Raw genomic sequence first — 133979 nt, forward strand, 5'->3', positions numbered from 1 at the left:
GCACGCTCGGCGCCGGGCGAGGGCGAGCTGGCTGATCCGCCGGCTCTTGCGGGGTTCCCCGCCGGAGAACACCACGGCGGCTGCTGCTCCGGAAGAGGAATTAGGAGTAGAACAGAAGAAATCACATTGAGTTTGCGAAACGTTTGTCAGGTTCTTGCTGTCTCGCCGCCTACGCACGATGAACTCGCCTTGCACGCAATGATATTTTGAAACGTCAGGTTATTCAGGTCAACAGACAAACAAGAGTACTGTACGATCGGGACGGCAATGTTTTTCTGTACAGTTACAGGTACGACTCCAGGAATTATCGGGCGCCGTTGAGCTGAAATCATCCGGCATGATAGACACCGGTCAGCGTCATCACCTGCATACAGACCGGAGCAACACGATCGATATATCCTTGCAACGTCAGTGTCTATCCACTATCCTCATACCCTCCTTTCAGTTTGTAATTGTCTGCCAAAGACAGCGTCTTGTAGCAATTGGACGACCTTGGGATTTCTACACGAGTCTCTTTTTTGCACTGCTGGTGAGGAGTGCTTACTAGCACCAAAGGAGGACATTCATCACTAGAAAACACCCTAAGAATAAACCGCAACCTTCAAATTTCCAGTTATGGAGTTGCTTAACTTCTTGAATCCAATGAAAGGAAATAAGTGAATTTTACTGCAGGTGCGTTTACTATTTCCGATGTCTCATCTAGATCCATGAAACTTTAAAATTTTTTAAAGGGGTCATCTAGAACCACGATCTGATAGGAGTGGATGGGGAGGTCCACGAGCCGGAGGCAGCTTTTGCCTACGTGACGATGCCAGCATGGCAACAAATTGCCAAAAAGACCCCGTCGATGAGGTTGGAGGTCCCCGTGCGCAGCGAGCCAGGGGTCCGAGTGCGAGTCAGCGCCGCGGAGCCAGGCCCGTGCGGCGTCGGCGTCTTCGTACGCGGCGGCGAGACGGCACTCGGGCGCCAGGCGGTACTCGAGGGACGCGACGACGCCGGGCACCGCGGCGGCTATGGCCTCGCAGTGGGCGTGGTAGAAGACGGTGGCCGGGGAGAAGAGGACGAAGCCGCTGCCGTGGAAGAAGAGCACGAGACGGGGAGCCTGTTGCTGGTGGCGGGGGAGGGCGGCGGGACGGGGTTGGGCCGAGCGAGGCGTTGAGCGGCACGTCACGGGAGACGGCGGAGCGGCTGGCGGAGGCAGCCTCGGAGGCCGGGACGAGCGGGACTTGGGGGCACGTCACCATGCCGTCCGGGTTGACGGCGATTTGCCAACTCCAGCGGTACGGCGTTGGCGGCGGGCGCGGCGGCGTCCGTGATGTCGTCCATGGCGATTCCTCCGATCGTCTCGACTTGCTTTGTGTGTGTGTGTGTGTGTGTTTCTCCTGCCTTGTGGTGGGGTGCGTTCCTAGCACTGGAGGTGGGCATTCCAGCCATGGCGAAAATTGGAGGCGCTTCAATACGCGCCGGGATTTCTCTGTGGACGGATCTGATTTGTCAAAGCGCCATGTCGTGTGACGAGCTGACTGCAGCACCAATTCGCTGCCGGGTCGTTTCCGATCGTCTGCAAGGGTGCCCGCGTCTGGCTCGGCACCTTCCCCTCCGTGGGCCCAGGGCCAAGATCAACTTCCCCTCACCCGCCGACGCTGCCCCCGTCCTCGACCTCGTTGCCGGCGAGGAGGATGACGACCATCGCTACACGGCGTCCGTCGGCAACCATGAGGCCGAGCTCAGCGAGAGCTCCGACTCCGGCGCCCTCCCGGACTTCTCGTGGCAGGGCGTGTCGTGTGGGAGGGACGGGTGTGAGGACGAGGACGAGGACGAGAGTGTGAAATGAAAGATGGAGGGATATAGATGATCACTTTAAAATTTCATGGACCTTGGGAATAGTTAAAGTACCCACAGTGAAATACACTTAAAGAAAATCTTCCTTCCAGAATTTGCTTGGTACCATTGCACCAACACATTCATTCCTCTATTTCTCTCTATTTTCCTTCTTTTTTTCCTGAAGTCAATACATTCATAGTTGTATATAGTATTTGACTCTACTTAGTGCCTGATCTGAAACAATTCTTCCATATTTTCTCTTAGGCCCCGTTTGGTACGAAGGAATTGGAATCTATTTAATGGAGTAGGCTAATTTATGTTGGAATGTGGCATTCCACAACTTTCCAAAGTTTATATATAAGCCTATCTTAAATTCATGGGGTGGGAGATGGAAATTGATTCTATAGATTATGGTTATTAGAATGGAATTCAATTCTTATAGCACGCTCTTAGACTCGCTTCTCTATAGTAGAAGTGCAGCATATAAGTATCTCTCCCATATCACCAACTATAATATACAACTATATTCCACATACAATTATATTAGCTTAATTAATTTGTGTCTAAATTATGATTATTATGATGGAATTCAATTCCAATGATCCAAACGGGGCCTTATAAAAAATCCCTTCAGAAATTTCTGATTAAAAAAGAACTCTTCCAAATTTGTTTATACAAATTCGCAATACGTAGAGTCCAAGTTCATTTTCTTTTGACGGGCGATACATGATACTACAGGTCGATGGGGCCCTGGCGGATGAACGAAAACCATATCCTACACCACTAAACTAGCCCGCCACAAAGTCGCCATCGGCTCGGATCGAATGAAGCTTAAATAAAAAGGACTCTGATCATAGATGACGATGACGACCCCGCACTGCACCCGCCCCTGTGCGCGCATTGAATTCGCGATTCGGTCCGCAGCAGCTCGCAATACAATTCAGCTGTACTCTTCTGCCAAAGCAGTACCACCCAGTACAGCAACACATGTTTATTTTCCCGTTTGACCTTGATGAGAGTCTTCCAGCCCAGCAGTATCTTTTTGTACCACGGGCCATCCCAATTCCCATCCATGATCTATCTCCCGTTGAAAGGTGAAACCCAAGGTAAAAACCACGTGCGATCCTCCTCGACCCCAGCGCAACATTTCACTAGCGATGCTGATGATGCCCTTTTGCTTTTCCCAAAGAGCGCTCTCCAAATTCTTTTCCGCTTCTTGTTCTTCTCTTTTTCCATCCATGTGGGGGGACTATTTTGGTCCTCCATTCCTTTCGCCGTATTGCGATTGTAGTGTGTGTATGGACCATACCAGACCGATCACCGATGGCGCCCTGTCCTGCGTCTACAATTGCTCGCTTTCCCACGCCCCCTCGTTGCCTCTCCAGCCTCCACCAAGTTCTTTGCCCAATTCTCGTTGTCCCCGTCAGGCCGTCACCTTTCCCCATCGCGTCATCGCCGATCCCACCCATTGCGGTTCGCGGCATTGCCCACATTTTTGTTCCTCCGCCCGTAGGCCGTAGGCCACATCCCCGCCACCCATCGCCTTGCTCCCGCACGCTTCCAGTGATCCCGTCGCTGTCACCGTCTCCTTGTTCGCTACTGCCACTGGCCTACGCAAAACCAGCAGCCGTGCTGGCTAGCTCGCCGGCGCTGACCGGCGACGGCGGCCGGCTCGGGCGTTCGTTCGTTTCGTCCGTTCCGTTCCTCCGGCCCTCCTCCCCCGCCGCGGGACGGCCGCGGGGGGCCGCCGGCCTCGTGCTTTTTGCGCGTGGTTGGAGTGGTTGAGCCGATGGCGACGATCCCGGGCGGCGTGGCGCGATGACGGAAACCATTTTAATACCCGCCCCTGCAGCTGAGACCTGACAAGCTAATCAGATTTTAGGTGGTTACCTGTATCTCCCGCCTCGCCTCGCCTCCCACCCCTCGCGCTTCGCCGCGACGCCTCTTTTCCGCCCGCCCGGCGCCCAGGATATAGTTCCCGCTCTGGCCGCTTGCGCTTGTATCTTCCTCCTCGTCCCAGGCCTTTCGGTTTGGGTTGAGCGAATTCAGCCACGAAGCGAGTGAGTGGCCGGAGGGGCAGCGGCGCTTGGTAACGGAACTCGCTCGCTTTTCAGGGGCCAGGCGACGACCGCCGCCTCGGCACTTTTCTATTCGAGGTTCCGGGTCAGACATTGGTTGCAGATAGCCCAGCCAGCAGCCAGCCGCCGGGCGGGATCGTCTTGTGTCAGCGCGGAGTCCACGGCGATTAGTGGTTGAGCTAACCGGTGGCCTGCTGTGCTAGTTACTGACCAAGCTGCTTCGTCTGTGCCATGGCGAAGCGCGGCTCGTGCTGATTGATATCTGGAGCTGCGCCTGCGCGAGCTGCCTCACGGCGATCGAGTCGGGGGGCGAGCAGGCGTCATGGCGGTGGAGCACGGGGAGGGCGTCGGCCGGTGCATACTGGTGGGGCTGCACATGGACGCCGTCGGCAGGGACCTGCTCCGGTGGGCGCTCAACAAGGCGGCGAGAAGGGGGGACCGCGTCGTCGCCGTGCACATTTACCGCAAGTCAGGTTGGTATCTGCCAAGAACTCGATCGGCATGGCAGTTCGTCTCTGTTTCAATCCTAGTGAAAGGTGGTTGAGATTTTACATTTTTCTTGGTTCTGGTTGCAGACTTGTGCAGGACGAACACTCTGAGGCTGATCAGGACGCTGGACGACTACCTGGCGGAGTACGAGTCCCTCTGCAGCCAGAAAGAGGTAAAGCAAAGCAGGATGGGCCGGATGAGCAGCGCGTTGATTGCTTCGGAGTTGTGTGGTGCCATGCTGCTCCTGATTCATCTCACATGCTACCATTGATTGGGATTTTTGTGTCAGATCGTTCTTGTCGGGCGGGCGACGCCGGGGAGCTCGATCCAGAAGGAGCTGGTGAAGGAGGCCAAGCTCTGCGCCGCCATGGTCGTGGTGCTTGGCGCCAACAAGAAGTACTCCTTCGGGTAAGTGCGCTGGAATGGAAGCAACCTTTGTATGATCCAACTGTTTCTTCCGTCACCATTGCTTAGCAATTCTTTTTTTTTTCTTTTGGGTTGGTTGCGGTTGCTCAGAGGGTCGACTTCCCTGGCCAAGTACTGCGCCAAGAAGCTGCCGCCGACGACCACCGTCGTCGCCATCCAGAACGGCAAGCCCGTCTTCGTCCGGGAGGCCCCCAAGCCGCCTCTTGGTAATAATAAAGCGCCTCTTAATTCGAGCAATTAAGCGTGGTTGGTTGCGGGGACTTGGTTAGCGAGTCGCTAATCGTTTGGTGGGGAGCTGGTGTTGAGCGCAGGAGCAGAGCCGAAGCCGGTGTTGCGCACGGTGCTGCACCCGAGCGTGGGGCTGGAGCCCAAGGTGATCATCCCCAACCCGAACCGGAGCGCGCGGTCCATGGACTTCGACGCCGAGGGATGCGGCCACGCGGCCGCGGCCGCACCAGCGACGAAGTCCTTCGACGACGCCACCACGGCCTCCGGCGGCGTGACGCTAGAGCAGAGGCTCGGGTGGCCGCTGCTCCGCCGCGAGCACGCCGCCGCCGCCGCGGTGGCCGTCCCCGCGCCCAGCGCTGCCAAGGACCATGAGCCGCGGAAGCAGTCGGTGGTGCAGTGGGTGATGAGCCTGCCCCGGCGGACCGCGCCGACGGAGTCCCCGGGGACGCACGCAGGGGCGGGCCTCGCGTCGGAGCTCAAGGCAATGCTCGACGGCGGCGGCGCGCGGTGCCGGTGGTTCCGCTACGAGGAGCTCTACGACTACACCAACCACTTCTCCGCAGGTTCTTTCAGTTCCTCATCGTCAATCTCGCGCCTTTCATCATCTATCTATCCAACGATTCGCGGCCGTCGCCAACCCCGTTCTTGGCTTCCTCGCAGAGAACCTGATCGGGAACGGCGGGAACAGCCGGGTGTACAGGGGCAGCCTCGCCTGCGGGCAGCAGGTGGCGATCAAGCTGTCCAAGGCGTCGGCGGAGGCGTCCAAGGACTTCCTCCGGGAGGTGGACATCATCACCAAGCTCCAGCACCACCGGATCGTCCCGCTGATCGGCGTCTGCGTGGAAGGACCCAACCTCATCTCCGTCTACAGCTACCTCCCCCGAGGCAGCCTCGAGGACAACCTCCACGGTACGATTATCAACCAGCTCGTTTCAGTTACACTTGCACGTTTAGTTGTGTTCATGTGAAGTCACCAAGATTCGGTTCTAAGGAACCCGGGGAATTCTGCTCAGTACGGTGGATTCGGTTCTAAGGAACCCGGGAATTCTGCAGGCAACGATTCGTGGTGGAGATTAGTAGAAGTTTTTTTTTTTTAGGAAATCAGTCGTGTTCAGAACGGTTGGAAGGTGTGGGAGCAGTTGTGAGGAATTCCTCACTCCCTGACGTCTGATGATGCTTCCTGGTGGTGTGCCTGCAGGGGAAAGGTCAAAGCCGGCGCTGTCGTGGGAGAACCGGTACAAGGCGGCGCTGGGGATCGCGGAAGCCCTGAGCTACGTGCACTCCGGCGGCTCGCGGCCGGTGATCCACAGGGACGTCAAGTCCTCCAACATCCTCCTCACGGAGGAGTTCGAGCCCCAGGTTAGTGCCAACACCGACACGCCACCACACTCGCATGGGATCGTAGCGAAGGTTTTCGTTTGGACTTACTGACGATCGCGAACCCTGAACTCCCCGTCGCGGCAGCTTTCGGATTTCGGGCTTGCAATCTGGGCGCCGACGAATCCGACCTCCCTGACGCACAGCGACGTCGTCGGCACGTTCGGGTACCGTACATCTCCAAGCTTTGGCTCGGTGCACGGTGGTGTGTGGTTCGTCTTCGTCCCCACCGAATTGAAGGTTTTTTTTTGTTCCCTGTGCGCGGCAGGTACCTGGCGCCGGAGTACTTCATGTACGGGAAGGTGACCGACAAGGTGGACGTGTACGCGTTCGGCGTCGTGCTGCTGGAGCTCCTGTCCGGGCGGAAGCCCATCAGCGGCGACGGGTCGTCCCCCAAGGGCCAGGAGAGCCTCGTCATGTGGGTAAGATGACCTTCCTGCTAATCCACCGAACGCTCGTATCTCTCGTTGCATCACACGCACGAGGCGTAACAATTTGCCGCCGTTTTCTTGGCGCGACAGGCGACTCCGGTGCTTAGCAGCGGCGACATCTCGGACCTGCTGGACCCGACGCTGGACGTGGAGCACGACGAGGCGGAGATGAGGCGGATGGCCACGGCAGCGTGCCTCTGCATCCGGAGGTCGGCTCGACTCAGGCCGCCGATATCGCAGGTCAGCTTCAGCTCGGCTCGTGCGATATGCATTTCTACTCTGCATTTCACTGACCAGTTGGCTGTGACGTGCAGATACTGAGCATACTACGAGGCGAGAGCACGGCGAGCATCGCCGACCAGGGCGGCGCCGCGGAGCTGGACTGCCTGGACGACGAGGCGTACCCGGCGGCGAACGTGAGGTCGCACCTGGGCCTCGCGCTGCTGGACGTGGAGGACTCGGAGTCCATCTCTAGCACGGAGCACAGCAGCGGCCTCAGCCCGTTGGAGGAGTACCTGCGGGAACGGTGGAGCCGATCGTCCAGCTTCGACTGATTGACGACTGCGATTTTGTGCACATGTATTTTTTCGTTTCCCCCCCCCGGTATCTCTCTTGTTTGTCGTTTGGTTTTGTTACCGGGACCGTGTACAGTACAGAATCATCAGAGCCACATTTTCGGCAACAACAAGCTTTCTGGAAGCTTCAGATCATACATGATAACAGTAAAGCATCACGAGAAAACGAAAGGAAAAGAGTGTACCTTTGTGAAACCTACAGGGGTTATTTCACTAACAGAAAGAGGCGAAAATGTCAGAATCAATGTTAAATACTGGAGATTGTGGATAGAACAGATACATCGTGTCATACAACAGTAACTGCCAAGAAATAAGTCACTTGCAGTTCAACTGCTTACATAAATGAGAAAAAGAATTCAACAACATTACAGTAAGTTTGCCATAACATAACTGTCCTGAAACGAAGAAACACTCTGGAACAGAGCTGGAAAACTGCGGCAGGGAACCATTATCTCCCACATCCACACAGCTCTCTCCCAAATCTCTTCTACTTCTCATCTACCTCACCAGACGTTTAAAATGGGACAACATATGGCAACTGGTAGATATGGAGGTCTGGCAAAAGAGTTGCCCTGGGTTGCAACGAAGGCTGCTGCTCCATCGATTGGAACGGTACTGAACAATCACTTGCTCTGCAGGTCATGCTGGCATCAGTGTTCCTTGTACTGCCAAGCAGCCAGTCTTGCTCACCAAGATCTGAACATCCCATCTCTACCGAAACCGGATTCCAGGTAACAAACAGATCTCTGTACTTCTTCTCTTTTTTTTCAGCCTTGCGGATTTTCTTTCGATCGGACCGGGACAGCTTCGGCTCCTGAACTGGAGCAGATTCTGCATTCCTTCCAGAGGTGCAAGGCTCTTCTTTGGGCAAAGAGGCGACTGGCACCTGTTGCTGCTTAAGGACAGACAAGTCCTTGGGTTTTTGCAGAAGGGGAAGCCGTGGGGCTTCTGGCAGTCCAACGGCTGGAGACCTGAATTCCTTCGGTGCCACCTTTGTACTAACCGCATAGCTTTTTCTTTGAATATCCTCAGATGGCAACTGAAGATCTTTCTGCAAAATCTTGGCAGGTGGATGTTGAACTCTCTGCGTCATCTTGACCGGTTGAGGATCAGACCTTCCCACAGATCTCGCAGGTAAAGGGTCAACGATTCCCGAAGACTTCGGAGGTAGGAGGTCAGATCTTCCAACTGCTGCCTTCACAGATAACTGGGGATCAACCGGCTGCGTGATCTTCACTGCCGGCTGCTGTACAACTCTCTGCATGACCTTTGCAGGGGGTTCTGTAACTGATCGTTTTTGTACTGCTTGAGAATCGCCATTGATCCTTTGCTGTGCAGCTGCAGATCTCCCATTTACTTTATTGTGATGCTGGATTGAATTTTGCTTGCTCAACAGGGAACTTGATCTCATTTGTTGGACCGATGGTGGCTCAGGAACCCTTGGTTTCTCCAATACAGCTGCTTGAGAATCTTGATTACTTTTAATCTTGATGCGCACAACGTTACCTGTAAATAAGAAGTTTAGGATGAATAAAATCCTGAAACAAGTATAGTTTCCAAAAAAAAAAGGAACAGGAAGATGGCCTCACCATTCTTAGCTTGGCTAGGACTGGGCAGCACAACCTTTCTTCTCTTGCTGCTGTCCTGCGAGCTCTCAGGAGAATCACGCACTGTTTGTATAAAACAAGGAGCACCAAGCTCCTCTGAGAGTCCACTCTTCTCCAACTGCTCAACTGATTCACTGGAAACCTTTTTGGTCTCCTTACCAACAGTGCTGACATCTTCATGCTTTCTCTTCTTATGGCTGTGCTTTGAATGCTTAGACGTCTCACCATGCAGGAGAGCTTTCTTGTCACTCCGTTTCTCTTTCTTCTTTTCGGCCTTTTCCCTTTCTTTCTGGAGCTTCAGCGACCAGAGTAATCGTCAGTTCTGATTTAGAACGGACGATGGGAATGCAATGCAGCATTTTGGCAATATCATAATGTATTTCGATACTTACACAAGCACACAACAAGAAACAAATGTAGCATTTGCACACCAGTGCTACAAATTACAGTTCAGACATGGATGCTTCACAAAGATTTGTTCAGTTATCATTAGAACGTTCATTACACAGTTAGCCACAAAATTGTAATTGTTACAACACACTCCTTTCTGGACAACAGTTAAGACCTGCAATACTGCAAATTCTATATAGAACAGAAGACTAAAAATGAACACAATCAACCAAACTCAGTTAGTTGCTAATATACAAAGAACAAAACAAAGCAAAGAATTCAGGACCCCACATTATATAGGCATCATATGGTAACAATTAAATCCTATAATCAACACAAAATGCACAGGACTGGCACATATCATAAAATAAGAAAGCCCAAATGGACTGACCTCTCAGCAGCACAGTTAAAAATACGCTCAAAATGATCAGAAAAAAGGGGTAATCCGGTGCACAATTCTCAGTTCAAATTAGCAAAAACGTGAACAAGATCAATTACAAAGTTCAATTCAAATATAACATAGGATACAATGCTAATGCCACTGCCGTGGATACAATATGAAATTCTACAATGAATGTATTAAATTCAATTGGTATGAAAATACCAAAGATTACTACATAGGCAACATTTTCCAAAGAAGATTTTGAACAGCAAAAATAATTGCTGGTCTCGGAAAGACTTCATGGTTGACAACATAACTATCCTTCAAAAAATATTATGGTCCAACCACCAAATTGGGCATTTACCAAATCTGGCAGGATCTCTCCTTGCCTCCCCAAGCTATTTGAGGGGAGTTTACATGTACACAAGAAACACGCAACAGTTCAATCAATTTTTTATTCTAGTCTTGTTTCAATTCCAATGTTATCATGCAACCAAGATTTGAAAACTCGGAGTTAACCAATCTCAACAAGCGGTCATGCCACTTAAAATTCCCAATCGACCTGAAAGACCTCGCGCAGCTAAGCTACACGAGATTCGGAGACTTCCCTCCGCCGCAAGGGTTAGCTTCCCGGCACGTGCGATCCCCAAATCACACACGCACTACCCACAGATCTGATCAAAACCAACAGGCAAGAACAAACGATCCGGCACGTGCGTGTGTAAATCCGATGGTTCAACAAACCTTAGCGGTCGTCTCCGCCTCGGCAACGGCCACGGGGTTTCGCACGTACCCCGGCGGCGGGTAGGGGAAGCACCTCGACATGGCCGACGGGCGACCGCGCTCTACCCCGCCGAGAGATCACAAGGATTGGCGGCGGGGCCGGCCTAATCGACCGCGAATCGCTCGAAATCGATCGATTCGCGGCGAGTAGCCCGCCGGGAGCCGGGAAATTTCGGGCGCGGCGGGATTTGGTTTTGGCGTGGCGGCTAGGGTTTCGCTACGGAGGATAGAGAGGGGAAAAACTTCTAGGGCTGCGGGAGAAGGAAACAAAGAGTCTCTTCGATGGAGAGGGGGTAGGCCGCTATTTAAAGCCGGGGGAGAGGAGCCCGAGTCGTGCGGGGAACTAGCGCGTCCGACTCGGTTACGCGCTCCTTGTCTGGACAGAGTCACTGACAGATTGGCCCACAAGCTTGGTGGGGTGGCTTGTCAGTGAAAGGAAACGCCGCAAGGTGCCGTGAGGGACCGTGCGATGCTGCTCCGCGTCGCGGGTGAGGCCAGCTTAAGCGGCGGTCCCTGATTGGCTGGGGGAGGTGGGTCCCGCTTTGCAGGAGGAGGCTGGAGTCGGGTTGTCCCGGGGCGCACGAAACGTGTTGCGGTGTCCGGTGGGGCCCACGGCGCGGAACCGACCTAGAAGCGTCGGCCACCCGCGATCACGGGCCGGCGGCACGTGGGTCGCGGCTTTCGCGTTGCCAGCCCAGCCCGGGGGCGCGGAGGAGGGAGCGACGCGCGAGAGGGACTGAGGGAGAAGGCGCGTCCAAGCAGATCTGCGGTGCCGAGCGGAACACTTCGCGCGGCGGCGCGGAATTCTGCTCGAGACCTCGAGTGGCTCGTATATTTCGCGTATCATCAGAAGGCAGAGATTTTCAGCTGTGTCGGCTCAAGCCTCAAACGAATTACAGATGCGGCATCAGAGCAATCAACCGACGGGGTGGATCGATTTGGATCACCAGCGCTGGCAAACATGTTGTCTTCCCAAGCGGAGCGAGATTGCCAAGCCAAGCAAAACAGTGACGGGCAGCCACGAAAACTATATGCAATAATCAAGCAACGAAACGACCAGGTCAGTCAACATTTCAACCTTGTTTTCGGCAGAATATAAGTTGCCAACATCTTCAACAGAATTAACTGTAGATGACAAAGTAAAACCTGACTACGCAGAACTAGGCAAAACAATGAATCCACAATGCAATAAGAAATACGCGCTCTAATCTTAGGCACCAAAAGGACTTCACCTGCGCAACACACACAAATGATCCTTTTCTGCTGCAAGTGGTCACATGAAGTTGCAACCAGCCAAATTATCAATTCTCGAACCCCATAGTCATAAACTGTTACAACAATGGTCGGGATCTAGAAAGAAACCGGCCACCACGATACAGACGTCTTGAGAATTACATGGCAGTCACGAATATAAGATAACGCAGCAAAATTCAAGTATGATCGACTTAACAGTCTTCAAACATAGTTCGGAAAGCACAAAATCTAGTAAACAAGACACCATCACCAGTCCAAGCCTCTGAAAAATGTGTCGCTGAGGCCCATCACACTGAAAGGTCTTTGGTAAATCAGATGAGAAGCTTCTCAATAGAGTCCTGCAAATCATTAAATTGGATTAACCTACTGAGATGTGCATATAAGATAACTTAATATAGTGACTATTAAGCAGATAACAAATAAATATTACAAAGTCATGATATGGGTAAATAAATTTCAAGCATTACAGAATATCAAGTACCTTGAGACTCTGAATTGGCTGTTTCAACTGGCTACCCTCATTGCTGGTCACCGAGCAAGCAATAACCGGCCTTGTCACACCACAAGCACGACCAAGAGCTTGCTTTGATGGAACAAACACATATGGCACGTTCTGCACATAGCATAGGACAAAATGAATTAACCAAGGTGATTGGCCATATGGCACTTTCAGCTGGCAAACAGAAGTTATTTATACAAGTCGTCAAGCAGGATAAACCAATAAAGTGCATAAAACATGTGCAACTAAATAAGCTAGCGTGCACTGCAAGGTTGAATTATCACTACAGGGCCCTTGCGCCACCAAATAAACCCATTTATACCATTTAAAGAAGGTTGCGGACAATCAACTAGCAAAACACAGTTAAAGTAAATACTTTTTGGACAGACTAGACGACAAAGAATGTCCAACAGAAGTACGAACTGACTACCAGCATCCATATAAGCAGTTAAATACAGGCATCGATATAAGCAGTTAAACCAAAGCACCAAAATAGCCGGCTCCAATTTGATTAAAGCATATAAGAATCCATCTAACATCCGGAACTCACATAAGCATTAAAACCAAAGCACCAGCTCATCCTCAAAATTCAGCTAATTCAGGCTTTAACTGTGGTAAATAAGGGCAGGCCAGCAAACTCCAGCTGCTTGCAACATAAACAGGCTAATAAGCACCTACCACATCACATATTCACAACAAACATAGCATACAGATGACAATCCAATCGAACTACACCCTTGCAACAAAGGGGAAATAACTATCAAATTGAAACAAGGTACAGTGATCACTTACACCGGACAAATAATAATCAGTTAATCACACAGCACTAGTGCAAAATATACGTGATACCGAACAAAAGGGGGGAAAGCAAATCGTTACCTTATCCTCAGCTAGCAAGGGGAGGTGGAGAAGGATCTCGAGCGGCTCAGTGTCCGCCGCCATCACCACGAACTCCGATATCCCCCTGTTCAGGGTCTTCGTCGCTGGGAGCAAACACACGAAGACACAAATTTAAGCCAAACGCCCCAAAATTAACAGAGCACAGCGCAGAAAACGTGGGGAAGGGACTGGTAAGATACCTTCGTTGGCGCCCTTCTTGAGCTGCTTGTAGTTGGCGGCCTGCTGGATGATCTCGAGGATATTAATCGTCAGCTGCGCGTCCGCCAGCGGGTACGCCTTCGGGTTCACCGCCTCCTGGCTCTGCAAGAAAAACAGAATCCACCGGCGATTAGAGGGCGGCAGCGGCAGGCGGATTCGATTCGACGGACAGGAGATGGGGATTAGAGATAAGATTGTAGGGGGAGCCTACCATGTTCGAGATTTCGAGGCGAGAGCGAGCGAAGGAGGAGGCGGCGCCGCAGGGGAGGAACTAGGGTTTTCGAGGGAGGCGGGGTGAGTGGAGGGGAAGGAAGGGTTTATAGGGGCCTCCTATATAACTCCTGTGGAAAAGGCAGGCAGAAAGCTTATAGGTCGCTCGGCCCAGCAAGCGGCCCAATAAGCCCAAATAACATTTCACTGCTCATCTGGAAAATTCTGCGCGCGCATCGTATGTTTAACAGCCCAATAGTGTTCAACTCTAGAAGTGTTAAACTAACGCAAAAAAAAAAACCCTAAGTTTCATTATTAATGGCTGCATTCAGCTAAGCTCTCCAAGGAAAAGCGGATAATCAATTGGTGCACAGTACATAGCCAATGAAGAACGAAGAACTGCGCATCCATTTGGCGGTCATGTAACACATTGATCTTATACACTGTCGGAGAAGCTTTATTACTGTAACCAAGCGCTTGTATGTGCTTTTTGTACAAGTACACCACAATTTACATGGCAAACAGGTTAGCACATCCCTTATATTATCTTACAACAACATGCGTCCATCTCGAATGCAGCGAGTCCGCATCTGTTGGATACTTGGATCAGCACCGAATAGCTCACTTGGACAATATAAAGCTCCCTCTTCAGCGAAATGCTGCATCGGCGGTTCCTTCCTGACCAACGCAGCAAGTTGTGATGGAACCCTAACACCTCCACTCCTACATGATTGATGGAATCGAGTCGTTCTTATCCACGGAGGAGAAGAACGACAGGTTCCGAAATGCATCCAGACTATTTGCCATCATCCGATTCCAACTATTTTGACTGTCCCCTATGATTAAGTCATCAGCTTGATATCTCGAAGATGGTATGTCCAAGTCCAGTGGTCCAAGTGAATCAGGCTGCCAAAAAAAGAAAATGTAAGCTTAGCTCATATAAGGACAATATAAAAGAAAGCTAGGATTTCTTCTAGTACCCAATATATGTCAGCTAGAGACTGATCCTTCAAGTCATTAGTGTCATCATTTCGAGGTGGCGATTTAGCACAAAACTCCTCTCTATCTTTGCCATCATCATTACAAGGATTATCAGCAGCAGCCTCTCCTCCAGTCAAGTCCTATTCCATTAAATAATATATGAATAAACAAGGTCAGAATGTATAAACTTGCTTTACTTCTAGGAGAGACCAAAGATGTCGGCAGACCTGAAGAAAACCTTGAAACCCTTCCGAGTTTAATGGATGAACTTCATTGTCAGTATCAGGAGAGCTGCTGGAAGGAGTGTTTGAGCCTTCTTGCTTCCTGGAGGCTGACAAATTAAAACTGAACTCATCACATGTTTCTTCTCCTCCCCAGATGGTTGAATGGGGAGTATGGGCCGGCTGCTCTGATGCTTGAAAACGAGAAACATGAAGAGCAACGGCAGCATCAAACGAGTCATAGCTGCATGGATTCTCAAGGAGCAAAGCATTTTTGACACTAGAAGTTCCTATGCAATCCAAATGAGTGCCCTTGGATGCTTCAGTCAGTAAATACCCAACACTGATATCAGTAAGGGTATCTGCCCACTCTCCTTCGGATATTGCAGCACAATTCATTCCTTGATCATCCTGAAATATAAATGATAATATATTATTAGGGAAAGGAAGATCTCGCCCATAGAAACATTTTAATGTCACTTTACAGAAGCATGCAAGAGACAGAAAATAGAACCTCAAAAGCTTGAGTTACAGGAACCCGCACTTGCTTCTGGCTGCCAAACTGAGAGGGTGTCTGCTCTGGAAGCTCAGTGATCTTGCCTGTGCTAGATGGTGTAATATGCAACAGTGCTGACTGATCTATTGAACTACAAGGATATTGCTCATGAATATTACTACTGAGCAAAGCGTCATCCTTTTGCACACAAGACTTATCTCCTGAGGGCGATTTGACCTGGATGTCTTCCGGCATCATGCAGTTCTCAAAATGGGTTAAAGATATTTCACTTACTCCTGCTTCAAGCTCAACAAGAGAAAACCAACCATACCTTAACAACAAAAGGTTGACACAACAATTAGCAATCTACAAGCGTCTACTAGTGATATAACAGATTGTGATTTTCTATCATCAGAGAAATTATATACCTTAAACGGAAAACAGAAGGGCTATTCACAGAAAGAAACACGTCAGCTACTGCAACAGTATCTCTTGTTGTCCACCTCTGATATGTAGCTAAATCCTCTTGGTGAGCACAATATGGAAAAAGAATAAGCTCTCCAGATGCAATGTTTGAATTACCCCATTTACGGTTCAGATGTTCTAACACAGATGATATCTTCTTCCTAGAGCTTAGTGTGAGCTCCAGATGTGGATTGTGTTCATCCTGTTAAGAGTTGACAAGGCAGTCATGACATATCCAATATGCTCACAAATTAGAGAACTGCACAGGATATCTCAAAACCCACACCAACCATAAAGAAAGGTTTGTTCAAAATGTAGATGGCACTAATCAGGCTATCCATTCATCATCTTTCATCTATAACATGCATGAATTTGACTACAGAGACCCGAGTGCTCGGCCAATAATTCACCAGTTGATTGACAAGTTCAATACAGCTGACGGAGGGAAAATGTGATTCATATGTGCTTTGCTAGTAACAAGAGACCATGATTTACCTTTTCCAATGCCTTCCGTGTAGCTTCATTTATTGGAAATAACTGCAGCTTCAGCTTTGCAGGTGCTTGTGAGTCTGCTTCCTTCATATGGTTTGTGCTGATGCCTGCCAATGCAGAATAAACACATCAAGACGATAGAAACCTGCATCTGCTACTGTTAACTTCAAGGAGGGTGTGAAACAAAGTTCAGTGATTACAAGAACAAAAATGAAACTGCTAGGAGCAATACCATCAACAGTAGAAAGTTTGTCTGATGAAGAAGTCAGCGTTCTAGCATCAACATTACATAACATGCCAGGGTTAATAGTGTTGCGCTCAAGCTCCTCAGCTGCATCAGCAACTAATGAAACACCAGCCATGGCTGCTCTCTCCCATTTTTTGTATGCAGCGGATGCAACAACACCACCTGAAACAAATCACCAGCTATCCACATTAATGCAACAAAGGTTCAACCATAGAGAGCTCCTCTACATAATAATTTGACCATCAAAGATTTTGTCAAAACTCAAAGCAGTGACAAAAGATGAGTAAGGCTAAGTCATATCAAAAGAAAAGAGAAGAAGTGCCCACCTGCCCTCCTTTTTTGTTTCACAGTTCTTGTGGCGGAGAGATCTCCTTTAGTTGCTCCTGACTTGCTAGAATTTGTTTCCGCCATCCGCTTGAAAAAAGCCCCTTTAGGAGATGCAACTCTGCTACCATTTTGAGCATCAACTGGCAAAAATTTTAGAGGGAAAGCCTCATTCCCAGGAGTCTTGCCAACAATTGGAGATGGAGAAGATACACACATATCCACTCGTGGGCACTTTCTTCTGGACTTATTTCTGTCCTTTAGCAGTTGATTTCCCTATATAAAAAAAGAGACATACTGCATCAGAAAGAAGAAACAAACTGAAGACGTGTTTATACTGAAAGGAAAAAAAACATGGGGGCAAAGTAACGCACCAATGCTTCTACAAATGTTTTGAATCTCCGAGGCTTCAGATGTAGCTTTGATGCACTGCAGCTAAATTTTTCGAGCAGAGACCACCTGCATCAAAATCAGCTCATATCTGAGGATTTTCCACGCGATGTAAAAGAAATAGTGCAAGGTCAAATGAAAAGGAAATGAATATCAACAACAGACAATTCAGATAATTCACATGTGAATAACAAATTTAACTCCCTCTACCTCCCATAATTCTGTTCCGACCAACAGTCAAACAAGCACATCCTTAGCCGGTGAAACTTTCATTATTAAGAAAAGGTTCTTTGAATGAGAGCCGTATGAGATAAAAACCTCATCTACGGTTTTGGAACAGAGCACCTTTCAATAGAATGAATGACCATAACACATGTTGGCTCAACCTGAAAGAAATTATGTGGAAGATTTGCAGAATCATTATGAAGCTGCGACTACTACTACAAATTGAATTTAGATCGTCCATGTAACACAGGAGTAAGGCAAGCACTTCAAAGTCAAGAGAATACCATTTTAACTAAACGGATCTGACAGAAAGGTGCATAACAGACCAGTAAGTATAACAGGATATCTACTACATAACAGAATTATAATTACTGGTTGTCCCAGCCTCAGATATTATAGCTGGCTAGCTACGAGCCTACAACCTACCAACGTATTTTGTACTAGGAAGATGATAAATCTGAAGTCCTACAAATAGCATATGTCAAAGAGAGAGCTCAGGAAACATTACAAAGTAACTGCTAGTTTTTTGCTCCTATGCTGTATAAATAAGACCAAGTATGAACTATATTTTCTCAGACAATTTGCATATCGTAAGATATATTCAATTACCAACGGAGCATAGCAGCAATGGTATCCTTGGAGTTTTTTGCATCAAGTGAGAATCCAGGACCCAATAGTTTCTTCATGCGCCGAACAAGACGATAGTAGTAATGCCTGACCTGTATGGCATGGAAAGCATTGATTTTACATTACATTCATAGACAATGGAACTGAACTTTTATACAATAAGGTAGCCATGTGATGTCGTAAGAGAAGGCTAAACATTTGAAGTAACAGAGTTAGAAAATAGTATTGCAATTGCCACTTTAAATCCTGCACACTGCCCAGTTTTATCAAAGGCTCACGCACCTAGATCTCAAGCAACAAGCAGCATGGAAAACAATGCCTCAAGCTGCTCTAGGAGCACTCTAAATGCGAAGCATTTCTAGTCAAAGTGCAAGACTGCAAAGCCCAAAAGTCTGAAGGATACTATGCCCAAAAAACCCTTAGGAAAGTTCATACAGAACTAATAACTGTTTCACCTTGAACTTTCCAAACAATCCATCATGTGCAATGTCATAAGAACATCTTGGTAGAAAACTAAGTACCTGATCCTTGTTTTTACTCTGGACACGGTGTGTAATCTTCTCAAAGTTCTGGGAAAAACAACATGGGATTCCCCATCAATCGATTAGTATGCCCTGACTAGATAGCAAATAGGAGAAGAACATTGCATCCAGAATGTGCTTCTCACTTTTCCAACTTGGCGCAGCGCATTGAAGAAATTCTCCTCCTCTTGGCGTGTCCACGCAGCCCATTGACGAGTCGGCTTTTTCGCTATCAAAATCAGTCATAGCGCGAAAATATCAGGCAAAATCGAACTGGGATAGACAGGGAGTCTGGAAAAAAGGACGTACAAAAATAGTTCAAAAAAACGAACCAGGTTTCTGATTGGGATCGGAAGGCTGAGCCGAATCAAGCTTCTGATTTGGATCAGATGTTGAAGGAGCAAACTCTATAGTTTGAAGTAGTGGATTCAACTCTTCATGCACCTCCTTCTCCATGGCATTCGTAGCACAGGAATCACGAAATTCCTCTGCTCCGATTTGGGCAAACACGACAAAAAATTTACAAAAGAGAAGAACAGATCGAAGGACTGAATGGGCTATCAGAGCGAGGCAGACTGACCGTGGTGGCGATCGGAGAGATCCGCCAGTGAATTTTGATTTGGGGGAAAATTTTGGCACAGTTTGAGGAAATTTTGAGGATTGGGAAAGTTAGGGATTGGGGAATTGGGGAAAATTATGGGCGAGAAGATGAGTGCAATCGGTGAAAAGGGGATCTACCGCCACGTGTGCCTTCTCTTTTGATCGCACGGCTATTCTTCGTCCAGGTACGATATCCAAGCAGGCGGATACAGGCGCGGTCGGAGGGCGAAGGGGCGGCGCTGGTGTGGTGGTCCGGGGGCGTCAGGTGACGGCCAGGGGGTCGGGCTGAGTTCGAGATGGGATTCAGGCACACACAGCGGCGGTTTTGTCATTAAAAATATTTGGTACTGTAGCAGCGTAGAGTCGAAAGGAAAAAAAGGAACACGACTAAATCTCACGGAGTATATTGGCAGCACCTTCGGACCCAATATAATAATATAAGTGCTAATTTGGAAAGTGTTGTAAAATATTTTTTTTAGAAGTTGTAGAGCATAATTGGTTGTTATGAAATTAACTTGGAGAAAGAACGAGGAAGAGTAATAGTTCGGTTGGTTAGGACCTCAATATGCACCCTGACCACCAACGTTCGATTCCCGAAAAAGATGCTAGCGCTCTTGCCAGCTTAACTCTTAAAAATAAAGTGAAATTTACACACATGTTGTTTCGTCTTCCCTACTACACGTATATTGACAGCACCGTATTCCAGTAATCTGGTCCCAACATAATAATATAGTGCTATTTTAGAAAGTGTTGTAGAAATTAGTTGCAGAGTAGAATTGGTTGTTATGAAATTAACCTGGAAAGAGAACGAGGACCAAGCAGTACCTCAGTTGGTTGTCACGATAAAGAAACCGATCGATTTTGATGAGCTTGTCTGTAGCTACCACGTGTTTTTGAGGCGGGGAGTCAGGATGCTCAATCTTAATTCAATGATCCTGGTGTCTTTTTCACTTTTAATCGCAAATAAAATTTCTTCTCTCGACACTTTCACAATAGTAAGTTTTCAACCATGGCATGATTCCCCCCACCCCACCTTCCATCTTTGACGGATCCATCACCACTGCTCACTCTTCTGCTAACCTCTCTCTATGTGGTAATGCCCAATTAGATTCCTTCACTACCACGTACAAAAGTGTTTGCCATCACCCCCAGCTAACCTACCTTCACTGCATCCCTCTATACTCAGGGCTAGAGGATCTTCATGGAGAAATTTTTTCCTAAATTCTACTCCCTCCATCCTAAATTACTATTCGTTTTAGCGTTTCTAGATATATCACTCTTGCTATGTATCTAGATAATTATGTGTAGGTGCATAGCAAAAGTGATGTATTTAGAAAAGTCAAAACGAATAATAATTTGGGACTAGGGAGTAATCCTTAACCTAAGGACATAGAGCTTCGTTAGTCTCACGGGAGTCAAGAAAAAAACACCTTCTACAATAATATTTTAGTGGCGAATTACCAATCTACAAACGTCAAATGTTCAAATATTTTTCCCTCAAGCATTTGTTAGATTATATAAGTAATGGAGTCCGGAAGGCGCTAAGACTTTCTGGCGGACACATTAGACGAGCAACTGTTTTTTCTTTGTACCCACCGTATGGATGATCTACCAGGGGAAGAGGCTAGGGAAGATGATCCTATAGGCGCCGATGGCACGTTAGATGATCCTATAGGTCTCGAAGCATTTGCTGGAGCACCGCACGACAATGGAACTGTGGAAGTGACACCAGCCACCGAGGGGACGCGACCGTAGCCTAAAACCGCGTCGTGGAAGATGGAATCGACTGCAGTGGCAGTGGCACCACCAAATGGGAATTTAAACATTATATAACGCCGCACAGGGCGTCTCACTTGTCCTAGCAATGCCGAAGGGGCCAGATCAAGATTGGATGAAGAGTATGAATCACCTTTTTCGAGAGAAATACTCAGATAAAATTACCATTCTGACAAATCAAAACAGCTACCACAAATGCTGCGGGACGAAAACAGAAGCTAATTCCTTCACGGGATAAACAAACATATTGGTCCATTCATTCAAACAGGGTGACGAACAGATTGTATTTCAAGCTACCATCTCTGTCCACCGTTAACCCATCAAACAGGCACTAACAACAAGCCACATCCGTTCCTTGAGCGATAGATCATACAGGAGGCACATAGGCAATTTTTAACTACTGATACCGAATACAGCAACCTCAGCCACAAAGCTGCGCGATGCCATGAAGAAATCTACCTCCTCACCGGAGGTGCACCACCTCGCCCGACTGGACCACCACCACGGCCAGCAGCAGCCTACAAATTGGCAGGTAAAGAAGTTTAGGAATTATAATGCACAACTCCAAATATAATTCAGATCAGAATGAGCCTCTGCCTTTTATTCTAACAAATCACAGTAATCTACAGGTACTTCCAGGTGTTGCATAGTCCATTTTACCAAGATATTTGGATTCCAGTATCATCCCATGTGCTCAGTTCTCTCATTTTAATATAAGATAAAGTATGGAGTTAACTTATATATATAAAAAACTTCTGTAGAGTTCACAAGATGCATCATGCATGCTTATTGCTTCAATCCTGCGACAGCAATTCAACCAGGAGCTGAACTTGTCGGCCATGATGACACAATGTTCAGGCCAGTGGAGATTTTTCAAACATGTTTGAAGATCAAAAGAATCTTATCTTACAAGTTAAAAGGAACTGAAAGATGTGACCCACCACCACCCAATCACTCCCTCCCACCTGACCAGATCTACATTCTACAGCTCCAGCTAAAGATGTAGATATGAAAAAAAAACAAGGCTGAAGCTAGCCACGGAAAGGGTCAATATTGATATAAAGCCTCTCCTAATTTGTATATTTGAACATGTTCAATTCGTCCAGTCCACATTACATTTGTTTTGTTGTTCAAAAGAGCAGAAAAGAAAACCCCTCCACGGTTCATTTTGCCTCGCGGTACCAGCTAAAGTGAAGGACTATGATATGACCAGAAACATAAATGCCATGCACCCTTACCAGTTTATACTGTTCCCATCCTCACTGCAAACCATTGATAACCCCATCTAAAGTTCTAATAAGAAAATCTTAACACTCAACACTTTGCTTTAATTAGATAACAAGCTTTTTTTCCTATTGCACTGACCCTAGGCACTTCATCCAATTCCTCCATATGCAAATAGACAAACTTATCCCACAAATTCTGTGCAACTAGGCCTCTATCATAAAGAGCAGCAAATCCAATGAATTAAGATCAACAACATTGGTTCGGTAATGATTAATCTGTTCTACCACACAGATCACCATCGTAATATCAAAAGCAAACCAACAATCATACAACACAGATCACATCTCTATGTATTTCAGAGTGAACATAACAGAACTATCAAATTAAGGTACATCAACAAAACATACATGGGCTCATAGCTACACTGCTTGTTTATTACAATTGTATCACAGAGCAGAACAGTTCATGGTGACGAAAATTTTTGCTAAACAGATGCTTTCATAAAACATGACTATACATGACAAGGGATGCCATTAATTTTTAGGAAAATGAAACAATATTAGTATTAGGGTACCATCGGATCCTAATGGGCAACCTCTGAATTTAGAGAAAAGACTTGTTGATCAACAAGAGCAATGCATAAAGCAGGTGGTGGCCAACAAACATAACAGAAACAACAAATTTTTCCACAGCCATAATACGTTAACAGTAACCGCGATAAGAAATAAACACTGTTCAACCCACATAATTTAGATACTTTTTTCCGTTTCTCCAAAAAGGGGGAGGGCCCTTTCTCCAACATGCAACTGCACCAAGATCTTCCCTTTTGTAGCAAATTCTTCAATTCCCACCTTTTTCCTATTTCTACTTATAGTCATTTTAAGCTCCAATTATGGCAAAGGAAGATAAAATGAAATTTATATATGATGATCCGGTGGCAGTGAATAGCAATTATCTGAAGTAGCATTTTGCACATTTAAAAATTTGGGGATGCCTTTGACCAGCCATATCACACACAACCCCCCAAAAAATATTTTACAACACCCATTAGATTAGTATTACAGGCTTCAGCAATCCATTACAGAACTAATGAAGATATTTTATTGGAATTCTAGCTATCCAAGAGCAAGCTGAATTTGCAGTATTATTCATATTTAACGTGTAGGATAGTGTGCCAGAAAAATTACCTTTCTAAATTCACAGTGGTTACTCGTCAGATATTTCTATACAGTCACCCAAACAAAAATTGTTGTGTTGCCTTTGAGAAGAGGCAATGCACAGTCAAGCGCACATACACATTGTATTTTTCTTTTAGAAATTATAGAAACAGGATTATCGTATCATGTTAAGTATCTAGTGAATGCCAAAAAAGAGAATAAGGCGAAGCAATCATCGTGCATAGAGTTAGAACATGGAAAGCAGAAGTTACCCGAGCACGCATTGCGACCGCACGACCACGGCCAACTCCAACAGCTGATCCTTTGCCCTAAATTAGACAAAACAAAAACATAACAATCATGCATCATCTCACCATTAGCTTGTCACGCAGCAAAAAACACAAAACAGTAGAGGAAATCAGCCACTAACCCTAATCCTCGCTTCCAAACGCTTGAACATAGGAGCGTTCTTGAGCATGTCTGGTATAATCATAAATCTGCAACATTATAAAGGCGAAACCCACCCGCAGAAGAAAAATTAGTCCGCTGCAACTCAACCAACATTACGTCGAGAAACAAATCGAGTCTTACAATTACCTTACTCTGCTTCCTCTGATGAAGACGTGCTCCAGCTGCGACACCTTCCCATCCTGCAGATTAATCGGCGAAAAGGAAGGGAATTACTCGGGGAAGCGAAATCGATGGGGATCTGGCTCAGATCCGGAGGTAGCGCGGGAGGAGAGAGCGTACCTTGGCGGTGAAGGTGATGTTCTCGAGCTGGCAGTTCCAGTTGTCCTCGCACTCGACCATGGACCCCCGGTACACCTCACCGGTCTTGAGCTCCACCGTCACCACGTGCCCCGCCGCCTCGTGGAGCAGCTTCACCGGGATTCCCAGACTCCGGCTCATCTTCCCTTCCCCGTCGTCCTCCTCTCTCTCTCCCTCTTGCCCCTCCTCTCCGCGCCGCTAAAACCCCAGCTCGTGGAAAAAGCAGGCGGCACTAGACGAAGCGGAGGCGGCGAAGTGGGAGGAGGAAGGGCAAGAAAAATAAAGAGGCAGGCTTGCTTGGATCATACTGGGCCGTTTGGTCACAAGACCCGACCCAAAAATGAAAACGGGAGCCCGGCCCAAGTCGCCGCGAAAAACGACCGCACCGAATCGCTTGGCGATGAAGGCAGCATGCCCGAAAGAAACAGATGCGACGCGGCTTCAATCTACCTGTCCGTCCGCTCACCTAGAACTAGAAGCCGAACACGCCCGAACCAACTGTCCAACTCCCACATTCATTTCGCTCCCCACGCGTACGAACTCGCAGATCGGAGAGATAGACCGAGGCGGCCGCGGAGTTGCCTCCCCCTCTTCCTTCCTTCCCCCCGTTCGCGCGAGAAGCTTCTGGAGTGTTCCAGTCGAGCGGGCCTCCGATGGCGCTGCAGTGGATGATCCTGGCGTGCGTGGTGGCGGTGGAGGCGGCGGTGGCTGCGCTGGTCACGCTCCCGGCGCCCCGCGCCGTGAGGGGCCAGATCGTCGCGCTGACGTCCTTACTCCTGCAGCCCATGGCCAGCGTGATACCCTTCGCTGCCTTCCAGCTCCTCGGTGCGTGCGTGGCCCCTGTCTCCCCGACCTTCTGCAGTTCTGCTGGTGCTGTACTGCTGTTGACGCCTTTCAGACTCTGATTGGTTAGCTTTTTTCTGATGTGAGTGCAGATATCTACTGGAAGAAGGAGCACAGGCTGATGTGCACCTCGGAGATTTGCACCGCCGAGGAGCGCATCCGTTTCGAGAAATCCGTGAGTGGTCGATTTTCTTTGTGTGTTTAGATTTGTTTGCTGTTTTTAGGGTTTTGGTTTTCCTACTTAGCTTTTTAAGTCTAAAATGTGTTAAGTAGCTGGTTCTCCCCCATAGAGAGGGCTAGATGTTTAGTCGGGCTATATTGATTCTATTTTCTTGGCATCTAGTACTTTGAAAAACACCACTGGTAGTATAGAGAAAAAATTGAAGTATGGAAGATTTAGAAATGGTTATGGCTGGATTACTGAAGTATTGGCAATACACATAGAGCTGGTTTAGAAAGTGTGGCTATTGAGGACTCATGAAGTGGCCCGATCAGATCTTATTATGATTTTTTTGAAAGGTTTAGTGTTGCTAGTACCTTCAATTTGATATGCCAGGTAGTAATATGATTACTCCCCAAATTTTAAATGGCTCTGGCAAGAAGTGGATTTTTTTATATTTTTGAACACAAGTTAGAGAACCAGAAACTAGGAACAAGATGCAGAGGAAAAATTTTGGATTGGGGTAACAGAGGAAACGAATGCACTCTTGTGTTATAGACACATAACCTATTATCCTTCATGCATAAGCCCACTATGCAAGTGACAGACAACATGATACAGATGAGCTTCACCTATTAGCTTACTTTTTGTAAAGGAACTTCAGGTTTTCTCTTATGCTAGAACCATGTTACTATATATCATCAAAGATATGTTCATTTGCAGCCAACTTAACTAAGGTCACCATTTCTTAAAAGGACGCCGCTCTTCCTAAACATTTGCACTATTCCATCATTCATTCTGTCCTGTGAGGTTGGAATATCTGTGTTAAGAACTTTTTTCTCGAACACGCAGGAGAGCTGCGTATCAATATATTAAGAAGAAAAGGGTTTATGTAAACCCAAAAAATACAGCACAGGTTTTTAGGGCAAACCTGTACAGAAACCCCTTACACTATCTGAAATAGGAACCTTCTATATAGCACCAAGACCCAAAATCTAGACCAAGGACCCCAACTGCTCTTGTGAGGGCACTAGGGTGAGGAGATGTGAAATTCCTCGAGCCCCAGCCATACACCACAAGTGCATATCATCTCTTATGGAAGACTGGACAGTATTCACATCAGGTGGCAGTCCGTCGAAGACACAACGATTGCGATGTCTGTGTTAAGAACTTTGAAGTTTATATACCTTCCATCCCATATAATATGCAGGTTGCATGATAATTACCATTGTTGAGGCACCTTTTGGGCTAAACTTCTCCTCAGTATCTGAAATGCTCTTGTGTATTGCAGAAGAGTAAGGCCCAATGAAGTCGGTAGTGCATAATACACTTTTTTTTTCCTTTAGGAGGAATGATAAATGGGTCTTGTTCTACTAGGAAAGGGAAACCATTGTGGAGCATGACTGGTGCATTTCAATCATGTATCAATTTAAGGAACTAGGTGCACCTGAGGCAGAAGTATCGCGCTGGAGTAATGTTAGGCACAAAATAATAGCGGGTATCCCCTTTATTTTATAGATTGACAAATTGAAACATTAAGTCAGCATTTGCAAATCCATTATCCATACACTGTGCACAGGATATTCTATAATGTTACATCTGCAGAAAGAACGCGATTTTTGTTAACCTTCCATAAAGTAACCCACCTTTAAAAAATAGGTGTGTATGGTGAGAGTTGGCCCCTTGCCCACTCATCCTTCCCTGCTCATTGGTATCTTTCCATTTCTTTGAACATCTGTAGTTATAACATTTACTTTCTTATGCACAGAATTAACTTTTGTGGAACTTCTGTCGGGTTTAGTATCCACTCAAATAATTTTCACATGTTTGATTTATTTGCTCCCATGTTTTCTGGTTTTGTGCCTTGTGAGTGTGATTCTGGGCTGTATTATATTATCATTACAGGGATTCCCCCTTACCTTTAGAAGTTATGAACTTATAGCCAATAATCTTATGCATGCCAAGAAATCGTATTGCCGTGTTTTATAGGAAGGAAGCTGTAATATTATTTTTTCTTTGTTTCTTCTGTGTCTCAATGATGATTTTTCTTACGCAGATGTTCAAAGCACAGAGGAATGTCATACTATGTGTTTCAGCATGCCTCCTTTATTGGTAAGCTTCTCATCTGCAGAATCTGATTAGCAGACTTTCCATGAGTGTCCATTTATACTAATTTATTTCTTTTTTTTACTTTGCTACAGGTGCATTTATCGTGTTGTCAAGTACAACAAGGATATTAAGGCATTGGAAGAGACTGAGAAGCGCCTCAAGGAAGAGTAGATCTATTGTATTTCAAGGTTAGTGTGATTCAGCGCATAGTAGGTTTTGCCTTAGTGATTGGTTCAATGTTAATTTAATAATACTTTCATAAAAAAATAAAATCAGCACTTGAATTGTTGGTCAACCCAGACTTTAAAGATTTAGTCACTGGGTTTTACTGGAGTGGATTTGCTGAAATTAATAAATGGGAACATAGGTATAGGTCATGCTGAAACTGGAAGTTGTCCACCTAATTGTTGTGCTCCAGCTATGAAGCCAAGAATGCATATATGTCTTTCATTTCCACTAGAAGTTTTTGTGCTTCTGAATTATGATTGGTTTGATCTACGTTTATGAATCTGCCTATTATGCAATCCACTGAGCCCCATCATCCTCGTCTCTTGTTTTTACTTTCTTTTTATACCAATATGGTATAACTGCTAGCTAGTGCTTGTATCTTAGCCTCAGTAAAGCAGGAGCATGGCATACATGATAACAGCAGCATCTTTTGGATGTATTAATGGAATTCTTGAACTATGCTTACCCTTGCTCTGGTGAGCAAGCAAATTCTTCCCCTATGGGGCCCTCCACCTAAGCAGTGGGGTCAATTTGTTTTAGCCTGTCTTCCCGACCTGCTGAGGAGTAGCTGCCAGGTTCCAGTGTTCCATAAATTTTTATCAGTGTTCGGATATGATCTCCATTGTGTTTAATTTTTTTGTAATTTGATCACCATGTGTTCTTCATTCTATTATTCTTTGATTTCAGTTTGTAGTTGTCAACAAATGGACGAGTTACATTTTTTCCTTCCTTAACTTGATGCAGGTGGATCATGTGGTGTTCCTAGCCTTCAGAAGATGTGTTAAGATCATAGTTCCATAGGATTTCTGTTGTATAGTGTCCTCGTTGGAGCAAAGAAGAGAATTTCATGCTGTTTCGGCACAAATCTTAAGTATCAGTGTTATTTGGTCGTTTAACTTAAGACGATGGTTACTGTGGGCATTTTTAGCATCGCTTGTTCATCAACAGTTCAAACATTTTCCAGAAGTTGTCAGAACATCCGTATACTGGGCCTTGTCTTGGTCTTGCATGTTGAACTAGTCTGGTATTTTGTTTAGAATTGTATTTAGGCACGAAGACCCTGAAACTTATCTTGCTGTCAAAGTTTCCAGCAGTTGAACTAAGACCCGGTCGCAAACCTACGATGAATGGTGTATTATTACTGTTGCAATAAGAAAATGGGAATAGATGCCCGTGTCCTAGGTCGGGTGTTGCCGTCTGCTGTTCTTCGATGGTCAGGTCAGACTGTGTGACTCGCGGCTCTTGGACGCCTCTATGGTCGTCTGTTTGCTCCTCTATGGGCAAAAGCTGAAGTGGTATCATAACGTATCGCGTAAAAACTTTGCTTTTGCTATATGCTGTTACTTCAGACAAAAGTTTGATGGGTCATTCCAAATGTGAACTGATCGACACAGAAACGACAATCTAAGACGGCATTGCCGCGCCGGTGGCGAGGTATTCCAGGCTACTGCGCTCGCGTTCGGCCCACGCCTACTTCAGCGAGGCCTCTTCAAACTCGTCGGCATCTTCCTCACGACGATGCCATGCGGCCCTCGTCACGCGGCCGCTCGGTGCGCTCGGGCAGGAGCTAGGCGAATCCATGGCCCGCCGCCCTCTCGTCGTTCCGGCCTCTCACGATCACCTCGCCCGCGCAGCACGACTCGCGTCCGTCTCTGATGCGAACTTCTCTGATCTGGACTCGTAGGCGCGCACCAGGCCGGCCGCGCGTACCAACCGGAGCCCGGGCCGGGCCTCAATGCTCCGCGCCAGATACGCTACGACATGGCTGCCGGTGTTCTTGTTGGTGACGGAGCGCGGCGATCGAAGTTCCTGGAGCACGGCCGTTTCCCACACGTGCGCGTACGCAGCTTAGGAAGCAGCCGATACTTAGCTGGTTATAAGTCAACTCGCAAAGTCCGACGAGATTAGCTATAGGATCAACTTCTACGGGTTTGCTAAATTTAGGCAATGGAAAAGCAGGGGCCAGCCTAACCATGGTGGTTGACATGCCAACGAGGTATTCACTGCCCACGGATTGGGAAGGGTCAAGGCAAGGGCGAGAGGTGAATACCGTACCTCAGTGGATCTAGGTTGGCGCAGTAGTTCGTGGTAGGAAATGGAAGTAGGGGTAACCGGGTAGGGAACATCCCCAAAAGACCACTTTCATTCATCAAAATTAACAGAAAACGAGTCTAGAAACAAAAAAAATTAAATCATACAGGTAGACAAAAGTATATATAGAAATAAGCATGTCTTCACAGCGGCTCAAGTATATATAGAAATGTGTTGCCTGCAAAGACGTAGAAGTTGCAGCCCACTTGGAACTATCTCACCCCTTCAGGTTTGTTTTCTTTTTGCAAAATAGCCGAACATTCCAATTAAAAGGAACCATGAAGCGAACCTAGCGGATCAATTGAGGTCCTGTTTGGTTAGGCTTTAGACCTGTTTAGTCCCTCTTTTTTTTACCCCTTTTAATCCCTAAGCTTCCAAATAAAGGGACTAAATGGCGACTAAAGGGATTGGTCATCTAGTCCCTTATGGGTGACTAAAGGGGACTAAAGCCTCAGGAGGACACCTTCTGATTCTTATTATTGCCTTGTTCCCGACCCGTTCCTTATTTATTTTATGCATTGATTAGGAGTATTTTGATCTTTATTCATCTGCTTTAATAGCCTTTAGTCCCTGGATTCAAACAGGGTAGGCACGAAAGTTTAGTCCCTTTAGTACAGGGACTAAAGGAACCAACCAGGTACTGATTGGGGTAAAACCATTACTCGATATGTATATGTATGTAATGTATATTTAACATCATGGGCATTAAATATTAGTCTACTATTTAAAAAGATATAATTACATAAAATTTTAAAAGATGAAGTGGTGCATATGCCCCGCTACACATACACCTATACTTCGCGGTATGGTACTACTCTAGGTCCATAGGAACGTTCATAGTTTATGCTTAACTTCACCGTATTCTCTTTTCTCTTTTCAGTCACTAGTAAATTAAGAGATATTAGAGACTTATGAATTCATCACATTTGAGGCCGACTTGTAATTCGTACGTAATAAATATACTATAATTATTTCAGTTACTCGGGATTTGGCTCCCAAATAGCACTGGTGACTGGAATTCATACACAGGGAAATGAGTGGCCACTTAAATTCCCCTCCGGGATTTTTCCTAGCATATAGTTAGGACTGCCCATGAATGATCTCACACGTTCCGTCTACAAATTCGATGTACCACGCCAAAATTAAATACTATTTTACATTATCTATATTAATTCTCACAAAATACACTCAAAAGTAAAGAAATCTTATAAACTAAAAAACACACGTTCCTGATCTCCCTTCTTCTTCCTCACGTTTACGGCGGATCCTTACGAGATGCCAGCTCCTATCCTACCTGTTGTGATAACCATGGCAAGATCTTAGATATCTTTCTCTTCCCTTCTTTTTCATGGACGAAGGAGGAGAAGGATCATTCGATCTGATCAGGTGAGATTTTCTTCGGTCTCTCTCTCTCCCCGTTCTCTTCCATATCATAGGACATAGGAGGAAAAAAAGATCAATCTAATCCGGAATGAGTTGTAGTCAGAGATGCATACGGCCTTCATAGAGAGTTGTGATGTTGTGCATGCTAGCATGGTCGTGCTTGCTGCTGTCGCTGGTTTCGCAGCTATGCAGTTCACTAACGTCACTTGCCACGTTGATCGATCTGAGAATATTTGGACTCTGGGTTGTTCTAATGACAGCTATGAATCTATATGCAGGTAAGCGCTAGCTGCATGATGCTAGCACATGAGCACAGCACTACAGGCTGAAACTCTTGCTGCAAAACGAGTCGTCGGCTGACAGCCTACGATGTATATTAGAGATATAAGCCTTCAATTAAATTCTGAATTCTAGGAGTTAATGCCGAACAACCTTATTGGGACAAGTTACTGCATGCACAACAAGTACGCCAACATCAAGTGATGCAGGTGCTTTGGTGTACTAAGTTTTTGTACCACATCTCATCCTGAATAACAGACAAGTAAAGCTCACCATGCATCACAAATTGAAGAACACCAAATTCATTTGCCATGTCTCTATGTACCTATTCGTCGGTATGGTTAATTGATCGCACGCCATGCAGAGAAGACCCAAGATGGATGGCAAGGACGAAGGAGGCTCATTAAGCTTTGCTTCAGATGAGGCCATGGGTATGTATGCACTCAGTCGCTATACCCACAATCTGCATCATCATGTCATCCATGCAAAGGTTACTTCTACTAAGTGGCCATGGCTGCATGTGGGTGCCGTATGCAGCCTCCTATGTACATGGTTCTATACTATAATTAATTCCAAAATTAATGAATTAGTAAAAACGTCCTAGATGCGTACATGTATCGTTCAATACCCAAAATTGTTCTATGAACCACTTGACCAGAAATTTATATATAGAGACATGTACAAACGGCTAACTAAACTATGATAGTATGTATATTCGTACCACTCTGGCTTAGTGAGAATGACTTAAAGAATGAGCAGTCCCCGATACATGGAAAAACAGACTTCTCACTACTATATATAAATATATAGGAATAAAAAATATATAGGAGTGTGTTTTCCTTATGTAATTGTCTGCTTTTTTAATTCTTATGAAGACTTTGGCTTCAGGATTATTCATATAGGTTTCTAAATCAATCATTATTTTTAACTACACAACCCATTTGATTGATGACTAAATATTTAAGTGAAAAATAGAAAATTCACGCATACATCTGAGGTAGACTATAACCTAGCTACATGTGTGCGGAAATATTTGTTACTGAAATAAACATACATGTTAAAACCTGAAATGAGCCATAGCTACTTATAAACACAACTGATGTGTCTTAGGCAGGCCAAACAAATATGTACCATCATAGCAACAAAACAAAAATGTTAGGGAAGCCAAAATTGAGATGAAGTTGCATAAAGAGTAATTAGCAACTAAAGCGTATCACATTCGGATAAAGGTATACGAAAAAATATCTATATGAGTGAGAGGGAAAAATAAGAAATTTTAATTGGTTATGGACCCATATTTTTCTATAAATTTGTAATAACTATCTCTCTTAAAATTACTGGCCCGTTTGACGAACTAGTCGACTTCGATACAAAACCGTGCCACTGAGTGGTGGGCAGGCGCTATCTGCTTCACGGAAAACGTGAAAACGACAGGTGAATTTGATGTGAACCTCGTCGAGCTTCTGCCACAGGGAACACGGAGGGGCCGCCCTGCTGCTTGCATCAGAAACCGGCGGGGCGTACGCCGGCCGGAAACGCGACGACGACCCCGTCTTCCTCGGAAACACGCGTACGGCGTACCGACGAAACCGTGTTCCCTCCTCATCGCGTCGAAAGAGAGGAAGAAAAAAACGCGCAGATCACACGCACGCTGGTCGGCTGGACGACGGAGTGGTAGGAGCTCCGAAGCGGGCAGGCATACCCTCCCGTCCGCCGTGTGATTGCGAATCAAAGCTGGTATGTATATAATGTGTGTGAACGCTTATGCTAACCAAATCCTTGCATCGTACCAGTAGACAACAGATAAACAATTAACCAGTACGACGTGTGTGCCCCTGCCCCTAGAATGGAAACTCTCACTAAGGAAAACAAAGAGCAAAAAACGTTGCTACTACCCGAAACTATATAAAAATCCAGATTTTTCGTTGCATGTTTTGGTCGCAGAATGGGTGCAGATACAGAATAACTTATGTGGCCAGAGGAGCGCGTGTGGGTACCGGAACATGACAGCAACTGAAGGACGCCGCGTCAGTCTTAGTTAAAAAGAACTGAAAACGGCGTCCGGTCTGAACCTACTTCCCATCGGAGACCGGGGATTGACCCATCCATCAACCGTTCCACAGCTCAAACAAACTCGTACTAGGAATATCAATAAAAACCAGAAGGGGCCAAACATTCAATATATCTAGTGGACGTTCAGATGGGAGAATTTGAACGTTAGGTAAAATTTGCCTGCATTTGATTTCCACAGAGCTGATTGGACCAAGAATATAATGGCTGAATGGGAACACGAGGGAGGCATGAACTGGCTGCCCTGCCATGGGGACTATTTGTCAATTAAACAGGTTTAATTATAATGTCCTCAAGTGTTGGAAGGCAGTGAGGTTGGTGCTTCCAGTAGTGTGTGCCTGTTTGATTTTAAATTTGTTTGGCCTTTATGTATATAGGACTTCTAGAATGAGGAGCAGGTACCGTACGCTGGTCTTCAGCTGACATGCTTCTAGAGAAAGAATGCAGACATTAGGAAATAGTTTCAGCTGAAATATCGTCATGGAGACACTGTTCTTTGAGCAAGGCGGGTGCGTGCGTGCTTGCTCGATCTCCAATTTTTGGCGCTTGTATGACTTCTAGAATGAGGAGACGGTGTTGTTAGTCTTCATCTGACAGCTGACATGCTTCTAGAAAAAAAATGCTGCCATGAAGATATACTTCCAAAAATACCATTGCAAAGGAAACTGTTATCATTCTAGCAAATGCTTTCATAGGATGCAGGAATTCAGAGTAACTTCATTACGGACTTTAGAACCTCTTGCCCTGGATAACATGCACATTTTTAGTACAATTTTGAACGTCCAGCCGTAGATAACATGCTTACGTTTAGCAGATAATCGCATAGTAGTTCAGTGCTGTAAAGCAAAAGCGAAAGGGCCTCTTCAAGATTTTAATACAGCTGCTAACTTTGAATGGAGCAGTGCTGGAAGGATTTCAGTGGTGGCTTTTGTCTGAGTTGCTTTCAGGCACTCCACATGGGCAGGAAAAGATCAAAAGATAGCTCTAGTTTGGAGGTATCTTTCTGCCAGTTTTAGGAGAACCTGTGATTTGACCTGTTACTACTTGTATGAGTTTCTAGACCAGCTCACTTGGTTTGAGCAGTTCTTTGTTAGTGACTACACGTGGTGATGTGACGAACTGCTGCACTCTTTGAACAGCTCTTCCAGAGAGTTCACTACAAGTTACTGCCTACAATTATGGATGGTTATACGTAACAGAGTTACACAAATTTCTGGTCGCAGTTCCTCAGGGAGACGTTCTCGAAAAAAAAATCATCGGGGAGACCTGAGACTGTGACATGCTTTTGGAGTTCAAACGTGATGATGGGAGCCAAGTTTTTTCAGACCGAAAGAGTGTTAGGATTCGAAATGGCGCCGGCGCCGGATCCGGTTCGGCAGACTTATTTGATGATTCGCAACGAAAATCGCCGTACCGTGCACAAGAGTGCTGAGAAGAGTGCCATTGCTGACAAGGTAGCAGCGCACAGTTGATGACTGGGACTTTGAATTGTTCAAGCTCCAACTTTCACCATGGAATGGTCCCGGCTTCTAGTGTTTGGTAAAACGGGTTTGCTGTAATCAACCTGTCAATGTTTATGAATTTGAAATGCTTGCGTGAATTACGATCAGGTACTAATCGAGACCGATGACACACACACACAAACTTGTATGGCAGAATGAAGCTGCTATTCTGGACTGACTCCGAACTGGTCCGAAGTCTGAATTAGGAAAGCTAGACCGGTGGATGAGCTCCATCCATCCACACAAGATCATACACGTGTTCTTTCTTCCTACTATTAAATTCCACAAAGAATTCTAAAAAATCAAATTAATTTCAGCCGGTTTCGAATTTTATACGTGATCCCAACCCAAATATGGCCTGAAAACGCTAGACCTGTCGGATCTGCCAAAAAGGAAAAAGGACCGTGACGGCTGGCACCTAACTAAAGCCAGCGCGCGTTAAGGCATTACCGACCGTTTCTTCCCTCCCCCGCGGTTTATACACACATTCAAACATGCGTTCAACGTCAACGTTCCAATTCAAACCCTTTACCCGTCCGTTGCCTTCCCTCCCTATTTGAACCCGCCTTCCACCTCCAGCCCCCCACCCAGTCTTCGCATTGAACGCTTCACACCTCACCCACCAAGAGAACAACCCAGCACGCCTCTCCAAGAACTCATCGTCCAAGCCCCTGACCTTCTAGCTCATCCCGCTGGTCTCGATGGCGCTGCTGGCGCGGAGAGCACGGAGGGCGGTCACCAAGGCGGTGTCCCTCGGCGCCGGCGCCGGCGGCGTGGAGCTGGCGATCCCGGCGCACTTCCGGTGCCCGATCTCGCTGGACCTCATGCGGGACCCCGTCACGGCGCCGACGGGGATCACCTACGACCGGGAGAGCATCGAGGCCTGGCTGGACACGGGCCGCGCCACCTGCCCCGTTACCCACGCGCCGCTCCGCCACGAGGACCTCGTCCCCAACCACGCCATCCGCCGGGTCATCCAGGACTGGTGCGTCGCCAACCGCTCCCGCGGCGTCGAGCGGATCCCCACGCCCAAGATCCCTGTCACGCCCGTCCAGGCCTCCGAGCTCCTCTTCGACCTCGCCGGGGCCGCGCGCCGGCGAGACGCCGTGCCGCGGTGCGCCGAGGTGGTCGCCAGGATAAAGGCACTCGCGAGGGACAGCGAGCGGAACAGGCGATGCTTCGCGTCCATCGGCACGGGCCGCGCGCTCGCCGCCGCGTTCAAGTCGCTCGCTTCCGCCGCTGACACCGCGCCGGCGGGGCGCGTCCTCGAGGACATACTGGCGGCATTGGTCTGCATGATGCCGCTGGACGAGGAGGCCGCCGCGACACTGGGCTCGCCGAGCTCGCTGGGGTCTCTGGTCGCCATTGCGGAGAGCGGGAGCTTGGCGGGGAGGATGAACGCCGTGCTGGCGATCAAGGAGGTCGTCTCGTGCGACGGAGCGTTCGTGGATTTGAGCAGGAAGTTGGACGAGATTGTGGACGCGCTGGTCAAGATCATCAAGGCTCCCATCTGCCCGCAGGCCACCAAGGCCGCCATGGTCGCCACCTACCACCTGGCGCGGTCCGACGAGCGCGTCGCGGCGCGCCTCGCCACCGCCGGGCTCGTCCCCGTGCTCGTCGAGGCCCTCGTCGAGGCCGACAAGAGCATGTCCGAGAAGGCGCTGGCGGTTCTCGACGCGGTGCTCGCGTCGGAGGAAGGCCGCGAGAGCGCACGTGCGCACGCGCTCGCCGTGCCCGTGCTGGTCAAGAAGATGTTCCGCGTGTCCGACCTGGCCACCGAGCTCGCCGTGTCGGCGATGTGGCGGCTCGGCAGGGCGCCCCGCGACGGGGAGGAGGACGATGAGGTGACGCGGTGCCTTGTCGAGGCGCTGCGGGTTGGCGCGTTCCAGAAGCTGCTCCTCCTCTTGCAGGTCGGTTGCAGGGATGCAACCAAGGAGAAGGCCACCGAGCTGCTCAAGATGCTCAACAAGTACAAGGGCGTAGGCGAATGTGTCGATGCTGGGGATTTCAGAGGGCTCAATAAGCTGTCGGCCTAAATCGGGAGGAACTTGATGTACAAAAAGTGGATACTGTAAAAAAGAGAGATGTAACCTGTAAGTAGATAGGATAGTTGCAATTTTGTTGGACATGCTTCCATGCTATTTCAGCAGCTTAGGTTCAAACTGAAAATATTGATTTTCTTTTCCTTTTGTGAAGAACTTGTAAGTTTCTTTTAACATATTTTAAGGGGAGCAATATAATGTCATGCTATCTGAAGAAAATTCTAGAGAAACCAGATCAGAAAATTCTAGAGAAACCAGATCTAAATTCTAAACTACTGAACTGATTTGCATCAACTAGAACTTTCTTAGGACCTCATGCTTGAAATGTGGGGTGGCTCATGCTTGTAAAGTTGGTTTTAGCTAAGTGAGGCTAAAGACCTTTTTCAGTACATGCCACTGATACACTGTGTGCACCTAGTTTTGAATCGTATGCTAATCAACATCATGTCGCCAATTACGGATAAATTATAGATTACGGATGATCATTAGTTATCACTAAAAATTGTCATGAAAGGATGTGCATGGCTAATTTGTGCCTAACTGTAACATGCTGTCACATTTTGTTATTGTCTGGGTGAAACTTTAGATCACATTTGCCCTGTAATCCGAACCTTCAGTGGAACATGACTCCGAGTGCAATAATTATCTCATGACCCTTTTTTTCCAACTTTCATATCGTCCATAGACTTGATCCGTCATTCTTCTCCATCTGTCCCTGGCGAGATTTACGTCTTATGGGCAGGATTTACCAGTCCTAGAGGAAACCTAAGTGAAGTTAGCAGCACAACGTGGTAAGCGGTCGGCGCCTCGGCAGGGCCCTGCCCGCCTTGATGATGGTAGATGGTTGGGTGGGTTGGGCTAGATCGCTAGAGGCAGGGATAACGATCCTCACGACCTCATGGTGGTTAGATACTTAGATGGAGTCGAGCAGTGGAATGACCAAAGGCCGCTGGATGTTGTGACAGACCCTCATCTCGCGTCTTACTAAATCCGTTCCATCTCATCATACCATGCAAAACACAAGCAATCAGACAGAGCCATGTCCAAGGGCGATGCGTCAAATGAATCCGACTCCGTCCTCACTTCCAATATTACGTACATATATGAGAGCAGGAAAAAGAAAAATACCACGCCATTCCCAAAAGCATAACTGGTAGTCTGATAATAACCAAAGCATAACTTATAACCAAACGTCTCGACCCTTTTACCATGAATTTGAAAGAGTAATTATTAGGTCAGCGCTATGAATTTGCTACGAAGTATATATTCTTGCGATTTATTTTTTTTCCCTTGTGAATTCTTACAGCATCATCCATAGATTTGTCGAAACCATCCGTTTCGCTCAATGCATGTGTTTTTTGTTCTATATCCGTAGTGTGTTCTGTTCGCTCGACATTCGTTCTAGTCGTGCCTTGGAAGTTGGACTATTCCGCAGCAACGCTAGTCCATTGTATCCGCCTAGACGCACGAACAGTCCTCACCTTTGAAAACCTCAGTTCAAGCTTGGACCGATCGACGGAGTAGTAAAACGTGACCAGGTTGACCCTACACCGACCGAACTTGACCCAGACCAGCCTCTACCTGTACGCCGGCCGGGCCCCATCCAGATCTTTGACCTCCGGTTCTCTCTGCCCGAGCTCGTACGTGTCCGGCGGCTTGCTTGTTTCGTAGCAGCACTTCGTTTGTCTTGGGTTTTTGAGGAGGAATTAGGGGACAAACAGCAGGATAACCAGAATAGATTCAGATCAGAGTAGCAGGAAGAGGAAGCTTAGAGGAAAATGTTTATGTTTATCTCTCCAAAAGATCCTCTCCCCTCCTCTCTCCACAGCAGGATATAAAAGCTACACACACGCGCACACCGCTCACTCAGTTACATGTGCTTGGCCCTCGTCTGTGCGTGCAAGCACTGCGATCCACTCCGGACCAGCCCATCTTGTGTTGGGCTTCTTCCTCCATGTACTTGTTCGCGGCCCAGGAAGCGATTCACCTTCTTTAGCAGCACTAACAGTTTTACAGCGACTTCCACGACTTGCGTCACGCGGTCACGCCGACGCCGAAGCTTGGCGCCTTGGCGGATTGGCGCCCGCGCCGTCCTGATCGTTGGACACCGCCGGCAGTGTGGCGTGCTGATGAGTGATGAAGCGCGACGTGAAACGCCTGAGGTGCTGGGATGGTAAATTTTGCGCAGTGCATAGCACCCTGGGTAGTGCTCTAAGGTAGGACCCACACCTGAGGTGCTAGGGTGGTAAATTTTGCTCCAGCGTTTAGCAACCTGTGTGGGACCCACGGAACTAGATAAGAAAAATAAAAAAACTCCCTTGCTCTCCCACATGCCTGCCTTCCTCCTCCGTCCGTTCATTCTGTTTCTTCGTCCGTTCCGGAACGCCGCCGATCCAAAATTCCAAATCTATCATTAGTGTTCTTTGTCCATAGCAGATGGCTCAAATCGATTGCTCTCGATCCCCTCTTCCAGATCCACTTGGTTTGCATTTGGGTTGGCAGGCTCACGTGGTCTTTTTGGAAAAAGAAAGAAGCAGGGGATAGAAGAATGGGCTCCGATTTGTTTTGCTTTATCGAGCAAATCAGAGGGAACGGCCTCGCGCTCGTCTTGGCGTGGTGAATGCGCAGCTTGCGGATGTGTCCGGAGCAGAGGAGGTGGGGACGACCGCTAGCCAGGGCCGGTCGATTTGGGAGACCCAGCGCGAAAGTAAAACTTGGGACCCTTTAATATAAACATTATACAAATATATATAAAATGTTACTAATAAATACTTACATTGTTATCATCGACGTTGATGTTAACATTTTCTTCATGATTCCTATTAGTTGGTTTATCCGCAACAATTATTACCAACTCATCGGGGTTCGTCGAAACGTCCGTATTACTCTCAGGGCTCAGATAACTCTTGCAAAATTTATCCATAGCTCATCTCTGTGATTCTATCAACTCATCCACACGTCTTTTTCTTTCCTTTTTCTCACAGCCTGATTCATATTTTCTAGGCGACATGATATCCCACAGTGCTGAAATTATTATAAATATACAATAGTTATAAATTAGTTGAAATTAAATAATTTATGATAGTAAATTAATAATTAATGGTATGAAAAATTAGCAATCGTATGGTGTACATGGGTGCCGACGCAATTGAACATGAACAACCTGATCTCGTGCGACAAAGTCAAACAGTAACCTGGAATAATACACGCACGAGAGGATCACGCGCATGCGCGGGACGACGGGAGTGCAACTGTCGGGCGCAGGCGCGCAGCATGGCAGCAGGCAGAGCAACTTTTGGCGTGGCGGCAGCCCTAGCCCCTAGGCGGCGCTACGGCGTATGCGATCTATTCGCGTGTGCGTCGCGTTTCCCTGTTCGACTGCCTCATCCTTTAGGCTTGACACCTGGGGGTGGGGCCCGTACTAATCTGCAGCCTTGCAGGCTTTTGTTTGTTGTTTCGACGTTTCGTTTCTTCCTACTCCTGGGGGCCTCCGGTTGTATTCAGGTCTGGTTGTATTGTTGCCTGTTGGGCCTGTCAGTGTGTCACCTGTGCGCTGGGCGTTCTGGGCGCTGCCTAGGTGCTCCTGCACACGCCTGACACCTAGGGGTGGGGCCCCTGGGATTTGGGGGCCCTAGGCAGCCGCCCCTCCTGCCTCCCAGGGCCAGCCCTGCCACTAGCGTGGCTAGAAGCAAGTGGAGCTCACTCGCGGGGCAGCGGCGCTCGCGTCCATACGCGCTCGGGGGAGGGAAGGGTCCCCGGCGAGCCCCAACAGCTGGAGGAGCCACCGGCGGCTCTACGGACGGGCGCCGTTAGGAGATCATTGAACGCTGCAGCCGCGGCATGGGTAGACCATGGTTGGCGCCATCGTCGTCCGAGGCTGAGGAGGAGCCTGAGGAGAGGATGCAGAAAGAACTTTTTAATCAAGGCACGAGTGCAAAATTGAGCACCAAGTGCTGGGATAGCACCGGATAAAAGATTCTCTCCAATGTATGGCACCCTCTCAGCTGTTCTCTCTCTTGCTAGCAAGAATAACTCCAAGACAGGTACGACTGTAGCAAGTACAAGAACAAGGACAAGGACGACACCAAGAGAAGAAGGAGCACCGCAAGAAGGTCAAAGCGCGCGCCTTCATCACCTCTCTCAGCGACGTCAATTCCGACACCGACGACCACACTGACTCAAGCTCAAGTGAGGAGGACGACAACCACAAGACGAAGAAGAAGGATGGCAAGAACTTCAATGGCCTCTGCTTCTACTTCGGCAAGAACCGCGACGGGTACTGCGTCATGGCCCTCAACGCCGACAACAAGAAGGATAGCAAGGAAAGTGACTCCGACTCGGAAACAGAGGTAAAGCCCACTTCTGAACAACTTACCTTAGAAGTAGAGGAACTCAATGATTGCTTGCTAAATCAAGATAAGTTGCTTAAAAAGACTGCTCGTGAACGAATTGAGCTTAAGACTAAGTTGGAGAGTGCTTTGATTGAAATAGATATGCTTAAATCTGCTCCTACTATTTCTGATGTTGTTGATTGCGATGAATGTGCTGTTCACAAGGCTAGTATAGCTTCTTTGCAATCTAAGCATGCTTTGCTTGTAGATGAACTTGATTTGACTAGGGCTGCTTTAGATGAAGTTAAAACTAGACATGTTTTACTTGGTGCTTGCAAATCTTGCCCAGCTTTACAAATTCAACTTGATAATGCATGTGCTAAGATTAAAGCTCTTGATAAATCTGATTTAATTGCTAAATCCAAAGTTCCTGAATGCACAAAATTTCATGAATTTAAACATGCTTTGCAAAATACTGAGGATGAAAATTACTACTTGTGCACTGTTCTCAGTTGGGTGTCGAGTAGGGAACCTCAGTTGGGTATGATGATTCAGGAGTTTAAGGTGGCTGATGGTTTTGTAATTGGGAATATGATCAAGCAGTGCAGATTTGATGGGTTGTATGAGAAGGTTTTTGATGGATTATATGAGAAGGTTTTTGATGGGTTGTATGAGAAGGTTGGTCAGTGTAGTGGTGAGAGAAACACAAGCAACTTCCACCCCTTGTGAGTCACCCAAGCTGAGTGGAGAGCAACATAACCCAGATTGTGAGGAAAAACCTATAGAGTGTGTTAAAGATGGAGTGTTCATTGAAATACCACCAAAAGTTCCAAAGAAAACCATCTTGGTGGAAAAATCCAATCACCTCAGAAACAAGCTTGACACACTCCCTGATATGGCTTTGAAGCATCCTCCACCAAAATCCCAAGCCAAATCACAACCAAGAATGAACACTCAACCCAAAGCTAATCCACAGCTGAAAGTTAACCCTCAACCCAAAGCTAACCCACAGCCAAAACAATCAATTCGGTTTCACTGTGAGTACTGTAAAAGGGAGGGTCATCTTGAGAAGTTTTATTTTCGAAAGAAGAAAGCTTTGAGGTGTGAGCGTGCGTGGGGCAACAAGGATATGTACCACCCCTCTCATGGTGTACATGCGCCTAGAACAACTCCTCCACCTCGTCGTGTGGATAGTGTGCATTCAAATCCTTCTTGGAGGTTTGCCAGCCATGCTCCTCGTCATGATCAATATGACTTAGGACAGCATGGTCGTGGCTTTGAGTCTCAGAGGCACAACAGACCACAATTTCCCCCTCGTGGTGGCCGTAGTCCTGTAGTAAGATGAGAGATGGTTGATTTTGCTAACCCCACTCTTGAGAAAATGGTTCGACACTGGTATTCTACTTGTTTTACTAACCCCAATATTGAGACATTTGCTCATCCTTAGTCTCCTTTTTGTTGAGCAGGTCGGAGGCTTGGAGAAGACACGGCTCATTGATTCCGATTGTTCTCGACATAAGACCGGTGATCACAGATGGTTCTCCAGCCTCACCCCGGTGATGATCAGAGAGTACATCACTTTTGGGGATAATAGCAAAGGAAAGGTATTGTCTGAAGGTGCAATAAAAGTAAGTGAGAATTTCATGCTCAAGCGAGTTGCTCTTGTTGATTCGCTCAGTTTCAATTTGCTTTCGGTTTCGCAACTGCTTGATGATGGTTTTGATGTTCGTTTCAAGCAGAGGGCCTTACGAATTTTAGACTCTTGAGGTGATCTTATGTGTATGAACATCCCCGAGGGTCAGGTTTTTCAAGTTGAGTTCTTTAAGTTGTTTGGTCCCTCTCGGTGTTTAGTTGCTGGTTCTTCTTCTGAGCTTTGGAAGTGGCATAGAAGATTGGGTCATTTGAGTTTTGATTTGCTTTCCCGCTTGAGTGCTCTTGATCTTATTCGAGAATTGCCTAAGCGCAAATTTGAAAAAGATCTTGTTTGTGTTCCCTGATGTCATGGAAAAATAGTTGCCGCTTCTCACCCACCTGTAAACCAGGTGATGACTGAGCATCCAGGGGAACTATTGCACATGGATACAGTTGGTCTAGCTCGCGTTTGCTTAGTTGGTGGAAAGTGGTATGTTCTTGCGATTGTTGATGATTTCTCGAGGTATCCATGGGTCTTTTTCATGGAACCTAAGGAGGAGGAGGTATTTCCTTTTGTTCGAGATTTGATCTTGAGGTTGAAAAATGAGCGACCTACAAATGCCATGAGAGCAATTCGCAGTGACAATGGTATAGAATTGAAGAAATCTCGTTTTAAAGTCTTCTACGATGATCTTGGTCTTGAACACCAATTCTCATCGCCTTATGTCCCTCCTCAAAATGGTGTTGTTGAACGAAAAAATTGGACTCTTTGTGAAAAGGCTAGGATGATGCTCGATGAGCATAGGGCTCCTAGAAAATATTGGGCCGAAGCCGTCAACACTACTTGCTATGTTTCTAATCGAATCTTATTGCGAGCTTTCCTAAAGAAAACCTCTTATGAGCTGATGCATCGACGCACCCCCAAAATAAGTCACCTGAGAGTATTTGGTTGCAAGTGTTTCATTCATAAGCAAGGTAATTTGGAAAAATTTGAGTCTCATTTTATGGATGGTATTTTTCTAGGATATGCTTCTCATAGTTCTGCATATCATGTACTTAACCTTGAAACTAACCGAATCGTGAAAACTTGTGAGATTACCTTTGATGAAACTATGCCTTGCACAACTCCTGTCTTTGAGATTGAACAAGCTCCACCTGCTGCACATGTACCTTCTACTTCGACTATGAGAGTTGATGGTCCTACCCCCACTCCCACTACTACAAGCCATCAACAAGTACCACTACATGATGATGAAGAAGAAGATCAGAGTGATCCAGCTGCTGTTGAGGGGGAAGCAACTTCAGAGCGAGATACTCCATGGCACATTCAGCGTCGCCATCCTCCACAACAGATAATCGGTAACTTACATGAATGCACCACTAGGCATAGCTCTAGGCAGATTTCACACTATGCACATTCTGCATTTGTTGCCTCTTTCGAACCCCAAAATATTGGACATGCTTTATCTGATTCAAATTGGGTTAATGGCATGCATGAAGAGTTGGAGAACTTTGAGTGAAATAAGGTTTGAGTTTTAGTTGAACCACCTCCAAATTGCCATCATATAGGAACAAAATGGGTTTTCAAAAACAAGCAAGGTGAGTATGGGTTGGTTGTGAGAAACGAAGCGAGGTTGGTTGCCCAAGATTTTAGCCAAAACGAGAGAATAAATTATGAGGAAACCTTTGCCCCTGTTGCCCGTTTGGAAGCAATTAGAATCCTTCTAGCCTTCTCTGTGGCTAGAGGTTTTAAGCTCTTCCAAATAGATGTGAAACGTGTCTTCCTAAATGATTTTATTAAGGAAGAAGTGTATGTGAAAAAACCCCCTAGTTTTGAAAATCCTAAACATGCTGATCGTGTTTTCAAACTTCAGAAAGCTCTTTATGGCCTTAAACAAGCACCTAGAGTGTGGTATGCAAGATTGAAATCATTTTTGCTTGGGAATGGGTTTGAATTGGGGTCAGTGGATAAACACCCTTTCTCCTCACGCAAGGCAATGACTTGTTGATTATTCAGATATACATGGATGATATTATCTCTGGTGGTTTTTCTCATGCTTTGGGTTCCAAGTTTGGAGATGATATGAGCAGGGAATTTGAAATGTCGATGATGGGTGAGTTGACCTTTTTCCTCGGGCTACAAATCAAGCAAAGCAAGGATGGGGCCTTTGTGCACCAAGGCAAATACACGAATGATGTGCTGAGGAAGTTCGACATGGCTGATGCCAAGACATTGTCAACTCCCATGACGATGACAACGGCTTTGGATGCGGATGAAGACGGAGAACTGATGGACCAGAAGGAATACCGGAGCATAATTGGTTCCCTCCTGTACCTGACGGCGATGAGGCCCGACATACACTTCGACGTGTGTCTATGCGCTCGTTTTCAAGCTTCACTAAGAACATCACACTGTCAAGCAGTCAGGAGAATCATGAGGTACCAAGGTCCATTAGCTCTTGCATAGCTAAAGGGACTTGATATTGCTCAAAGAGAGATTTGTGAATTGGTTTGGGACTTTCCCCGAGGTTTATTGAAGAAATTTGAATCGGCTCCCATTCACCCCTCTCTGGTTGCCCATTCCAATCCTTCATATAGATTCATGGTCTTTAATATTCTACTGGGTTGGCTTACAACAGCACATTTAAATCTGCCAGAGAGCAGAATTTGAATACAAAATAAATAGAAACTATATCTGCTCCCTCTCTAGCACTTGAGTGCAGCTTAGTAGCTAATGTTCTCATGTATGTTATCCAGGAGTGTAAGTTCAGAATTTCGGCTATCCCTGGTGACATAGATCAAGACCCACAACATGGCTCGGAGAAATGTAACACCTGAAGAACACAACATAACTGGGAGCGAACAACACAGTGCATCACCAATTTTTCATAAATAAATGCATAATAAGCCAATACGTTAGTATAGCATTCATCGCAGCCATAATCATACGGATGACATTTTCTGAGATAAAGACATGAATAATTAAGACCAATTATCACAAGCATCCTTGTCGACCTCGCCAGCCATTGAGGCGTCGACCCCGCCGGCGACGCGTCGACCCTCAAATAGCTTTGGCAAGGAGTTCGAGGCGCGTGCGCTCACGGTCTGCCCAAGCTTGAAAGAAAAGGAGGAAACATGGTTGCCTATATTGACTCGCCACGGTTGCACGCTTATATGTGGTGAAAACACCAAAGAAATTTACATCAATACGGTTGTGATCGTCCAGGACTGCACCTAGATCACAACCGATCCAAATTCAATTACAATCATATCTCTAACATTCTCTCTCAATCTAAACTTATCTTCCTCTTGAGATTTAGATTGTTCTTGAACTCTTCTAGCTTACCAACTGGCAAAACTTTAGTGAACCCATCCGCAATCTGATCATGGGTGGATATCAACCGAATTTGCAACTGTTTCTTGGTTACTCTCTCTCGAACAAAATGAAAATCAATTTCAATATGTTTAGCCTGCGCATGGAAAACTGGATTTGCTGAAAGATAAGTAGTTGCTAAATTGTCACACCACAGGAGGTTGTGCTAACCGAACTCCCAATTCCAATAATAATGATTCCAACTAAATTAACTTTGCAGTAGCATTGGCCATAGATTTATATTCTGCTTTAGTACTAGATCTTGAGACAGTAGCCTACTTTCTAGCACTCCAAGATATAAGATTAGGATCAAGGAAAATTGCAAAGCCTCCAGTAGATTTTCTATCATCAACACTTCCAGCCCAATCAGCATCAGAGAAAACACTCAAAGTTATAGAACTCACCTTCTTGATATGTAACCCAACATTCAATGTAAGTTGAACATAACGAAGAATTCTTTTAACTGCAGTCCAATGAACTGATGTTAGTGCATGCAAAAATGACATACCTTGTTTACAGAAAAGGCCAAATCCGGCTGAGTGAGAGTCAAGTATTGCAGCGCCCCAACAATACTTCTATAACGAGTGCTATCTTCTAGACCAAGTAGATCACCTTCAAAGCTTGATAATTTTTCCGAGCTAGGTAGTGGATTTGGCGACCCTTTGCATTTGACCATGCCAACACGCATTAAAATATCTTGTGCATATTTTTCTTGAGAGAGTAACAATCCATCCTTGCTTTTTTGAACTTCGATACCTAAAAAATAATTTAAGTCACCAAGATCCTTTAGAGCAAATTCCTTGCACAGATCCAGCAACAGAGCTGAAATTGCTTCACTAGAAGAGCTAATGGCAATAATATCATCGACATATATAAGCATATAGATGCTAACCCCTGATTTTTGATAAAGAAACAAAGAGGTATATGATTTTGAAGCAACGAAACCGAGATCAATTAACTTGGAACTCAATCTCGCATACCAAGCACGTGGAGCTTGCTTCAGACCATAAATTGCTTTATCAAGTCTGCACACTAGGTGCGGAGCATCTTCCTTCTCAAAATCTGGAGGCTGTTTCATATAAACCCGCTCTTCCAGAACACCATGCAGAAACGCATTCTGAACATCTCGTAAGCACCAGCCTCTGGAGACAGCTAAAGATAGAACAAGCCTCACAGTAGCAATCTTCACAACCGGACTAAACATGTCCTCATAGTCAATCCCATATCTCTGTCGAAATTCCTTAGCTACCAGTTGCGCCTTGTACCGATCTATGGTCCCATCAGCTTTCTTCTTGACTTTAAACACCCATTTGCAATCAATCAAGTTACAGCCATCTTAGGGCTCAACCAAATGCCAAGTATTATTTCTGAGCAACGCCGTATACTCTTCTTGCATGGCTTGTTTCCATCGCAAATCACCAAGAGCTTCTTGTAAATTCTCTGGTTCACCAGTAGCATAAAAATTCCCATACCGAATAGTTCCATCCGTAAATTTCTTGGGCTTGACAATACCATGCTGGAGACATATACATCGCTGAACCGGTGGTGAAACTGAGACCGGCGCATCTGATCCAGCCGGAGGAGCAGAAGATCCAGCAGGCGCGAACGGTGAAGCAGCAGGTGCAAAACTGGATGGAGCAGCAGGCGCGAAACCGGACGAGCCACGCGGCAGCAGTGGATCGGCTCGTTGCGAGCTGGATGAACCCGACGGGCCACCCGGCGGCAGTGCCTCGTCATCTCGCTGCATGCGCGGCGCATGCGCATGCTCTTGCACCTTGTCATCTCGCTGCATGCGTAGCTCTTGCTGCACACGCGGCGCATGCGCATGCTCCTACATGGGAGACAAGGTGCCCCCCCCCACGCTTGAGTGCAAGAGAAGCAGTAACCGCGGGCGGATTAGGACAAGCAGCGGCGTCCGGATCCTCTACGATAGAGATTCCTTCAACAGCAAAACCAGGGCCATATGCGTCATTTTCTTCAGTATTTTGCTCCAGATTTGTTGCTACAACTGGTTCCTGCACAACAGCACTATCTTCTCCAAGATCATTAGTAACATTAGGTGCATAACTTACATCCCCATAACTAAACAAATGTGGAGGAAGAAGATTAATTTTTTGGCGGATTTGGGTGCCGACATTGGGAGGGAGGTGTGCAAAGGGAAAGATGCCTTCATCAAAGACGACATCTCTAGAAATATTTATGCGACCAGTGGAAATATCAAGGCACTTGAAGCCTTTATGCATGGCACTATAACCAAGGAAGACGCAATGAACAGAGCGGAAAGGAAGCTTGCGAGAATTATATGGTCGCAAATTTGGTCAACCAGCACAACCAAGTACTCGAAGAGATTTATAATCAGGCGTCTCATGAAGAAGATGAGTGATAGGAACCTCATAATCAATGACTTTGCTGGGGAGAAGATTACTGAGATAGGTTGCGGTTAGAAAGGCATGATCCCAATACTTTAGGGGCATAGATGCATTAGCAAGAAGGGCGAGACCAACTCAACTATATGATGATGTTTTCGTTCGGCCACGCCGTTTTGTTGGTGAGCATGAGGACAAGAAACACGATGTGTGATGCCTATGCGCTGGAAGAAGGAATTAAGCTTCTCATATTCACCTCCCCAATTCGGCTGCATGGATTTGATTTTGCGGCTCAATTTTCTCTCAACAAGTTGTTGGAAGTCATGAAAAATTTGAAAAACATCAGATTTTTTCTTTAGTAAATAGATCAAGTGTACTTGCTGAAATCATCGATGAAGCTAACATAATAGTTGTGGCGCCCAACAGGCATAGGAGCTAGTCCCCAGACATCAGAAAAAATTAAATCAAGTGGAAATTCAGATGTACTATGTGATATAGGATAGGGCAACTGACGGCTCTTGGCCATCTGACAAGAATTACAAATAGACTCTGAAGTTTTGTCACTAGTACAAGGAAGTTTATTCAAACTAAGGACTTTCTATACGATAGGAGAAGCTGGATGACCAAGCCTACTATGCCAACGAGTAGCTGAAGGAGTAATGGCCGAAAAAACTTATTTTCTAAAATCTTCTGGAGCTATGCGTGATCCTAGGGGATAGAGGCCTCCTCAGGATCTACCTTGATGAATGATTTTCTTCATTTGCCAGTCCTTTATGCAAAAGAAAATTTGGATGAAACTCTAAATAAGCATCATTATCTCGAGCTAGTTTGTGAAGAGATACTAGATTCTTGCTAGCACTAGGAACATAAAGAATATTTTTCAGGATGATATTTTTGCTAGGGGTATGTAAATTGTATGACCAATGTTGCTAATTTTTATACCTGCTCCATTTGCCATATGCACTTGATCACGTCCATTGTATTTGTCATGAACGGTCATCTTTTCAAGCTCACTGGTGACATGATCCGACGCCCCACTGTTGACGTACCAGTTTGTGTCATACCCATAGCCAGTAGTAGCCGCCCCTGTAGACTTCTAATTTTGTTGATCCTCATTGTCGTCGTATCTGTACCAACAACGATTTGTTTCATGTCTCGCTTTCTTACATACAACCTTGACATTGCGACCTCCTTTCTTGAATGAGTTTTTTGGGCCGAAACTACTATTATTATTGCCACGGTTTGGTCCACCATGACCACCACTTCTACGACCACGGCCATGATTGCCATTACCACGGCCATGACCATCATAGTTATTGCCATAGCCACCGTGTCCTTGACCAGCTATATTTGCTGACGACTGAAACTGGCCACCCTCTTGATATATCTCCATGCGTTAATCATAGGTAAGTAATTGGGAGTACAAATCACTCAAAGAAAGATCAGCCCGACCAAGCATAGAAGACACAAAGGGACTATAATCAAAATCAAGATCATTCAAAATAAAGTGAATCATCTCATCGCTATCTATGAATTTCCCAACCGTGACCAATTCATCCTTAAACGAGCACATCTTGGTGAAATAAGCTGAGGTCGACATGTTACCCTTCTTCGTCGTAGATAGTAGAACGCGCAGATTTGCAATCCACGCCTTTGCGCCGAGAATATCCTCTCAAGCGCCTCCCATGCCTCTGCTGCTGTCGTCGTTATTGCCACCGGTGCTAACATATCCTTAATGAGAGAATTTAGCAGGTAGCTCGAAACCCGCCGATCTTTTGCAAGCCAGCCGGCGCACCAGATGAAGTTGATGCCATGCTTCTGTTCTAGCGCAGGAAACAATTTTGAGTCGCCTGGTGCAATGCTGTAGCAGGTTTCTGGCGCAAGCAGTACGGAAGGAGGGCAGCGCAGGAAGCCGGCAAGATTGTTTGGCGCAGGAAATTTTTTTTGGCAAGAATTTTTTTAGAAAGGGGATGTTTTGATTACCGTGAAAGAAAAAGGAGGAAACGTGATTGACTCTCTTAGGACTTGTTTAGTTGCCCAACTTTGGACAACCAAAATTACTGTAGCGCAACTATAGCGTTTCGTTTGTATTTGTGAATTATTGTCCAAATATTGACTAATTAGGCTCAAAAGATTCGTCTCGTAAAGTACAACAAAACTGTGCAATTAGTTTTTGATTTCGTCTACATCAGTACTCCATGCATGTACCGCAAGTTTGATGTGATGGGGAATCTTCCTTTTGCATAGTGTCAAAGTTGGAATTTTGGGGAACTAAACAGGCCCTTGTCACGGTTGCACGTTTATACGTGGTGAAAACACTTAAGAGATTTACCAATACGGTTGTGATCGTCCATGACTGTTTCACCACTTAAGAGATTTACCAATACGGACTGTACCTAGATCACAACCGATCCAAATTCAATTACAACCATATCTCTGACAACGCTTGCTTCAGCGAGGCCTCGACGTCAGCCATTGCAGAAGCGAGCTCCTCTCGCAGCGCGTGATCAGGTATCGCGGCGAGCTGCTCGTCTGTGATGCGAGGGGAGGACCGGTAAGGATACCGCACCACGTTCCTCTGCTTGCACCCCGTTGGCATCTTCCTCATCGTGACCTTGTTGGCCTCGTCGTCCGAGCCGGTCTCGGCCATCTAGGTCACGGCCGCTGCCGCCGCAGCCGCGAGGTGCTCGCGCACGGCCTCGGCCCCTAGCTCCTCGCCGCCCCTCGCCGGCGGCTTGCTGTGCTTGCTCACGGCCTCACCCACCATCGCGCCGTCGCTGGCCGACCTGCTGCGCTTCCCCAGGAAAGCATCACCCGTTGCCTCAGTAATCGATGGGCCTGTTCGCTTCAGCTTATAAGCCGGCTGAAAAGCTGAAACGGCTGATTTGTTGTGAGAGGAAAATACTATTTGGTGGCTGATAAGCCGACTGAATAAGATGAAGCGATCAAGCCGGATATCAAGCCTCGCCTCGCCTCGCCTGCCTCTCAGTATCCCTGATTTCTGGGGCTCCCTCTCCGCCTCCCTCTCTGTTATATCTTCCCCCAATCGCCTGCCCCTTCACCGACTCCGAGTCCTTTTTTTTTTGTCGCCTCCGAGTCCAACAAGTCTGGGGGGATTTGGATCGATAAGGCCCAAAATTGGAGAGAGCGCTCGGGCCCGTCAGCCCACGAAAGCTTCTTTTTGAGTTCTAGGGACCAACCAAGCCCACGGGAAGGGTATCGTTAACAGCACGGCACATAGCCCACAGGAAGGAAAAATAGTATCGTTAACAGCACGGCGTAGCCCACAATAAGATGAAAAGGGAAAAAAAAAGTAAACGAAAAGGGGGCTTCTCCCGTCTCCAATCGGCCAACCCCAAGTCCCCAAGGCAAGCCACCGTCTCATCAGACTCCACCCCACCCCACCCCACCCCTCTCCTTATCCTTCCCTTCGCATAAACCCCCCGGCGCCGTCCTCACCCTCGCCGCGACCCCCGCCTCCGCCGCTAGGTTTCGACCGCCCGCCTCCAGGCCTCCGCGTCTCCAGGTAAGCATCTCCGCCGCGCGCCCCCGCCCTCCGCCCCGTCCTGGCAAAATTTGTTCCGTGTTTCTGATTTCGTCGAGGGTGCGTGTACTTGTCGCAGGGGAAAGCAAGGGGAGGGAGAGGATGGCGGCGCCGATACCGCGCGAGTGGACAGGGCTGCAGCAGTTCCCGGCGGCCACCCAGACCAAGCTGCACGAGCTCCTCGGCAAGCTCAAGGAGGAGGTAACTCCGCTACACGACTATACAGCGTTATATGCGTGAATCAGTTACCACCTCCGGTCTTAAATAGATGTCTTCCGGGAATGTGTGCGGTGGGAAGTCTAATAATTGTTGTTCATGAAATTATTTCTGTTTGTCGCATAAAAATGATATTGGATGCCATCAGAAGTACTGCAATGTCGTTACAATTTGGTTAATGGTCAAATTGGTGAGTTAGAGACCATATCATTTTCCTAAATGACAAGTGAATCAGACCGGATGTAGTAATTTTGTCAATGATGGTCGTGTTTTCTGGTTGGTTATGTGTTGTTAAAAATTGGTGATGTTCTGCTTGTATTTGTGATGTGAAGAATGTGAGCACGTTGACAATTCTGGTGATGGGGAAAGGTGGAGTGGGGAAGTCATCCACCGTTAACTCCATCGTTGGGGAGAGGGTTGCCACTGTCAGCGCTTTCCAGGTTTTGCTTCTCCCTTTTCTAGTTTCTGGTTGGGACTCTTGCTGGAGTTGCTGACATGTGTCTGTGTTGTTGGATGCTGTGCTGTGCAGTCCGAGGGTCTGAGGCCAACAATGTGCTCCCGCACAAGGGCGGGGTTCACCTTGAACATTATCGACACTCCTGGGCTCATTGAAGGTGGATACATCAATGAGCAGGCTGTTGAAATCATAAAGAGGTATGCACATTTCAGCATGTTAAGTTATACCTCTGCTTGGCTGTAAGTGAAGTGAATAGAGTGGAGATCATAAAGAGGTATGCACATTTCAGCATGTTAAGCTATACCCTTGCTTAGCTGTAAGTGAAGTGACTAGATACAGGTTTGATAGAATTTAACATAGGGCTTTATATGTCAATGTGTCCTGAGAAACCAAGGATTGCCAATTTGGACTTAGTTTAAGGAAGATAGTTTCTTAGTATCTGATTGTTTTTCAGTTGGATGCTTTTACGTAATTGAACTAGCAAGTTCTTTGGGTGACACATTTTGAAAAACATTGTTTTGACATGTCAGATCCTTGGATAGCATGGGGAAAAATATGTGCTGAAATATTCGCTCGTGAGCATGTCCTTATTATTACTCTCTACAACCATGACCACACTATGGTTTTCCAATTGGTGTGCCTATCTCTAGCGAAGCACTCCATAACCTTGACTGAATTTTACTACATTATCTGTTCTGATATAGCAAACGAGAACTTAGTAGATGTGCAGATATTTGGTTTACGAGACATTGTGTCCAGAGTGGCTGTGTTACCTTGAATGATGTAGTCCTATGCAGCCCTAACAGTCTTTCTCTTATACGTTTACCAAAGTTTCTGGAAAAAAAGAACTTGCCAGAAAATAAATCACCAAGCATCTTAAATTTGGAATTAGAGCAAGTCATTACTTTCACATCATAAACAACAAAATGATGTCTCAACTTTTTTTGTAACCATAAAAATTCAGAGTGACCTTGGATCCACATGCCAGTTTGACATTGAGTAGCAAGTGCCAATGAGTGAAGTAGGAACTCCTGAAGCCCCTTTTAAATTAAAATGCATGCATCTTACATGTTATTAATGATATTACAGGTTTCTTCTGGGCAAGACTGTTGATGTTCTCCTGTATGTGGATCGCTTGGATGCGTACAGAATGGATACACTGGATGAACAGGTTATAAGAGCCATCACCAATTCATTTGGAAAGGACATTTGGCGAAGGGCACTGGTTGTGTTGACCCATGCTCAGCTCTCACCGCCTGATGGAATCGATTATAATGAGTTCTTTACAAGAAGATCAGAGGCACTTTTGCGATACATCCGTTCAGGCGCAGGAATCAATAAACGAGAATATGGGGTAATGCATGTTTTCATTTGTCATATGACCAGTTCCACCATGCTCTATCAAATGCATATGCATCTACTAGGAGGTGCAAATTGTGTTTAGTTTCCACAACCTAGACTAGTCATTTTCTGCCATCTTTTTTAGTTGGACATACTCCAGTGGAAATGCCTTTTGACTTATGATCTCGGCACTTACCTTATATGAGTGCTAGAAAGAACACTAGCTGCTAGATAAGGCCACATGCAGATATATCTATTAATTTATGCCATTAGCATTGCATGCTCATCATTTCCAGTGTCAGGTTAACTTGCTAGTTAGTCTCCATGTGTAACTGAACCCAGTTGATTCTCATAGTTTTGGACAGTATAATATGCCTGCAGTCTAGAGATATTCAGTTTGCAAATATTATTCATGGTTATGGCAGTTTGGATGCCTTAGATTCTGTTGATAGTAGTGCAGTATTCATTCTCCAGCTGGAAGCATTGTATATAGCCATTCGTCATGTGCACAAACAAAGTTGAATTTTGCATTTCAATCATCAGCAGCTCAGCAGAATGTACGTGGTATTGTTTTGCTGTTCGGCTCTTATCCTTGAACTGGTAATATATCCTTTCAAGCAATATTTGGTGAGCGTTCAAAAATTTCTCAGTTAGCTATGCTCCTCCATGTGCTTCATGCCAAAATCCCTAGTGCTGGCCATGTCATTATTAGTTGAAAAACTGCGGCTAAATTGTGGTATCAGTACTAGTTACATTTGTCCTACCCTCTGCTTTAATTTATATCGCAGATCTCTCTGTACGCTTATGAAATCATTTCATTTTTGCATGTGAAAATTAGTTCTAATGGAAGCACTACATTTTGCTTATTTTAGGATTTCCAGTTGCCAATAGCATTGGTGGAGAACAGTGGAAGGTGCAAGACTAATGAGCATGGGGAGAAGGTTTGTCTGTTTCATGCTGTATTTGACCTAACATTTCTTTGTGCTCGCATCTTGATGGTTAATAGATGATGTTCTTTGACCTTTGGCAGATTCTTCCAGATGGCACTCCATGGGTTCCAAACCTGATGAAAGAAATTACTGTTGTCATCTCAAATGGGAGCGAGCCCATTCATGTCGATCAGAAGTTAATTGATGGTCCAAACCCCAACAATCGCTGGAAGATGTTCATACCACTTATCCTGGCTGTGGAGGTTGACTATTGTACATAATACTCCTTTCATTGACACCCTCAAACAGAATTATTCACTCATCTTCCATACTCTTTTCCAGTACTTCTTGGTGGTAAAAGGAATCCGGAGGGCCATACATGCTGATATAGCAAATGGGAAGGTGGACGACTGGGAGCAGCGTTACCGGGACTTGGTCGGAAGCAGGGACCCTGTGGAGCAGAAAGGTTCCCGGAACCGCAAGGCCTAAGTTTTGGTGTACTCGAGCGGAGCTCGTTCCCATCATGACGCATTCAATTACCTACCGTTCCTTTTCCTAATTCTGTGTTGGGGGCTTTATAGAGTTCGCTGGGACAACTTGAACAAATTTGCTCATGTCGTAGTTGACAAGAATCCGCACTTCATTTTATGATGCTTGCCCTCAGCGCAATTTTGAAGTGAAATCCCTGCTTTTTTTAATTGTTTTTTTAGATAGCATGAAAGCATGGTATGGGGTGCTTTGAACGGATCCCCATCGGATGACGATTTGATGCGAGATAGAGAATTATGTTTCGATGCAAAGTTTCAAGCAAAGAGACGTATTTTGCATTTGGTTTGTGTGTGGTGGTTGGCTGACCTAGTGACCTTAATAAACAGTTAACTACGGAACATCGAACTTGCAGCCAGAAAGTTTCGTCGGATTATTTTGTTACGAGTACATAGGATGCCAGCATTCCATGTAGCAGTGACTTGTGTTTTCAGTTTCAGCGGTTGGAATAGTTAGCTTCCGTTCGGAGTCAGGGAAGCAAGGTGTGCCTGTGAGAAAACTGAAACCTGGCTCCTGTGGCAGAATAGGCTTCATTCTGGACCAGAGAGCATGGTGTGCCTCAGTGCCTGTGAAAAGGTTCAACGACTTCAAAAGGTTCCTACCAAAGTTTCTGGCGAGTGCACCGCCACATCTCACTCTTAATATCGTGGCAGAGTCAACGGCAACATATAGGCATATGCGCGGGGACACGGCAACTCTGTTCCAAATCAGTGACAAACTGCTATATACGTAAGCATAACAGAAACACAGCAGCACAACATAAAACAAGACGTCATTTCTTCTATTCAGACAGCAGGTTATGCGTATGTACATCAGGCAAAGCACCTGAGCATATAATTTTTAGTCTGCTCTTTACCTCCAAAAAGAAAAGGTCAACTAATATGTGCAATTCTACAAGCCCTGCTAAAACTGCATGAAGCATGGAAGGGCCTATTGCTTTGGCCTTTGTATTTTATGCGAGCTACAAAAATCTTGGTATGGCTTAAAATTGTTTTGCCATGATACAAATTGTTTCTTCAAGGATTTATACACATTTTCCTCGTCAGGCTGAATTTCCATGCCTGGGGTATCAAAATCCATCCTCACTGGGCCGAAATCAAACAAAGAAGTTGCAGCCTGTTCAGGTCCAGAATCAGGAACTTTGGTTTTTCCGCAAACAAATGTTGTAAAGATCTTATCCTGATATGGTGTTGCAGATGTATGCAACGGATCATCTAGCTTTTGATCTTCTTTCTCCTTTCCAGCACTTCCATCTAGGGTGAACCTGTGTTCAATCTGGGGCTCGTATCTAAAATAGGGCTTCTCGTCATTGAACTCTTGTGAAGCAGGCCATCCATTACAGCTTTGCGTGTCAGCAATGGATATTACAGGATCAAAGGCTTCAAGAACTTCTCTACTTTGATCGCTTACAGAGTCTGTTTGTGAAGTTGCTCCTTCAGAATTGCTTTCTATACCCTTGTTTCTCTCTTCCATTGCAAGTAGAACATGTATGGGCAGTACTGGACCAACAAGTGCATTTGGAGATTGTACTTTGCTAGTCACATAGTAACTTATGCTTGAAGGTTTTGCCAAAAGGAAAGGTCGAAGTTTATCGTGTGCCAAACAGGTAGGAACATCTAAATGTTCACCTACGGATTTCTCTGCGCTGCATGCTAGCATGTCCTTGTATCTCGAGAAGGTAACATGAAGGATATTTGACGGTAGGCTGTTCAATATTCTCTGACATGCAATTTCAAAAATATTCATGGGGATACTAGCATTGCATAGAAAATCTGAAACTGATTGAGAAGATGAACTAGAGTTAGCTTCTGCATATTCTGACACAGCTTCACTGACAATAATTTGGCCCATCTGTTTATTGACACTAGAATCATGCTTCACCAATGCATTGCACAGATTTCCTCGCAGATATTCAGATAGGAAATGCAACTTCATTGTACTATATCTGAGGGGGAAATCTTCAACAGGAGTGTCAGGAAATATGGATGACTTACTAGCCCTAGCTGTATGTTGTGATTCATCACACGGGATATCATCATGTGATGCTGATGCACCGTACCTTTGCATTTCTAACTTCCCCGATGCTTTCAGACAGATCAAAGCAAAGCCAGCAAATGATGCATCTGACACCAAGAGGTCATTTGGAAGCACATAGTAGCCAACGGTGGGGTTCTTACTTCGTTGGGAAGCATAGCCATCTCTCGAAATGGGCCTTGAGAATAGATCTTCCACTATTCCATTGCTGCAGCTGCAGTGCTGACTTGTCAGAGAAAACCGTGAAGGAAGATCCCAAGCATACATGTGAGAATTCTCTGGACAGCCTTGCTCCTTAGGTCCATAACAGAACACACTGAATTCCCCTGTCCACAACGAACCAACTAAAATAGCAAAGCCTGAATTTGATGCCCACTCATGTTCCTTAGAAGGCCTCAATTCAGAAAGACGAAACATAGCAACATTATTAGGGCTCTCAAGCTCATGCTGCCATGCCAAAACAGGTGTCAATGGCTGTCTCGCATCAAGGAGAATCAAATAACGCTCTGTCACCACTGAGAAATGGAAATGATCAAACCCAGCCCTGCAGAATGCAAGATACTGATCCGGCCCAGCAAAAGGGTCGGTTTCAAACAGTCCTGGCATCCCAACTCTTGCTAGAACCTTGCATCCACCACAGTCCCCATATCTCAAGTCAATCAAAAGAATTGATTTTGAACTCGCAACAACTACCATCCACGGCTGTGCCGCATAGTCACAGCTTAGCCAGTCCCCACAGTCATCCTTGCTGCCAAAATCAATTTTCATCTTTCCACCTTGCCGTGTATCCAGATTGAACCAGCACAACTCCCCACTCTCCAGCAATACAACACATTCGGATGGCAAATGCCTGCTCCAGCAAGCATGCACGATGACAGAGTTGAACCGCTGCTTGGCAGACGGCACTAGGGCCGAAGTACCCAAACCCCGTGACTCAATCCTGAACCAATTCAGCGAGTACATTGTCACGGCAAGCAGGAACCCCTCAAGGTTATCTTCTGGCTCTGACGGCCAGGACGGCTCATTAGCAGTGGTAGCAAGCTGCTGGATGCGCTGGCCCGGGTGCATGAACCCATCCCTCTGAACGACCAGCGAGACGGGAGTGGAACCGGTGACCGTGGTGGCATCCAGAGTAACAAAGCCAACATGCTCCGCATTCTCGCCATAGGGGAAGAAGAGGATAAGAGAGCATGAGGAGAGGCGGGGGCGGCGGAGGACGGCAATCAGATTGCACGGCGGCGGGGAGGGCGGAGACGGCTGGGGGAGGAGTGTCTCAGAGAGGGAGTCGAGGTCTGAGCGCGGGAGGAAGGAAGTGGCGCCGACAAAAGAGCGGAGGAGGCGGTCCAGGCCGCGGGTGGAGGAGCGCGGCGGTAGGACGGGGTAGGGAAGGGAGAGCAGCTGGGTGCGCGGCGGCAGAGGGGAGAAGTGCAGTGGCCGGCGGGAGGAGGCGGCGGCAGGCAGTGGGGCATAGGACGGCGCCGCGAACACGGCTGAGGCGGGGAAGAGGGAGCGCCAGTCCTCCGAGAGGTTCATGGAGGGCAGGGGCGGGGCGAGCGGCGCCCGTCCGCGCGGGCGCGGGAGGGAATCGGTGGCACGGCTGCTGCGGGAGGTGGTCGGGTGGAGAGCGACGGCGGTGGCCACGCGCTGGAGCGGGAGGTGAGGATGGAACCGTCGGCGGGGAGGTTTTTGATGGGGAAATCGCGGGAGCCGGCGCCTCGGCGGAGAGGTTTTGGGCGTGGCGGCGGTGGGCGGCGGCGCGGGCGGGTCTCCTCTGGAGGCTGGAACTGGGTTGAGGGCTTCGGGCAGCCCACCATAGTCGTAGTCAGGACGGCCTGCTTGGTTTGCTGAAGCAAAGAGAGTCTAAGCAAGAATTTTGCTTATCGCAAGTATAGAAAGGATCACAATGAACTAAGTACTAAGATAAGATGGGTATCATCATCTTGTGTGTAGAAACCTTGTATCTTCCCTTTGTATAAGTATTTTTTTAAACGAACCAGATAAAAGAGTTTTTATTATATTAAAAAAAAGAAACTCATGTACGTAAGCATTCACTGCATACTCACCTTATATAGACTAGCATTCAACGAGTTTAGAGCATGTATGCGTTTTTGGATATTTCCTGTTAATATCAAATACTGATACGTATAATCTTGGTTTGTAATTTTTTGAATAACTAGAAATCATATTTCCATGTAAAATATGCTAATCTTAGTTTAACTATTTAGTGCCTTTCGAGTGAACATAAAAAAAATGTCTCCAAAGGCTCGTATTATTGCCTTTTGTGCATTTAACATTGGTTAATGTTGCCTTCAAGTTATATATTCTTGTGTAAACTCTTTTCTTATAACTAAACCTATTACTTTACGAATATATTGTTGTCTAAGTAATTTAATGTGTATACTATAAGTTTATACGTGTTCTTAAAACCCATTCCCATTATAAAAAGGACTCAACCGACTATTCATGATTGTGCTAGTGTGACGATAGGTCTAACCGTCTAAGCCTAAATCCACCTCTACCTATAGGAGATACATAATTGTGTCAGGTACATGATTTTTTTTTCATATAGGATAGGATTATGCAACATATGTTTTTCTAAATCATAATCGAGTGTATGATAAATATTACAAGAGTACTACCTCCAATTTCAAATATATGACATTTACAACAAGATTAGTTTGTTTTTGAGCTAACCTTCTAAACTCAATATATTTAAGAATAAAGTGAGTATACTTTAATATATTTTGATGCCTAAATATGTAGAATTATTGTTACTAGAGAAAAATTAATTACAATTTCAAACGTCCAAGTTGGCTATAGCAAAAGCTTTCCTTAAAACAAGCCCATAGAGCTGGCCTTTGCTCAGGGCTATTTGCTGTCTGATTGGGGAAAAAGAGGAAATATAGAAAATCCACGCTTTTGCCCCTCAACCCCCTCTCTCTCTCTTCTTTCTCTGTCCGATTCTGCATTGTGATTGGGGGGAGTGGGGGAGTGCTCTCACCATTTCCTCTCGCCTGTCCATTCACATCAGCGCTCCACTCCTCCGCCCCCGAATTCCCAAATCCTGCGCCGCCTCCTCCCCAACCCTGCTCGTCGAATCCTCTCACGCCGGAGGAATCCCTCTCCGGCACTCCTCGTCCTGCTCCCCTGCCGGGCTGGCGTGGCGTGGAGATCCACCCGCACGTGGATTGGTCTCTCCTTCTGCTGGTAAGCAATCCTAGCTATACTTTGGACGGAATTCCGTCTTCTAAGAGCTGGCTTCTTCTCGAATCACACCCAATTCTTCCTCCTCCCCATTGAGTTAGCCGCGGTGCCGCACTGATCCACACTCTCGGCCTTATTTCTAGCGGCGACGACAAGCGAGCAGCCAACCCCACCTTGGCCAGGTCTTCTGTCGGGCGACCACCTGGGCCTTCGTCGGGCGCCGGCGACGAACATACGACAGGTACGCCCGCCTATTCCGTTCCCTTCCCTTCCTGCGGTGCGAAATCGAACCCCAAAACCCCGATGTATGCTATTTATATTTGGATCTGACCATGTATTTATCTTCTAGACTTCGAATTTTTATTCAAGCAATTATCGGGTGTACACATGTACACACATGTTCTAAACTGGTCCGCCCCTCGATGTAGTATGTATTCGGAACTGTTTGGGGTTAACTGAACCCCCTGCTCTGATCAGAGTCACCGAGGGTGTTAGATAGATCTGTTTGGTTTCAAGAGCATTTTGTGAATTCTAACGTAGAACTGCCGTGAGGATTCGTGATTTTCCATCTTTATGTTGCTCCTTTGACTTTTTTTGTTTTTGTCCTGTAGGGCTTTATTTGTTTTGTTTGAGAGACGGAAATGTCTTCCAATGTTGTTTATTGCTATACCACTTGAGGAAATGTTGCCACTACAATACTCTCAATCAAATATGCTATTTTGAGATAGTACTACAGCTTAACTTCCTGTATTTTTGAAATTTCCTCAGCTAATCTTTTTTTTATGGAGTCAAGGTGGTTGTTATGTCTGAGAAGTGAGAAATGTAGTAAACTTATAATTGTCCTGCTCCCAAATAGATGGTAATGTAGAGTGCCTGTAATCATAGGGCAAAGAGAATTGGCATGAATATCTGAAATCAACATTTATACATGGAAGGGCAAAGGTGTGACTTTTATATAGGTGCGACTTTTAGAAGATAAAATTTTATACTGTTGGCTAGAATATATACGGAATCGAATTGGAATGCAGATATAATTCCCTACTAGGATTGTGACTCCACTTTGATGAGAAGTTGATAGGGTTCTGTAGTCATAGAGACCTAGGGTTTCAAGTACCATGTACACCTGGTCCTGTTAATTGTCTTTGCTTGGTGGTGAGTCTGTTCTAGTTTCGAGTGTGTTGGGGTGTGTTTTCAGTGCTAAGATTAGGGGATGTCCCTTTTCCTGCGTAGTTCGAGAAAAAAAAGTACCATGTACACTGCGTGACTGCCAGAAGTCTTCCCCTTGTCCTAGACGGATCACACACACCACCACCACCACCACTAATGAAAGCAAGCTAAGTCAGCAGCAAAAGCATCATTAGGATTCTTGGGTTGACAGCTGGTGTTATTAAGAGTTCAATTCAATGATAATCACCTTATTATAGATGTAGATTGCTGGGTGTGCTGGATAATGGTGGCACAAGTTATTACCTAGAATAACCGTTGTTCTTAATTGTTCCTATATTTCCTAGGCATGTGGGGGAAACTTGAAATTAAGTAGGAGTTTGGTTAATCTAATTACCAAAATGTCTATTTTTTTTATTCCGTCAAAGTTCATTAAGCTGATGGCCTTAATATGATTTTAACCCCACCTCTCTAGATTTAAAGGTTCACAAAAAGTAATTCAAAATTGGGCTTTCATGTTGGTTACCTGTGAAACACTCTGTCAATGTACAACTTTTGACAGTGGTGACAAACTAACAATCACATAACACTAAAGTGATATGCTCATTATGCTGCTATCTGGTTGGATCCTTCTGGTCCCTATATACATACCCTTCCACGGACCTCCTATCACCCCTGCTTGTTGGGCAGAATATTACGATTAATGTTTATTTCCTTCTGTTTTTGAGCAAAACTCATTAAAACATTCCACAATCTTTCTTTCTTTCCTTTTATTTGTTTCACAGAGCTAGTAAATAAGCAAATTCCGTGCGTCATTCAAGACTGCTTGGAGACTCCACTTATTCCTTGCCCAAGCAAATAGAAAAAAAAAAGGATTCTGCATTGGGTGCAGGTGATCACACATTTTCTTGATATGTTCTCTGTTTCTCTTTATGGATTTCGCCCGCTTCTGAATTACCCTATGTTTCCGTAATGAAATTCTACAACAGTTGTTTCATCATGCTTTGACATGTTTGCCTGCCAAAATGGGTTTCTTACATTCATTAAAGTTATAGTTGATCTGGTACAAGAGCTTTGAAAAATACAACCGGAGAAGAAATTATCATGAAAAGGGATTGATTCATTTTGTGAAAGTTTATTTGCTTCTACAGCAAAACGGTGTTTTGATTTCTTTTACCCGAAGCATTGCACAGTCACACCCCTGCAACATAAAGCGTCGATGGACAAATAGTAAACATGATGGTTGATATGGTAATCTTGATGGAGTAAACAGTGATGTTTCTTTCAATGTTGGAACATATATGTCTGCGCACGCGCATCATGATTATGTTATTATTTGCTGTGACTAACCTGAAGTTCAATAGTTTGAAAAAAAAATCACCTGTCCCTGTTTCCTGAATGTCAACTTTCGGAATGTAGCATCTAGGACCTGTAGAGTAACTACTGATGAGTATCGAGTCACATTTGATGGAATAAGGTAAGTTATCAATCATAAAAAAATGTTAGCGTAGGTATTCCATTTTTGCTCAGTATAGCTGCCTCCTAAATTGTCGTTGTTGTTCTTCATAGTTGATTGCATGATTCTGTTATAGAGGCACACTTTTCTGTTCCTGCCAGTTATTTGTATCGCGCCAACACTGATGTGACCTTTATTGTTATGTAAAGTTTGGAATTTTTCATTTTCTAATGGCGTTTACCTTTAGACCCTTCATATTCTCAGTGTCATGCATTTTCCGGTTATTGTGATTCTCCACCGTTCCTAAATCCTTACTTAAAGAAAGGAGATGATGCTGGGCAGATTTCAATGCCCTCCAGATTCTAATTAACTGATAAATTCTCATGGAATTTGTTTTGTTTGGTATGTCCATCAACCCAAAGATGTTGCCTCTTCCTTTAAAGTGAAAGCTCTGTCCTTCTTTTGGGAGCTTAAGAGGCAAAAGGGACATAGGGCTAGAGGAGAGGAATAAACAATGGGAAAGGGAGATGTGGCCACTAGGTCCAAATCTCAAAAATCGTCAGCAATACAGGTTTGTATGATCAATCTGAAACTACAAGAGTAACTAGTGGCACCCTCTTACCTTATCTTACTTGTTTCAGAATGAGCAGAGTACACCTACTAATCCCCCCACAGCATATCCTGACTGGTCTCAGTTCCAGGTATGGAAATGACGCTGCATGCTTTTTTCTTTTGATCTTGTAGATTGATTTGTGTAACTGTTAGTATAAATCTGTAGGCATACTATAATACTGCTGGGACAGCTCCGGTGACCCCTCCGGCTTTTTTTCATTCATCCGTAGCTCCAAATCCTCAAGGACACCCATACATGTGGGGGCCACAGGTACTCCTTCCCTCCTGCAAAAATAAGTTTAGTAGCCTCTTTCTTTTCCACCATCTTGCAATGATAAGTCTAGTAGCTAACTAGCTATGGTAAGTGACAAGTTTGGCGGATATTTTAACGTTCTGGTCACAAGATTTGCTAGCCTTTCATTTATTTGAAGGATAGTGTCAGCTATTGCAACCACTGCAGCTGGAGATAATCAGTTTTCTAACATTTGATTACTCAACTGGTGATAGATGATGCCTCCTTATGGGACTCCACCACCATATGCAGCCATGTATGCACAAGGCACACCATATCAGCAGGCACCCATGCCACCGGTAATCTTCCACTTTTTACTTGAGAGCATGATGTTATCATGCTTATGCATGGTGGTTCATATAACAATAATAACAATGTCTTTATTTTTGTGTCAGGGTTCACACCCATACAGTCCTTATCCTATGCAGTCACCAAATGGGACAATTCAAACTCCAGTAAGTTAATGAGCACTTTTTATTTGATCTGTTGCATGTTGCAGAATGCAGGAAGAATTTCACTCTTTCTAAATCTTTGCTGTCTCAACTTTTATCTGTCATTTATATTCATAACTTAGGAATTCATCTGTTTGAATTGCCCTGTTTGTGCCATTTGTCTCCTCGAAGAAGTTAAGATTGTAAATTTGACAATTTGTGATTGGATCGTGTTGCTACTTGCTAGACATCTGGTGCTGGCGGTACAGAGACAGATAAGTCAAGCAAAAATAAGCGAAAGACTCCCCTGAAGAGATCCAAAGGAAGCTTAGGTAGTCTGGATGTAGTTGTAGCCAAAAATAATAAATCACCTGCAAAACCTTCAGCTTCTTCCTCCAATGAAGGTTCTTCACAAAGGTAATTTATTTACTTATTTTCATGGTGTGACACTAACAGTTAAATTATTGAACCCACTATATATCTGATATGCAGTGAGAGTGGAAGTGGGAGTTCTTCTGAAGGAAGCAGTACAAATTCAAAAAGTGTATGCCATTCCACACTACAACTTTTTCACATTTGACTTCATAATGCTACAACAAAACAGTCTGTCTATTGTTACATTCTTTTCATTATCGAAGGCCTAGTTTGTGTCGGTAACTTCAGAGTGCAAACCCTCTGGATGGCATAGTGGCATCTGCAGCTTGCAGACCAAGTGCTTGAGAGGTGCACTTTGGTACAGTTTTGCACTGGTTCAGTCAGTGTACATGGTATTTTAAGAGGATGCCAAGTAGTGAATATCCAGTTCATTGTTTTGAAATAAATTCTATCCTTATATTAAGTTTCTTTATTATTTCCAGTACTAACTGATTTACTGACCTGTAGTCTCATTTTATGTTAATCAATGTTAAGTATGGACCCATTCTTTTAGAAGTTTGCAACTTGCATGACTTCAAAATTGGCAAACCTAATCTTCTGTTTCTTATATCTTTTCTTTAGTTATAGTGACTTCGATTTTCTATGTTTCCACACTTTCAAAACACATGGTTATCCTGCAAGCTCATCGACAAACTAGAAGGATGCACGCTACCCTCTACATTTTTCTTGCTTTGTATATGCTGGATATGACCGTCCTCATGCTATTAATATAGAAGCCTGCTAGCTCATCGACAAATAATGTGCCTGCAGGGTTCAAGGACAAAGGATAGTTCTGAGCGTGGGCAGGGTAATGGTAAGACTTGAAGCTTTATATAACTTGTAAACCAACTACTTTTAGCCCCACTGGGGAAATAGGTACTGAGAAGCAATTGTGTTTTTATCAGCGCAAAACAATAACTACATTAGTTAGGTTACTTCTTGTGTTAGGAAATGATTAGTCTAAATACTTATTTATCACCAGATTCTAGGAAAGGTACTCAAAGCTCTGCTGTTGAGCCCACACAACCATCTTCCGGGCCAGTTGTGCTTAACCCTATGATGCCATTTTGGCCCGTTCCCCCTCCCATGGGTGGCCCAGCAACTACTCTGAACATGGGAGTAGATTACTGGGGTGCTCCTGCTTCTGTACCCATGCATGGTAAAGTTGTTGCAGCACCGACATCAGCTCCTTCGTCAAATTCACGTGATATTGTTCTCAGTGATCCGGCTATACAGGTTTGTCACAGTGAGATTTTGTTCTCCTTGTCTTTATTTTATTCAACTACCCTACCTTGCACTTCCTTACTTCTTAGGGTTGTTTTCTTTGTTAACATAGGATGAGCGAGAATTGAAGAAACAAAAACGGAAGCAATCAAATAGGGAATCAGCTCGCCGCTCAAGATTACGCAAGCAGGTCTGTAATGTCTGCAGCACTTCACATGACTCAGTGGATGTTATTCTTTAGCATATCTTGTGGATAGTTGCATTTCTTCTAACTCATCTTGTTAGATAGATCTAGTTGAAAACAGCAAGGTAAGCTAAGGGAGAAGGTAACTCAGGATTTTTCGCCAACATAAAACACAGGGCCATATTAGGCTTTTACTGTTCTCCTGTATAAGGCCATAAAGTCGATTGGATCATGACATCCTGTGTGCAATTGCTGTAGAATTCTGCGCAACATGAACTCTACCTGTATCTAATATAACCACAGTAAATCAGGATATGGCTGAACCTACTTGAATTGATTGCAGTAGATGATGAGAATAATGGCCAAATAAGTAAATATGCATGACCATGAGCATGCATTTATTCCTGCACATTTTCCTAGGAGTCAAGAATGGTGATGGTGTTACTCTACTAATAAGTTCTCTTTCACAGATGACAACCATCATTTTAACAAAAAACTAAACCAACCTAGGAGGAACTAGGTGGCTTTATGTATTATTATTTATTAATTAAGAAGTAAATAGGCGCCCAAATTTGCCTTGATAAGGACTTGAACCTGAGTGGTCTAGGTGCACATCCACACCCTCAAGGCCTCAACCAATTGAGCTACGCTCAGCTTCCTAACCAACATTTTATAATAGAATAAATATGAGAACAAATATGTCAGCAGATTTATGCTAAGAAGAATTATCCTAGGAACGATAGATTGTAAATTTCCATCTACTTTTTTTATAAGGCTAAAGAAAAATTTCTTGAGGCACGTTGTCAACAGCTGCATATTTGTTTCTGAGCTCATGCTGTCATGCATATAGCTGATAGCAGGAGCAACATATTTGTTTGGTTATTTCCTAGCTGTAATGCATAAAAAGGGTAGATGTTGCCACCTTCATGATCAGTTCATATAAAGTCGTGTTCTTTGCTTCTTGCAAGTTATGATAGTGGTAATTGAAGGATTTATTGTATGTTAAGTGTTTTCTATTTGCTATTGAAGGTAGCCTGAGCCCTGATGTAATTATGGCATACCAATGCCAACCATATCTCTGTTATACTACTATAAAATATGAATATTCGAAAGTGCTGGGCTTATACTTAGTTATGCCAAAAAAAATTGAATTGGCATTGTGGCATTAGCTTAATATAATTTTGTGTTTCCCCTTTGATGTATTATATGTTTTGATGGCATACTACAGGCTGAATGGGAGGAAGTAGCCAACCGTGCGGATTTGCTAAAGCAGGAAAATAGTTCTCTCAAAGAAGAACTGAAACAACTTCAGGAGAAGTGTGATAGCTTGACCTCAGAAAATACATCTTTGCATGTAAGCTCTCTTTTGTTTTTTTTCTGGAATATGCAGGAGAGCTGCGTATCATTGCATTAAGAAAGGAGATAAAAGGCTCATATAGCCATACAACAGCACACACACCAACACTACTCACAGGTTCTAGGTTACATACGCGCCCGTTAAATAGTTAAAGGTCGACCCCCCTCACCTACGGGCGCTGCTAGACCCCAGGTCGAGCAGCGACCAGATCACTAATGCCTTCAGCGCCTGCCAGCCTCCAGAGAACAGCTTCTTCCTGTGCAAGGAGAAGTAACCGCTCTATCCTGGGCGAGGCACCATTGAACACAATATCATTCCTCTCCTTCCATAGCATCCAGGCTCCTAGCATGACCAGTGAATTGAATCCTCTCTTGGTTCCTTTGGCAAGCGTGCTACCAGCTTGTTGGCTCTCTTTTGTTTTTGTCCTGTAATTTCCATAAGTTCTGAAGTATTATGTGAACATTAGTTTCTTAGTTTTTGGTTTGTGGCAGATAATGACTGAAACAAAGCTGCGTTAGGGCTTGCGGATGAAGCAGATTAGTCACATTCAAACCCTAAAATGACACATCATCATTGTTGAGTTCCAGTATGGATATATCTCACTATAGCACACTGGTGTGCCATCATGGACCCTGTTGCGCAATATCATGTTGAAGTCCTTTTTTTTTAATGCCGGTTGTTGGGAGCCGTAGGCACACCGATTTAGAATTTTAGGTTAATATTGCGCTCCAAAGTCCTGACTTTGTGATGCATATCTGAGATGTTACTAATACTTGCAGGAGAAGCTTAAAGAACTTGAAGATGAGAAATCAAATGGAAATTGGTGCAAAGATTAAAAGCAGAAACTTCTCTTTCTGACTTGATGTAAGGAAAATTTACTTGTCAGCTGCCATTACCTTTTGCAGAATACCAACTCTGATTCCTGCTGCAATGTTCTCGACTTTTCAGATAATTTGGTGGTGACGTGATAGGTCCGACAGTTAGGAGGTATTCATGTACGTTATTAGATTTTTGGCCGAGTAAAATTGTATCATAGGATTTGACATGGTGGATGGCTACAGATTCTTCTTTTTCCAGTTGCATCAGCCGCTGTGCTCTGTGCTTTCTTCCACTTTGTGCTAGATGTCACAGAAGTAACGCTGTAGAAATCCCCGGGTGATGTTTAAAACCTTGGGATTAGCGTGTGGTATAGCTGTTGTAGAGCTGCTCATTTAGCTTCTTGACATAAACTGGAGCGTGTTAAGATTATCTTTTGTGATTTATCGATTCAGATGGACTAATTTGTATACTGTAGTACTGCACTAATGAATAGTATTTACGGATCGCACTTGAGCTTCCACTTGCCCTCTTGATTTCATCGTTCTATGGCTTTTTTTTTTGTGTGTGTGAATCACATCATCGTTCTATGGCTTGGGAAGTTGTGGAAGTTGAACAGAGTATGTTGTTCATATGTTAGTAGCTAATGCCAGCTGAAAACTTTTATATGAATCTAAAAGCAATTAATTCCAGGGTTCAAATTATTACTTGTGGTTGATCTTGTGTTCCGATCACATGCTCCACCGATCAGAACACAGTTTTTTTTTTCAGCTGGCATCCATGATGCACATACATCGGCTATTCAATCACTTTACCTGATCCCTTTTTTTGTCTTCTCATTTTTTCGAGTCTTTTACCCTTTTTGTTCTCCGAGTCCAACACCACTCTTTTCCACCGTGCATAGCCTTCGAACAAAAGGCCATGATGCTGTTCAAAGGTAACCAATCTCTACCCCTTTTTTTTCACTTGCATCACCAATCTCGTGCTTTCGTCAAGCACATGGGCGGCTTTCGTCGTAGCTGGTAGAGCATCTGAATGTCGTGACTGACTGACTGACGGCACATCATGACACGCGGTGGAGCTCGCTCGTCATCTGCACACGCAGCATTTGCTTACGTCTGATCACGAAAGTTTCGAGAAAAAATTCACAAAAAAAAAACAGCATGTTTTTTGCAACTGCACTGTATATTCCAATCTCTTTCCTGGATGGCTGGATCCAAAACACAGTTTGCTTCTGCAGAACAGAACAGAACACTACCCCTCTTGTCTCTACAGTCTTCAGATTCAGGAATAACTCCCAGATCTCGCCACTGCAGATTCCCAGTCGGCCACCTCGCTTTGCAGAGCGCACACAGTACTACAAAACTCATCTCAACTTTGGCCAAAGCCTGAAAGCCGTCGCCGTACGAATTCCCTTCCTTTTCTTTTCTTCCCTGCCCTGCCATGTCCCCCTTCCAACCATCCAAAGGGGATGGCAGCTGCAGCCCTGCACCACAGCACCAGCAACCCAACCCTCGCAATGCCAATGCGTGGGTCATCGGATCCATCCCCAATCCATCCGTCCGTCCATCAGATCGTCAGCGAGCACGAGGCCAGCGGAGTTCACTTGCAGGCAGGCATGTTGTGCAGAGCCGCAGCAGCAGCCAGCAAAGAAAACTGCAAAAAGCTACCACCACTCAACTCCTCCGAACTGCTTCCTGACAGCGGAAATAAAACCACGCACTGCGAAAAATCATGAGCCGTGAGTCATGGCCATGCCATGCGGCGGCCACTGCTGGCCACCACCACCACCACGGCACCAACGCAAGTACGCAGTGGAATCGCTCGCAGGCATGTTATGCAAGAACAGCTGCGACGCGCAATGGAAAGAAAAGAAAAGGGGCACAATTCTGACAGAAATCTCATGGCGGATGGCGCCACCCTCTCTGGTCCCCTACCGCTCCAACTCTCAAAACGCTGACACACATCCCTGATCCCTCCCTTGAATTGAACATTTGAACTCCCTTTCATCTCTTTTCCATGCTCCTATCCCTTGGCATTAAAATACTGCACTAGTTGGTCATCTGAGATGAGTGTTTAGATGGGTGGAAGCACACTTAATCCAAGGCCAGGGGGATGAATAAACAAGTGTCAATCCCAGGAATGAGCAGCTGTTGTTTACTCAGCTGTGGGCGCTTTCTGTTGTGCCTTTTTCTTGGATGGTGGTGGTGATGGTACAAAGACAACAAAAAAGGGCAGGAAGGAAAGCTGAAGTGTATGCATACTTGTAGCCTTGTACATACACCAATAATATCCTGGTGCGCCTTTAGTGCAGGCACATACGACATCCTCTGGCTTGGCTTGCAGTACTACCACTTGTGAGAATTGAGATGAGCAGCTGGGCAGGAGGGCATCACTGTCCTGCTGCATCCATCCATCTCGTACCAGTAATTTACCAAACCTCTGCTCCTTTCCATAATCAAACACCACAGTGGGGGGTGCCACTTTAACTGAAACACCACCCTACACCATCTCATCCCCCCTTCCTCCTCTTCCTCCTCCTCACTTGGCCCCTCTAGCGTTTCTCTCTTTCTCTCCCCCCTTTGGTGAGCACAAGGGGCAATTGCTGAGGAGGAGGTAGCCATGGCCTGAGGTTGCTGGTTTCTTCATCGGCAGCTTCGTCTTCAGACTTTCGGCGTTCGCTGCAGTGAAGCGGTGCGCGGAATTCTGCTCCTGGGTCACTGGGTGGTTGAGGTAATTATGCTTCCGTTCGTTGTAGTGCGTTTTCCTTGAGGAACCAGCGATTCGCTTGTTGCTTGGCTGCAGTTCTTGAGTTCTTGCTCCTGCAGTTCATGCCTTTCTTGGCAAGATACTTATTGAGAAGAATTTGGGTTCTGATGAGTTTTGATCCTTCTGATCTTGGTCTAGTTAGGCTCCCCTGTTCCAAGAATTTTTTGCTTCGTTGATTCGTTCGAGCCTGAGATGGTAGTGGAATTCTGGTATGAAATCACTTAGTTCGCTGGTGTGTACGCTACAAAAATGCTTGCATGATAGTCTTGTCCAAGTTACATCATGTTTTTGTCGCGATCGTAGTTTGGGTATTGTGGTACCGGATGCTGCTGATGAGTTAGGTATTATCTTGTTCAGATATTTCTGCCTCCTTGCTATGCTTGGCGATATCGCTTAATCTCTGATGTAGATGCTTTGCAGCACTCCATCTAAGAGAGTAAATTGTGTTTTGACTTATTCGAATTTTCAACTGGTAATTTCATGTTAAATTATGCTATGTGGAAAACATCACTGAAGTCTTCCCTGTCAGTGAATCTGGCATAGTTATACAGAGTTTACAATTTTACTACGAGCAGGCCAATTTATCCGCAGAACACCAAAATTTAACTGCAAGGGTTGGGTGGTGCATTCTGAGCTGGTGGATTTATCTAGAGAGCAACATAGTTTAACTGAAATGGGGTTTAGATAGGAACAACAGAGCTCCCATCTTTTCTGACAACTACTGAATATGCTATTCTTCCATTTTAGAGATTCTCAGATCAGAAAAGATGGCATGCTTTTCATATGTTCGTCTTCAAACTCGGAATTTGAAACTAGCATATCCAGGCCTAGCAAAGAATCAGATTCTTCTCATGATTGCTGAGCAGAAATTTGAGCAATCTGGAAATAGGCTAAGGTTCCCCTTCTGCTTGTTTGCTCTTTTCATTGTTATTTGCATCCAATTTGCACTGCCTACTTTTTAGCAGTAATTCCTTTAAACTGAAAGGTGATTTACCTTGGTAATTCAACAATCAGAAATTTTGTTTCCCTACTAACACATGACAGATTATTTCTAAACAAGGGCCATCTTGAGAATCACTTAAGCTGCAAGCAATTTCAGCCAAAATAATCATTTGAGACTCCCATCCTTTTAGCCACAAGGCTGTCTGATTAGACACGTCCATCTTTAAATAATCACTTTGTCATTGGTTTAGCAGAAGTTTGTCATGAACTGACCATCACCAATTTTCACCATACTGAAAAGAACTGAGAACAGCACATGCCATTGTATCTGCACAGTGCAGACTGGGAAGCAAGGCAATGAGTGCAACTGGGACTCAGAACACTGGGCCTCTTCGCAATTTATGCATCAACACATTACACTTCTCGACAAAGTTGCTTTCTCTACCCTTCAGGATAACGCATGTTTTATGTCTTCATCATGGATCCATGCATCTGTGTTCCTGCACTTACCTAACCTTCCATGTTCACAGAAGAATCGTGATTCGATCAGAGCATCTTATTAGAGCCACACACGCGCACACACATCCTTGCTGATATGAGCTGATGGGTGTCTGAGTGCAGGTGAGACAAGAATCCAACTGACGAGTGAAAAGATTGTTGCGATCAGCCAGAGATGAACAGCAAGGAGATGTGCCAAGAACCGTGCGACGAGCTGTCCGAGATCAGCAGCCAGGCGGCGTCCAACACCGAGGCCTCCAATTCCTCCGGCCGGGTCAGCCTCGACCTCTCGCTCACGGTCGCCGCCGCCGCCGCCGCCGAGTCCAGCACCACCGACATCAGCAACTGCAACAGCAACAGAGGCAGCGGCGGCGCGCAGGCCGAGGCGGCTGCCGTGGCTGCCCGGGAGCCGTCGCGCGTGTTCACGTGCAACTACTGCCAGCGCAAGTTCTTCAGCTCGCAGGCGCTGGGCGGTCACCAGAACGCGCACCGGCGGGAGCGCACGCTGGCCCGGCGCGCGCTGCGGCTCGACGCCGCCGCCCCCTACGGCTACTACGCCGACGTGGCGTCCCTGCCGCTGTACGGCTCCGGCCTGTACCCCATCGGCATCCAGGCGCACGCGTCGCCTGCGGCGCGCCCGGAGCAGCAGCCGCGGCACGGCGACGACGCCGCCGCCGCGCGCGCCGCCGAGCTGAAGCCCGCGCGGGGGCTTCTTGGCCCGATGCCGTTCTTCGTGGGCGACGATGAGGTGAGCTTCGGCTGGCCCGGCAGCTTCAGGCCGACCGCTGCCGCTGCCGTGCCGGCGGGGGGCGCGGCCCTCAACTCGGCTGGCGGCGCCGGCGACGTGCTCGCCGGCGAGGAGCCCGACCTCACGCTCAGGCTCTGAACTGATCCGTCGACTAGACCCGGTGTAATTCGTCAGGCTGTTTTCTTCTTCCTCTGGGATTGATCGGTTCCTGTTTGATATTGATCGGATCGTCACGGTCTCTCTTGCTCGACCAGGTCCCTCCTATTGTTTCATGCGTGCAAGAATTTTTTGTACAGCAGTTGGATGTGCAAGAGCTAGTGATATGTTCAGTGATCTTTGCTCAGCTATAGCATGTCCCTACGCGTTCGAACTGTGAAGGCGTGAAGCTTGCCGTGGCTACCGGCGGCGAGCTAATCGTTATTTTTTTTTTTCACCCTCCCTCCCTTCTGCTCGGCCATGATTCCTCAACGGGCAGCAACAGGAGTTCAGGCAGCAAAGCCGCCAAGCTGAGTTGCAACTTGTACCGGCTGTCGACTGTCACCGGTGGTCACCAGCGATGAGCACAAGGGTCGAGGAGACCGGCAACTTGCGGCGGTGGCCCCCGCATGGGATGGGATGAAGATATGAACAAGGGGGAACCAACTGAACAGCCAAATCTACGCAGGATTCCATTTCCACTAGTGGCAACTGATAAGGTTTCTTGCGCTGCGATTTCTGTACGCGCTGCTCTGCACAGGCTGCCTGAGGCCCTGTAGTGCAATCAGTGTAGTGGAACAGTCTATCACGGGACCATTTGTCTTTGCTTCAAAGTCTTATCCTGCACTTGGATAGTTTATCACACTGTTCCTTGGTAGTACGTGTTTTATACTCCCTTGTCGCAAGGATTAGATGACATACAATACACGTCAATCAATTCCATTCGTCAAACCAAAGGAGTAAATTATAAAGGGACAATTGATGATGAATCGAGTAATTCTATTTCTGGAGCTAAACTGCCCTGGAAATAACAGAAGGAAAATGACGCGATGACATTCTCATGGAGATACCGACTACAGGCATGGGAGGCAACACGTCGAAGTCGTGACCCAACAACTCCAATCTGCACATGAAGAAATATCTGCAACGATGTAGCACAAACTGGCAAACCATTGATTGATGAATATGCTGGCAAGCTATATCTGCCAGCGCAAGGTTAGGCATCCACTTACAGGTTACAACAAGAACAGGCAGTTGAGGACACAGGATGGTGAAGGAATACAACAGTTGAGAAACTCTCTCCTAATGAACAACAAGACATCTCAAGGTATTAAGCAGCAGCAGGACACAATTGTTAACTGGAATCTATACCCACAGGTATTCAGCAAGAAGCAGCAGACAACTGTTAACGGAGCGGAGCCTATACCCACATCTTCTTTGTGGCTTCCATCCTCTCGAGGAGGCCCTGGATTTCGGTCTGCATCCGCAGCTTCATCTTGTGGTAGTCGTAGTGCGAGTTCTCGAGCATCTTGAGCTCCTCCATCTTCTTCCTCCGCTTCTCCTCTGTCTCCTGGAATCCCAGCTTCGCCAGCTTCGTGGCATACTCCTCCTCCAGCTTCTGGGTCTTGGCGCGTACGATGTGGCGGTAGCTGTCCACTTCCTTCCTGGCATCGTCAGCGAGTTTCTGGAACAGTTTTGCCTCAGCTTCCTTGCACTTCACGATGGTCTCCAGGCTGGAGGCATCATCATCCTTTGAGGCAGAGCTGAAATGGTTCTCAATAGGGAGTGACTTTGGACTGGCCTTAAGTGCTTCAAGCTGTGTATCAAGAATGGAGGTGCTGGGCTTGAAGTTGAAGGATGATTTTGGTGGGGTGATGGTTGGGGTTTGAAGATGAAGCATATCTGTAGATTTACACGTCTGAGCCGCCAGTATTCCTTTCGACTTGCTGCCAGTAACAGAGTAGTCCGTAACTCCATCTGTGGAAATGAAAAGTTAGCTTGAGATACTGCACTTGATAATTTTTATGAACCCAATGACACATCTATTGCATTTTTACTATAAATGGCATCAGATTTCTGATCCATCACCAAAACTGACTACATAGGATGACCATATCTAGAGACAGCTAGTTGAATGGTAGCTTTTAGTTTCAACAGTATATATATGCATCTTGCTTCTCAAATAATGTCTGGCGCAGTTGGTGTAAATAGAAAAGTAGAAACCCAGTCAACCACTCAATCACAAGTGCCAGGTGTGTCAGGGATGATCCTACAATAAGCTTAGAATAAAACATTGACATAATAAAGTACATCAGAGGGCTTGGTTAGGCCGCATGTTCTCAACTGTTCTCAACTGATTAGAAGAAGGCCTTTTGACCAAAGAAAATCAAAGGATCACTAATAGAAATAGAGTTATGAACTTAGTGCTATGAGCCATGATCTTTTCACATTCAAACTCCAAATCCATGCCATTCATGAAAAACACTGTCCACTTTATTGATTATGATAAATGAAGGAATTCAGTACTTTACGGCAATATGTCGTCAGCAATGTTGCCATCCAAAAAAGATAAACATCCCATCATAAGATCAGAATTTTAACAGCAATAGTGCCACACGGAAGGATAAGTAACTGGATAAGCAAATGATAAATGATACATGAATGTGTCTGACACAGCAGGGTGTAAAAAGAAATACATAAGAAAATGATCAGTGCTCCCACAACAAATGCCCATGAAATCACTGTTAGCATCCAGCTAATTAATACAATTAATCAAGAACCTATGCCTAGTAGTTCCTACATGATTGTGTAGGTAGAAATAACAAAGCAGGCAACGAAGCATTTATAAAACTCGAGCTTATAATATGACATGCTAGAATGTAAGGGAGTAAAAAGGATCTTACATTTAAAGAATTGTAGCATGCTGCTTGTTGCATCAGAAGGGGTAATAAGTTTCTTTGCAAGCATGCTGAGGACCTCTTCTGCCTTGGCATGGAGCCCCTTCCCCTCAAAATCCTCACTAGCTGCAAATATCTTCCTAACGAAGTCCAGCTCTTTCATCTGCGTCTCAGGACTCCAGTTCTCTGCGCAGCAGTTGAACACCTCCTTAACAAATCCAAACATCTCAGAAGCATGGTTGCAGCCGAGGCACTGGAACTGCATCTCAGTTGTACCCATAGTCCCCTTCAATGTTGGGCCAGGCCTGATCAAGTTCCTCTCTAGTGCGCATGCAGCATGGCACCAATGGGAGCAGACATCACACCCAACCCAGCTGCAAGTATTTGCAGCACAATCAAACTTCTGGCACACTGGGCACATACATGCACTGCAGAACCCTTTCTTGGTGGAGCAAATCTTGCACTCACAGTCGTCCACAGGGAGTGCGCTCTTGCAATTCAGGTTGCGGCATCGCGTCAATAGGAACATCTCCACAAGCTCGCTGCTAGATACTCGTCCCTTGCCGGTCACAAACACGGCCATGCCAGTCTTGATGGCCACCAGGATCTCCAGCTGCGTCTTGTTCGCCCGCCCCAGTGTCTCGGCAGTCAGGTCCGATCGACGCTCCAGCTTCCGCTGGAGGCTTGACAATTCATCCCTCCTCTCTGGAGCATCAATCATGTTCCGCACTGTCTCCCGCAGCACCTCCAGCGTTTCACTCGGAAAATCCTGCAGCACCTGCGCCATGGAAGCCACAGAGTCGGACACGATCTCCCTCAGGATCCTATCAGGCCGCGACGAGTGCATCCCGCCACGGCTGCCGTCGAAGCTGCCTCCCGCGCTGAGCGCCGCTGCCGGCGCTACCATCCTCGCGGGGAGCTCGGTGGGGAAGAAGGACGAGGTGCCCTCCTTGAGCGGCGCAGTGGCGAAGGCGACGCTGCCGTCCCCCATGGGGCGGAAGTTGAAGCGGCTGTGGACGGAGCCGTTGGTGCCCTCCCCGGCGGCGTAGATGTCGGTGGAGTTGTGCGTGAGGGAGCAGCTGGGGTTGTGCGAGAACACCGAGTAGGAGTAGGACATGTCGTCGGAGTTGATGCTGCGCGTGCGCCCCGTGTTGGCGCTGTAGGTCCGCCTGGGCGGCGGCGCGGCAGCGGCAGGCACCGCGGCTGCGGTGGTGGTGGCCGCCGCGGCGGCGGTCGCGGCGCTCCCGCCCCGCAGATCGCCATCTGCCGGGAGGAGGGACGCGAGGTGCGACGGCGGCTGGGAGGAGGACGGCGGCGGCGGCGCGGGCGCGTCGTTGGAGAGGGAGAGAGAGAGCTGGAGCGAGTCGAGGCGGGGCTTCTTACCCCCGACCACGGACGAGTCGTCGCCGGGCGGATCCCCGCGCTTGGGCGCGGAGAGGTGGAGGAAGTCCCGCTCGACGCAGAGCTTGGCGCTGGCGGCCGCGGCGGCGGCATCCTCGGCAGCCGAGGCCGCCGCGGCCGCGGGGTTCGGCGGCGAGGACGGCCCCGCCGCCGCCGAGGCGAGCGGCGGCTTGTCGCAGAGGTAGCTGCTGAGCGTGAGCTCGCGGTTGGGGAAGGGCGGCTCGGGCGGGGCGGACCCGGGCGCCCCGGCGCTGGCGTCCTTGGATCCGTCGGAGTCGCCGAACATCGTCGCCGGATCCGGGCCGGATTCCGCGGTGGTTGTTTCCTTGGCCGGCGGGGAAGGAGGAGGAAGGAGGGGGGAGGGGAGCGGGGCGGCGGGCGCTGGGCTGGGTTGACTTCCGCACGCCGCAGCGCAGGCAGAAGAGAACCCACGCGGAAATGAGAGTGGCGTGGCGAGGACTGACGTGACGACGAAATGAGAGGGGATTTGATTTGTTTGCCCCCCACTCCGCCTTTTTTTTTCTAATTTTTTATTGTTTTGTATCCAGAGGGGTGGGCTGCTGCCTGCTGGGGATGTCCCTCTATCTATCTGCGTTCTGCAGGGTGCAAGGGTCTCTGCCCGCAGGCAGGCGCGGCGGCCGTCTGGTGGTTCAAAGCGGCGCTCCGGCCGGCGTCTCACGGCGGGTGCTGTGGGCTTCCGGCTGTTTTGCCGGCTGGTTACGTGAGTTCTCGTGTGATTCCACGGGCAGGCGGCGTCAAGTTTTGGTGCGTTGCCCGTTTCGCCATGCTATGGAGTCGGCCGGTTCCCAGTACCCGTTGGAACAGTTGGCGACGCGCATGGGCACGGCGCTGGCGTTTGACCAAAACAACGCAGGAACACGCGCTCCCGTTTGTGGTTTGTGGGGACGGTTTGTGGACTGGACCGTGGCGCGCTCCGTGCAAACGTCTTTAAGAAGAGAGTTGGAGTCGCAATCGCAACACGTGACCAGTGCGGCAGTGTGACTGTGTGAGTCGTGACCGCGATTCCGCGAAAGCCCAAACCCGTCCATCCGCGTGGACCGGTGCACGGGAGAAAAATGTTGCTGGATCGCATGTGATCTCGGACAAGAACACGACCGCTTTGCGCTGGTGTCTCGGTGGAGTGGAAGGAAAGGAAGACCTCACGCGACGCGACGCGACGCGAGTCGGCGGAAAGAGCACGGCGAAGGAGTGCCGGTCTGAGTGGAGTGCCGACGCAGCAGAAGCAATCTTTGCAATTTCCTAATCCGTCTCGTGCCCGTGACAGAGAAAGAGAGAGAGCCGTGGTATTTATCCGTGGTGAGCAAGTGCAGCACTGACGCCAAGCCACTAAGTCAGTAAGATTAGGTACGATAAGGCCGTCGCCAAGTTTTCCCAGGTATCGCACTGGCGTGGGCGCCCGCCCAAAGATCGGCGACCCAACCACTTTGCGGGACACGGTGCGCCCGAGTCCGAGTCCGACAACGGCTGCGCAGCAAAGGCGCCGGCTGCTCGGCGAGAAAATTCCTACCTGCAATCAAGGCCGGGGCGGGCGCGGCGGGTGGGGCGACTGCGTCGTCACGGTCACGGCAGATCGGCGACGCCTGCGGCCGGCGCAACGCTTGTTCTGGCGCCTTGTGGCTGTGGGGTCCTGCTGCCTGCTGCGCGCAATGTCAACGCCACGAGCCAAGAGTCGCCCAACAGCCGCCAGCGCCACTTGTGTCGCGGACAAGCTGCTCTCGCGGCGCGCGAGCCGCCCGTTGACGTAAAGCAAAGCATCAGAGCGCTGGAACTAGCGACTCTGTCAGAGAGCAAAGCATCAGATGCTGGTATTGACAGAGACACAGAGTAGTGAAACCGTGGAATCGTACTGCTAATATTTCTTTGCGGGCCGGGGCAGCCTTTCTGCTGACTGGGAGTTGTTGGAGCATGCCCCATTCATGCGCTGCCTGTCGTCCCAGCCCCCATACTGTGGTGTGGAGGAATCACTACTTGATCAGCTCGAAGCCTCGAAGGATCTGTTTCGTTTGCCCGCGTGCTGCAGCAAGCCGGTGCCCCAACTTCGAAGGGAGATATTTTCCCCGCGATGCCGAGTTGCCGACGTTTTCGAGTTCAAATTTGGCTGCCGATCTCTTCTCGTCACCCCCGCCCCTTCTAACTTCTGCTCCCTCCGTTCCAAACTGTAGTTCGTTTTGCTATTTCTAGATGCATATTTTTCTATACATCTAGATATAATCTATGTCTATATGTATAATAATATCTATAAATTTAGAAAATTTAAAATCAACTGCAATTTGAAACGAAGAGGTATTTTTCTTTTCCCCGTAAATCTCAGACTCCACTTCCAAAGCTCAGTCGTCCTGTACTGCACTTGTGCATGTCTTGGTGCGCCAAGACCCGCCGCCTCGATTGCACCTTTTGCAACTCGTGTCGTGCACTTTCCAAATGCCGCTAGCCAGCCAGGCTACGGTAGTCCGAAGAACTGCTGCGTACAAGAACATAAATTGCAACGAGAGAACATATGGGCCAAAGCAACCGAGGCCCCATGTCGCTATCGGGCCAACTAAAATCGACCTGCGGCGGGCCGTGCTCTCGTTGAGCACAGCCCAGGTTTTCTGGCCGTTGTTTTAAGCCTATTAGGCCATCAGCGCCGTACATCACGCGGAGCATCGCGCCGGGCTGCCCAAAGCTGTCATCATTACTTCATTAGACCACTAAGCAAGCAAATTGTCTTTCGTTTTCCACGTCAGGTCCATTAGAAAACTGAGAGAGAATATGAGACGCCTCACATTCCATCAATTGGCATCTACGCACTGAGGCGAGGCCAACGCCGCGAGTTGCCCGTTGCCGTCCGACGTTCGTCCAGGGCTGCACCGCTGCATCATTCTACAAACCGGTGAGTCCATATCCATCAAGCATCTGGATGATCTGCTGTGCCTCCTGTCATACAGGGTCACCATTTTGTGTTTCGCGTCGATAATCCAACGGGCACCCCAGACCCGCCGAGAAAGCGGCCATGGATCGACATCGATCTGCAGCGGCCAGCCAGCCATCAGCCAGTTCACCGGCGTCGCGACAGCCCGCTGCCCCGGGATCAGCGCTCCTCCGGGCCGCGGATGGTCCAAAAGCAGGGGAAGGGAACGAGCGGTTGGCGCCGCTGGGGTCCGGCGGCCCGCCCTGTCTCCTCCTTGTCCGCCACCCTTTTCCCGCGCGCGGCCGGCCGGCCGTTTTCGCTGCGCGCGCGGTTCGGTTCGTCGCTGTCCCCGCCTCGCGGCCAGGCCCAGACACCGCATTCACTCCGCTGATGACCACTGGCTGGGCATCATCAGCGTCTTACGGTGTGTATTTACTGCACTCTGTCACTGTAAATCGTGTTCCTCCATGGACCATGCATGGTGAGAACTGAGAAGCTTGGAGGCCGTTGAGCCGTTGGGGGCAAAGTAAGGGAGAGGGACTGTGTGTGTCGCGCGTTGTTGCCTCAACGGCTCGGCAATCAATCCCGCATTGAAGCGCGGACGTTACATGTCTCGCTTCGGTTCCCCGGCTGAGCTGCCACGCAACTCCGCTGCACCTGCAAGGAGGCCACCAGAATGGAGGCTCATCGGCCGGCGCATTCCTCCTCCCTCCTTGCCATGGCGCGCGGCGGGCATGGTCCCCGCCGTCCCCCGGTTCCCACAGTCTCGTGCCATCAATGGTGGTGGCCAACTGAATACCGGAACTTCGCGGAGTTGGTGGTACTCCTACACGGCAGTCGCGGCCGCCGCCTCGTCAGATCTGAATGTATCTCGCCGCGCCGGCCTGATGATGGTCAGCTGGCCCTGGCAGCGCCCCCACGCTTTGGTTTTCCAAGTGCTCATGTGCAAATGGGTTGGGTTGGACCAGATGTGTACAGTTCCTAGGCGAGACCCTGCGCTTCTTCAGCGATAAGATCTCGGCATCTCGCTGCCAAATGCCAAATGCGAGCGAGTGCTATCATTGTTTGCAACCGAAACTTCCGACCGGATTCGGGTAACCTTGACACGGGAGCGCTAGATAGCCTTGCAAGTTGCGACCGATAGTGGCATACGCTGAGCGAGTTTGGGGCCAAGAAATGGGAAGTTTCTGCCGAGGGGAAATTTTACCTGGACGACTCCACGGTAAAAACTGTGGGTTTTACACTTGTCCAGTTGTGCTTGAGCACTGGACAAGGCGTGAGAGCTGGGAATGAAGAAAGGGGTAGATCGTAGATGAATCAGCGAGGCGTGGAGTAGCGCAGTTGGGTACAGTGCTCGGATGTGTTTAGTACGAGAAAATATCCGGCGCTTCCCCGATACACGGCGCATAGGGCTGGGACTAGAAGTAGGAGGAGACCCCCGCGGCCACGGCACAGTGCTCGCTCGTACAGCCTCTCGCTTACTGCCAGTGCAACTCCCAATAAAGAGCAAGCTGCTGCTGCTGCTGCTCGTCCATGTCCTCCCCTCATCCAGCTCAGTTCACACCCGGCGCATGAAAAAGCCACCCTCCTTTCCAGCCCATTTAGCTCGCTAGGTAGGGAGTAGAGACAGACAGCGCGAGGAACAGGGAGCGCGCGGCTCAGCGTAGCAGAGCTCGCAGAGCAGAGACCAGTGCGGGGCCCAATGGCTGCTGCTGGTTCCTTCGTGGCTTTCTTGGCCGTCTTCGCGGCGGCGGCGGCGGCGGCGTGCCTGTCAGCGGCCGCCATGGGCGATGGCGAGCTTCTCCGCCCGGCGGGGACGTCACTCTCCTTCCGGGAGGGCTACACGCAGCTGTTCGGCGACTCCAACCTCGCGCTCCACGGGGACGGCAAGAGGGTGCACATCACCCTCGACGAGCGAACAGGTATCGGCTTGGTGTTCTTGGCGCCCGATCAGTCGATGCTCGTGTTCTCTGCTCTTTGCTCTGCTCGTGAACCTCATGGCTGTTGCTCTGTTCCGTCGCGCAGGCGCCGGGTTCGCGTCGCAGGGCGCGTACCTCCACGGGCTCTTTAGCGCCCGCATCAAGCTCCCCGCCGACCACACCGCCGGTGTCGTCGTCGCCTTCTACGTGAGCACCCTTCCTTAACAAACCTCGCCGCAATGGCCGGCCGCCGGCGTCGTAGCGCCGTGTTATTGTGACCTCCGATGCTGATGCCGCGGCGATGCAGATGTCGAACGGGGACGTGTACGAGCGGACGCACGACGAGCTGGACTTCGAGTTCCTGGGGAACGTGCGGGGCCGGGAGTGGCGGGTGCAGACAAACGTTTACGGCAACGGCAGCACGGCGGCCGGCCGGGAGGAGCGCTACGGCCTCTGGTTCGACCCCACCGAGGACTTCCACCGCTACGCCATTCTCTGGAGCCACGACAGGATCATGTAAGCTAAGAAGAACCACGAATCCATCTCCTTATCCTTGCTCATCAACCATGATACTGTTGCTAGCATGTATCAAACACACTTTTGAGGTAGTCTGGTTGTGCTTAGTAGACAAGTACACTTGCTTAGTAAATTTTAAGCATGTTCATGAAAATCTGGGCTTTGAAAAGAGTACATTAACCACAAAAAGTTTCACTATGATGATTAGATGATGCAATCATACAGAGGTTTTCGTACCCCTTCTCCCTTGATGGTATGGTGTCAGTTCAGCACTTTTACCTGTTCTGTTATTCATGGTGCAAGGGTGCTTGTAGTACAGAACAGTGCTGCATATGGCTGGTCTGACTGATTGCGCCCTATCTTTCTCTACTACCGTTTACAATCTTCATTATTAGGCTGAAGTACTTTCTGTTTGATTCTTCCTTATCGCCTCCTTTTTTCCTTTTCTTTTCATTTTTGGCTCTCATGAATCATGATTGACAGATATTGGCCTATTCATCTTTACAGCTTGTAGATTCCTTTGCCTGTTGTCACTTTAATCATTTATGTCCCGAGGCCCCAAAATTGAGTAGAGATGGCATCACTACAAATACCACCCAAATATTTATGCAGCGAAAAGACCAATGAAGTATACCTCAGTTAAATATGAAGTTCTGAACTTCCCAATATATAGAGCTCAAGCTTCTGCTTAGCTAATAACCAATGACACCTTCAACCTGATTCTTCAATATTTCGTCTCTGCACTGAAATTTTGCATTCAGGGTAGCGTTTCATATCTTCTGTTTTGATTCAGATTCTGCATTCTTTAAACAAGACTCCAAAATGTGGCAAATGTTTTGTTGCACTTTAGAAACCGAAATGCAGCAAAACACAAATCCATCCTGGTTGCACATATATGTTCACGTGAAAAAAGTTAACACCCAAAGTGGTCCATTTACTGCTACAGCGCCCACTAGACCTGAGCATCCATCCATCACAGCATGTGCATGAGCTTCTTATCTCTGATCCTCCCACCAAGACCCGCATGCCGCCTTCCCCTGCATAATTGCATTCCACACCTGCTTTTCTCCTGTATCCTGGAGAACTCACAAGGAACCTTTTGATTTCTTGGTAGCATGGAGAGAAGCAAAAAGGCCTCCGCCATCAATCCATTGCATCACCTGCTTTTCAGTTTCACCATGCGTTTTCCCATGAGCCCTCTCCCTTTTCAGGTTCATGCATCCTTTTACCAAGAAACATGACTGGTCGTACAATCCCAAACTCTCAAGCTTTTGACAACTCCTTCCAATGTCTTGACTTAAAATTCAGGCTGTTAGTAAATGACTGATGAGCCTTTCAACATTGCACGACTCGAGCCTACGTAGGCATTCAAAGTTTAAAACTCAGATGAACTTCCTTTTTACAATAAAATTTACACATTTAACATTTCCATTCATAAAGAAAAAGTTACTGTACTATACTCCAAAGCATCACTGATGTTTTATCTTATATGTAACCTGGCCGTTCTGCAGATTCTACGTCGACGAGACGCCGATCAGGGAGGTGGTGCGGACAGGGTCCATGGGCGCGCAGTTCCCCTCCAAGCCCATGTCCCTGTACGCCACCATCTGGGATGGCTCCAGCTGGGCCACCTCGGGCGGCCGCTACAAGGTGGACTACAAGTACGCGCCCTACGTCGCGGAGTTCGCCGACCTCGCGCTCCGCGGCTGCGCGGTTGGCCGCCGGGCGTGCGAGGAGCCGGGCAGCGCCGCCACCGCGATGTCACCCGCAGAGCGGTCGGCCATGGAGGCGTTCCGGGCGCGGTACATGACGTACGGCTACTGCTACGACCGCCTCCGGTACCTGGCGCCGCTGCCGGAGTGCAGCGTCGGCCCGGAGGCCGCGGCGTTCCTCCCGTCGGGGGACGCCAGGGCGGCGGCGGCGTCGCGTAGGCGTGGCAAGCGCCACCGGGCGCGCGTTGGCGCGGACTCGGCTGTCTGATGATCGGCAGCTGTGTCGCTGTATCGACTGTGATGTGATCTGATCTATGCTTAGGGTGACGTGCACTGGCATTGTAGTAGGGTAACAGTAACTTGAGTTCCGCTGATTAGAAGCCTCATCACTTCTAGTCTTCAACCAAACTCTCCTCGCAGCATTGAGATTCCTTCGACTGTCAGTGGCTTGCGAATTCAATCATGAAGGTTAACTAAACTGGGACTGCAAGTCTAGCACATAACAAATTTTTTCCATGAAAATTCGACAAAGTGGTCACCAACAGCAAGTCAGCAATACAACCATCTGCCCTTCGGATTTTGGTACTTCCAGGACAGCTTGTATGGTTACACACGCGAATACATTTGTAGCTGAGCCAACCAGTGCTAGAGGTGCAGGGAATAATTGCCATTAGTGCTAGAGATGCATCAAAGATCAGTGGTAGTGGATCACAGCGCAAAGAGTTAACAAGGACTATCATCATGCCATAAGTTTCTCCCCCATCTTTCCATTTCCGACGTGTTGGCTGATAAGATTACGACAACAAAATACATCAGAAATGGTTTTCACTGCCAAAGCATACATCTAGTCCCACATTTGGGTAATGATAGCAGATGATAACTTAAGGCAGCTTGATAAATCCAGTTTTGCAACAGAGCAGCTACAAAATTCAAGACAGTGTTTTCATCTTAGGAACTTGACACTGAGGTTTCTTGTCAAGGTTGCGAGAGTTGCTGACGAAGGCCTCTGCGAAGCTCTGCGTGCTCCCGCGATATCACCGCCTGAAAAATCTAAGCTTCCTCGTCTCTTCGGTTTCTCTTGTCTATGTACTATAACCACCCCTCTATTTAGAGGCATGTCCATGTGGCTGGACTTTGCTGCTCCCAACATTTTTCAGACTACCATTCTGATGCTCCTTGCTTACAGCTGACTTCTCTTCTGCAAAGCTGCCACCACCGTTTGAGCTCCCATTGCATTCTGGTTTCTCCTCAGTTGTGTACGATCTGTTTGTTGGCGAGCTCTTTGGAGAAAGATGGCCATTAGACATCTCCTTGCCAGCAATCTTGTTCTGCAGGTAAGCTGATGCTGAACCTTGTGGAGAGTTAGGTTCACCGTGACCAGGAGAACCTGGCATCATCTGGTGAGGCAGTGGGTGGCCTGATCCCGGAGGAAGGAACACCCCAGTACCAGGACCAGGGAATCGCGGCGGAGGCGGCCTTGGAGTAGCTTCCGGTATCCAAGCTGCTGTTGTGTTCGGCAAGGGAACAGCTGGCGTGAAAGGTATGGCTGCAGCAGAAACAGGAGCAGGGGCTACAAATATTGGCTGCATTCCATCAGATGGTGAGACGTGATGAGGTCCAACAGCTGGCGCTGGAAGAACACCACTTGCAGGAGCATATCCAAAGTGTTTAGGACTTTGGGGATGGCGTGCCATGTTACCCGGCCTTGATGACGGACCCCACGGCATAGGAGGTGTCAATGGAGGAGTAAACCGAGCACTTTCAGCTGGGATGTGCTTTCTTGCTACAGACTTTCCAAAACTCAGTAGGATTCGGTGCTTACGTGTAGCAGGAATAGCTCGTTTGGCAAGGTCAGCACTTTGCCCTTCCAGGAGTAGAAGTGACCTGCAGTTGAGAGACTAATATTTCAGGAAGCTTACTCAACAAACATGCATAATGTCATAAATTGCTTATTAAACTACCTTATAAAACAAAAGATGAACAGCTAAAACTAATAAATATAGCATGCATTGTTTTGTTAAATTCAGATTACTACCTATATATTTATTTATTTATTTATTTCACACTTGATCAACTGAAAATGAGTCTTGGTGTAGCTCAGATTTGCCTAATATACCAACTAATAAAATTCATCACAAAGTTTCCTACTCTAGTTTAAGTACTAACCAGCCAAATGGTTGTTTCCCTATAACCAGAAACTTGAGTTCACAATGTATCAAAGAGAGTGAAGGGTCAACTATCAAGCAGAGTTTGACTATAGTTTGAACTATTTAGGACACAAATGTAACTGAAAACCTAGATTACTGGGGGGAAGCTTTTACCCAGCTGTGAGCGAGAGCTTCAGGGGACCTCTATGATCACCTCGTTCTCCTGATATAGCTCGGCCAAACACCATATCACAATCTGTTAAGCAGAGCGTACAAAGAGGTCTACCATACCAAGGAGGGGAGTGGTGAGGATGTAAGTAGTCTCCCTGGAAGAAGAATCATTTAATCATACCTATGGTCAATTTTAAGCCAAGATAGTTATCAAAGAAAATTACCTCATTGAAGAAGTCAATAACACAATAATCTGGTTTGAAAGCTATAATTTCCTGCTGAGACAAGCGATCAAACAGATCATGCAGCAGCCCAGGAACCGGCTCCACCCTTGTCTCTGGAATCACATTTAAAGGTAAAAGATTGTCATCAAAATGTGACACTAGCATGAGGTACTGCAGTACAAGCTTGATCTACCTCTTTGATTTTCATCATCAGGAGGGCCTTCAATGATAGGAATACCCATCTGAACAATTTCCCTTCCATGACCCTTCGTTGGTCTTTTACCAATTATAACTGTCTGCCCAGCTGTTTCATCAAATAAAATAATATAACTTGACAAAATCACAGATAATTAACTTACAGTGCATAAAGACCTAGACATATTCTGTTAGCAGAAATGTGAAATGCCCACAAGAGATGGGACCATTTTTTTTCTGTGTTTTCAATTTAATTCTGGTAAATCTTCTCAGTTCTATCACAGTATGCGCTCTAGAGTCTACATACAGATTCAAGTTGGAGATAGCAAAAGTGAAGCAATAGACAGACAATTCCAAAAGGGATACTGCACGCATATAAAGTCATAGCCACAAATATAAATAACTTCTAATGCAAGATAACCACCAAAAGGAAAGAACAAACATTTAAAAGTTTACCTTCAAGACCCCCTCGCCGGCAAGAAGCTTTTGTTTCATTAACTAAAGTAAGAATCTTATTTGTCTCGGCCACATTTACCAACCCTTCATAAACCTTGAGCCCTTCAACAGAATTAACCTAAAGAAAGATAATATTATACTTCATTACACCAGGTTAGCCATAAGTAATGCAGTTAAAACACTCTATATGATGTCAAGATAACTTGAAAGGGAAACTGAATATTCCAATCAAAATTCTGATTTGTTTGATTAGCATACCTTCTTTCCATCAACGATTTCAGTGGTTGAATGCTCTACAGGGGTTGGAACCACTTTGCTGCTTCCTTCAGAAACAGCTTGCAGCTTTGAATTTTTTTCACCTTCTACAGGATATATAATACAAGGACACGATTCAGAAACCATAGAACCCTATTTGACCCTTTAGTTTTCAATCACAACCTTTCAAACTTCATAAGATAACAATGATTCGGAAAGAGAGCATAACCAGGAAAATAGCAACACTAGCAAATGTCAATCAGTCAAGAGAGTAAGGAGGTCAAATTCAGGTCATATTTTATACATTAATATCCTCACCCAGAATCTGCTGCTACTAATACGGAATAGTTACATTGGGCAATTTCCACAAAAACGAGCATGATCCATATGTGCACATTGGTCATTTGAACAATAATAATCACAAGTCGGATAAAAATTCTTGGACACCCAACCACTGAAAACTTTCATGGCACGGCAGTGCAGTTTAATCAGTTGATTCTTTACTTCTGTACAAAATTGCAATAGGTGAGGCATGACATGGTTGAAACCAATGCAAATCTGAATAATAGACAAGCTCACAAGAACTACACATCAACTTGGTTACTGTGTAGGTACCAACAGCAGTTTCAGCTGTTTCCAGCAGCAGAGCTTGAAGAGAGATCTAGAGGGGACCAAATTAAATACATGGTGAAGTTCAAAACTGACTTACGAAATTTTCTAGTAGCAAGGGCAGCAACGGCCACCTTTGGCCATGACTAAGGTCCGCCACTGGTTGTTTCGTACAGTACTGACTAGTTGCTTTGTTCTTTACTAACAGTTTAGAGCTTGAACATAGTAAGCCAGTAGTTATCTATGCTTTACCCTAAAGGCACCCTTAATTAACAAATAGAAGAATAGCACTCTCAGAAATAGCTATTGATCCATCTTAGTTGTGCACAGAACTTGTTGAGCTGACTAGGCAACATATGGCATATGCCATCTCAATTAATTTTACTGATATACTCTGGCAAGAAAAACAACGAAGCAAGGACTGTGGAAAGAGGGAAAAAACGCCATGTGTTTATAGAGAGGGTACACGAGAATTTCGTTTTTCAGTGCACAAAGCATTTCCAATGAACCAGCAACGACCAAATGATGCATTATGCTGTTTTAAGTAAATGAAAATACAAAAATGCACACATGTATGCATAAGTCTGTGCTTGTGTACCGTCAATTATAGGAGAATCCAACCGCAAGCTTTTAGTATCAACCATGTTCTCCACTTCTTTCATCACCTTTCCTTCCTTGTGATTGTGAATATCACGTCCTAGAAAGAGTCAAGGGCACATGAGAGGGTATTTTATTAAAAAAACTAATTACTCATGAATTTACCACTTTTTCTCAATGGTACATGCAAAAAGGGAACATAATGCATTAAATGAGTAAAATAAAATGGTAACTGTACTATCATGAAGGGAACGGCTACAGTTTAAGCAGAAGTTGACCATCCCATGCAAATGCTTTATTGTAAGATCCAAATATGCCACCTTTACATAAATCACAACTCCAAGCCAACAGAAGAACACACAAACCCACCCCATTACAGAATGATCAGAACTATGAAATGCTCAGAAAGAACAGTTTCCACATAGATGAACAGCTGTCATAATTTTGCACGTGCCCCTACATATCTTACACTGAAAAGCTATTTCTGGATAACATTATCAGTAACTTTAGGGCCTCCCCAATTGGCAATTGGTACAGAACTACATATCACAGGGCGCTAAAAGCTTGCCTTTTAAGGCCTCCACATTTGTTTTTCTTTTATTAAAACAGATACAAGTCAGAAGCAACTAGGCTTCAGCAACTTGGGATGATCACACCACCATCTACAAATGGAGATCAGCATTTTGGCAACAGGCATATCATTGGCTCAATGCCTTGAAGACGTGAGAACCGATTGGCAAACAAGTAAATCAAAGCAATACCACAAATGCGTTGGATGGATCGTACCGTTTTGTGGCCCAACCCAACAGAGGAGGGAAAAGCGACCTCGTGAGTAACAACTAGCAACAGAACAAACACTACACTACCACCAAACAAAGAAAAGAAGAGCACGATATCACACCAAGAGATCCCGTCTCACCATCTTTATCGGATCCAGCTGCCGGGACCGCGCCGCCGCCGCGCGCCGGATCGGGGCGATAGTGTCCGCCGTGGCGATGGTGCTGGTGGGAGTGGTGGGACTGCGAGAACGGTTGGCGTCGAGGGGGCGGCGGCGGCGGCGCGGCCGGCGACGCGGCAGCCCCGAGCGCCTGTGCCGGCTGCGCGCGTCGGCGCCAGCCGACCTGCTGGAGCGCGAAGGCGACGTCGGCGACGGGGAAGAACTGCTGCATGTGGATCACGGGCGCCCAGTGGTGGCGGCGCTGCTGCACGGCGGCGGCGACGTGGTCGTACTCGCCCGGGTCGGCGACGCTGCGGAGGTGGACGACGAGGAGGTCGATGATGGCGTTGGCGGCCGCGAACTCGCCGCGCAGCCAGGAGATGAAGCCGTCGCGCTCGTCCATGAGCCAGCCGGCGGGCTCTGCCGCCGCGGCAACGCCGGGCGCCGGGGTCGTGATGACGGCGGCGGCGTTGGCCATCGCCCCCGTGCGTCCCTCACCACTGGGGGCCTGCGCTCATAGAAAGGCGCACCCCAGCCGGCAATGCCGAGGGGGGAGGGAGATCTAGGGTTTTGCTGTATATTTTTTCCTCCCAAAGTTGTTTTTGTTTCTGGTGGTGGTGGTATAGGAATGGAGGCGAGAGAGAGAATGGCAGGCTCGGCTAGTGGCGGCAGTACAAGTAACAGTGTGAGGAGCTGAGGAGAGAGAGGTCAGAGGAGGAGGCGAGGCTTGAAGAGGAGAGGAGAGCCGGATCTGGGGCACCGAAGATTCGCGAAACTAGAGGCGGGCGGGAGGACGACGCGGAGTCCCGGTGGAAACCTAACGACTATCTTGAACCGAGCCGCCGACAGATGGGTCCGGGGCCCATCTGTCGGGGGCAGGGAGCGGGAAGCGGCGGGTAGGCGGCGGCCGGAGCCGGCGTGGGGGGTTTTGCTTTAGGATTCGTGGACCGTCTCGATGCCGCTGGTGTTGGTGGTAACGGGAGCCAGGTGGTTGTTGGCTCGCCGTTATCTCCCTGATGCTCGGCTGGTGGACCGAGGGCCCGCTTGTCAAGAGTCACTGAGTCACTGTGTTCGGCTGGTAGCGCGTGCCTCTGCTTGGCGAGACAATTTCGCATTGACCGATAGGGAAGAGCGGAACAGAAACGCCCCTGCCGTTACAGTCTCCTGTTTTCGAGGGCATGCCGTTACAGTCATGCACGCTAAAAAGATATTATTTGATTTTAATGTGAATGTTAAATGGATGTATTCAGATTCAAATTTCAGTGTTTTTCTCTATCTGATTCCAGATTCGTATTCGATAAAAATGTAAAATATCTGACATTATCCGTATCCGCAAATAATAAAGTAGCCAATGAAGCCATCTAAAACTTATTTATATTACTAAATACTAATTAAAAATGATATTAATTTTTATATTTCAAATAAAATAATTATTTACACCATTTAAACTATTAAAAATATCTATATGGCAAATGACTAATTATGTTAACCTAGTATTACTAGTGATATATAATGATAAAGTTTAATTAATTTTAATATGACTAATCGTATTTATGTTAAATACATTATATTATTTATTAAATGAATAAATGATATTTAAATGTATTAGTGAACTTATTTTTATTATTAAGTGGTATATATATGGAAATACTTATTTTTATATTTATTTTGATATATTTATTATTTACTAATAAATATGTTATTTTCAATAAGTATCTATTATGTACTATGCTCCCTACTTGCAACATGATTTTTATCAATTTTAAACCATCGATAAAGTAAAATTAATACTCGTTATGGTTCTGTGTCGTAAGTTGAGTAAGTATCCGACTGTGAATCCAAATTTGAACTATTTTTTTATATTTGTATTCGTACTGAAATTCAAATTAAAATATGGTAAATAATGGTATCCGAATTCGATTGCATATAGTATCCGATTCGATCCATCCCTAGCTCCGCAAACCTCCTCGGCCGACACCTGGGCCATCTCCATGTCGGTGGCTTCACGCCTGTCTGCCGGCCCCGAGGCCTCACCCGCCAGAAGCGGCCGCGTACGGGCGGACGCGTCGAGATCCGCGCGGCTCGGGACGGACGGCCCGATGCCGGCATGGCCCGCCTTAGTGGGTGTCGGTTGCATCGGCCCCCACAATAAACGCGGGTTGTTGCGCGGTGGGGGCACGCCCACGGGACGGGAGGCAGCAGACACCTTTACGCCATCCCGCCCGTCTCACATGGCGGCCGTCCCCACCCGTCATCCGCGACGAAACGGCACGCGGCGGGGCCCGCGCGTCAGCCTCCCCGTCGCGGGCGGGATAGGGCGGGCGGTCGGGCGGAGAGGTCAAAGCGGAGTTCCGTTCCGAAATTCCGCGCTGACTCGGGCAACCCCGGCCGCGTCGGTATCTGCTGCTCGGTTTACGGGCTTTGGAGCGTTCCACGGCTGGGTGGGCGCCCCGCGCGCTGGGTCCGTTACGTTCCGATTCCGACCTGATCGGCTCCGCGATCACAAGCCGACTCGTGTCGTCGTGCGGCAGGCATACCACAAACAAACAGACGTGGGGGGGCAGACGGCCGTGGCCCAGCACGAGCAGCACAGCCAGCAGGGGTGTGTTTCACGCGGCCGTGAGCTCTCTCTTTCGAGTGGCAAAAGCTGGTGCGGTGGCGGGGGATTTTGCGCCCGATTCGCGAGAAAAACTGAAAAAGGACGGGTTCTGATTAGGCCGGCGGGGCGGGGGAACGGGAAAAATCCGGCATGGCAGATTTGGCAGGACGGTGGTGGCCGCTGCCGTGCTGGCGGTGGTGGCCGCCGATGTGATGATGGGTTGGCACGTTGCTGTGGAAACGGGGAAGCGCGGGCGGGGTTTGCTTGCGGAGCAATCCTGTTTCCTCGTTTGTTGAAGGTGCACGGAACGGTGCCGAAGCTTTTTTTGTTTGGCGCCGTGGAACGGGACGGTGGGTTATTAATCGCTTACTAATCCCGAGTCAAACTTTTTGATGGTGGGGCGATCAAAGTCAGTCAAGCGGCTGCCATTATCGCCGTGGAACAGATGACGGGGATTGACCAGCAGGTGCCGAGGACGGGCTCAAAGGCTTTACTAAGGTCTTGTTTAGTTGTCAAAGTTTGGAGGTGACAAATTACTGTTACAACACTGTAGCACACTGTAGCGTTTCATTTGTATTTGTGAATTATTGTCCAAACATTGACTAATTAGGCTCAAAAGATTTATCTCGTAAAGTACAACAAAACTGTGCAATTAGTTTTTAATTTCGTTACTCCATGCATGTACCGCAAGTTTGATGTGATGAGGAATCTTCTTTTTGCATAGTGCCAAAGTTGGGAGTTGGGGGTGAACGACTAAGGGGACGTTTCTTCCACTGTCTTATTTTTAGCACGTGTCATATCGAATGTTTAGATACTAATTAGGAGTATTAAACGTAGACTATTTACAGAACCAATTACATAAGTGGAATCTAAACGGCGAGACGAATCTATTAAGCCTAATTAATCCATCATTAGCAAATATTTACTGTAGCAACACATTATCAAATCATGGACTAATTAGGCTTAATAGATTCGTCTCGCCGTTTAGATTCCACTTATGTAATGGGTTTCGTAAATAGTCTACGTTTAATACTCCTAATGAGTATCTAAATATTCGATGTGACGGGTGCTAAAAATAAGTTAGTGGAAGAAAACGGGACCTAAAAATCCAGTCGTAACGTCACTGGTATTACAGGTACGGATGTGGGTTTAAAAAACACGTTGTTGCTGCCTTGCACACGTCCGGCGATGAGAAAAGTTCTCTAGAGAAAATGGCTGCGAGGAGAGCGACCGGCGAGACGCGCACGCGGATGGAACGCGACCTGGAGTCACATATTCAAACGGCTTGTTCGCCTTTTGCAAACTTTTTGCAGCAAATTTTCACTCTGTGTTGCAACGGCACTGTAAGAAGTTGACGCCGACGGGCGACGACGCCACGCCGGGAAGGTGGAAAGGTTAAGCAGAGGAACCGAACGGGTAGTCAGGCAGTGAGAGAAACAAAAATCACGCTACTTTTTTTAGCTGCAAACATGGTTTCGCTCCTCCGTTGCTGGCTTGCTGCACAAGCACACAAAAAGGAGAAAATGTGCTTTCGGGCTTCTCGGCACGTTTGTGAAGCCCTCTGTTTTCAGAAGAGCACGTGTTAAAGTGAGGACGATACCAGGTAGAGCACGGCCAAAAGTTCGGTACGTCGCATGCAGCGCCTAGTCTTTGTATACCAACATGTATCGATCTGAAGAATTGACTGATTTTTTTCTTGGTTTGATGGGTCATGCACGAGAAGAGCTTAAAGAAACGGGGAGAAGACGTTTACTCTCAAATTAATGAAAAATAATGACCGTGTGCACAAACTGTCGTCCTCGTTTGACCCAGGCACACAGGTAAGCGAAGAGGTCTGGAGTCTGGCTGGACTCTGGAGGAATCAGCGACGCCGTTGCTGGCTACTGGACTACTGGTGAGTCGTGAGACCCTTGCCAACGTTGCCATGCCTCAGCAGCTCATCATGCTCGTATGCCGGCAGCCGGCAGGCGGTGTCCGAACCGGGGACGGCCAGCAAACCCTCCGGTCCAAAGAGCTTACTGGGCCTAATAATGGCCCAAGACATTGTCCCCTTTATCCGCCACTTTCCTGTTCTCCTCCTGGTTAAAAGAGAAGAGCTCCAAGACCCAAGACTCCAAGAGCAACAGCTGGTCATCCATCCCCTCTTCCCCAGGGGTCCTACCTGCCGGCCTCACCAGTCCACACGCGCACCGCCGCAATGGCCAGTACCACCGCCTCGCCGCCGCCGGCCGCCGGGGACCACCCCCGCGTTCTGCTCCGCGGCTTCCTCTCCGGCGAGACCTGCAAGGTACTCGCCTTCCTCCCCCAGTCCCTCTTCCTCTGAAGCTTCTCAGAACCCTAAACCTTAGCTGCTCGGCTCGGTCTGCGTCGTTTTGACTGACGCTGCGCCTGGGTGCGGCAGGAGCTGGAGTTCGTGCACCGGAGCTGCGGCGCCGCCGGGTACCGCCCTTCCGTGGTGTCGACGTCGCTGCCGCACCTGGCGGCCACTGGCTGCGGCCACCTCCTGCTCCCGTTCGTGCCCATCCGCGAGCGCCTCCGAGACGCCGTGGAGTCCTTCTTCGATTGCCTCTTCGATGTCTTCATCGAGTTTACTGGGCTCATCAGGTGCTCAATTCTCGCGTTATCGCGTAACTACATGTCTCTTACTATCTGCTTAATTCAATCAGTTTAGAATCAGCATCGAACTGGTGCCTTCAGCATTTCAGTTTAGAGGTACGGAAGACATCGTGCGATTGAACTTGGGTGCTTATTTTCAGCTAGCTTGCCGCTTGGGCACGTTGGTCAAAATTGACGTTGTTGTTCACTGGAATTGTGTGGGCACTGGACTGTGATCTGTGGGGGTACAGCAAAAGGCTAGTGTAGGCTTCATTTACAGGTGGAGTGTATACCAATTTGGGCGTAGTCTTATTTGTTCTGAATTGTATGCGGAATTAGTTGATGCCATGTTCTGAATTATATACTGTAATGAGATTGCATAGTTTGCACACGCACTGCATAAGATATATGCTATTGTTTCACTGTATGGAGGGTGCATGAACATCCTTATATGCTGGATCATTGCTAAAAACACTGTCTATTTGCTATGCAGTTGGTGTAAGGGAGCTTCTATTGGATGGCACAGTGATGATAATAAGCCTTATCTTAGGCAAAGGGCTTTCACAGTAAGTACCAATCTTTTTGTCTTTGGAGTTCCATGAGTTCAGCATGGACCTATTCCTGTTTATATGTTGAATCTGTTGTGCCTGTCAATAGTTGTGGCACACGCACACCCTGATGAAGTGATTAGTGTCTGTTTTTTTTTGATCCTCTTTGCAACGCTTCAGAGTTCAGACTACATCCATTCAGTTGCGTACTTATATATGCTCAGTGATTTTCAGGCCTCCTTATAATGGGGTGTGGGGGTTCTATGAAGTTCACCCTAAGCCTTATGAAGTGATGTAGTTCTGCATTTTAAATCTAATCGAGATACTCCGGAAGGATCTAATGTGGCTGCCACTTTTGGGACTTCGGTTCCTGGGGACAGCCTGCATGGTGCCATTCCATGCAGTGGTAGAAGAAATGGTCCACGCTATATCTACATTAAGCGAGAATGGCTTGTCCCATTTTGTGCAAGCCTACATAGATTTTGTTTAAGGCCTACTTCTTGTTTACCTTTCTAAGCATTAACGTCAGCGTTTCTGATGTCTATAGAAATAAAACTACAGGAATCAGAACTTCTATTTTATATCATTTATAGAACTATTTAACTCAAGAACACGGCCCTGCCCTGCCCATGAAACTATGAATATATTTGGATCTTTATGTATACTGAATTTATTTCTGATGTTTACTTTGTCAGTGTTTCACCTTGTTCATCACATGCTCTTTCTTGTCTTATTGCAAAGGCAGTTTGCTACTTGAACAATCATGGAGAGGACTATAAGGGTGGAATCCTGCAGTTTCAGGATGGTGATCCTTCCTCTATTGTTCCAGTTGCTGGTGTATGCAAATCCACTTTTACTTTGCATCCGTTTGCAGAATACTTTTCTTATGAAGCACACGTATTTGTTGACTGTTAAAATGTTATCGGGTAATTTTGTTAAGTTTTATGAGAAGTATTTTTTCCCCAGGATGTTGTCATCTACACTGCTGATAACCGTAATGTCCATTGTGTAACTGAGGTACATTTCTGTTGTCTGCATTATTTGAATGTTTCTTTTTCTTTTGCTTTTATTGGATATTTGGATGTCTATCAACTGTGCCATGAGCAACCCACAGTCAAATGTGAACTTACAACATTTCATGATCTATAATTATAGAAGCTTTTCCTTGCACCTTTTTTTTTGGGTAAAACTCAATTCTTTGCAGCCATGTTATCAAACACTTTTTGATCTTTTTGAAGTTTCTTGCATTTCCTTTCATTTTTACCAGCAAATTACAGCAAGTTTTTCCTTACAGGTCACTGAAGGGGAAAGGCTCACCCTGACTCTTTGGTTCACTAGAGACCAAGCTTTTGATGAGGATCCAAAACTCCTTAGTTTTCTCTCTCAGACATCATTGAGCTGTGGACCAACTGAGCAAAAATCTTATATTCCTATGCCAGCCTCTGATAACATGTATTGGTTTTCCTATGATCAATCTGGTTTTGACATACGATATGCTAGAGTGCATGTCCTTGGGCTTAGTTTTCACTCAAGTAGTGGTGAATACAATACATCTGTGTTACCAGCTGAAGATGATCCAATAGAGTTGCTTGGGAAGCAACTGCGGCTCAGGAGGGGAGATGAGGTCTTTGAGAAAATATTTTCTAACAGCTTGCATGCTCTTCAGGTATCCTTCATTTTTTTGAGTGACCTTATAATATCTACTGACCTTATAATATCTACTGTGGGCTAGAAGACATCAACTCATATCAATCTATCAGTCATGAACTCATTATTGACCAACTATATGCTGCAAGTTAAGGATTTTAATGTTATTCTTGAAATGAAGTGTAAAGTACTACCTTTTCCTTTTGGCCTTGCTTCTTTAGTAAAACGTTAACCATAGATGCACAGTAATGCCATGACAAGTTACATGTTCACATGTCTGTGATTGTCCTTGAGGGTAACATTATTCTGAATAAGACAACCTTTTTTTGGAAAAATGTAGGCCAAATAATATTGTTTTGAAATATTTCAAATGGTCTACTTCCTGTTCTAAATAGGTGGTGCAATTCTACTACTGGAAAGCACCCAAGCTGGCAGCAAGGACGGAACAAAGTGCCATTGGTTCAAGAACAGTTCGCTATCCAACTATACATCATTCAAGAGGAACAGAACTACCATTACCATGCAATCACACACTTGCAGAAACTATATTTGGATCATTTAACGCTTCGGAGTTTACTTTCGAATGGAATGATTTTGCATTAGCTGTTGCTCTGTGGGAAAATTATTCGGAAGAGTTAAAGAAACAGTTGTTGACATCTTTGCCATACTGGCTGTCCAATGGAACCATTTTTGTTGTTGAACCCTCTGAGCTCCAGGTACGTAAGAAACTAAGCAGCAATCTGGTGAACTGGGAATAAAATAGTGTATATGGCATTTCAAGTTGCTTCCGCTTGAGTTTTCTTTTTCAGCCGTGAACAGTTCTGGATTTAGATTGTAGTTATTGGATTAGATGCAGATTCCAGAGTTTTTGTCCCATTTGGATAATTTCTCTTAACACGAGGTTTCATTTAGTTAACTATAGAACATCATGGTAACCAGTTAGTGATAATTACAATTCAGTAGCTATCATTTGGCGCGATAAACCATCTTTTACAGCTTTACCCTTGTCTCCTGTGAAGAACCTAGTATTTGTGCATTTTGAGGTTTTGTCATGAAATTGTTCTGTTGTATATAATTTCATGCTTAAGGTAGATTTTTTCATCCGAGAATGAAACTGCAATTAGCATGGATGATGGCCCAAATTTACTGGGAAGAACATCCCTATGGCCTGAAGCATTGGCAGGCCATTGGTTGGCTATTCCTGGAAATAGTATCAGCTGCCAAAACAACCATGTACCTCCGTCTTGCTCTCGCATAGAAACACAAGAGAGAACATGGTTCTTAATTTGTGGAATCTGTAAATATTCCTACAATCGAATCCTATATTGCATAAGTAGTTCCCAGTGGCTCATATGCCAGATACAAATGGACCTTGCAGGCTTGCACATCCACATTGCATCTCTGCTCCTACTGTAGTAGGAAGTGCATGCCACTACATGTTTCTTTGGCAGATGACACAACATATTAAATACTAGCATTTTTTTCATTTCCAGACCACTTATGCCACTTACCGCAATGGCTCATTCAAATTTTTTACAGAGAACTGCACCAATCTAATGCTACAATGGTGATTTGGATCTGCCTCATTCTTCAGCGAAATAGCTTGCAGGGAGGTATGCTTTTCTCAAGCTCCACTGGGAGTACCGGTACAGTATATTCCCATCAACGTCGTAAAAGATGAAGTCAGCTTGGTCCTGGTGTAGCTGGAGGGACATGAACCCTTGCCCATCATAAAAGAACTTGAGGCTATCTTCATTTGGCTGGAAGAATCCTCTCCATGCTCTGGAACCGCCACCGCTTGTGAAGTATTGGATTGGACTGGAACAACAGAAGCATATACGCTATATGGGTAAGACCACTTCACCTGGTGTTTTAATATTGGCATGCATGTTGAATTCTAAATTACTGTAAAAATTCACTTTGTATAAATGGATGCTAACCTGTCTCTGCTGCTTATGTGTTCCAGGCAGTGGTCATGCCCATTGATGTAGAAGTCAACGCCGTTAATCTGAAATGGGGCAAAAATATTATTGACCAGTTCTTTTTAAATACGTTGAGGGATAAAACTGTTGCTACTTCTGAGTAACCTTGAGGATTGGAAGAAGCAGCTGGAGAAGCTCCTTGGTGTCACCATGGTGACTGACACTCCTCATGGTATGATGGCCAACAGCAATCTTCCACTTTGCGGTTGATTTCTTCATTGCCTCATCCAAATCCTAGACGATAGAATTCATGAAAGAAGAATAAATTAATTTTGCTTCGTGGCATAATAGCAGTGTCTGTCATCGATAAATTCGTTCCAATATATGCACCTTCAGTAAGTTGGTTATGTATTTCTCGCGGGGTGCTACTCCTCTCCAATCATAATGATTTCCTTTCGGGTGAGTCCAATATTTCAGTTGAAATGGGGTGGTGTCAATAAAGAAGAAATCCGCAATTTCTGAGAGGATGTATCAGAGTTAGCCCTCTTTCTCCACTCTTCACAAACCTAGCAAGTTTGTCTGGTTCGAATGAAATATAAATTTGTACCTGCGTTCACGATGAATGATCTCATGCAAATAAATCGGCTGTCGATCTTCCGTAGGACTGGGCTAAACTGCGCTAAAGCATTACCCTTGTAGTCATGATTTCCCAGAACTGAAAAAGAAAAGCACAATGTGCAAGCGTTAGTACACATCCAAACACAGGCAGTATGCGACATGTTTTGGTCGCCGCGTCGGTAGAAATGGTCATTAAAATTTACAAGCACAAGTTTCAGGTTCAGTAAAGCTTACCGAGGTACCACGGCTTCTGTAAGCTCTTCGCCGTGTAGATGTCTGTGAAGGATTGCTCGAACGCATGGTCATCCACGCCCGTCAGCCCGGTCTCGTAGAAGTTGTCGCCGGTGGATACGATGAAGTCGATGTCGAGCTCCTCCCCGACCCTGCCCATCTGCACGAAACCCGCTCATTTTCTTACTATACTGCTACTTTTACCAGTTTACAGTTCCCGGAAGTTAAATCCTCACATCAGATTAGCCTGCTTAGTGAAAAAAATGTTCGTTTCCTGTGATTCGTAGTGGATCTAAAACTGCCGAAAGTCTTAGGGTCAGTTTGGTACGACTCCAAACGATTTAAGGCCCGTTTGGTTCGCAGGGCTAAAGTTTAGTCTCTATCACATCGAATGTTTAGATACTGATTAGAAGTATTAAACATAGACTAATTATAAAACCAATTGCACAGATGAAGGTTAATTCGCGAGACGAATCTATTAAGCCTAATTAGTCCATGATTTGACAATGTGATGCTACAGTAAACATGTGCTAATTATAAATTAATTAGGTTTAATAGATTCGTCTCGCAAATTAACCTCCATCTGTGTAATTCTGTGTAATTAATTTTATAATTAACTCATGTTTAGTCCTTCTAATTAGCTTCTGAAGATTTAACTCATGTTTAGTCTTTATAATTAGCTATCGAAGATTCGATGTGATACGGATTTTAGGTCAAGGATACAAACACCACTTTAATCTTTTGATCCATTTTCGATAGATGCGCACTAACAAAACAGGATTGGAGATCACGAGCACGCGCCAGTGGACGCAGGTGCCGAGTGCCGACGGCTGTCTTTGTGGCATAAACAAATCAGACGCGACAACTGGGCCAATAGGAAAACGGGCTCATTCTACTCCGACTCCGACGAACAGAAACGGATCCTATTGGTGGGCGGGACGAATGCTTTTTTACCTGCTCGGCGACCCGGGACTGGTTGTACATCCCCTTGCGGCCCCAGTCCCCGACGACGAGCAGGCTGAGCGACCCGTCGGTCTTGGCCGGGTGCTCCAGCCGGGGCAGCGCCGCCACAGCGCACAAGAGCGCGGCCGCCGCGGCCAGGAGGGCGAGCGCCATGGCAGCGCCGCCCTTCGCCATAGCGCGGCGCACCCGGAGGGAGCAAGAACGGAGGGCACCAGTTGGTAGCGCGCGTGCGCCGCAGCAAAGCAAGCCCACACCTCGGTCAGGTGTCTTGGCAGTTGCCACAGGCAGGCAGCAGGGGAAGGAAGGGAAAGGTAGGGAATAGGCCAACCAATAGGGAACCCCGGGGAGGGAGATATCTGAGGGAGGGCGGCGAGGCTGCCCGTCCAATGGGCAACCGGGTGCTGCATGCGTGAGCGCGAGTGGCTGACGCGGCGACCCCCAATCCTGTGGGGTCCGGCCCGCTTTCTCCTCCCTGATTGCTTTTCGCTTGTAGCGTATGGAAGCGTCAAGATCGTCACGTTTTTGTTCGAGCCGTGCCGTAGCGAGCGATGCTGCCATCTCGAAGGGAAAAGATTGGGAATGCGAGCGCGACAGGAGTGATGGAGTGGGTGACAACGTGATCGGGCAGCTGGAGTGATGGGCGCGGCCATATCTGATGACTTGGAGATTCCAGCGGACCTGCTCGTGTCGCCCCGGTCCAGTGCCAACTTGCATTGCAGCAGGGGCTCGCGCTCCAGTTCGGAGTTTTCTCGCCCACGGAATTGCAAGAGATTATCATCTGCCTGACCGGCTACCGATCCAAGATGGGTCCACGGGCCACCATCATGCATTCATGTGTCACACCGTATATGAACATTACCGCGTGGTAGTGCATGCCCTCCGCCCAGCGGCAGACGGTCCGGACTCGCCTGCACAAGAGACCTTCCATACGACATTTTTAGTCACAATCGTTTTTGAATCCGGGACTAAAGGATACCGGGCTCGCATGCACAGAGAAGAGACCTTCCATCCAGCGTTTTTAGTCCTGGTCGTTTTTGAACCTGGGACTAAAGGTCCTCTAGTCCCGTTTGAAAACACAACCCGGAACTAAAGGGGAGGGCCCTTTAGTCCCGGTTAAAACCAACAATTGGGACTACATCTCTTCGTACCGGCCTGGCAGCCTTTATCACCCCACCGCCCTCATCTCTCTCCCCCACTACCTTATCCTTTCCCCACCACCGACTCTTTCTCTCCCTCTACCGCTTCCTCTCCATCTCCTACTCTCTGTCCTCCCTCCACTGGCTGCCGTCGCCACGCGAGGCCTCCCCGGCCAGGCCCTAGCCACTGGCGCGTGGCCCGCCGGCCACACGAGCGCACGAGCTCTCCCCGACCGGCCCATGGTCGGTCGGCGCGCATGTGGGCGAGATGGCGAGCGGGGGAGCCTGTGGATACGAGAAGTGGGCGAGATGATTTGTTTGTGAATGATTTTGTGCTATGTTGTGAATCAAATCGAACTCATGTGTTGTGAATCAAATTGAACTCATGTGTTGTGAATCACAATCTTGTGCGCTCTTACTTTAATTCGTGAAGTGTTAATTGTTTTGATTATCTTTGTGGTGGAGTTGGAGCTCAAGGAGGTGGTACAGTGGTCGAGGCGGAGCTGGGCGCACGGCGGCACAAGCAGGAACTGGGGAGGGGGGCATTTTTTTTATTTTTTTGAACCTTTAATCCCAGTTGAATGACCCAGGACTAAAGAGAGGGACCTTTAATCCCGAATAATCAGTCCCGGTTGATTTTTCGAGAGTTATGATGCTTACCAATAGGTCAGTTTTCCACCGGTGATGGAAAATGGTGCCTCGTTTTCCTCATGCTCGACCGTGGCAGTGACAAATGCTCGAAGCGACAATGAAGCGACGACGACATAAACCGAACCTAGGTATTCCTTCTCCGTGGATGGATGAACTACACGCCATACTTCAGTACTAGTACATTTTTCTCTCAGATCACTTCTCCGCCGCTTATCACAATGCCACAATCAAATTTTACAGTGATGTCGGATACCTGAACCGATCTCTAATCTCTCGTGGTGATCTCCATCCGACTCATTCCTCTGTGGCGTAGCCGGACGGCCGGAGGTGGCTCGTTTCCATCGGGCTCGACCGCGTATATTGGTACAGCTCATTCCCATCGACGTCATAAAAGGTGAACTCGGCTTGGTTTTGGTCGAGCTGGAGGGACATGAACCCTTGCCCGTCATAGAAGAACTCAAGGTTATCTTCGTTGGGCTGGAACACTCCTCTCCATGCTTTCGAACCGCCTCCGCTTGTGAAGTACTGGATCGGGCTGGACCAGCATAATAAACATGAGTGTTAGGGTTAGGCCCCTTCATCCATCATCATATATCTTGTGCAAACATATTAAATGGATGCTAACCTGTCCCTGCTGCTAATGTGCTCCAGGCAGTGGTCGTGCCCATTGATGTAGAAGTCGATGCCGTTGGCCTGGAAATGGCATGGAATTGTTAGCGTATAATTCCTTTTGGTACAAATTTCTGAAGCTAATATCACCGATGCCTTTTGTGACCTGGAGGACCGGAAGAAGTAGCTGCAGAAGCTCCTTGGTGTCACCATGATCACTGACACTCCTCATGGTATGATGTCCCACGGCAATCTTCCACGTTGCAGTTGATTTCTTCATGGCCTCGTCCAAATCCTGTCCACAAAACGAAAGAGGACTAAAACTAAATAATTTTGCTTTGAAACATCGTCATAGCTTGTTTATCATTGATGAGCTCATTCAAAGTATGTACCTTCAACAAATTGGCTAAGTATTTTTCTCGAGGCGCCACTTCTCTCCAATCATAATGATCATCTTTAGGGTGAGTCCAGTACTTCAGTTGAAATGGAGTCGTGTCAACAAAGAAGAAATCTACAATTTCTGGTAAAAACATCAGAATGGTATTTTACAGTTAGTCCCCCTTTTTTCTCATCACAGTTTTCACAATAGATCTACAGTTACTCTACTTTTTTTCACCACAGTTTTCACAATTGACCTAGCTAATTTGTTGATTATTTCAGTGGAGAAAAAAAAACGATTCTGTACCTGCGTTAACAATAAACGACCTCATGCAAATGAACCGGCTGTCAATCTTTTGCAGGACTGGGCTGAGCTGTGCAAGCACATCACCCCTGTAGTCATGGTTTCCCAGAACTGAAAAGGAAAATGAAACGTGAGTCACATGTATAGCGTATACCAAAAGAAAAACATTGTAGCAAGATGAAGAGTGACGGAAAAGCACAAGCTAAACTTACCGAGGTACCAGGGCTTCTGCAGGCTCTTCGCCGTGTAGATGTCGGTGAAGGATTGCTCGAACGCCTGGTCATCTGTGCCCGTCAGGCCGTTCTCGTAGAAGTTGTCGCCGGTGGATATGACGAAGTCGATGTCGAGCTGCTCCCCGACTTTCCCCATCTACATCGGAAACCACTAATGCATCAAAAAGTACTAGCGGTAACTTTTCCTTAAGTGAACAACAGCTGGAACTTTTTTTTTGTCCAGAAAAAGGTCAGAGCATGAGCATGCATGCCCTGAGCCGGCCATCGGGGCATCGGCGACTTTTTCTTCTTTACAATAAAGAAAACTGAAATGGCAAGTGGCAACCGATGGTGGAGACTTGCACTACTCCCACTCCTCCTTCGCCCAATCAGAACAGCCGGCCAATGGCAGGTCTCCGTGTACCACCATTTTGATCAGGGATTCAGGATCCCCTACCTCAACGAACAGTAAGACCTCGACCAAAATTACAACTACAATCCAATCCTATCTACTCCTGCTCGATCGGCGCCTATATCAACGGATCAAGATCGTAAAAGAGCAGAAGGTTCTCGGTTAATTTCTCGAATGTTGCGTACCTGCTCGGCGACCCTGGATTGGTTGTACGTGCCCTTGCGTCCCCAGTCGCCGACGACGAGGAGGCTGAGCGACCCGCCGTTCTTGGCCGTGTGCTCCAGCCGGGCCAGCTCCCCGGCGGCCGGCGAACACAGGAGCGCGGCCAGGGCGAGGACCGCCGCGGCGGCCATGGCAGCGCCGTTGCCCTTCGCCATCGATCGCCCCCCTCCCCGGCACTCGAATCAAACTGAAAACGAGATGCCGCGATCGGGCTAGGCCGGGGGACACTGACGGCCGATATATAATAGCGGCAGTGGTACGCGACGCGACGGCAAGTCACCACTCCACTAAACCAGGTCCTGGTTAGGTTAGGTGCCTTGCAAGCATTCGCGGCGCGGGAAGGGAGGGGAGGCGGGGATGTGGAGACTGGAGGAGGCTCTGGCTCTGGCTGTCGCTGTCCGTCCAATGGAGCGGGTGAACGGGTGACGCGGCCCCCACGCCTGCCAATCCCTTCCCGATCCGGGGATTTATGCTTTCGGATGATTACTTGTGGCGTTGGAGACCTGGATAGTGGAGACGTCCAGATCGTTTTACTTCCGTGTCATCCATGAACAGTGAGCGATAATGCCATCCGGAAAAGGGAAACCGCGATGATAATGCGATCCATGGGCATGGGCTGTGCTCGCATTATTGGAGCGACCCGTGGAGTGGTTGAGTGAGTACGCAGCCAACTGGAGTGATGGGCGGTGGTAATCGATGGCACGGATTCCTTCCGACTCTCCCACTCCAGTGCCAAACCGGCTGAAACGATCAGGCTCAGCCCAATCGTTAGGCCGATCGAGGCTGCGTGCTATACCATTGAAAATGTGGACCAACCATGTGCTGACTTGCTGATGATGTGCACATGTTACGATACGAGCATGCATTATTGCAGGCAGGATAGGGCGGAGTGTGTCGATGCAACCCAGGCGCTCCATCGAGTGACGAGCCGAGACGAGGCTCGCGATTGGACACCGGCGGCGTTTTCCTGACCGGATCAGAGCTCACAGCTCTGACAGGCAAAGACTGGCGAAGAACGTGGCCTGGCAGGACCGCAGGATTTCCCTCAGTTTAGGGGTCGTTTGGTTACTAAACTTTAGTTCGTATCACGTCAAATTCAGAAACCAATTAGGAGAATTAAATATGAATTAATTATAAAACTAATTGCACATATGGAGGCTAAACGGCGAGACAAATCTATTAAGCCTAATTAATCCGTAATTATCAAATGATTACTGTAGCAACACATTGTCAAATCATGGACTAATTAGGCTTAATAGATTCGTCTCGCCGTTTAACTTCCATCTGTGTAATGAGTTTTGTAAATAGTCTATATTTAATACTTCTAATTAGTATTTAAACATTTGATGTGACAGGAGCTAAAAATTTAGGGGAGGAACCAAACACCCCCTAGGCCACTTCAGTTGTGGCTTCTTCTACGGTTCCAACCGAAACTTTATAAAAAGTTTGGTTAAAAATGGCTCCACTTCTGGAACACTAGAGGAGCCGGAGCTATTTCATACGAAGAAATTGGAGAAAAAAAATAGCTTATTCGGCTCCTTCTCATTTTAGAAGGAGCTGGAGTCTTACCAAACTGATCCTTAGGCCTGGTTTGGTTCCACCGACTTATTTTTAGCACCCGTCACATCGAATGTTTAGATACTAATTAGGAGTATTAAACGTAGACTATTTACAAAACCCATTACATAAGCGGAGGCTAAACGGCGAGACGAATCTATTAAGCCTAATTAGTCCATGATTTGACAATGGTGCTACAGTAATTATTTGCTAATGATGGATTAATTAGGCTTAATAGATTCGTCTCGCCATTTAGCCTCCACTTATATAATGGATTTTGTAAATAGTCTACGTTTAATACTCCTAATTAGTATCTAAACATTCGATGTGACACATGCTAAAAATAAGCAAAGTGAAAACGCCCCTTAGCCTCGCCCCCATGCGCTGTTTTTTTTAATCTTGTGGGTCAAGCATGCAAGTTGGTGGTTGGTGCCGCCAATAGAAAAAGAACAGACAGACAGAGAGGACTTTTGTTGCCGTCGACGCTAGTAGAAAGAATGCCGTGCGCACAATCTGCAGTTTCGTATAGTGCCATCGTCGTATTTCACCTGAAATTTCTAAAATTCTTATGATTTTAGTGGAATTTAACTTTTATGCTTGCGGGGTGCTAACCGCGATCTGATTGATTTTCAGGAGGCAAATTAAGCAAATCGCTTGCCAAGTTTACACGGGATACTACCAGAATCCGTAATTGCTTTGGGGTAGTGGGGGTTGGACAATACAGAGGGGACATCTAGCGATGTCTGAAACTGGACGCCTTTCCCTCCTGCTCGCCTTTTGAAATCCAAATCAATTTCACAGTGTGGCAATCCAGAGACTTTGCCGTACATAATTCCAAATAGAAGTTTTGTACAAATCAATAGCTTGACCAGCCTAATCCTCCAATTGATCTGGTCTGCGACAGTTTTCATTCTTCTTGATCCAGATAGGCGGAGGGTTGTGGGTGACCCGTTTTGCTCGAGGTCCACTGGTACAGGACCTTCCCGGAGACATCGTAAAAGTTGAACTGAGCCTGCTCTCGGTTCAGCTGGAGGGACATGAACCCTTGCCCGTCGTAGAAGAACCTGAGCTTGTCCTTGTTTGGCTGGAACACTCCTCTCCATGCTTTTGAACCGCCTCCGCTAGTGAAATACTGGATTGGGCTGGAATAGCAGAAGCAATTGAAGGCTTAGATATTTGATTGATGAAATTTAGACATATCGCATATAGGTCGTGTTCTAAAACTTAAATGCAACTCCATGTAAAATGATGCTCAACCTGTCTCTGCTGCTAATGTGCTCCAGGCAGTGATCATGCCCATTGATGTAGAAGTCGGCGCCATTTTCCTGAATGGAGGGATATTTTCGTCAAAAGATTGTTTCCATGAACCTTCTGAAACTAACTTGTGGCTACCTCTGAATTACCTTGAGGACAGGAAGTAGTAATTTCAGAAGCTCCTTGGTGTCTCCATGATCACTGACACTCCTCATGGTGTGATGCCCAACAACAATCTTCCACCTTGCAGTTGATTTCTTCATAGCCTCATCCAAGTCCTGCATTGCAGAATAAAAAAAATAAACAATTTTGCTTTCAAATGGTAGCTCTATAAAGAATTGATGGTGGTTTCTTTCCAATTGTACTTACCTCCAGCAAATTGGCTATGTATTTTCCTCGAGGTGCCACTCCTCTCCAGTCATAATGATGCTTGCCAGGGTGAGTCCAGTAATTCCGTTGGAATGGAGTGGTGTCGACGAAGAAGAAATCCACAATTTCTGACAAGGTTAGGAAGAATGACGCACACATTCAGTCTGTTTTTACCACGTTACAGTTTTGGCAAAATATAATCATTTCTGATTTCAAATGAAATTTGTTTTGTACCTGCATTAACAATGAATGATCTCATGCAAATGAATCTGCTGTCGATCTTTCGCAAGACTGGGCTAAGCTGTGCGAGCGCATTGCCCCTGTAATCATGATTTCCCAGAACTGAAAAAGATAATGCAGTTGTAGTTCACATGTACTTCATCAGCATTCAGTCCAAATGGTAATAACAGAAAGCAAACGGTGGAAGAACATGGAAGATTAACTACCTAGGTACCACGGCTTCTGTAAGCTTTGTGCTGTGTAGATATCAGTAAACGATTCTTCAAATGCATGATCATGTACGTCCTTCAAGCCATTGTCATAGAAATTGTCCCCGGTGGATATAACAAAGTCGATGTCGAACTTCTCCCCAACCCTTCCCATCTACAGTCAAAACCAAGTGATGTTATGGGATGTACGTGGTAAATTTGTGACCATCAAAATATCAGATTTTTTATTGAGATACATACAACGAGCCTATTTTTAAATATTTGGATGTCATGTGGTAAAATGGTATGCATATACTCATCGCAAAAATAATATCATAATGTTTGTAGTTTAATAAGTTTAAACATGTGTGTACCATGGTAGAAATTAATGGTGAAAGTTATTTGTTAAAATTGTGCAAATGTCCAAATTTCAACTTTCCCTTTTGATTGCAGAGAGTATTATTGTTTAGGATGTTAAACAAACTATCTAATATTACTCTAGTACTTGTATATCTTAATGAATTATGCTCGCTTGAGTACACAAAAGATAAAGGAAATTGTTTCTCACCAATTTGGCCAATCGAGTAAGACTTGTTTTTTTTCTCAAAAACTAAATAAATGTGTCTAGTTTTTAGTGGTTAGGCTATGGTCGTTAGTTGAGGCCAATGATGACAAGAAAATGCACGTGATTTGATGCCAATAGTGAGGCAAGTGGTTCTTAGTATTGTGAACCACCGTGTCATGTTTTTTTAATTAGGCCAGGCAATGTTGGTCTAATTTGTGCGCAAATTAACATTTTTTTTTTTGCTTCGTTCCTAGTCCGATCCATCATCCATTACGACGGACGCAGAAGACCAAGAAGAACCTCATCATGCGCAACTGCAAAGCGTCGACGACTTCTGATACAACTCGCACTAAACAAAACTGAATCGGCATCGATCTAAACAGGAAAACTGAATCAAACGCTCTCGATTGCAGGCCTGAGCACTAACTTTTAGCAACTGGTAGTATGTGGTATGTATCAACAATGGGATCGAGATGCGTGGCAGGAAGGCTATGAACGCACGTAAGATGGAATGCCTCTCACCTGCTCCGCGACCCGTGACTGGTTGTGCGTCCCCTTGCGTCCCCAGTCCCCGACGACGAGCAGGCTGAGCGACCCGTCGATCTTGGCCGGGGGGTGCTCCAGCCGGGGCAGCGCGCCCGCGGCCGTGTCGCAGCACAGCGCGGCCGCCACGGCCAGGAACGCCAGCGCCGCGGCCGCCATGGCAGCGCTGCTGCCGTTCGCCATACCCCGGGGCTCGAAGCACGACGACCGAGAGACCTGAGACGATGAGAGGGCCCCGGGCGCCGGCAGATGATATATAGCAGCAGCAGCAGCAGCACACAGGCGCACTGCGGCAGGTCACATGTATAATGCGCCGGAAACAGAGAGGTTTTGGTTTCGATTGGAGGGGCTCTCCGTCCAGCGGGCCCCGCGCGCGCCCCTGTTAGTTGTTGCGTCTAATTAGGGAGTTCACTTCACCACGGCTGGATTAACTTGACTTGGACGGCGACGGCATGGATTTTTTTCTTTCGAAAGCTGCGACGACATGGATTGCCAGGGCTGGATGGGAGAGCGGCGCGAGGCTACAGTCCAAGCACCGGGGCGGCAGGCAGGGTCCGAGTCGGAGGGCCAATCGTTGAGCTTGGGGGCGGCCAGGCCAACCATGCGAGCGTAATCGACGGGTTTGGGTGTATCCCCAACCCATGCAGAGCTCCGTCGCCTACCGGGCGGCGATACTCGATGGGTGGCACGAAACGGCATATTCTTCCGTCATCGCGCATGCACGTCGCAGCATTGGATTACTGTAGTCTGTAGAGGCCGACGGTCAGGGCACGGTATCGTGTAGAAGAAAATTGAGCTCTGGGGTGGGACGTGGGAATACCGTGTGCGCGCGCGCGGCGTCATCTCGGTGGTACGCTCTGGGATGTCTAACACGCTCCCTGTTTCGGATATAGCTGCCGTGGCCATGTTTCTTTGCTTTCGTTTTTTAAGCAAACGCCGTGTCAGGACTCAGGTTTCATGCCTGCCGTCCGTTCGCTCGCTCTGCCTTGGAGTCGCTAGACTGGGCATGATAAAGCGGGTTCGGTGCGAATATTCGAGGTACATTTTCCGATGGGAGGTCGCTTGATGCGCCGGATATTCTTTGGTGCCGTGTGGAGCGCGCGGCTACCGCGGCTCGTAGTTGCCGGACCGTGCCGTGCCTGTTCTCTCTTTCTTTCTTTCTTTCTGAAGAAGAAAACGCAGTTCAGCGCTGTACGCGCGCGATTCACACGCGACGAGTTGTTCTAGGAGTACGCAGCACACGTTAAAATCGTGTAAGTAGGTGTGCACACGGTCGTCGAGTGTGTGGAAGAGGTGAAGCGCGTTTCGAAGCCAGCGGGCCTCTCAAACGGGCCGGTTCTCAGGAGTCTTAACGGCTTTACTGACTGGGCCGTAAACGCGCAAGCGCAAAAATGTCGACGACGTCGTTCTGCGGGGCTCCTGTATGTCATGGTCGATTAAACTATAAAACCCAGCAAGATGTAGCTGCGGACTAATTAAGAAAGTCTAATTAAACCCATTAGTTTCAATTATTTTAGTATTTTGCAAAAATATATATCCTAACAAAAAAAATTACAAATATATACCTATTCAAACGGCATATAGCGAAATATTTCTTATTTTAGATCTGAAACTTGTGTCGATTATTTAAGTACCAAGATGGCATTAAATGAAAAAAGTTTGAACTACAAAATTGTAGATCTTGTCGAGAGCTATAATTTTTATAAATTTTATCTCCATCTAAGTTCATATAAATTAGTTATAATTTTTTGAAAGTGTACTGCCCAGAGGAAACCGATGGTAAGTTTCCTACGGTGTACCTTCCACCGTTTTATTTGTCTATAGCCATTTCAAATGGCAGTATAAGCATAGATTAGTAATTTTTTATTAGAATATATATTTTTGCAAAATATTAAAATAAAAAATATAAAATTTCTTAGTTTCACCTGGCGTAAAAAAATGTTGGGAGGAGAATGGTTGAATCAATATTTTTTTAAAAATGATAGAAAAAGATGAATCAACATTTTTTAAAAAAAGATGAACCAACATTTTTTTGAAAAAGTTGAACCAACATTTTTTGCGACAAAAGTTGAACACAACATTTTTTGGAAGCTTTCTTCTCCGGCGCACGAGGACGGCGCCGTGGGGGGGGGGGAGGGAGGGGATGACGTCGGGGTGGGGGGTGCGAGTCGGCATGGGGGCGGCGCCGCGGTGGGGCGCCCCGGTGTCGGGGGGGGGGGGGGGGCGCCGCGGTCGCACGAGGGGTAGAGGAGGTAGGGGCGGCGACGGGAGGTGGAGGTGGCAGGGGTTAGGTGATGTGTGTTAGGGTTGTGGGGATGTGAGTGGTTTTGCACGAATCTCGAGACACTAATGAGGGAGAAAAAATCTTCCAGAGGATGTATAGGATTTCCGTCGTTCTGCTAGGCTATACGAACACAGTGAGGCCCGACAAACGAGAACCAGCCCAAGTACACAGCACGGCAGCGCATCGCGAGGGCGGCGGCGGTCGTGCCGCCACCGGCGCCGGGGCTGGGCTCCTGCTCCGGTAAGGAGATGCACGGCCGTGGAACTGGAGAAGATGCCGGTGGTGACAACTCGCGTAGGGAGGGGTTAGCGTTTTGGCTTCCGACTTCTGGCGGTGCCCGGCCGGGCGCTGCGGGCTCCCCAAAACCTCCATCATTGTTCCCAGGGCCGTACCGGAGATTTTGAGGCCCTGGAACAAACCAAGAAATGGGGCCTATACTATAGTAGTGAAATACAAATAATCGAGATATATTTGAATTCCAGTATATGAGTAACAAATACATGCTTTTTTGCATACAAAGAACTGCAATATGAAATTAGGTACTCATGTTATAGGATTAAAGGGCGAATATTACATACCAATATCTTCTTAACCTCTAGTAAAAAGCATAATTCGTCTGGTGTTCTTTGAAATGAAATCTTCAATTATATCTTCATATTTAATCTTCTCCAAAACATCATTTTGAAGTGCAATTGTAACCAATCCATTGAGTCTTTCTTGTGTCATTGTACTACACATTTAGGACTTTAATAACTTCAATTTTGAAAAGCTCCGCTCCACAGATGCAACTGTTACAGGAATAGTTAACAAAATTTTGTATGCAATAAGGGCATTTGAGAAACAGTCCATCCGTTTCACAAACTTCAGAATATCAAGAGGGCCCATGTCTTCCTTAGGGATAAAATCTTGGAGGAACATTAACTCCACAACTAATTCTTTGCCATCAATATTAGAATGTTCACCACTCTTAAGTGCTTCCTCAAGACAAGCATAAAAAGATAACAAACTCTTATCATCTAAGGAGCACAATTTACGTGAAGTGAACAAAAAATCAAAAGTCTTTTCATACCTTTGGTATTGCTCAAACCTCCTAGTTAGTGAAGCAATTGCTTGATCAACAACAGGTAAAAAATACTTGAGCCTAAATGATTCCTCTTCTCACTGTGAAGCAATACATGCATCATCAGGTGTCTCATCAAATGTTGAGATCCCTAATTTTTGGGGACCCGGCTCGATCGCTTCAATGTACGGGCCTGGTTGTTCCATGGGCGCTGCCGGGTGCCACTGCCATATGGCCGGAACCACATGCCCCGCCACGCGACCCCGCTGATCGTCTCGCCGTCATGCCACGGCGGAATCAAGGCCAGTCTGTTGCCCGAACCTAGGCCCTGTTTGGAGTCGCTTATTTCCCGCTTATTGGTGAAAATAAGCGATAAACCCACCCAAACACCTCGCTTATTTCCCGCTTGTCACGTAAGCGGCTTAGTGGAGAATCCGGAATTGAACTAGCAGGCCGCTTATCTCGTACGCGGCTCAGAGCACGCTTCTGGGGCAAGCGGACCGAAATTTTCCGCACTACCCTCGGCCACCCGACGCCAAGCCTCCCGCAACCGCCGCCAGTCGTCCGCTCCAGATCCCGCCGCCGGACCCGAGCTCCAGATCCCGCCGCCGGACCCGAGCTCCAGATCCCGCCGCCGGCGCCACCGCTCGGGTCGCTCGGGCCGCTTCCACACCATCGCCGGGCTCGGCCCCCGCCGCCGGCTGCCCCTGCGAGGGCTCGGCCCCCGCCTCCGGCCGCGGCGCCTGGGGTCGGCTCCCGCCGCCGGAGGTCAGTTTTCTTAAGCCTTCATGACACTTTGGTTATGAAGTATGGATTGAGATCAAGTAGACAATTTTGTAGCAAGGAAGCACTAGGAATGTTTCTATGGGCTTGTGGTGCACCTCAGTCTTTTAGGCAATGCAAGAATAATTTCCATCGCTCATTAGAAACTGTGAGTAGAAAATTTGAAGAGGTTCTTGAATCTATCATGAGATTAGCTGTTGACATTGTGAGGCCTAAGGATCCGCAATTTTCTACTATTCATCCTAAACTACAAGAAGCAAGGTTTTGGCCTTATTTCAAAGATTCAAAGATTGCATAGGAGCAATTGATGGTACCCATATACCCGTAACTGTGCCATTAGCTGATCAACCGAAATACATTGGTCGGCATGGGTATCCTTCACAAAACGTCATGGCGGTTTGTGACTTTGATATGCGGTTCACATTTGCTGTCACTGGTTGGCCTGGTTCTGTCCATGATACTCGTGTATTATTGGACACACTTGTCACATACAAGGATCAATTTCCACATCCTCCCGATGGTAAGGATGAGTTATGTTGCAATTTATTTTTTAGGAATATTTGCTCATTGTGATATAACATATAAATATAACATGCAGGTAAGTACTATCTTGTTGACTCTGGATATCCTAATAGAAAAGGATTTCTTGCACCCTACAAGGAACAGAGGTATCATGTTTCCGAATGGCAGCATGGTCAGCATCCGGTAGGATTGAAAGAAGTGTTTAATCATGCACATTCATCCCTTAGAAATGTGATTGAGCGATCATTTGGAGTTCTAAAGATGAAGCGGCGCATTCTCTTGAATTTGCCCAGTTATCCGGTTAACAAGCAGTCGAAAATTATAGTTGCTTGTATGGCCCTTCACAATTTCATCAGAGATAGTGCCGTACATGACGTGCATTTTGAAGAGGATTTTCAGGAAGATGATGGTAATTCAACCCAACCTAGCACAGATGGTGGTGGTGGTGCTTTAGGAGATGACATTGATATGGGTGCATTGCGTGATGCTATTGCTGTCGCTATGGTTTCATGATTCGTTGTTGTACCCATGATGGATGTTTCCATACTAGATCGATCTATCGTATGAATTTCATATTATTGTAATATAATTTCTATTTAACAAACTCCAAAGGCATTAGAATTATTGTCTTCTCCTCAGATTCACAATAAAAATGAGCTATTATCAGCCTTAGGGGCATTCAGGTCAATTTACCAACCAGGACAGACAATCGACATTAAATAATCAGGATTGCCAAACACCCTGCTTATCCAGGCAACAGCTTATCCAGGCAGCAGGCTTACCAGATAAGCTTGCTTCTCAAATAAGCGAGTTCCAGAAAAGCGTATACAAACAGGGCCCTAACCGCCTCCCCCACCCTCCGTTTGTGTGAAATTTGCCATCGCTGAAATCAGACTGATGTGTGGTGTTCGTATGATCTGCATCGAACTGCCGATCCAAAAAATTTCATTTTAGCCCCTAATTTGTATCGCAACTATTATCCAAGATCCAATATTTTACAAATACGACCCTATTTGGATCGCGATTTTACAAATGCAACCCTATTTTCTTTGCGCCATTTACAGCTTAGCCCTCCATTAATCGGGCGGCTCTTTGCTCCGGCCCGGCAGCCGCCGCCGGCGGCCTCCCTCCGCCTCTTCCTCGCAGACGGATTCACCGTGCCCTCTCCGTGGTCCTCTCCGCCTGCACACAATGCCTACTCCGTCGCAGTGACTGGGAATTACCTCGCTGATGGAGTGATGGAGCACCGCCAGTCTCCAGAATCTGGCGGGCAGAGCAAGGAGCGAAACAATGGAGCTTTGCAGAGGAATGTCTCTGTCGTTGGTAACTTGGTACGCAATTTTGAAGCAAAGTAACTTGGTACGCCACTAGCACCACGAGACACCAGACTGATTACTGGTCAGTCAGACTGCCAATCTCATTGGCTGACACGATCCGTCAGTTGTGTTAGTCTACGCACATCGCAGCCAATCCGACAAGAAAAGAAAATGATTAAGAGATATACGTCGTTAGCATATCCATGAAACCGACAAAGGTTCGGGCTTAAACTAACACGCATTATTAGCTCGGGGAACTCACTAGCTCTGCTCTGTTCCTCCTGTCAGCCCACCAACTAATGATCCCATCGATGCCTCTCACATGAAGTTAGCTTAAGCGTGTAGTTTTATGATCCAATCTTCCTAACTTTTTATACTCCCTATTCCTGTCGCAAGGGCCATGGTCGGCAAGTGTGTCAAGTCTGTTAATACCAAAAACTTAGGTGCGTGCAACCAGACAACCACAATGATCCATCTGATGCACTCCCAAGCCGGCAATAATTCTGGTTGTTAACTAACTTGAACTTGGTTTGTCTTCGCCACCCTCGCCCTATGAGCGATGACCGGCGGCACGGATCGTCGAAAGGGGAAGCTGACGATTTGGTAAAGTAGTGTGGTCACTTACAATGTTAGATCATGTGATGGCTAACAGGGGTAAATTTAGCATTGATCGCAAAAGGGAATTAAAATTTATTATCTGTGATGTGCTTTGTATCAAACTTCTGTCAGGCAGGCAGGACGCAAGCAAGTGGCTCCGGTCAAAACTATTGCCCAATATGCTAAGCTAGTGATGCAACTTGACTAGTGACATTGACCTCTTGAGCAGCAGCACCTCATCCCAGGCCCACAGTGAGCGTAGGGAAGTTGGGATGGCCACAGGAACATAAAGAAAAGTCATGATGGATCTGTATGACAAAATCAGGCAGAGTAAGCGTGTAGAAGGTTCAAGAAACCCAGACCATAAGAGCTATGAGCTAAGCCATAGCCTATGTGGCTTTGTGCTCTCCAGAACATACTGAGAGAGTGAGAATGGTACTCGTTGCAAGAACGATTATGCGCATATGTGGCCGTCAGATGCTGTGGCCTTATGATTCAGAAAATAGTATACCTAGAAATGATTCGGAATAATGGAACACAGCCAACAAAAATTATCTGATCAGTTACAAATCCTGCTGTGGTAACGCCTAACAAGTTGCGCCAGCGATTATGATCGAATTTGTTTTCTTGGGATGGCCGACCGTGCTGTTGGGCCATGATTGGGAGCACATTTTGACCTGGTAGCAATTTGAGCTTCAGCAAGAATTGATTCTCGGATTAATGCGAACCCTCCTAGCTCAATAGCTTTGATCTAGTTTGTGCCATGCTGGCTAAAACTTGGATAAGTTAGGGTACAAGATGGTTAGTTAATCCGTGGTATTTCTTGGGCATTAGTATATGTACAAGTAGAAGTTGTTGGTACTTAACCTGTGATAATTTTTGCTCTGGGAAGATCAAAACAGATATGGTAGGCATCATCACTGGCAACTTGCTGGGTTCTAAATCGATGTTGCTTACTCTCTCTTCTGACTAAATACATATTCCAAACCTGATTGGTTAAGATAACAAGCAGTGGGTTCTTTTCTTGACCACTGAGGCACACAGCACAATAATTTTATGTGTCTCTTGATATCACACATGGCAAGTTTATTTGCAACTTGCAGTGAGAACATTTGGTAATTGAGAAGACATCTGGCTTGCACAACTCCACGAGTCACTATCATAAATATCTTCGTGCTTCTCCGACGTGGAGTTTTGGCCTTCTCTGGTCCGATCAAAATGGATCAGTGAAAGCGTAGTCTTTGAGACAGTTTTTATTTGATTTAATTGGATCAGGAAGATTAATACAGTACATCAAGGTGACCGCATTTTGGATGAATTCTCGTTGTCTTGAAAGAAACAAATGTAGTAGTATTTTATTTTAAGAGAGGTGCATCAGCATTTCCGGTGACAGCTAAAGGAAATTTTCATTCAGAAAACTAAAAGAAATACCCCTATTTCTGTGAGTCCAGTTACTATTTGTGATGGAAGCATTATGTTTTCCAAATCTTGAGTTGTCTCTGTCTTTGCTGATCAATATATTACGCAAACACAATTCTTGCCTGACTTGTTCATGTGCTATTCATTGCATGCAGGTGGGTCCAATTATCAACAATTTAAAGGAACTTTAAGGAGCGACGAGTCAGGGGTCATCTTGCAGGCCTTACATGAATGTTTTCTTGTAAGGTTTCTATACCTTATGATGATGCGGTGCCTAGCACAATGTCAAGCAGCCTAACTAACATTTTGCACACCTAATCATACAAATATGTAAAATTTTGAAAGGTTTTGTGACACTTTCACTATAAAATCATAATACCCTGGTGCTCCTGTGTGGGAGAAAATCTGAAAGATCAGGTACCCTCCTAGTAACAAAAAGACTCGACAGTCAGGAAACTAACCCGTTTGTAATTTACCCACCTTTTTTTTCTCGAACCACGCAGGAGAACTGCGCGTTATTTCATTAAGGTAGAAACCAATGTACAAAATAGCGGGCTATGAAATTTAGCGTAGAGCTGTGCTCAACCGCTATAGCTCCGCTATGCTATAGCCCACTATAGCGCCGCTATAGCCTGCTAATTAGTACAACACTGTTGTGGCAGCAGCTAGCATCAACCGCAATAGTCTCGCTATAGCCCGCTATTTTGCACATTAGTAGAAATAAAAGTACATGAGTCTAGAAAGCCCCAACCCGAGCACCAGGAAAACCTCCCACACACACTCTCAGAAAACCAATTTACCCACCTTTGTTTCAGCTTTCTGCACTAGTCTCTCCTTGTTTAATATTTTTTCATCGAAATGCCTCTGTTTAATAGTTAGAGATGCTTCTGTAAGTACTTACCTGAAATGCACAGCCGTTAGCCATATCCTCCTAATCCTATGGGCTTTCTGGTTCATTTGTGCATAAGGGATACACTTACTTGCCTAAACTGCAACATGACTTAATCATCTATGTACCAAATTAAGAATTTTATTGGCAATAAAAGAATGTAACAGTTGTTTATGTGACAACAACACTTTATGCTACATAATACTGAATTGAATCTCTTTTGGTTAATTATTTGCTCAAAGGTGCAAAAAGGCTACGCAAAAGACACACGGGAGTATCTTGGGTGTACAATGATAATTCAGAAACTGACATAAGCATGAGACAATTGCAGAAAGGGAGGAGCAATAGATTGGGTATCGCTTTGCTCCAGAAAAATGGAATGAGCTTTCGCCGAAATATATAAAAATGGTATTAACGAGGAATCGCCGTACCTATGGGGATCATTATGGCCACTAATGACTCAGCTTTTACGTATTATTTTACAAAGTTAGTTACATAATCCTGCTTGATCATTGTATAGCTTCTGGCTGCATGTCAAGAATACATTTCCCTTTTCCCACCTGCACTTGCACTTTTTTCTGTTTCAGACAATGATTGGTTGGCAGAACGACACTCAACAGGACCAATGGAACAGATGGACAAGAAGGGCTAAATGAAGATAGTTCAGGATCAGATGAACGATACATCGTGTCTGAACTGTAGCTGCTCATTGCTCTGATGGAAACTCAACCACCACCCTTCAATTTGTATTTGCAGTATGTAGGTCAGAATTGTCTGGACCTTTTTTTCAGGTGAAGTCTGAACTTCCATTGGTCATTGGCCTTTTCCAGTATTTCTCCGGGGCTAATGTGCCATTATGCAACACATTTTGCATCGCAGAATCCAAATTGAAGAACATCTATGTTACTCACAAGCTTTAGATGAGTGAGGAAGGATAGAAGGTATATTCCCTGTTCAGATTACTACTGGAGAATGAATCATGAGTTAGTCACGCAAGGAATATATTTTGATCCGCAACAAGGTTCCATACAATCTATTGATTAGTTTTATTTTTCTCAGGTCTGGACCTTCTCTATATGATTAAATATGTTGCAGCCTTAAGCCTTTCTGATTGTCATTTTCTAGGAAATGCTTTGTCTAATTTCACTTTGCTTTCTTTGTTCATAAATGTGACAGGAACTTGCTATGCAAACAATTGAATTTAAAAGGAAGGATGTTTTTTGAATAAAAGGGACAGGTAATTCTATAACGAGCTACAGTTCTATATTGTATTTCCTTGGTGCTATGTGATTATCTTTGAAGAGGCGTATGGATTTTTTAAGAAAGATACAACTGTAACCGGTTCTCTCTATTTCTTCTTCTTCTTTTTGTCACTGTAAGATGAGAAAGTTTACAAGTTGCAGAGTGCAGGATAAGTGCACACAGGAATAGCAATGCAGGAGCCTCCACCAAAACATGACAAACTTAGTGGAGGACAAGAGACAAAAGCATAAGCAAATTTGAAAGACGACAATTAAGGAGGTAGGCTGAGCTATGAGTATTTTTCGAATTGATGTATGAAAGGGAGAACAATGCTAAAAAAAAGGTCTTATCAGTTAGCATAATTCATTAGGCTTTTTGGCAATATGCACGCAAAATCCTGCGGGAGTTAGCTGGAATGCAACATCAGAACAGTATCTCAGAATCATATATCTAGATTGATATCGTGTAAACCATGTACATTGAATCTGAAGTGCATCCTATCTGCAAATGCATTTTGTTTTGACCTGCAAAGTCTAGTTCATCATCTGGCCGGGAATCATATATCCTTTTCTTTTATCCATCAGTAGTCATTAAGTACACTGCATATTAAGCTAATCCCGGCAGGTATGCATAAGTAAAAAGAATCTTTTTTGCGTGCTAAATTACGTATATAGACGCAAGTGACGTAGCAGTTCATAAAATGTTTTTAACACGATACGTCAAGTTAAAATTGAGACTTATAAGGGGAAAAAAAGAAGAAGATTGGCCGACTACTCTCTGACGAGATGCATGATGTGATATATTCTTCTATCAGACATGGAAGATGTGACAGCAAATAAACACAAGTTGATCAAGTTGAAGCTGAGCGACCTGCAGACCTCAACCTCCCTATCCCGAGTCTATGTATACTAGGCTCCAATACTTAAACAACGTGCTTCCTTCGTTCCAAATTTTAGATCATTTTAATTTTTCTAAATTCATAGATATTATTATACATATAGACATAAATTCCAAATTTCAGATCGTTTTAACTTTTCTAAATTTATAGATATTATGAATTTAGAAAAGTTAAAATGATCTTAAATTTGGAACGGAGGGATGTATAATGTACATGCTTCTCAGAAAGTACAATAATACAGCCAGTTGGGCATTCAAAAGATGCAAATTATTCGCAGCAACCGTCCACGCAAGACGCGATCTAATTGCAAACTAAACTGGCCCATATTCACCTCATCGTTTGTTCCCTCAATACATACACAGCTAGATCATAATATCAAAAATGGAGAATTCACATTTCAGGGGGGAAAGTGTTTCTCCTGAAACAGAAATCCATGCATGGCTTTCAGATGTGGATACGTCGTACATTACCACTTCCGATTGGCCTACTCCATAGACCGTAGCTAAGCCATTTTTCCTTTTTCTTCTTCTTCCTTTTTGTTGAGATGGCAATGCATCTGCTGGTGCACAGCTAGTAGCCAACCATAAAGTGGCAATGCATCCCCCCTCGTGCCCCGCAGACAAGTCACCCCATCACCACCGTAATCCCCCACCCTTTTGACCGCCTGCATCAGCGTTTAAAAATCAAAAGGCCAGGGTTCTTTCCCTTTCCCTCCACTGTCACTGCCACCCTCCCCGCCTTTTTCCATTTCCCTGGCTCACCTCGCCACAACGACGGGCACCACCACACCATGCACTGATGCACCGCACGCGCCGATGAGGTCGATCGACATCCACATCCATATCCACCCGCACAGTTCACCAGCTAGCTGCGATCAGCTATCGTGCATGAACACGGGCGCTTGCTTGCGCTCCGCAGGTCTTGTCTGCTCGCGCCTTGTCTCGTAGCTACCCGGCGCCTATTTAAGCCGCCTTTCCCTTCCCCGTCTAACGTTTCCGTCTCCCCCGGCCTCGCACTCACTTTGACACCGCTCGCTCTCGCTTGCTCGCGCGCCTTCGTCGTCGTCCTCTCCCCTCTCTCACCTGTCAGCTCTCGGGAGTCATCACACCGGTCAGCTCTCGGACACCCTAGCAGCAGCTGCGTGCGCGACCGCGAGGAGGGCCTACGAGGCGACGGCTCCAACTCCATCGTGCTGCTAGCTCATCATCATCATCATCATGCTAGAGAACCAAAAGCAAGCGGAGGTAGGCCAGCCGGACGCACGCCCCGCGCACTCACGCTCTGTCTGCTGCTGTCTCCTCCAATCCGATCCCTCTCCTCTCTGGCTACGTACTCTTTCTAGCTAGCTCCAGCTCCGAGTCCGATCCGACCGGCCTATGCCATGGTTATTACGTTTTGAGACATGTAACTGACGCTGCGGTGTCCGCACATGGCTGCTAGGTTCTCTGGCCCAGGCTGGTGGCCAACAAGCTCTTCCGGAAGCCCTCCGGCAGCCACGCCTTCGTCGCCGACTTCCCCGCCGCCGACTTCCCCGTCGCCGATGACGACGGCGCTGAGTTCAGCGACGGCGGGTGCAGCCCCGACGCGGACGCCAGCCGCTGCGTCAAGCGCCCGCGGCCGCAGGAGCGGAGCAAGACACTTAAGTACAAGTACGTGTGCATTCATGTCCGCCGGCTCGATCGATCACCTGCCGGCGCATCAGCCATTCTCGTCTCGTTTAATTATTTGCATATCTATACATAGCTGATCGCAGTTTGTTCGGTCACTCAATGGATCGACCAATCCAACTAACTGTGCAGGCTGTTCGCGAGCACGTGGAACGTGGGTGGCGTGGCGCCGCCGGACGACCTGGACCTGTCGGAGTGGCTGGACGCCGGCGACGGGCCCTACGACGTGTACGTGCTCGGGTTCCAGGAGGTGGTGCCGCTGCGCGCGCGCAACGTGCTGGGCGCGGACAAGACCCGCGTCGGGATGCGCTGGATCGAGCTCATCCGCGCCGCGCTCAACCGGTCCTCGCAGCGAGTGGGAGCCGGCGGCGGCGGAGATAGCGGGAGGCAGAAGGTGCACCCGGTGCGCGACGGCGGTGCCGGCGCCGGCGAGGAGCTGGCGCGTGAGTACCGGTGCGTGGTGAGCAAGCAGATGGTGGGCATCCTGCTGACGGTGTGGGTGCGCGCCGACCTCCGCCGCTTCGTCCGCCGCGCCAGCGTCTCCTGCGTGGGGTGCGGCGTCATGGGGTGCCTCGGCAACAAGGGCGCCGTGTCCGTCCGGTTCTGGCTCCACGACACCAGCTTCTGCGCCGTGTGCTGCCACCTCGCGTCGGGCGGCCGCGACGGCGACGAGGCGCACCGCAACGCCGACGCCACGGAGATCCTCGCCCGGACGACCTTCCCCCGGGGGCACGCCCTCAACTTGCCCCACAAGATTCTAGACCACGAGTAAGCCACCCACTACACCAACACTAGTCGTCTACTACCTGCTTCAGTATCAGTATCAATCTATCATCCACTAGTACGCGGCATGCCATGCCGGCCAGGGAACTGATAGAGGTCGGCCCTGCCGATGGCCGTAGAGAGAGAACTAACTGTGTGCTTCAGATCAAGCACGCCGACCGCCGTGGCGCTGACCGCAGCAACACGACGGGAATTAACAGGCACAGTAGACGCTGACGCTGACACGGACCGAACGCGTATGAACGCTGCAACGGCCGTTTCTTTTTTACTCCCACTAGTAATAAAAATAGTATTCAATCCGGTAGCTGAACCGTCCACGGGACCGGTAAATCAAGGGCAGGTCTACCGTCTACATAGATATCGTCTCCGTATCTGGTCTGGGATTTGGGATAAAAATACTGCCACTACCAGTAAACATACGCACTGATCATGTCAGGTCGTGTGTTTAGCCGATCTTTCAGGTCCGATCGACCGCCCAACTCCCTGTTTTTTTATACAAGATCGGTTGATCTTTGGTTTAACTAGTAGTGAAACACCTGGTCAAGACAATGACAGCCAAGATCAACCGATCACGAGGCATGCAGGCTTTGACTGATCGATACGATAATCTGATGCGTTTGTTTACTCTTGTGGGTGTGCGCAGCCGGGTGATCCTGCTGGGGGACCTCAACTACAGGATCTCGCTGCCGGAGGCCAAGACGCGGCTGCTGGTGGAGCGCCGGGACTGGAAGACGCTGCTGGAGAACGACCAGCTGCGCGCCGAGGTGTCGCGGGCCGGCGGCGCGTTCCGGGGCTGGAGCGAGGGCGACATCGCCTTCTCCCCCACCTACAAGTACTACCCGAACTCCGACACCTACTACGGCTGCGGCGCCGGCGGAGGCGGCAGGAATAAGAGCGAGAAGCGGCGCGCGCCGGCGTGGTGCGACCGCATCCTGTGGCACGGGGCCGGGCTCTGGCAGACGCGATACGACCGCTGCGAGTCCCGGCTGTCGGACCACCGCCCCGTCCGCGCCGTCTTCGCGGTCGAGGTGGACGCGCCCAGGAACCTCAACTCGCTCAGGAGCTTCTTCATGTCCGAGAGGTTCGACACGGCCAGGACTAGCCCCGCCGCCGACCGGCTGCTCCGCAAGGACCACGCCAGCAGCGCCAGATTCGCAGAGACTCTCTGACACAGGCCGCCGGTCCTGCGTCGACGACGGAATTGTCATTCCAATTGTATACAGAGGCAAAAGAGAGTGTATATATGAATATGATTATTCAGTTCTGATCGATGGTTCATATGATCGTATCGTATCTACAGGTAGCTAGGATACAGAGATGTTTTTTTACACCCTGTTCCTGACTTTCTGTAACTGCGTCTGTACCCTTGATCCAGTGAGTATTCAGTTGTCTCGAATTTTGTACCATGGAAGTTTGTGGCCCCGTTTGGATCCGATTATGGATTCTGGAAATCTGGATTTTGAATGGATTTCCAAAATCTGGATTCTGGCAAAATCTGAGTGAACCTTTTTGGATTCCTAAATTCCAAAATCCGATTGCAAAATCAACCCTTAAGGAGCTTTTGGGATTCACAGAATCCAAAATGTAGATTCCGAAAATTGAGTCAAAATCTGACATGTTTGGAGGAGCTCCGTATTCCAAATTCTGGATTCTGAAAATCCGGCTTGATCCAAACGTGCGCTTAAACGAGTGCAGAATGTTTTCTTACATCAGCAGGTGCAAAAAGATATTGTTATATTTGCTATGGACGGCAACTTTGTATCGTCCACTTGCTATTGCATGCTACAGCGGGTACCTAAAGCAAAAGGTGTGGTTGACACACACAGGTTCTTATTTCTGAATTCAGATGTATTCAAAACCATAGTATAAAACTTTCTGCAGATCTTGGATGATTAGTCAAGCTACTCCAATGTGGTACCTGTCTTCGCGCATGTCTACAGTCAGTCAGTGACCGTTCACAAAGAAGACTATTGTGTGCACTGTGGCAAGTGTTCTCCAGGAGGTTTGAAAACTATTGTGGCGTTGTCATAGGCCATAGCAGTTGGGCGACAAGCAGCAAATCTGGTGGTCTCAAACTCGCGATCCATCCCCTAAATTCAAGGGCTCTGTTAAGATTGTCCCCCGTCTTGTTTCCTGCTGCTTGTTCCTTCTATTTGTCAGGATCCAGCAGAACAAATGGCTTGATCCAAGACATGGATGCTGCCTTGCATGTGGTGCGAGACAGCCGTTTTGTCTCCAGTCTCTGCTTATCATTTAAGCATGCTAGCATAGCTCTCTGCGAATGGCTACTTCAAATAAATGTCTCCACAAATTGTATCTGCGCACTTAACTCAAAGTAGCCTACATATTGAAATGAAAATCGGCGTAGTTTTAGTCAAAGATAGTTCATTACGTGCATTATTTATACTTATTCTGAGTCTGAATTAGAAGGTTGACATTGTGTGAACCCTGAACCATCTCAGGAGTCCTGTTGTCGTCTACCCTTTCAGATGTTCCACATTCTGATTAATGTATGAAACCGGTCCTAAACAAGGGATCCCTGAAGATTCTGTCAAGTACCCAGAGAGTAATCATATACAGTACAGCAAGGGATTTCTTTAAGGAACAACTAAACCAATTGTGTTGGACCATTGTGGCGTTTCCACTCGATCGATAACCACATGAAGGTCTTAGCGAGCGGCTAAAAGAAATGACCAATCATATTACATCATGGATCACCTAACACCTGTTGAATCATACTCATATGGGTCCAACCTTTCTCAAGAGAAAATAGCGAAATCATTGGATCCGTAACAACAGTGCGCCGGATCGCCGATGGCGTCTAGAAGAACTAGTCACCAGATAACATTTCCAAGTTGCAGTGATCATTGTATATACTTAAAAGGTTCATTCAGTTCAGAAGGGCTTTCCCAGTGATGAAAATTGCGTCTCTAGCCCCTCAACAATCACATCAGCGCACCAGCTCATGGAAGCAGCTCATGAACAAGTTGCCTCCTTTTTTTATCCGCCTGAAAGCTCCATTAACCCATGTTTTAGCTCGTATCGCGTTGCAGAGCGTTGCAGAAGGCAAATACTATCTTTCATCCATGACATAAGGCAGAAATTTTGCAGGAGACAATAATACTTCCATCAGATGATGCAAGTTGCTTACTGGGTTCAAGAATGGCTAGTTGTTGGTAGGCCCTGGCTATCCTCAAATGGGCTCTCAGGTCAACTTCTTCACAGCCACTTACCATGCTGAGGTAGCAAGGGGAGGAAGAACTCTTCTGGTGAGACAGGAAATGGTCTAGAGTGATCTGTGTTCTTCCTTTCCTTGCTAGAGAAATATCTTTGCACGGCCATACGTCCAACTGGTCCACTAATTGTCGCATGCTCCAAACAGAAAGTACAACAATACTTGCGCTTAAGTGGCAGAGTTTCCGAATTTGGGTCCACAACTTTGGACACCACTGTAGTAAGTGTGGTTTGGTAGGGCAGCTTTGGCCATTGGGCATCGGGGGCTACTGTCCTGATTGAGAGACAAGCAACTGTGGGCATCACCACAAACGGCATGCACATGTGGCGGTTATAGGTTGTTTCTCTCTCTCTCTCTAATATACAGGAGAGCTGCACATCATTGTATTAAGGGGTGTTTGGAAGACAGGGGCTAAACTTTAGCCCTACCACATCGGATGTTCAGATGCTAATTAGAAGAACTAAACATAAGCTAATTACACAACTAATAGCAGAACCCCTAGGCTAAATCGCGAGACGAATCTATTAAGCCTAATCAATCCATCATTAGCGAATGGTTACTGTAGCACCACATTGTCAAATCATGGACTAATTAGGCTCAATAGATTTGTCTCACGATTTAGCCTAGGAGTTGTGCAATTAGTTTTGTAATTAGCCTATGTTTAATACTTCTAATTAGTGTCCAAACATCCGATGTGATAGGAGCTAAAGTTTAGCTCATGTCTCCCAAACACCCTAAGTAGAATGAGCAAAATTGTTTTTACAGACTCCGCGGAGCCAAAGGCTCACGCCAAACACATTGTATTATAAGAAATGCAAGAGACACAACCGCTACTCTATTTTATTGCTATTACTCAACTTAAGACGACCTAAACGCTGAGCGCCTGCCACTACCCAAAGATCAATGACGCTCTTGATGCGCTGCAACAGTTCTTGGGTTGTGGAGGAGCACTGGTTGAACAACCGTGCATTCCGCTCCTTCCAGATACTCCAGATGACAAGCATGAAGAGTGTGTTGATCCCCTTTCTTCTTTCTTGCGGTTGTTGTCTTCTCAACTTGGCCCACCAATCTTGCAACGAGATCACCTCATTACTGAAACTGCAGTTTCAGTCCATCCAAGAGGTTGCTCCCCACCATATGTCCTTAGCATAGACACAATTGACGAGGATATGATCGGAGGTCTCGTCTTCCTGGTCACAGAGCCCAGCACTTATCATGTGCATCAAGTCCGTGTCGTCGACGACGGTCGGCAGTCCAGATGCGCCGCTTAGTTGCCAACCAGGTGAAAAATTTGACTTTAGGTGGTGCCCAACTGTTCCAGATCCTAGCTGCACCTTGCAGCCGGGTGCTTCCAGCGTGCATTTGTTTGTAAGCTGAGGCAGTAGTGAAGTTACCGTCCACAGTCCATCGCCAGCGGAAGGTGTCCTCACGTCCCTGATCAAGTATAATCTCTGGCATTCTCTCCCAGAGATCGATGTACTCCACCAGCCCTTGCACCGTCCGGCCACCTCGAATATCCTGGGTCCATCGTCTATTCAGCAATGCTTGTGAGACCGTCCTACTGTTCCTGATTCTTTTGGAAATCATCTCATGAAGAGTAGGGGCCAGCTGAGCAACCGATTGCCCATCAATCCAATTGTCGGTCCAGAATAAAGTGCACTGTCCATTCCCAACATTGACCATGATCGATGCTCTGAAGAAGGCCTGGACTTCAGGTTCGATGTGAATTTGTAGTGCTGACCATGATCTCCCCTCATCAACTTTCTGCAGCCATAGCCATCTTGTTCTCAGTGCATATCCTGCCAGTTTGAGGTCCACAACGCCCAGCCCTCCATATATTGTCGGTCGGCACACAGTTGGCCAAGCTACTACATTTTTTCCCCTTACTGCAGTATCCTTCCCTGTCCACAGGAAGTTCCTTCTGATGCCGTCAAGCTGCTTGATCACCCATGGCGGTAACTTGTCAGACATGCTCAGGTACACCGGCATCGAGGAGAGCGTCGACTTCACCAATGTCAGTCGACCACTTTTGTTCATCAACGGACCTTGCCAAGTTGGCAGCTTTGCTGCTACCTTTTCAACCGGTGGCAAGTATTGTGATTTAGGAAGGGCTTTAGTAGATAGAGGGACCCCCAGATAAGTTATTGGAAACTGTTGAACTGCACACGGCAATGTTGCTTGAAAGTCTTCCAACTTCCCCTCGCAGCCAAAGATCGGGGTGATTGAGCACTTGTCCAGGTTAGGACGCAACCCAGAAGCATCCCCGAAGAGCTCTAAGATTCGGCTGATAGCTCTTGCCTCTCCAACCATAGGTGCAGCAAGCAGGATTACATCGTCAGCATACATACTGCAATGGTACTTGATGTTGTGTACTCCAAGTGGTTGCAGTACACCATCTGCACTTGCTTTGATAAACAGCCGGTTCAGAGCATCCATTGCTATCACAAACAACATTGGGGACAACGGGTCACCCTGTCCTAGTCCCCGTCGGTGTTCAATCGGCGTGCCTGGCTGTCCATTCAGCATTACACGGGTCGAGGCCGTGGACAGGAGAAGGGAAATCTAGTCCCGCCATCGAGACCCAAATCCCCAAGCCTGCAGCACTTCCAACACAAATTGCCAGGACACAGTATCAAACTCCTTGGAGATATCCAGTTTGAGCAGCAACTTCGGTATCTTACGTTCCTTCAGCATTGTCGCGGATCGCTGGACAAGTTTTAAATTGTCCAGGATCGATCTTCCTCTGATGAACGCGCTTTGGTTGCAGAGGACAAGATCGTTCATGTACCGGGTTAACCGGTTTGCCAACAACTTGGATAGTAGCTTTGGGAAGCTATGGATTAAGCTGATGGGGCGAAAATCTTTTGGTTCTTGGGCCTCCTGCTTCTTTGGGATCAGGGTGAGTAGAGCGCCATTGACGCACCAGAAGCCTCGTCTGTCAACCGTGTAGAAGGCGTTGACTGCGTTCAGAACATCATGCTTGATCACCGGCCAAGCAGACTGGTAGAAGGCCCCCGTCATACCATCAGGTCCCGGCGCTTTGTCAGGTGGCATTGCGCGGATCACTTGCCACACCTCGTCCTTCGTGAACGGCAGCTCAAGAGGTGCCAGCTCCCTCGGCGTGATACCCAGTGCTTCCAAGTTTAGCGTCCGCGGCCTGTCTTGCTCACACCCGAGCAGGCCATCAAAGTAGTTGTACAGAGTGTTCGCCATTTCCTCCGCTTTGTGCACCGTGCCGCTGGCCGTTCGTAACTTGGTGATGTGGTTCTTGCGCCGTCGCACGTTCGCACACAGATGGAAGAATCATGTATTGGTGTCTCCTTCACTCAGGAACAGTATGCGTGAACGCTGGCGAGCAATCGTGCGTTCGAGCGAGGCCAACCCCAACGAGAGCCGCTTGAGTTGTCCTCGCAGCTCCCGCTCGGCCTCCGATAGCAGTCGTAGCTCTTGCGCGCGGTCAAGTTGCAAGATCAATTCTTTGGCAATTAGAAGTTGAAGTTTTATCGACCCAACCTTCTTTGCAGCCCAACTCTGTAGTTCTTTTGTGACGTTACGTATCAAGTAGTCGAGGCGTCTGAACGCGTTCGTGACATCGTTCAGACAGTGCCAACCCCGAGCCACCGCATCAATGTAGTCGTCAAACTTCGGCCAAATCTGGGCTTACTGCGAATGGAGGCGTCCGTTTGTAGTAGGAGGGGACAATGATCAGAATCATCAGTGGAAAGTGCTTGCAGAAAACATGCAGGGTGATCATCCTCCCATTCCACCAAAACAAGGACTCGATCCAGCTTGACGAGCGTTGGATTGGCACGCTCGTTGCTCCAGGTATACGTGCGACCGTGCAGATGAATGTCTGTTCTAGCACATCTACTGTTCGGCGGAACCATGCCATGTTCCACCGAGTGATGCCTACAGGTTGTTTCCTTACTGCCATCAACATGTCATGGTCCTATCCTACTACACTCCTACTCCAGCAATCATGCACAGCGTAGGTTCAGAAACAAAGGGCGATGAATCAGGTTCGACAACTTTGGCTGGCCATCACGCTGCTACAAAGAGCCGTTTGTGTGTGTTCTGGTAGCCCATAGATGGATAGCTTCAGCCATTGGTGGTGCGAGTACTAAATAGCGGTGGTAGCGGCCGCAATAACGGTAGCGGCCTATTGCCGCTATCGCTACTAGGTAGCGGTCGGGCTGTTGCGGTTTGAAACTTTGCGGCCGCAATTGCGCTATAGCGGGCCGCAATAGCGTGGAAAAAAAACCCTAATAGCCTAGCCCACCAGTGGACCCCCATCGGCCATTCGGCCTCGCCATCCAGAACACGCCGCCGCCACCCGTGTTGGTTGCCCGCCGCCACCACCCTTTGCCGGTGCCGCCGCCCTTCGCCAGCGCCACCGATTCACATACTCGACTCGAGCTCCTCCTAATCCTCATAGACCTTTGCCGTCTTACACTCTTAATTTAAGCATGTGAGACATCAGTTGTTTGTATGCAATTAAATATCTATTTATACTTATTATTCATGATATATATATAATTAAAATTATGTGAGATTATTAGGTGCCGCTATTGGAACTTATCGTCCACAATATCGCCCGCTATCCGCAATCCGCTACCTCGACGTCAATCCGCTACCAACCCGCTATTCGCTATTTATTACCTGGTGCCCTGACACATGCGTCTTTGCAGTTTCAGTTAGCTCGACGATAATATCTTCCAATTGGATGGGTTCCAGAATGTGCTGATCAGGACACTTGGAGGAAGGCTGGAGGAACAGTGACCTTATCTATCAACATCTTCTGAAAAGAGGGTAGCCTTTTGAGTTTAAGCGAATCAGCGTCCGAGCCCAGGCCTTATTGTGCTATGCTGTATGATTGATTGGTGAGCAGCGCACCCCAAAACTGTCGGAGAGTAGCACGATCATAAGTTTTTTTTCTCGAATACGCAGGAGAGCTGCGTCATTGTATTAAGAAAATCGAAACATAAGTACAAAGTCCGCGGAGTTGGTCACACACACCCACATGCATGCAAGCGTGGAACCCACCTGTCTAGCTGCATGAGCTAGCAACCCACCACCCTGACACTGAAGTAGGCTATCTCTCAAGAAACAAACAACCTAGATGGCGGGCCCCGGACATAATCGAGAGCTCGAAGTCTCGCTTGATGCGTTGCAGTAGTTCCAGAGATCTGGAGGAGCATCGGTTGAACACCCTGGCACTGCGTTCCTTCCATAAATTCCAGAGGATGAGAATGAGGAGGGTGTCCACTCCCTTCCGTCGCTCCCTTGGCTGTTGCCTTCTTAGTCTTGCCCACAATCTTGCATTGAACATCTGCCAGGTGCAAATTGGCAATGGCATCCCGACCATGACAGCGTATCCTACCAAATTTGCTTGGCAAATGAACAATTCACCAGGATGTGGTTGCAATTCTCCTCTTCCTGATCGCACAGCCAACACTGAGCGTGAGCATCAAGTCCATGGCGTCAGCGTCGGTCGGCCGTCCAGATGTGTCGTTTCGTTGCTAACCAGGTGAAGAACTTGACTTTGTGAGGAGCCAAGTTCTTCCAGATTCTTGACGCGCCTTGCAGCCTGACGCTACCCTCGTGTAGCTTCTGATATGTTGACGCCGCTGAGTAGTTCCCATCAGAAGACCAGCGCCATCGGTATCTATCTTCGCTGCCCTCCTGTAAGGTCCATTCCGAGAGACGTTCCCATAGGTCGATGTACTCCATCAGAACCACTACAGATAGACCACCGCCAATATCCTGCGTCCATCGTCGGTTGGGGAGAGCTTGTGCCACTGTTCTGCGATTCTTGGTGCGTGTGGAGACCGTGCTGTGTAGTGTAGGAGCAAGCTAGGAAATGGACTGTCCATTCATCCAATTGTCCGACCAGAACAAGGTTCGCTCTCTGTTTCCCAGCTGAACTGTTATCGATGCTCTGAAAAACGCCTTACTTCAGGTTCCACCTGAATCTGCAGTGCGGACCACGATCTTCCCTCATCTGTCTTCTGCAGCCACAGCCAACGAGTGCGTAGCGCAAACCTGGCCAATTTGAGGTCAATTACACCTAGGCCGCCATGCATTGTCGGGCGACAAATAGTAGGCCAAGCAACTGCACTTTTCCCTCTCACAGCAGCATCGGTCCCAGTCCATAGAAAATTCCTTCTGATGCTATCGATTTGCTTGGTTGCCCAAGGCGGCAACTTGTCGGACATTGTCAGGTAGATTGGCATTGCAGAGAGGGTAGACTTTACCAATGTTAGACGACCACTTTTATTCAGTAATGGCCCATGATGGCAGTTTTGCTGCCACCTTCTCCACCAGCGGCATGTACTGGGATTTGGGCAGCGCTTGGGTAGAAAGCGGCACCCCTAGGTAAGTGATGGGGAATTGTTGAATGGGGCAGGGAAGAACCGACTGAAACTCCTCCAGTTCAGTGTCACATACGAAGATTGGAGTAATAGAGCACTTATCCAGGTTTGTTCTCATGCCGGAGGCATCACCAAAGAGTTCCAGAATGGAGCTGATTGCTCGTGCTTCGCCCGCAGTTGGTGCCGCCAGCAGGATCACATCATCGGCATACATACTGCAGCTGTGGCGGATGCTGGAGATCCCCAGTGGCTGGAGGACGCCGACATCTCTCGCTCTGTTGAGAAGCCTGTTCAATGTATCCATTGCTAGCACAAAAAGCATCAGGGTTAAGGGGTCTCCCTGTCGCAAGCCACGTCGGTGCTCAATTGCTTGTCCGGGCTGCCCATTAAGCAGTATCCGTGTGGATGCAGTGGAGAGTAGAATCAAGATCCAATCCCTCCATATTGATCCCAAACCCCAATCGTGGAGCAA

At 47.0% G+C, this 133979-nt stretch overlaps 20 protein-coding genes and 1 non-coding gene across 27 annotated transcripts; 9 read left to right on the plus strand and 12 right to left on the minus strand.

Annotated features, from left to right (window-relative positions):
* Positions 1-3210: 3210 nt before the first annotated feature.
* Positions 3211-7565, plus strand: LOC117836648 (protein kinase STUNTED). Its single transcript, XM_034716115.2, has 11 exons — positions 3211-4375; positions 4478-4563; positions 4681-4799; positions 4908-5023; positions 5129-5608; positions 5706-5954; positions 6244-6404; positions 6510-6589; positions 6691-6844; positions 6944-7093; positions 7168-7565. Exons 1-11 carry the CDS (start codon positions 4225-4227, stop codon positions 7405-7407), a joined length of 1986 nt encoding a protein of 661 aa, XP_034572006.1. The 5' UTR covers positions 3211-4224; the 3' UTR covers positions 7408-7565.
* A 96-nt stretch (positions 7566-7661) lies between these two features.
* LOC117836649 (uncharacterized) lies at positions 7662-10878 on the minus strand. Of its 2 annotated transcripts, none has more exons than XM_034716117.2 (3): positions 10552-10878; positions 9018-9324; positions 7662-8934 (listed from the first exon to the last, which is right to left on the minus strand). In XM_034716117.2, exons 1-3 carry the CDS (start codon positions 10630-10632, stop codon positions 7943-7945), a joined length of 1380 nt encoding a protein of 459 aa, XP_034572008.1. In that variant the 5' UTR covers positions 10633-10878; the 3' UTR covers positions 7662-7942. The 2 variants fall into 2 exon arrangements, with proteins under 2 accessions (XP_034572008.1, XP_034572007.1); XM_034716116.2 differs by having other exon boundaries at positions 9018-9330.
* A 990-nt stretch (positions 10879-11868) lies between these two features.
* On the minus strand, positions 11869-13807 carry LOC117838153 (uncharacterized). The gene is made up of 5 exons (XM_034718070.2): positions 13653-13807; positions 13423-13543; positions 13223-13326; positions 12326-12457; positions 11869-12182 (listed from the first exon to the last, which is right to left on the minus strand). The coding sequence occupies exons 1-5, from the start codon at positions 13653-13655 to the stop codon at positions 12156-12158; spliced, it is 387 nt and encodes a 128-aa protein (XP_034573961.1). The 5' UTR covers positions 13656-13807; the 3' UTR covers positions 11869-12155.
* A 274-nt stretch (positions 13808-14081) lies between these two features.
* Positions 14082-19512, minus strand: LOC117838152 (TSL-kinase interacting protein 1). Its single transcript, XM_034718069.2, has 14 exons — positions 19221-19512; positions 18973-19128; positions 18787-18869; positions 18641-18688; positions 18102-18211; positions 17252-17336; positions 16880-17153; positions 16539-16715; positions 16310-16413; positions 15778-16016; positions 15368-15680; positions 14860-15264; positions 14632-14772; positions 14082-14557 (listed from the first exon to the last, which is right to left on the minus strand). The coding sequence occupies exons 2-14, from the start codon at positions 19094-19096 to the stop codon at positions 14375-14377; spliced, it is 2286 nt and encodes a 761-aa protein (XP_034573960.1). The 5' UTR covers positions 19097-19128; positions 19221-19512; the 3' UTR covers positions 14082-14374.
* A 1739-nt stretch (positions 19513-21251) lies between these two features.
* LOC117838181 (small nuclear ribonucleoprotein SmD3b) lies at positions 21252-24426 on the minus strand. The gene is made up of 5 exons (XM_034718103.2): positions 24151-24426; positions 23998-24050; positions 23831-23897; positions 23673-23729; positions 21252-21534 (listed from the first exon to the last, which is right to left on the minus strand). Exons 1-5 carry the CDS (start codon positions 24307-24309, stop codon positions 21472-21474), a joined length of 399 nt encoding a protein of 132 aa, XP_034573994.1. The 5' UTR covers positions 24310-24426; the 3' UTR covers positions 21252-21471.
* Positions 24427-24610: 184 nt separating this feature from the next.
* On the plus strand, positions 24611-28611 carry LOC117838182 (uncharacterized). The gene is made up of 5 exons (XM_034718104.2): positions 24611-24993; positions 25104-25186; positions 27228-27283; positions 27373-27468; positions 28253-28611. Exons 1-4 carry the CDS (start codon positions 24822-24824, stop codon positions 27449-27451), a joined length of 390 nt encoding a protein of 129 aa, XP_034573995.1. The 5' UTR covers positions 24611-24821; the 3' UTR covers positions 27452-27468; positions 28253-28611.
* Positions 28612-35409: 6798 nt separating this feature from the next.
* On the plus strand, positions 35410-37094 carry LOC117837209 (U-box domain-containing protein 21). The gene has a single exon (XM_034716797.2). The coding sequence runs from the start codon at positions 35535-35537 to the stop codon at positions 36867-36869; it is 1335 nt and encodes a 444-aa protein (XP_034572688.1). The 5' UTR covers positions 35410-35534; the 3' UTR covers positions 36870-37094.
* A 12884-nt stretch (positions 37095-49978) lies between these two features.
* LOC117841160 (small nucleolar RNA Z247) lies at positions 49979-50111 on the minus strand. Its single transcript, XR_004637188.1, has one exon. It is a non-coding gene; the product is annotated as a small nucleolar RNA Z247 (small nucleolar RNA).
* Positions 50112-51945: 1834 nt separating this feature from the next.
* LOC117838214 (translocase of chloroplast 34, chloroplastic) lies at positions 51946-55746 on the plus strand. The gene is made up of 8 exons (XM_034718155.2): positions 51946-52103; positions 52201-52322; positions 52670-52777; positions 52867-52991; positions 53884-54148; positions 55008-55076; positions 55166-55327; positions 55407-55746. Exons 2-8 carry the CDS (start codon positions 52224-52226, stop codon positions 55551-55553), a joined length of 975 nt encoding a protein of 324 aa, XP_034574046.1. The 5' UTR covers positions 51946-52103; positions 52201-52223; the 3' UTR covers positions 55554-55746.
* Positions 55747-56370: 624 nt separating this feature from the next.
* Positions 56371-59495, minus strand: LOC117838213 (uncharacterized). The gene has a single exon (XM_034718154.2). It carries the CDS (start codon positions 59175-59177, stop codon positions 56541-56543), a length of 2637 nt encoding a protein of 878 aa, XP_034574045.1. The 5' UTR covers positions 59178-59495; the 3' UTR covers positions 56371-56540.
* A 1093-nt stretch (positions 59496-60588) lies between these two features.
* LOC117837894 (bZIP transcription factor 1-B) lies at positions 60589-69321 on the plus strand. Of its 3 annotated transcripts, none has more exons than XM_034717702.2 (16): positions 60589-60851; positions 60950-61089; positions 62798-62904; positions 63891-64039; positions 64110-64169; positions 64247-64351; positions 64588-64671; positions 64768-64827; positions 65051-65220; positions 65296-65347; positions 65989-66031; positions 66200-66453; positions 66554-66631; positions 67854-67979; positions 68762-68846; positions 68931-69321. In XM_034717702.2, exons 4-15 carry the CDS (start codon positions 63983-63985, stop codon positions 68816-68818), a joined length of 1146 nt encoding a protein of 381 aa, XP_034573593.1. In that variant the 5' UTR covers positions 60589-60851; positions 60950-61089; positions 62798-62904; positions 63891-63982; the 3' UTR covers positions 68819-68846; positions 68931-69321. The 3 variants fall into 3 exon arrangements, with proteins under 3 accessions (XP_034573593.1, XP_034573592.1, XP_034573594.1); XM_034717701.2 differs by having other exon boundaries at positions 60992-61089; XM_034717703.2 differs by lacking the exon at positions 62798-62904 and having other exon boundaries at positions 60992-61089.
* Positions 69322-70771: 1450 nt separating this feature from the next.
* LOC117837896 (zinc finger protein 4) lies at positions 70772-74098 on the plus strand. 2 transcript variants are annotated; one of them, XM_034717705.2, is made up of 3 exons: positions 70772-71531; positions 72325-72462; positions 73131-74098. In XM_034717705.2, the coding sequence occupies exon 3, from the start codon at positions 73183-73185 to the stop codon at positions 73891-73893; it is 711 nt and encodes a 236-aa protein (XP_034573596.1). In that variant the 5' UTR covers positions 70772-71531; positions 72325-72462; positions 73131-73182; the 3' UTR covers positions 73894-74098. The 2 variants fall into 2 exon arrangements, with proteins under 2 accessions (XP_034573596.1, XP_034573595.1); XM_034717704.2 differs by lacking the exon at positions 72325-72462 and having other exon boundaries at positions 70876-71531.
* A 785-nt stretch (positions 74099-74883) lies between these two features.
* Positions 74884-78515, minus strand: LOC117837893 (protein TITANIA). The gene is made up of 2 exons (XM_034717700.2): positions 76635-78515; positions 74884-75708 (listed from the first exon to the last, which is right to left on the minus strand). The coding sequence occupies exons 1-2, from the start codon at positions 78313-78315 to the stop codon at positions 75152-75154; spliced, it is 2238 nt and encodes a 745-aa protein (XP_034573591.1). The 5' UTR covers positions 78316-78515; the 3' UTR covers positions 74884-75151.
* A 2805-nt stretch (positions 78516-81320) lies between these two features.
* Positions 81321-85565, plus strand: LOC117837591 (probable xyloglucan endotransglucosylase/hydrolase protein 27). The gene is made up of 4 exons (XM_034717296.2): positions 81321-82862; positions 82966-83066; positions 83167-83375; positions 84887-85565. The coding sequence occupies exons 1-4, from the start codon at positions 82643-82645 to the stop codon at positions 85353-85355; spliced, it is 999 nt and encodes a 332-aa protein (XP_034573187.1). The 5' UTR covers positions 81321-82642; the 3' UTR covers positions 85356-85565.
* Positions 85566-85829: 264 nt separating this feature from the next.
* On the minus strand, positions 85830-91424 carry LOC117837590 (RNA demethylase ALKBH10B). The gene is made up of 8 exons (XM_034717295.2): positions 90661-91424; positions 89743-89841; positions 88539-88642; positions 88281-88398; positions 87823-87933; positions 87630-87742; positions 87409-87560; positions 85830-86971 (listed from the first exon to the last, which is right to left on the minus strand). Exons 1-8 carry the CDS (start codon positions 91154-91156, stop codon positions 86191-86193), a joined length of 1974 nt encoding a protein of 657 aa, XP_034573186.1. The 5' UTR covers positions 91157-91424; the 3' UTR covers positions 85830-86190.
* A 3937-nt stretch (positions 91425-95361) lies between these two features.
* On the plus strand, positions 95362-100452 carry LOC117836681 (uncharacterized). 2 transcript variants are annotated; one of them, XM_034716149.2, is made up of 9 exons: positions 95370-95564; positions 95679-95881; positions 96366-96438; positions 97162-97257; positions 97387-97437; positions 97715-98086; positions 98463-98783; positions 99607-99916; positions 100034-100452. In XM_034716149.2, the coding sequence occupies exons 1-8, from the start codon at positions 95475-95477 to the stop codon at positions 99622-99624; spliced, it is 1224 nt and encodes a 407-aa protein (XP_034572040.1). In that variant the 5' UTR covers positions 95370-95474; the 3' UTR covers positions 99625-99916; positions 100034-100452. The 2 variants fall into 2 exon arrangements, with proteins under 2 accessions (XP_072147267.1, XP_034572040.1); XM_072291166.1 differs by lacking the exon at positions 97162-97257 and having other exon boundaries at positions 95362-95564.
* Positions 99325-102130, minus strand: LOC117836680 (purple acid phosphatase 3). Its single transcript, XM_034716148.2, has 7 exons — positions 101793-102130; positions 100842-100998; positions 100597-100704; positions 100380-100507; positions 100155-100283; positions 100008-100075; positions 99325-99885 (listed from the first exon to the last, which is right to left on the minus strand). Exons 1-7 carry the CDS (start codon positions 101973-101975, stop codon positions 99651-99653), a joined length of 1008 nt encoding a protein of 335 aa, XP_034572039.1. The 5' UTR covers positions 101976-102130; the 3' UTR covers positions 99325-99650.
* A 1572-nt stretch (positions 102131-103702) lies between these two features.
* LOC117836682 (purple acid phosphatase 4) lies at positions 103703-106162 on the minus strand. Of its 2 annotated transcripts, none has more exons than XM_034716151.2 (7): positions 105689-106162; positions 105092-105248; positions 104883-104990; positions 104590-104708; positions 104364-104492; positions 104214-104281; positions 103703-104123 (listed from the first exon to the last, which is right to left on the minus strand). In XM_034716151.2, the coding sequence occupies exons 1-7, from the start codon at positions 105878-105880 to the stop codon at positions 103883-103885; spliced, it is 1014 nt and encodes a 337-aa protein (XP_034572042.1). In that variant the 5' UTR covers positions 105881-106162; the 3' UTR covers positions 103703-103882. The 2 variants fall into 2 exon arrangements, with proteins under 2 accessions (XP_034572042.1, XP_034572041.1); XM_034716150.2 differs by having other exon boundaries at positions 104590-104717; positions 105689-106158.
* Positions 106163-108057: 1895 nt separating this feature from the next.
* Positions 108058-110674, minus strand: LOC117835895 (purple acid phosphatase 17). The gene is made up of 7 exons (XM_034715221.2): positions 110421-110674; positions 109352-109508; positions 109140-109247; positions 108906-109033; positions 108686-108814; positions 108540-108607; positions 108058-108424 (listed from the first exon to the last, which is right to left on the minus strand). The coding sequence occupies exons 1-7, from the start codon at positions 110622-110624 to the stop codon at positions 108190-108192; spliced, it is 1029 nt and encodes a 342-aa protein (XP_034571112.1). The 5' UTR covers positions 110625-110674; the 3' UTR covers positions 108058-108189.
* An 11575-nt stretch (positions 110675-122249) lies between these two features.
* LOC117836224 (type IV inositol polyphosphate 5-phosphatase 9) lies at positions 122250-125307 on the plus strand. Its single transcript, XM_034715610.2, has 4 exons — positions 122250-122695; positions 122892-123100; positions 123251-123886; positions 124545-125307. Exons 1-4 carry the CDS (start codon positions 122669-122671, stop codon positions 125068-125070), a joined length of 1398 nt encoding a protein of 465 aa, XP_034571501.1. The 5' UTR covers positions 122250-122668; the 3' UTR covers positions 125071-125307.
* A 2935-nt stretch (positions 125308-128242) lies between these two features.
* Positions 128243-129572, minus strand: LOC140221232 (uncharacterized). The gene is made up of 2 exons (XM_072290548.1): positions 128531-129572; positions 128243-128484 (listed from the first exon to the last, which is right to left on the minus strand). The coding sequence occupies exons 1-2, from the start codon at positions 129570-129572 to the stop codon at positions 128243-128245; spliced, it is 1284 nt and encodes a 427-aa protein (XP_072146649.1).
* Between the last annotated feature and the right edge of the window lie 4407 nt (positions 129573-133979).

This window comes from Setaria viridis, chromosome 9 (genome assembly GCF_005286985.2).
Source record: "Setaria viridis chromosome 9, Setaria_viridis_v4.0, whole genome shotgun sequence".
In the NCBI taxonomy this organism is placed as follows: Eukaryota; Viridiplantae; Streptophyta; class Magnoliopsida; order Poales; family Poaceae; genus Setaria; species Setaria viridis.

What these genes read in the sequence shown, in the direction of transcription:
- LOC117836648 (XM_034716115.2), top strand. Translation starts at nt 4,225, where the DNA reads ATGGCGGTGGAGCACGGGGAGGGCGTCGGCCGGTGCATACTGGTGGGG. An exon ending in CACCAACCACTTCTCCGCAG is followed by an intron (nt 5,609 to 5,705) that starts GTTCTTTCAGTT and finishes GCTTCCTCGCAG; the next exon opens with AGAACCTGATCGGGAACGGC. An exon ending in AGGAGAGCCTCGTCATGTGG is followed by an intron (nt 6,845 to 6,943) that starts GTAAGATGACCT and finishes TTGGCGCGACAG; the next exon opens with GCGACTCCGGTGCTTAGCAG.
- LOC117836649 (XM_034716116.2), bottom strand. Translation starts at nt 10,632, where the DNA reads ATGTCGAGGTGCTTCCCCTACCCGCCGCCGGGGTACGTGCGAAACCCC. An exon ending in AGGCGGAGACGACCGCTAAG is followed by an intron (nt 9,331 to 10,551) that starts GTTTGTTGAACC and finishes TGGTCGCTGAAG; the next exon opens with CTCCAGAAAGAAAGGGAAAA. An exon ending in TCCTAGCCAAGCTAAGAATG is followed by an intron (nt 8,935 to 9,017) that starts GTGAGGCCATCT and finishes TCTTATTTACAG; the next exon opens with GTAACGTTGTGCGCATCAAG.
- LOC117838153 (XM_034718070.2), bottom strand. An exon ending in CAAGAAGGGCGCCAACGAAG is followed by an intron (nt 13,327 to 13,422) that starts GTATCTTACCAG and finishes GTTTGCTCCCAG; the next exon opens with CGACGAAGACCCTGAACAGG. An exon ending in AGCCAATTCAGAGTCTCAAG is followed by an intron (nt 12,183 to 12,325) that starts GTACTTGATATT and finishes AATGATTTGCAG; the next exon opens with GACTCTATTGAGAAGCTTCT.
- LOC117838152 (XM_034718069.2), bottom strand. Translation starts at nt 19,096, where the DNA reads ATGGAGAAGGAGGTGCATGAAGAGTTGAATCCACTACTTCAAACTATA. An exon ending in CCTTCTGTTTTCCGTTTAAG is followed by an intron (nt 15,681 to 15,777) that starts GTATATAATTTC and finishes TTTGTTGTTAAG; the next exon opens with GTATGGTTGGTTTTCTCTTG. An exon ending in CTGTAACTCAAGCTTTTGAG is followed by an intron (nt 15,265 to 15,367) that starts GTTCTATTTTCT and finishes TTTATATTTCAG; the next exon opens with GATGATCAAGGAATGAATTG.
- LOC117838181 (XM_034718103.2), bottom strand. Translation starts at nt 24,309, where the DNA reads ATGAGCCGGAGTCTGGGAATCCCGGTGAAGCTGCTCCACGAGGCGGCG. An exon ending in GTTTGGAAGCGAGGATTAGG is followed by an intron (nt 23,730 to 23,830) that starts GTTAGTGGCTGA and finishes TGTCTAATTTAG; the next exon opens with GGCAAAGGATCAGCTGTTGG. An exon ending in CGGTCGCAATGCGTGCTCGG is followed by an intron (nt 21,535 to 23,672) that starts GTAACTTCTGCT and finishes GCCAATTTGTAG; the next exon opens with GCTGCTGCTGGCCGTGGTGG.
- LOC117838182 (XM_034718104.2), top strand. Translation starts at nt 24,822, where the DNA reads ATGGCGCTGCAGTGGATGATCCTGGCGTGCGTGGTGGCGGTGGAGGCG. An exon ending in GCATCCGTTTCGAGAAATCC is followed by an intron (nt 25,187 to 27,227) that starts GTGAGTGGTCGA and finishes TTTCTTACGCAG; the next exon opens with ATGTTCAAAGCACAGAGGAA. An exon ending in TCAGCATGCCTCCTTTATTG is followed by an intron (nt 27,284 to 27,372) that starts GTAAGCTTCTCA and finishes ACTTTGCTACAG; the next exon opens with GTGCATTTATCGTGTTGTCA.
- LOC117837209 (XM_034716797.2), top strand. Translation starts at nt 35,535, where the DNA reads ATGGCGCTGCTGGCGCGGAGAGCACGGAGGGCGGTCACCAAGGCGGTG.
- LOC117838214 (XM_034718155.2), top strand. Translation starts at nt 52,224, where the DNA reads ATGGCGGCGCCGATACCGCGCGAGTGGACAGGGCTGCAGCAGTTCCCG. An exon ending in TCGGCAAGCTCAAGGAGGAG is followed by an intron (nt 52,323 to 52,669) that starts GTAACTCCGCTA and finishes TGTGATGTGAAG; the next exon opens with AATGTGAGCACGTTGACAAT. An exon ending in GCTGTTGAAATCATAAAGAG is followed by an intron (nt 52,992 to 53,883) that starts GTATGCACATTT and finishes ATGATATTACAG; the next exon opens with GTTTCTTCTGGGCAAGACTG.
- LOC117838213 (XM_034718154.2), bottom strand. Translation starts at nt 59,177, where the DNA reads ATGAACCTCTCGGAGGACTGGCGCTCCCTCTTCCCCGCCTCAGCCGTG.
- LOC117837894 (XM_034717702.2), top strand. Translation starts at nt 63,983, where the DNA reads ATGGGAAAGGGAGATGTGGCCACTAGGTCCAAATCTCAAAAATCGTCA. An exon ending in AAAAATCGTCAGCAATACAG is followed by an intron (nt 64,040 to 64,109) that starts GTTTGTATGATC and finishes TACTTGTTTCAG; the next exon opens with AATGAGCAGAGTACACCTAC. An exon ending in CAGAAAATACATCTTTGCAT is followed by an intron (nt 67,980 to 68,761) that starts GTAAGCTCTCTT and finishes TAATACTTGCAG; the next exon opens with GAGAAGCTTAAAGAACTTGA.
- LOC117837896 (XM_034717705.2), top strand. Translation starts at nt 73,183, where the DNA reads ATGAACAGCAAGGAGATGTGCCAAGAACCGTGCGACGAGCTGTCCGAG.
- LOC117837893 (XM_034717700.2), bottom strand. Translation starts at nt 78,315, where the DNA reads ATGTTCGGCGACTCCGACGGATCCAAGGACGCCAGCGCCGGGGCGCCC. An exon ending in CATGCTACAATTCTTTAAAT is followed by an intron (nt 75,709 to 76,634) that starts GTAAGATCCTTT and finishes TCATTTCCACAG; the next exon opens with ATGGAGTTACGGACTACTCT.
- LOC117837591 (XM_034717296.2), top strand. Translation starts at nt 82,643, where the DNA reads ATGGCTGCTGCTGGTTCCTTCGTGGCTTTCTTGGCCGTCTTCGCGGCG. An exon ending in CACCCTCGACGAGCGAACAG is followed by an intron (nt 82,863 to 82,965) that starts GTATCGGCTTGG and finishes TCCGTCGCGCAG; the next exon opens with GCGCCGGGTTCGCGTCGCAG. An exon ending in GTGTCGTCGTCGCCTTCTAC is followed by an intron (nt 83,067 to 83,166) that starts GTGAGCACCCTT and finishes GCGGCGATGCAG; the next exon opens with ATGTCGAACGGGGACGTGTA.
- LOC117837590 (XM_034717295.2), bottom strand. Translation starts at nt 91,156, where the DNA reads ATGGCCAACGCCGCCGCCGTCATCACGACCCCGGCGCCCGGCGTTGCC. An exon ending in AAATCGTTGATGGAAAGAAG is followed by an intron (nt 88,399 to 88,538) that starts GTATGCTAATCA and finishes ATCTTTCTTTAG; the next exon opens with GTTAATTCTGTTGAAGGGCT. An exon ending in TGATGATGAAAATCAAAGAG is followed by an intron (nt 87,743 to 87,822) that starts GTAGATCAAGCT and finishes ATGTGATTCCAG; the next exon opens with AGACAAGGGTGGAGCCGGTT.
- LOC117836681 (XM_034716149.2), top strand. Translation starts at nt 95,475, where the DNA reads ATGGCCAGTACCACCGCCTCGCCGCCGCCGGCCGCCGGGGACCACCCC. An exon ending in TTAGGCAAAGGGCTTTCACA is followed by an intron (nt 96,439 to 97,161) that starts GTAAGTACCAAT and finishes CTTATTGCAAAG; the next exon opens with GCAGTTTGCTACTTGAACAA. An exon ending in CTATTGTTCCAGTTGCTGGT is followed by an intron (nt 97,258 to 97,386) that starts GTATGCAAATCC and finishes TTTTTTCCCCAG; the next exon opens with GATGTTGTCATCTACACTGC.
- LOC117836680 (XM_034716148.2), bottom strand. Translation starts at nt 101,975, where the DNA reads ATGGCGAAGGGCGGCGCTGCCATGGCGCTCGCCCTCCTGGCCGCGGCG. An exon ending in ACAGAAGCCGTGGTACCTCG is followed by an intron (nt 100,705 to 100,841) that starts GTAAGCTTTACT and finishes TTTCTTTTTCAG; the next exon opens with TTCTGGGAAATCATGACTAC. An exon ending in TGCTTCTTCCAATCCTCAAG is followed by an intron (nt 100,076 to 100,154) that starts GTTACTCAGAAG and finishes GCCCCATTTCAG; the next exon opens with ATTAACGGCGTTGACTTCTA.
- LOC117836682 (XM_034716150.2), bottom strand. Translation starts at nt 105,880, where the DNA reads ATGGCGAAGGGCAACGGCGCTGCCATGGCCGCCGCGGCGGTCCTCGCC. An exon ending in AATCCAGGGTCGCCGAGCAG is followed by an intron (nt 105,249 to 105,688) that starts GTACGCAACATT and finishes TTTCCGATGTAG; the next exon opens with ATGGGGAAAGTCGGGGAGCA. An exon ending in GTCGTTTATTGTTAACGCAG is followed by an intron (nt 104,718 to 104,882) that starts GTACAGAATCGT and finishes TGTTTTTACCAG; the next exon opens with AAATTGTAGATTTCTTCTTT.
- LOC117835895 (XM_034715221.2), bottom strand. Translation starts at nt 110,624, where the DNA reads ATGGCGAACGGCAGCAGCGCTGCCATGGCGGCCGCGGCGCTGGCGTTC. An exon ending in AGTCACGGGTCGCGGAGCAG is followed by an intron (nt 109,509 to 110,420) that starts GTGAGAGGCATT and finishes TTTTGACTGTAG; the next exon opens with ATGGGAAGGGTTGGGGAGAA. An exon ending in TACTACTTCCTGTCCTCAAG is followed by an intron (nt 108,608 to 108,685) that starts GTAATTCAGAGG and finishes CCCTCCATTCAG; the next exon opens with GAAAATGGCGCCGACTTCTA.
- LOC117836224 (XM_034715610.2), top strand. Translation starts at nt 122,669, where the DNA reads ATGCTAGAGAACCAAAAGCAAGCGGAG. An exon ending in AGCAAGACACTTAAGTACAA is followed by an intron (nt 123,101 to 123,250) that starts GTACGTGTGCAT and finishes CTAACTGTGCAG; the next exon opens with GCTGTTCGCGAGCACGTGGA. An exon ending in CACAAGATTCTAGACCACGA is followed by an intron (nt 123,887 to 124,544) that starts GTAAGCCACCCA and finishes GGGTGTGCGCAG; the next exon opens with CCGGGTGATCCTGCTGGGGG.
- LOC140221232 (XM_072290548.1), bottom strand. Translation starts at nt 129,572, where the DNA reads ATGGATGCTCTGAACCGGCTGTTTATCAAAGCAAGTGCAGATGGTGTA. An exon ending in CTGGCGATGGACTGTGGACG is followed by an intron (nt 128,485 to 128,530) that starts GTAACTTCACTA and finishes GCACGCTGGAAG; the next exon opens with CACCCGGCTGCAAGGTGCAG.